This window comes from Lethenteron reissneri, chromosome 69 (genome assembly GCF_015708825.2).
Source record: "Lethenteron reissneri isolate LAM-NWPU_2019-01 chromosome 69, ASM1570882v1, whole genome shotgun sequence".
NCBI classification, from domain to species: Eukaryota; Metazoa; Chordata; class Hyperoartia; order Petromyzontiformes; family Petromyzontidae; genus Lethenteron; species Lethenteron reissneri.
In genome coordinates, this window is record NC_083847.1 from 10,311,014 (window position 1) to 10,454,165 (window position 143,152).

Consider the following 143,152-nt stretch of genomic DNA (forward strand, 5'->3'; position numbering starts at 1 on the left):
TGGAACTCCGGGTACCGGGCCCGACTTACCAGTGTCGGGCCAGTTAGCCTCCCCTAGCCCATTAGTGGAGGATTCGGGGCTAGGACAGAGTTAGCTAGGGGCGTACCCCGAGTTATACGGGTGAGGGGGCCGATACCCCCTCGAGTGTGTATATGCCCACTGTCATGTTGTGAATAAACATACGTGTGCCTCAACCTCGGCGTCAAGCGTCTTCAGCGGAACTTCAACTGGTGTCAGAAGTAATTCGAACATGGACACGCGGAAAACAGCGCGGGCCAAAGTACCGCAGGAGGAAGACACTGCCGAGATCGTCGAGCCCGAGACGGCTCCACAAGACAAGGTGCAGCCGGGGCCTGACGCCTCCTTACCGGGGCCTGACGCCTCCTTACCGGGGCATCGAAATGAAGAGGGGCCGCAGCCAGACGCGTTACGGCTGGCTCACGGGAGGCTGGCGGAGCTGCTGTATGCCGCTGCCGCCACGCTGGAGACCATCACGCGACTAGGGGCCGGTGATCCAACACGGGGCGAGGCGAGCCAACGACCAGGGCGCCTTCCCGCCATTTCGGAGCAGTCCGAATTTGAAATTCCCGCCATCGACGCTACAGCTGTTCGGGGCGTGGCCAGCCTAGACATCCGCTCCGACATCGCCGTCGCTGAAGCTGCAACATCATCACAACCGCGACAGGCGATCCCATCGGCCGCTCGCACCGACGCACAGCCGAGTGGTGGTGACATCAGCCTGCGGGAGTCTACAACGACCGCTGCGCTTCATCAGAGACTGCCCCCGCTGAAGGAGTTCATCGGCGCGGAGGGGGACTGGGCCGGTTTTCGCCGACGTTTCCTCGCCCATCAGGAGATGGCGAAATGGTCCGATGAGGAGGCTCTCTGCGCGCTGCCGGCGCTCCTCAACGGCGACGCGCTCGCCGCCCTCACATCGGCGCCGAGAGAGAAGCGGTCTACGTTACCGATGGCACTACAGCTGCTGGGCGGGGTCTATGGACCATCGGCTGAATGCCGACAGCAATTTTACGACCGCAAGCGGGGTGAGAAGGAGTCGCCCCTAGCATATCGGACGAGCCTCCTGGCGATGGCTAAGTCGGCCTTCCCTCGTATGGACGACGACGGCGTGGACGCTATGGTCACGGAGAAAATCCTCCTCCTGGCAGACGACCTTGACATCGCTGTGGTCGCGCAGGAGGACGCGGAGATGACATCGCTCCAGGCGGCAAGGCTCCTCCACGCCAACCTCCTGTCGCTCCGGCGGAAAGCCAGCAGGGCATCGGCGGGGCGTGCGGTGGCTGCAGCCACCCTTCCAACGGAGGAGCTCTACGCCGTCGACCACCGACGGCAACAGGCGACGGGAGCACGGTCGGGCCGGGACGGGTCGGGCCGTTCCGACCATCCGTCACCTCCGACGGCGCTCCCGCGGTGTTTTAACTGCGGCGTCCGGGGCCACGTCGCCTCGGGGTGCCGCTCTCCTCGTCAGCGCGGGACGACACCTCAACGGGACGACAGGCCTCATCACAAGCTCCACCATCATAATCCGGCGAGTCGCGGCACCCCACACGTTTGGCCCACACACACGCCCGTCACGCACTCAAACACCGCAACGAGAGGGGGGCCGATATCGCGCACCATCGCACCATCACGCACCACTCCGGGTACTCATATCGAACCCGGCCAGTGGTCCGTGCTGGCCGATCGTGTGATAGCCGCATCGTCGGGGTCGTCGGCCGTTGTGGGGCACATCGACGGGGTTGAAGTGCGCATCCTGGTCGATACGGGAGCATCGGCGACCATTATTTCGGAGTTAATTTACAATATTCTCCCTGTCCGGAGCCGTCCTTTGATGCCTGTTAACGTACCATTCTATGCGGCTAATGGGGGCTCACTTGGCATCATCAGACAAATTCGTGCCCAAATTTGTATTGGGGAAATTAAATTGTCTGGGCCGATTTTTGTTTCCTCCTCGCTGGCGGTTCCGTGCCTGCTGGGGACGGACTTCCTGGCCAAAATGCCGATTAGGATATTAATCGACCAGGGATGTATTGAGCTCCCATCGGGCAGACGCATGGCGTTTCTGCCATCGCCAGTTACGACTCGGACGGCGTTCGCGACGGTGCCGGCATTTGTAGAGAGAACGGTGCGCGTCCCTCCGGGGGCGCAAATGTTGATTCCTTTGAAACTTCGGTGGCCTTTCGCTAAGGGTATTGGGGCCCAAGGGGTTCTGTTGGGGCCGTCTAGGGCCGGGGTTAGTGGACCTCATTTACTTCCGGCCCAGACCATAGTAAGAGGGGACGGTGAACCCTTCATCGCGGTCCTCAATGTGGGCTCGCAGACGGTGGTGGTCCCACAGGGGACCGTGCTTGCTCACACAACGCCGGTGCCATGTGAGGAACCCGTCGCAAATCACGTCAGCGTTGTCCCTGCGTCGCGACCGCATTCGGACAGCGATGAAGGGTGGCTCGAGGCGCTTTGTGCGGGATCGACGGACATGTCAGATTCAGAGCGTCAACAACTTAAAACACTACTGCGGGAATTTTCCGACGTTTTTAGTCGGAATAAATACGATTTGGGTTGTACTCACCTGCTGCGTCACCATATTGACACGGGTGACAGCGCGCCAATTCGCCAAAATCCGTTTCGGTTGAGTCCCGCCGAAAAGGACCATGTCAAATCGGCTATTGATGACATGTTGGCCGCCGACATCATTTCTCCGTCCACCAGCCCTTGGGGAGCGCCGATTGTCCTGGTTAAAAAGCAGGACGGATCGTTGCGGTTTTGCGTTGATTTTCGGTGCCTTAACAAAATTTCGGTTGCCGACGCATACCCGCTCCCTCGGATGGATGAATCGCTGGACGCCTTGGCGGGAGCGCGATTCTTTTCCACACTCGATTTACTTTCGGGATTCTGGCAGCTTCCTCTGGACGATGATTCAAAGCCTAAAACTGCTTTCCGTACACCGCACGGCCTGTTCCAATTCAACCGGTTGCCGATGGGCTTACACTCAGCGCCGGCAACTTTCCAGCGTTTGATGGAATTGGTTTTGGCTGGATTGCAATGGGAGTCGTGCCTCATTTATTTGGATGACGTTATCGTCTTTGGTAAAACTTTTGATGAACATCTCCAGAGGTTGCGGGCGGTTTTCCTAAAGATGCGGGCTGCTAATTTGAAATTCAAACCCCAAAAATGCCATTTGTTGCGCGATTCGGTGCGTTATTTGGGGCACATCGTGGGACGCTCAGGTATTGCTACCGATCCCGCCAAAACGCAGTGTGTCAGCTCCTGGCCGACTCCCACCTCGGTGGGAGAGGTCAGGAGTTTCATTGGGTTCGCGTCGTATTACCGACGGTTCGTCGCTGATTTTGCGACAATTGCAAAACCCCTGCACGCTTTAACATCTAAAGGGGTTCGGTTCCACTGGGGTCAAGAGGAGGAGGCTGCTTTCTGCTCCCTTCGGGACGCCCTGGTAAAAGCCCCTCCCTTGGTTTACCCAGATTTTTCTAAGCCCTTTTTGCTCGACACCGATGCGAGCAACACGGGTATTGGGGGTGTGCTTTCCCAGGTGGTTGATGGCGTGGAACGGGTGGTCGCGTACGGTAGTCGGGTGTTGTCTCCTGCGGAGCAAAGATATTGTGTCACCCGTAGGGAACTGTTGGCAATTGTCTATTTCATCCAACAGTATCGCCCATATCTGTACGGTCGGCATTTCACCGTCCGCACAGATTATGCGGCACTACAGTATGCCCTGCGAGTTCAACAACCATCGGGACAGTTGTCTCGATGGTTGGAGGTTCTCCAGGACTTTGATTTTGAAACCACCTACCGTAAGGGCGTTCGCCATACGAATGCGGACGCTCTGTCGCGCATGCCAACCACCTCCGAATGTGCATGCCTCCTGGGGTCGGGACGTTGCAGGCCTTCAGGGGACGCATCGGTTCCGGTCTTGGCAGCCACCGACGACGACGAAACATTAGTTACTAATTCGATCGAACAACAGGGAAGAGATTCCCTGTTGGGGTTGCCCGTCACTGAATGGGGGCGCCTCCAAATGGAGGATACCTCCCTCCTCGGGTGGCGTCGTCGCGTCGGGGGTGCTGGGCGGGTGAAGGGTGATTCGGATGCATGGGAAATGGTGCAAGGTCTGCTGATGCATTGGGACGGCAAATCCCAGCGACATCGGCTGGTGGTCCCTTCTGAGTTGCGAGGCAAGGTGGTGTGGGCCGCGCATGAGCGCCTATTACACCTGGGGACCCAAAAGACTCTTGCACTGCTACAACTTGATTTTTTTTGGCCTGGTATGACGAGGGATGTTGGGGATCTATTGGGATCATGCCCTCGGTGTGCGCAACGGAAACCGCCGGCGCGGAGTCTAACCCACCCTTGCAATCGATCAAAGTGTCCAGAATAAATGAGCTTGTCGCGCTGGACATTTTGGGCCCATTTCCCGCCACCCCCAGGGGCAATAGGTATTTGTTGACAGGTGTCGAGTATTTTACGCGCTGGCCTATGGCCTGGCCCCTTACCAACCAGTCGGCAGCAGCCATCGTGGAGGCCTTTGTTCAGGGATACGTCCTGGACAAAGGTGCTCCGGAGCTGCTGCTGACCGACCAGGGCAGAAATTTTTCCGGTAAATTACTCAAACAAGTCTGTGACCTCTTAGGCACGAAGAAAATTCGTACCTCCCCGTATCACCCGCAAACTGACGGAATGGTCGAGCGCCTGCATCGCACCATTACGTCAATGATGTCACAGCAGGTCTCGGACTCGCAGACTGACTGGGACCTGCATATTCAAGGGGTCTTGGCGGCATACCGGATGGCACCCCATGCAGCTACGGGATTTTCCCCCTTTTACCTCATGTACGGTCGCGAACCCGACCCGCCTGTTCGCGCCCAGCTGCAGATCCCCGACCCGCAAGGGAAAACTAAATTTTCTGACCACGTCAAATTTAATCTGGCCAAATTAACAGAGGCGCGGGATGCTGCTATGCTAAACTCGGACCTCCGTCAAAAGGCGAATGAGCGCCTCAGGCTGGGTCGGGCGCACGTGATACAGTGGAAGCCGGGGGACAAGGCATGGTTGCACTGTCCCCAAGTGCCCCTGGCTACCTCCCCTAAGCTGGCGCGGCCGTGGCGGGGCCCTGTGGAGGTGGTCGAAGTTTTGCGACCACAGTGCGTGCGCATTAAATGGGTGAAGCGGCGATGGTTCGTGCACCCCTCTAGGTTAAAACCCTTCGTTGCGGTACACAAACCCACTTCACACATGCGTGGCCAAACGTGGGGGGGGGGGGTCGACCGTCTCATTGGGTCCGTCTCCGTCGTTCTCACCTAATGCCTTGCCGGCCGTGCCACCTCCAGGTGCATCAGGACTGACGGGCTCACGCCCGACCACCCCTCCTGGGGATACCGACGGTCGCGCGGCATCGGATGAGGTCTTACGCCGGGACGGACAATTGCCACCTGACGGTCCGCCACCCGGGGTTACCCCGTGTGAGGGGCCCGCTGCAAGGACGCGCGCAAAAATGCGCAGACTGTTATGAGGCCGGAAGATGTGTACATAGGTTGTGTTCATTGTGTGTTGTGTGGGTGGTGTGTTCCCTGCCCATTGAAATGTACATACGTTGGGTTCACCTGGTGTTGTGTGTATGGTGGGTTCCCTGCAAATTGTATATAGGTTGTTTTTTTACGGAATTCGTATTTATTCAAGGGGGGGTGCGTCGGGTTGTTTTCTCTTCTTGCTGTTGCATTTTGTTGTGTTCTTGTTGCTGTTCTTGTTATTGTTGAAAATTAGTGAGGCACACGCGCGGTCAAGGTGTAAATGCACTTTTATTGTCATTTTTGTATGTTGGCAGCCGGGACGGCTGCAAGCTATGCGGGGGGGGGGGGTGATGTAGGGGTGTTAAAGAGAGGGCCCGTTATGCATGGCAGCCTATGGAAAACAAACACAGTGGGCGGGGCTACGTAAGTGCACGAGCAAGTGCCCTCTACGACGTCCGAGCCAGACACCCTGGGGGGGGGCTGGTTCGAACGTTATGATCCCCCGGGGCCCCACCCCTCAGGGAGGGGTTGGGTATAAAAGGGGATGTTCAAAGGGCTCAAGGCAGTTATGTTTAAGCTAAGGGAAGAAGATTGAAGACGTCTTAGATAGAGCCCTGGACTCCCCTGGTTCGATGTCCTTTTCAGGGCCGGACAGGATTGAGCCAGCGGCGTGGTCCCGAAAGCCAGAGCCGGTGCTCTTGTAAGAGCTGGTCTGGAACTCCGGGTACCGGGCCCGACTTACCAGTGTCGGGCCAGTTAGCCTCCCCTAGCCCATTAGTGGAGGATTCGGGGCTAGGACAGAGTTAGCTAGGGGCGTACCCCGAGTTATACGGGTGAGGGGGCCGATACCCCCTCGAGTGTGTATATGCCCACTGTCATGTTGTGAATAAACATACGTGTGCCTCAACCTCGGCGTCAAGCGTCTTCAGCGGTACTTCACTTGCTTAGGACCGTGCAAATCTTTCGCTCGTGTTTTACCCCACTTCCCGTGATCCAATCGAGCTGACATTTTCCACACAGACTCGTTGTGTGTGACAATTAAATATTTAATTACTAATTGCTTAATACTGGCAGACAATCATCTGACCCATAGATTGCAGCCATCTCAAACCAGAAGACGAGAGGACTCTAGCCACCACGCATATAAAGGATTTAGAGTGAAAAACTTAGTTTTTACGGGTTTACTTGTTATTATTTTATTACTTCCCTTCTACGTGACTTTACCGAAAGAACCAAGAAGATGAATCCCTGCAGTCACGAAAGCTTTAAATCGAAATTTGTCTGAGCTTATTTTTGTTGGGACGAAAGCCCTTCTATGGAAGGTCGTCTCATTTTCACTCACCCTAGGCGACAACACCATTTTAACCTCACCCACTGTCAGAAATATTGGCATCATCTTCGATTCCTCCCTCAACTATGAGTCCCACATTTACCACATCAAAAAAATGTGTCATTATGCCATCTCCACATCATCTCCCGCATCCGATCACTTCTGTCCCTCTCTGATGCTGAGAAACTTATCCACTCCTTCAATACATCGCGCCTTGATGACTATAACTCATCACTTGCCGTTGCTCCCGCCAATCTCCTCTCACAGCTTCAACTCATTCAAAATGCCGCAGCCAGAGTCCTCACCTGCACAGACAGCAAAGAACACATCACCTCCTGTTATATGCATCCTACGCTGGCGCCGCATAAAATCTAGGATTGACTACCGTCGACCCTTCTGCATCGCGACTTTCCCCATTGCAGTTTCGATATATCGCGGGGTCGGCACAAGAAATTAAATGGGAATTTTTTGGGTGTTTTTGGGAGTTTTTCGAAAGCCGCAGACGACACGCGAAGGCCAGCAGATGACACACAAAAAGTTTAGTAACTCATAAATGCAGAATATATTTGCACAGCACTGTATAATATTATTGTATTTTATATTTTAATAATATGCACCAATCTTTTTTAAAGCAAATTTTTGTAAAAGTTAAAGTTTGCCAAAAGAACACGAAAGCCAGCAGACGACACGCAAAGGCTGGAAATGTCGAGATAACTTAAACAGTTTAGAAACTCAGAAATGCTGAAAATATATGTATTTTATTGTTTAATACCATAAATATACGCAATTTTTTTCAAGAAAATTTTTAGACTCTTTGGTTCTTTCGGTAAAGTCACATAGATAGAAAATGAATAGATCACGACGTTTCGATCGCAACACAAGCAACCGTCATCAGGTGAGATAAACACAGCAGCAGAACTGCTGACGCAGGAGTCCGGCATCAATTCTCTTTTCTTCCTTTATCAGCAGTTCTCCTGCTGTGTTTGTCTCACCTGATGACGGTTGCTTGTGTTGCGATCGAACCGCCATGATCTCTTCATTTTCTATCTACGTGACTTTACCGAAAGAACCAAAAAGTATGGATTCCTGCAGTCACGAAAGCTTAAAATCAAGTAAAATTTTGTCAAAAGTTAGCTTGCGAAAAGAACTGCGGTTCTACGCGCTCACAGCCCCCCCCCGAACCCCCCGGCTGGAGGTGCTCGCTTCGCTTGCCAAGGGGACCAAGGCGACCAAAAACTTTTACGCGGTTTTATCAGATCACGGGGGGCCTGTACCCCTAACCCCCGCGATGTGGAAGGGTCGACTGTACGTGGCTTAGCACCTGGCTACATCCTCCAACTCCTTAACTGTTACACCCCGGCCCACGCCCTACTATCCTCTGACACCCATAAACTTGTTGTGCCTCCCACCAACCTCTGCTCCCTGGTTAATAGGGGGCCTCAGTTGCCGCTAGGCTATGGAACACACTGCCCATTGAGATGAGATCTGCTGAGTCAATGTCCACCTTCAAATCTCAATTAAAAACGCATCTATTTAGAATCTTGCTTGAATCCCCTCCTATACTCACCCACCATATTCCGTCCCTTGAATGCTCTCTGTGATGCTGCTCTTATGTTCTATACGTACGCCTTTTGTTTTTTTTTCATACAAAAGTTATATCTTTTTGAGCATGTGTAATATTGAATAGGGTTACTGTTCCGTGCTTTGAGCGCGGGAAAAGCGCTATATAAATAAAACAAGGCAATATATACATTTTTAATTTTAAATAATGATTTAGTCATTATCTGGCGTATTTGAACGTCCAGTGACCCTTCCCCCCGAAGTCGCCGGATAATCGACGATCTACCGTCATTTAAGTTGTCAACCTGCTCACTAAGGTGCGCTTTGGGGCGGCCGATTACAGCGATCCCTCGCCAACCACGGGGGTTTGACAACCACCGATTTGAGTACCCACGCGTAATACCGCATCCCGTGCACCGTGTGGCCAAGCACGGTGCACGGTCTCGCGTAGCCGCGGTCTCAAATCTCAAGCATCCACGCCACCAGCGGCGCATCAAGCGCGTGTTGTGCAGCAGTGGAGAGACCCTGGCTGATGATGTCGATGGTGCATTAGATGGGGGGGAGGCTGGGGTATTGAGGCATTCATCCAGCAGTTTAGAAACCCTGGCTGATGATGCCAATGGATGGCGTTTCCCAGCGGAAATTTACTTGTTACCTCACTGGAAGTTGCCTTGTTACCCCCCCTCCCCCCACCGGAAGTAGCCTCGTTACCCCCCCCCCCCACCGGAAGTCGCCTAGTTACCTCACCGGACGTTGCCTAGTTATCCCACCGGACGTTGCCTAGTTACCCCCCCCCCCCACCGGAAGTTGTCTCGTTACTTCACCGGAAGTTGCCTCGTTATCCCCCCCCCCCACCGGAAGTCGCCCCACCGGACGTTGCCTAGTTACCCCCCACCGGAAGTTGTCTTCACAGTTGGGCGACTGCTGTGCTATTTTTTTTCTCGGTTCAGAAGCGGCGGAGTGGATTCGGTTCCCTCTCTCTCTGTGTGGCTCTCTCCTCTCGCCCCCACACACTCTCTCTCTGTGTGGCTCTCTCCTCTCGCCCCCACACACTCTCTCTCTGTGTGGCTCTCTCACCTCGCTCCCTCTCGCTATCTCCCCCCACCCACTCTCTCTGTGGCACTCTCCTCTCGCTCTCTAAGCTCCCTCTCCTCTCGCTCCCCCCACACGCACACTCTCTCTGTGGCTCTCTCTCTGTGTGGCTCTCTCCTCTCGCTGGCTCGCAGTTCAAGTGTTCAAAGTTTCCACAGTCGGGAAGTCTTCTAGCTTTCGAACCGAACACAGCAACAACAACAACCACCACCACCCACATCTCCCAATGGACGCGAGAAAGACGGCGATTCCCGGGAGCGTCCTCAACGATTTGTGCAGGCGAGACTCGCACACTGTACTACATACACTGCACTATATACACTGTATACTGCACTATACATACTGTACTATAAACACTGCATATTGTACTATACACACTGTACTATATACACTGTATACTGCACTATAATACTGTACTATAAACACTGCATATTGTACTATACACACTGCACTATACATACTGTACTATAAACACTGCATATTGTACTATACACACTGTACTATATACACTGTATACTGCACTATACATACTGTACTATAAACACTGCATATTGTACTATACACACTGTACTATATACACTGTATACTGCACTATAATACTGTACTATAAACACTGCATATTGTACTATACACACTGTACTATATACACTATATACTGTACTATACACTGCACACTATATTATGCACACTGCACTATATACGCTGTACTACACACTGTATACTGTACTATACACACTGTACTACACACTGTATACTGTACTATACACTGCATACTGTACTATACACTCCATACTGTACTATACACACGACTATACACACTGCACACACTGTACTATACACACTGTATACTGTACTATACACACTACATACTGCACTATACATACTGTACTATAAACACTGCATATTGTACTATACACACTGTACTATATACACTGTATACTGCACTATACATACTGTACTATAAACACTGCATATTGTACTATACACACTGTACTATATACACTGTATACTGCACTATAATACTGTACTATAAACACTGCATATTGTACTATACACACTGTACTATATACACTATATACTGCACACTATATTATGCACACTGCACTATATACGCTGTACTACACACTGTATACTGTACTATACACACTGTACTACACACTGTATACTGTACTATACACACTACATACTGCACTATACATACTGTATACTGTACTATACACACTGCAGATACTATACCACACTGCATTACTACACACATGTACCACACTGCAGATACTACGCATACTACACACACACATAAGTGTACCACACTGCAGACTGTACTATATACAGTGAGGGCAAAAAGCATTTGATCCCCTGCTGATTTTGTACGTTTGCCGACTGACAAAGAAATGTTCAGTCTATAATTTTAATGGTAGGTTTATTTGAACAGTGAGAGACAGAATAACAACAACAAAATCCAGAAAAACGCATGTCAAAAATGTTATAAATTGATTTGCATTTTAATGAGGGAAATAAGTATTTGACCCCCTCTCAATCAGAGAGATTTCTGGCTCCCAGGTGTCTTTTATACAGGTGGACGGACTTCTAAGCTTCTTTATGGCACACACTGTTTATTGTCTTAATACACAGTCCCTATCACACAAAGGGGTATACGGTCCCCTCACCCGTTACCCTGAGGAGGTACAGCCTCCGGACCTTATACAACTCCACACTCACGCTTAGCTCCTATTCTAAGGAGGTACGCTGACCCAGCGCTGGCCCGGCGGGTCCCCGACCTCTGGTCGCTCAGGATCTTCGCCCTCACAAGGGCGGGAAGGCTGGGAGCCAGGGTCCTTGCTATCTAGGACCTAATCTCTCCCCGACCACTGGTTACACTGAGCCCTAGCCCTGATAAGGGCTGCAGGGCTTGGTCCAGGGTCCTAGATGTCTTCGGCCGACTTGGGTCTTCGTGTAGCAGAACTGGCCCAGAGCTTCTCAGCGCTCTGGCTTTGATACCGTTTCGTGGCCGGGTTGTCCAATCCCCGGCCACCTTGTGGAACCTTCCGATTGGTCCTTCCCAATCTGGCGTTTGGATCCCACCTTACCTTATTTGACCCTGACCGTTCGAACGAGCGGGAAAACCCTGTTTATGATTCGCTCTCTCACAGCTTGCGAACAGCGAGTAGTTATCACCACTACACAGGTAACGAGCTGAGATTAGGAGCACACTCTTAAAGGGAGTGGTCCTAATCTCAGCTTGTTACCTGTATAAAAGACACCTGTTCACAGAAGCAATCAATCAGATTCCAAACTCTCCACCATGGCCAAGACCATAGAGCTCTCCAAGGATGTCGGGGACAAGATTGTAGACCTGCACAAGGCTGGAATGGGCTACAAGACCATCGCCAAGCAGCTTGGTGAGAAGGTGACAACAGTTGGTGTGATTATTCGCAAATGGAAGAAACACAAAAGAACTGTCAATCTCCCTCGGCCTGGGGCTCCATGCATGATCTCACCTCGTGGAGTTGAAATGATCATGAGAACGGTGAGGAATCAGCCCAGAACTACACGGGAGGATCTTGTCAATGATCTCAAGGCAGCTGGGACCATAGTCACCAAGAAAACAGTTGGTAACACACTACGCCGTGAAGGACTGAAATCCTGCAGCGCCTGCAAGGTCCCCCTGCTCAAGAAAGCACATATACATGCCCGTCTGAAGTTTGCCAATGAACATCTGAATGATTCAGAGGACAACTGGGTGAAAGTGTTGTGGTCAGATGAGACAAAAATGGAGCTCTTTAGCATCAACTCAACTCGCCGTGTTTGTAGGAGGAGAGATGCTGCCTATGACTCCAAGAACACCATCCCCACCGTCAAACATGGAGGTGGAAACGTTATTCTTTGGGGGTGTTTTTCTGCTAAGGGGACAGGACAACTTCACCGCATCAAAGGGACGATGGACGGGGCCATGTACCTTCAAATCTTGGGTGAGAACCTCCTTCCCTCAGCCAGGGCATTGAAAATGGGTCGTGGATGGATATTCCAGCATGACAATGACCCAAAACACACGGCCAAGGCAACAAAGGAGTGGCTCAAGAAGAAGCACATTAAGGTCCTGGAGTGGCCTAGCCAGTCTCCAGACCTTAATCCCATGGAAAATCTGTGGAGGGAGCTGAAGGTTCGAGTTTCCAAACGTCAACCTCGAAACCTTAATGACTTGGAGAAGATCTGCAAAGAGGAGTGGGTCAAAATCTCTCCTGAGATGTGGGCAAACCTGGTGGCCAACTACAAGAAACGTCTGGCCTCTGATTGCCAACAAGGGTTTTGCCACCAAATACTAAGTCATGTTTTGCAGAGGGGTCAAATACTTATTTCCCTCATTAAAATGGATTTTGTTGTTGTTATTCTGTCTCTCACTCTTCAAATAAACCTACCATTAAAATTATAGACTGATAATTTCTTTGTCAGTGGGCAACTGTACAAAATCAGCAGGGAATCAAATACTTTTTTCTCTCACTGTACACGTGTACCACACTGCAGATACACGCTGAATACTAAACATACACGTGTACTACACTGCATACCATACACACTGCATACTATACACACACGTGTACTACACTGCATACCATACACACTGCATACTATACACACACGTGTACTACACTGCATATACACATTGCAGAATACACACACGTGTACCACTGCAGACTATACACACATTTGCACTACTGCAGACTACATGTGTACCACGCTGCAGATACACTCTCCTGACATTTGGAAAACCGGCAACCGATTGTGAAGACCGTTACCAACTTACACCAGCTACCCTTTAACAATCCTGGTTCTACATAGCCCGCACTTTATCCACACAAGCACCTATCTGACCTCCGCTGCTGCACCCCGCGCATGTGAGCTCGTGTCTAATGTCTCGTGTGTACGTGTGTACGTGCGTGTGTACGTGTGTACGTGCGTGTGTGCGTGTTTGTGTGTGTATGTGTGTGTGTATGTGTGTGTGTGTGCGCGCGCCGCGTTTTTCCCTGCAGCCGCTTTATCCTGCACGTGCCGAGTGAGGAGCGAGAGGCCCCGGTGCGACTCTGCTTTCAGGTCCGTGTGAATCCCTTGTGGTCGAATCCCTTCGGTGGAATCCCTCCAGTCGAATCTCTCCGGTCGAATCTCTCCGGTTGAGTCCCTACGGTTAGATCCCTATGGTGGAATCCCTCCGGTTGAGTCCCTACGGTTAGATCCCTACGGTCGAATCCCTACAGTTGAATTCCTACGGTCAATTCCCTACGGTTGCGTGCAACCGACTACCGCCCGGGTGGCGATATTTAAGCAGCACACGAGGTACTCATTTGAGGCCGAGTCTACCTTGGGGAGGCCTACGACCGGGTTCACTCTTTACCATGCGGATGGCTGGGGTCTCCCTCTCGCGTGAAGTCCAAGTAAAACCAGTGGGCCAGTTCGACCTACACACGGCACGCGCACGCCCAGGTAGGCAGACATCGTACGTAGAATACTCAGGCAGCAAAGATACAGTGTGTAAACACACAGTGTATACAGGTAGTCCTCTACTTACGATGGAGATGCGTTACGACGACTCCATCGTAAGTCAAAGATATCGTAACTCGAAGATGGCCTAGCCTACCCAGGAGTCTTAAAGAATGGTGATAATTTGGCAAAACGGAGCAATTTTCAGTACCGTAATGTATAAACTATATACTGTATGTATTTATTAATTACAATACTGTATTGCACAGTAAAATGTAAAGTAAAAAAACAAGGTAAATTCTTAGCCAACCTATATGAGCTGCAATTTAATAGAAAGGCGGGAGATGTATACATCCCGGCAGCGTCCCAACGTGCAGTATCGTACCTCGTACGCTGCTGCGTTGGCCTGTCGCGCGAAGTTTAAAATATTTTACAATTTTGTCGTATCGCTATCGCCATCATAAGATCGAAATATCGTAAGTCGGACCATCATAACTTTGGGACTATCTGCACACACAAATAACAATGTATACACACCGTGTATACACACGGGTGGGAGCGGCGGTGCACGCGTTTTTTCGTCGCCACGATCCACCAACCCCCCCCCCCCCTCGCTGCCTCCACACGGCTGGGTCACAGTGCCTCGTGCGTGGCATGTGGACATTTCGGCAACCGATTGTGCGTGATTGCGCAACCGGTTGCTCACTAGTACGTGCGTGTGTTTCTGTGTTCAACTTCTGTCGCACCGTACATAGCCAACTGCGCTAATTGGAGGTGCGGGGGAAGGACAACAAACTAAGCACAGCAACAAGTAGTTCTCAATGTAGTATCATGGTGTGGTGTATAGTGCAGTGTATAGTCGTGTGGTGTATAGTAGTGTGGTGTATAGTATAGTGTATAGTAGTGTATAGTAGTGTGGTGTATAGTGTCATGTATAGCGTATAGTAGTGTTGTGTGTGTATAGAAGTGTGGTGTATAGTAGTGTATATTGTAGTGTATAGTAGTGTAGTGTTTCGTAGTGTAGTATATAGTAGTGTTGTGTATAGTATAGCGTATAGTAGTGTGGTGTTTCGTAGTGTGGTGTATAGTAGTGTTGTGTATAGTCCTGTCGTGTATAGTAGTGTGGTGTATAGTAGTGTTGTGTGTAGTGTAGTGTGTAGTGTAGTGTATAGCTGCTGCGGGGATGAGTGGAGTTAGCGTGACGATGGTTTAACGCCCCTTGGCAAGATCAGCAGCAAAGGTGTTGCTGTGGCGGTTCATTTGTGGTGGGCACTTTGTATGTGTCTCTAATGAGAGCGACCTTATGACGCCGCATTCGTTCGGGCAAACCAGACGCCAACGTGGCTGGGCGAGCACTGGGAAGGATGGCGGGTGTCGGAAGGGTTTGCGGACGATTTGAGCCGCACGAGACCTCGTGGCGATTTGATGGCGGAGCCGCTTGTGCGGTGTTTCGGGGGTGAGTGCGGCTGACGCTAAGGAAGCCGGCGATCCAAGACCGAAGCAGGAGGAGGATTTATCCACAATTCCAGCCGTCGCCTGACGAGGCGAAACGTCACGGTTTACTCAGGTTGTAAATGTGTGCTTGGGCTACACCCATTTCAAACCTTTTAAAACAGTCTGCCTCAGCAGCAGACTGTGCTTTCCCACCTGATGATGGACGCTTGTGTTGTGCCCAAAACGTCGTGATTTATTTTATTTTGTACCTACGTGACTTTACGGAAAGAACCAAAGATTATGGATTCCTGCAGTCACGAAAGCTTCAAATCAAGATTGTGTGCTGTGGGTTTACTCTCCAAAAAACAAACAACCGGATAGTTCTCACTAATTGGCATGTCTCAAATAACATAACAAAAACTTGACTATTGGCTGCGTCTGGTGGTGGTGACAGATTTAACGACGCATTTATATTTACGCGATCTACCCCACTTAAACCTCTGTTGTGGCGAGGAGATGTTAACTACCTCGCCTGGTATACAGGAGGGCGTGAGTTCGATCCTGACCCCGATGACGCCTGCCTGCTGTATATTTGAAATTTGCGCGTTCTGCCTGTGGATGCGTGCTAATTTAAGCACTGGAGTCCATGCATTGCGAGTAATGGCTGGGTCCGGAGTTTCGCTTCGTACCAGTTGCAGTCGACACATTTCAAAGCTAAACTATTAACGGTTTGTATTTTACCAGGTAATGCCCCCACTGTGCTTCGTAGCTTTTTTTAGAAGCGACAACGGAGGGCAGAGGAGCGACGCTCACAACAATGAGCGGAGCGCCGGGCGGCTAAAATGCAGCAAGTTGGCATAGTCGGGGGCACAGCTGGTACATCTGTAATAAAAGACTCGGACGCTTCTCTCTGACTCCGTGTCCTTTATTTGGGTTCTTCGTAATTACCCTCACGGCACTCTCTTAGAGATACTCTGCTTGCAGCCCCCGGCTGCTATCACTATTGTAGCCTCCTTCCTCTCCTTGCAGACTCGCTGCTAACTCCGTGTGCAGACTCCCGCTGCCAACTCCGTATGCAGACCCCCGCTGCCAACTCCGTGTGCAGACTCCCGCTGCCAACTCCGTGTGCAGACCCCCGCTGCCACCTGCAGCCTCCTCGCTGCTCCGGGTCGGTCACCGTTGGCCGACGGTGCCGAACCTCGTTCCCCGCATACGTGGCGATCTCGCCACTCTCCCGCTCTCGCCCTACGTGGCCTACCTCGTTCTTAGTCTCCCGTCACTCCCTCTCCTCTTCCGGTTTCTCTCCCTATAGACCTGACCCCTCTCCCCCACGTGACCTAACTCCTCCCCTCATGACGTCACCTCCGGGAGGTCGTTCACGCCCGCATTACACATCTGCCAGTCGTCTCAGTCAGTCGACCCATGGCACCGCATGTGATAGCCTCAAAGTGCACCTGACCTGGCACAAGCACCTTGGTCACCACCAGTTAGTGGCAAATGGCGGCTATTGTTGATGTGTGTGTGTTTGTATACACTGCATATATGCACTGTTTATGCACTGTGTGTGTACAGTGAGGGGAAAAAAGTATTTGATCCCCTGCTGATTTTGTACATTTGCCCACTGACAAAGAAATGATCAGTCTATAATTTTAATGGTAGGTTCATTTGAACAGTGAGAGACAGAATAACAACAACAAAATCCAAAAAAACGCATGTCAAAAATTTTATAAATTGGATTTGCATTTTAATGAGGGAAATAAGTATTTGACCCCCTCTCAATCAGAAAGATTTCTGGCTCCCTGGTGTCTTTTATACAGGTAACGAGTTGAGATTAGGAGCACACTCTTAAAGGGAGTGCTCCTAATCTCAGCTTGTTACCTGTATAAAAAGGGAGTGCTCCTAATCTCAGCTTGTTACCTGTATAAAAGACACCTGTTCACAGAAGAAATCAATCAATCAGATTACAAACTCTCCACCATGGCCAAGACCAAAGAGCTCTCCAAGGATGTTAGGGGCAAGATTGTAGACCTAGACAAGGCTGAAATGGGCTACAAGACCATCGCCAAGCAGCTTGGTGAGAAGGTGACAACAGTTGGTGCGATTATTCACAAATGGAAGAAACACAAAAGAACTGTCAATCTCCCTCGGCCTGGGGCTCCATGCAAGATCTCACCTCGTGGAGTTGCAATGATCATGAGAACGGTGAGGAATCAGCCCAGAACTACACGGGAGGATCTTGTCAATGATCTCAAGGCAGCTGGGACCATAGTCACCAAGAAAACAGTGGTAACACTACGCCGTGAAGGACTGAAATTCTGCAGCGCCCGCAAGGTCCCCCTGCTCAAGAACACACATATACATGCCCGTTTGAAGTTTGCCAATGAACATCTGAATGATTCAGAGGACAACTGGGTGAAAGTGTTGTGGTCAGATGAGACCAAAATGGAGCTCTTTGGCATCAACTCAACTCGCTGTGTTTGGAGGAGGAGGAATGCTGCCTATGACCCCAAGAACACCATCACCACCGTCAAACATGGAGGTGGAAACATTATGCTTTGGGGGTGTTTTTCTGCTAAGGGGACAGGACAACTTCACCGCATCAAAGGGACGATGGATGGGGCCATGTACCGTCAAATCTTGGGTGAGAACCTCCTTCCCTCAGCCAGGGCATTGAAAATGGGTCGTGGATGGGTATTCCAGCATGACAATGACCCAAAACACATGGCCAAGGCAACAAAGGAGTGGCTCAAGAAGAAGCACATTAAGGTCCTGGAGTGGCCTAGCCAGTCTCCAGACCTTAATCCCATAGAAAATCTGCGTAGGGAGCTGAAGGTTCAAGTTGCCAAACGTCAGCCTCGAAACCTTAATGACTTGGAGAAGATCTGCAAAGAGGAGTGGGACAAAATCCCTCCTGAGATGTGTGCAAACCTGGTGGCCAACTATAAGAAACGTCTGACCTCTGTGATTGCCAACAAGGGTTTTGCCACCAAGTTCTAAGTCATGTTTTACAGAGGGGTCAAATACTTATTTCCCTCATTAAAATGCAAATCAATTTATAAAATTTTGACATGCGTTTTTCTGGATTTTGTTGTTGTTATTCTGTCTCTCACTGTTCAAATAAACCTACCATTAAAATTATAGACTGATAATTTCTTTGCCAGTGGGCAAACGTACAAAATCAGCAGGGGATCAAATACTTTTTTCTCTCACTGTATATACTGTGTGTGTGTTTACACTGTGTGTGTATATATACTCTGCGTTTGTGTGTGTATATACTGTGTGTGTATACACGTATGTTATCTTTGTACTTGCGCGTTCGTGCGTGCTGTGTGTAGATTGAACTGGCCCACTGGTTTTACTTGGACTTCACGCAAGAGGGAGATCCCAGCCTACCGCTGCTCAGCCTCACAGACTTCGCCCGCGCTGATATCCTCTCGCTGCCGTCACCACGCAGTCGCTCACAGTCACTAGACAGAGCGAGTGTCTCACACGGTCACTACACAGAGTGAGTGTCTCACACAGTCACTCACAGTCACTACACAGAGCGATTGTGAGTGTCTCACACGGTCGCAGTTTGTGGTGACGCGGCCCAGCGACAGCTCGTTTAGCCGCTCGTGGCAGGGGTTCGCTGTTCAAGCCCAGCGGCCGCCCTGGTTAAGCCTCTCCCATTTCGATGCCGTACGCTGGCGATGGCTGCTGTCATGACAGTGTTGCTGATGCCGCTGATGATGTTATTGCCGTTATGTGAGCGCTGCTCTTGCTGGTGCGTGTGTTGGCGATGATTCTGCTGCTGCTGAGAGTGTTGCCGATGCGCCACCGTTATGCCGCTGCTGCGGCTGCTGCGGCTGCTGCGGCTGCTGCGGCTGCTGCGGCTGCTGCGGCTGCTGTGGCTGCTGCGCAATTGACGGTGTCACCACCGCCGTCGTCGTTCCCGTTGCTCTCTGGCCTCTCCTCCGTATTTCTGTCTCCGTGTCGTCGTTGTCTCCTTGACGATCCGGCCCCCCCCCCGCCCCGCCGTCCCCTCCACTCTTCGCCCACTGCCCCTTCCTGCTGGGCGGCAACGAGGACGTCGCCTCGGTGCTGCAGGACTGGAAGGAGTACAAGATGGGGGTGCCCACCTACGGCGCCATCATCCTGGACCCCAGCCTGCAGCACGTGAGAGGGGGGCGGCAAGCAAGCACGCACGCACACATACACGCATACACACGCATACACGCACGCATACACGCACGCATACACGCACGCATACACACACGCATACACACACGCACGCATACAGGTACACATACACGCACACATACACGCATACATGCACGCACGCACGCATACACGCACGCATACACTCACGCACGCATGCACGCACGCATACACACACGAGATTTATAAGGGGCACGGAGGTGACCAGTAAGCTCTGAATTGGTCTGTGATAAGGTAGGCACTGATAAGGGATTGACATGTATGTAGTTGTGTAGTGTGTAGTGTAGTGTATAGTAGTGTAGTGTATAGTAGCACACCTGTCAACCCATACATGTATACACCGTGCGTGTGTGTGTGTATACACCATGCGTTTGTGTGTATATATACACCATGCGTTTGTGTGTATATGTAGTGGTGGTATTGACGTGCGCCGGCAGTGATGGATCACGGGGCGCGGGGTTGGGCACGCAGTGTGGGCGTGGCATGGACGCGCGCGCCGGTGGTGAGGCGCGCTCACACAAGCTGGGAAGAGAGGATCGTAGCGAGTGCGCAGTGATTGGTCAGATAAGTGGGTACTCTCAGCGACGTCCGCAGGAGGGGTATAAAGGGGGACGCGCGAGAGCACTCGTGGTCAGTGTTAACCAGTTGAAGACCGAAGACGGGGTGGAGGAGATAGGGGCCCTGTGTGGCTCGGAGCCGAGACTGGGGGGACCGTAGTCCGACGCCCGTGTGGGTCGGGACGGTGGTACCCAGAGCCGAGACGGGCACCCCGGCTGGGTGTGTCCCGGACGGCAACGGGGCGTAAGAGCCCGTGTCAGTACAGCTGAGTGGGTGTTAGTCACCCGTGTAGCTGAGTGGGTGTTAGTCACCCGTGTAGCTGAGTGGGTGTTAGTCACCCGTGTAGCTGAGTGGGTGTTAGTCACCCGTGTAGCTGAGTGGGTGTTAGTCACCCGTGTAGCTGAGTGGGTGTTAGTCACCCGTGTAGCTGAGTGGGTGTTAGTCACCCGTGTAGCTGAGTGGGTGTTAGTCACCCGAGTAGCTGAGTGGGTGTGGGTCACCCGTGTAGCTGAGTGGGTGTGGGTCACCCGTGTAGCTAAGTGGGTGTTGGTCACCCGTGTAACGAAGTCGTAGCTGAGTGGGTGTCCGTCACCCGTGTAGCTAAGTGGGTGTTGGTCACCCGTGTAACGAAGTAGGGTGTTAGTCATCCGTGTAACTACAAGTTGGTGAAAATAAAGAGTGTGCTACCCGTGAAGTCGTCTCCTGCCGAGTTACTACTTTACATATATATACACCATGCGTTTGTGTGTATATATACACCGTGTGTGTGTATATATACACCGTGTGTGTGTATATATACACCGTGTGTGTGTATATGTACACCGTGTGTGTATATGTACACCGTGTGTGTGTATACACCGTGCGTGTGTGTGTGTGTATACACCGTGCGTGTGTGTGTGTATACACCGTGCGTGTCTGTGTGTATATGTTCACCGTGTGTGTGTATATGTTCACAGTGTGTGTGTATATGTTCACCGTGTGTGTGTATATGTTCACCGTGTGTGTGTTTGTATATGTACACCGTGTGTGTGTTTGTATATGTACACTGTGCGTGTGTGTTTGTATATGTACACCGTGTGTGTGTTTGTATATGTACACTGTGCGTGTGTGTTTGTATATGTACACTGTGCGTGTGTGTTTGTATATGTACACTGTGCGTGTGTGTTTGTATATGTACACTGTGCGTGTGTGTTTGTATATGTACACTGTGCGTGTGTGTTTGTATATGTACACTGTGCGTGTGTGTTTGTATATGTACACCGTGCGTGTGTGTGTAAATGTACACCGTGTGTGTGTGTATACACCGTGCGCGTGTGTAAATCAGGTGCTGCTGGTGCAGGGCTATCTGGCCAAGTCTACGTGGGGTTTCCCCAAGGGGAAGGTGAACGAGGATGAAGCTCCTCACGACTGCGCCGTGCGAGAGGTACCCCAATACACATCGACGCTACTTTGGATGACCACAGTCATCATCATCATCGTTGTGAGCAAAGATCAATTCCATTGCTGTCAACCCATACGGTTTACCCCGTATTCTTGGACATGAAAAGTGAGGTTTCAGGTCCGTATGGCGTACAGCCATTTCAATACGGGCAAAAATAAAATGTCTATTTGTTTGTGTTTCTCCCTTTGTGATGGGACTTTGTAGAATGAACGTTGAGATTTATAAGGGGCACGGGGTGATGGATAAGGTCTGAATTGGTCTGTAATAAGGTAGGGAACTGATAAGGGGTTAAGATGTGTGAAGTCCGCTGCTGGATGAAGACCTTCCAAAGGCGTCGCTATCTCTAAACTAAAACTAAACTTTTTTATTATTATACCAAGGTAAGGCCCCACTGAGCTCTGTAGCTATTTTGTCAGAAGCAAACCTGGCCATCGCAAATGACGATAGCTCAACGAAGTGGGGCTGATATGATCATCGCCGTGTGGAAATTTATAGCAGCGGCAAAATACAGGGAGGGAAGAACCGGAGGACGCGGAGATAAATTTGCACAACCACGAGCAGAGAGAGAGACACAGCAACTCCAAATATACAGCCAGGCGTCAAAGTTGGGATTGAAGCCACAACCTCCTGCATACCTGGCGAGGGAGTTAACATCTCCTAGCCACCATGGCGCCCAGTTCTAGAAAGACACACGCATCAATACTTAACCCCTTATACACTCACATCTCTAGATATGAATACTTTTGTTCACATCTCAATGCTCACGACTACGCACACTTGTATGGGGTGCGGTGGTGTGGCGGTTAGTGCGCTGCACTACAAACCCAGTGACCCGAGTTCGATTCCAGTTCACGGCCAACACCAGTGATGGCGATTATCTCAACCGGTCCTGAGCCTCCCTTAGGTCGACTCAACCCCAAATTAGTCCCCGGTGCGGTGTGTAGTAAACAACGACAGTGGGGAGACAAAGGCGGCCGGGCGTAGTGTTGGCGACCCACCCCTTGTGCTACTAATGCTGCTACTTGTGCTACTGCTGCTCCCACTACTACTTGTGGTACTGCTACTACTTGTTCTACTGCTGCTACTTGTGCTACTGCTGCTACTTGTGCTACTGCTGCTGCCACTACTACTTGTGCTGCTGCCACTACTACTTGTGGTACTGCTACTACTTGTGCTACTGCTGCTACTGCTGCTGCCACTACTACTTGTGGTACTGCTACTACTTGTGCTACTGCTGCTACTTGTGCTACTGCTGCTGCCACTACTATTTGTGCTGCTGCTCCCTCAGTTGAGCGGCTGCACTCAGCCGCCTGCCGCCCTCCGTTGCGTTGCTCAGGTGCTGGAGGAGACCGACTTCGACATCCGCGACCGCATCGACCTGCAGGAGTTCATCGAATTGCGCGTCAACGAGCAGCTGGTGCGCCTCTACATCATCCCCGGGGTGCCCAGGGACACTGTCTTCACCCCGCGCACGCGCAAGGAGATCCGGGTGAGGGACCGGGGAACGAAGCCTGCGGATTGACTGACGGGGCCAGAGAGCTGTAAACTAAATCGTCACCGGCTACTGCAGTTGTTAGATGCATCGCTTGTGCGCTGTGCTGTATTTGTTGGTTTTTTATCCTCTCCCAACGCACGGTTTAGTGCGCTGAATGGATGAACTAAGTGTGGCACGCTTTTGGTTCACGTGACAGAACCTTGACGAATTGGCCGTGTCCGGGTGGTGGTGGGTTTAACGACATACGTTCATATTTTATGCGATCTAACCCCCCCCAAAGAAATAAACCTCTGTTATGGATAATATTGGCCGCGAAATCCTACCTACTACGTGTTAAACTAAAACAATTTTTTGTTTACCAGCTTAAGGCCCACTGAGCATTAGCACAAATTAGTTTTTTTCCCTCCACATTTAGAATCGACATAATTCGTTTAGATTATTTTATTATCTTACTGCTATAAATTTCCGCACGACGACGATGATGAACCCACTTGTGTTGAGCTATGATTTGTGATTGCCAGGCCACTTCTGACATAAAAATCTACATAGCTCAGTGGGCTTTACATGGTACGATAAAAACGAGTTTAGTTGTATTTGTATATACTTCATAAAGTGATTTGTTTCCCTTTCCTAAACGTTGCTCTCCTATCGTGTTTGTGAGTATTGCGTTTGTTGTTGTTGCAACGTTCTGACTCCCGTGCCTACCCCTTACTGGAAATCTGTGAGCAAAGAGCTTTATAGCTGATCGGGTTCCGCCTCCTGCAGTCTATACAAGATTCGGATTCAGGGCAACGTAGCTCTGTCTCAAGGAGGGGGCCTTGGATAACACAGACGATAAGGCTCAACGAAATGACTCATCATCATCATTCCCCCGTGGAAATCAACCAAAGACTGCCAAAAGTGCAGCGGTGTGTCACCCTGCCCAGTATGCGTAGCTCTTCTTTGGCTGCGATCTTCATCGAGCACATTGGGGCATGGTTAACATCAAATGCAATTTCTTTTTTAGGTAATACTCGTTTGTTGTCTTAAAACTATAAACTAAACTATTAACATTCTTTTTTCTATTTTACCAGGTTAAGCCCCACTGAGGTTCATATTCTTAGGTTTTTTCGGTAAAGTCACGTAGGTAAAAAATTAAAATTAATCAAAGTAAAATAAAATAAAAATAAAATAAAAATCACGACGTTTCGGAGGCAACACAAGCTTCTGTCTTCAGGTGGAACCGTCACAGCCCGACAGCTGTATCAAGTAAAATGCTTCAAATCTAGAACCCCACTGAGGTATTAGCTTATTTTTGAGAAGCGACCTGGCTATCACAGATTATAAGTTTAACGGAGTGGCAGATATCATCATCATGTAGACATTTATAGCAGCCAAATACTCTCTAAACGCACGGTGACGTTGATTATAAATGTGGAGGGAAAAACAGGAGGACCCGGAGACATATCCACGCGGCCACAGGGAGAGAAACGTGCAAACTCCAAATATACAGCAGCAGGCATCGTCAGAGGTCGGCATTGAACCCACGACCTCCTGCACACCAGGCGAGGAAGTTAACATCTCCCTAGCCACCGTCACGCCCCAGAGCCTTCAACAGCCCCAGCAGTAGCAGCAGCAGTAGCCATTCCCCTCCTCATCAGTGGTCAGCCACAGTAGCTGTATTACACATGCAGTAATTATGTGGAACCGGTCGTGGGCCTCCCCTAGGTCGATTCAGGCTCAAATGAGTACCTAGTGCGGTGTGGAGTAAATGTCACCACTTACGGAGATGAAGGCGGCCGGTTGTGGTGCAGGCCACCCACTCCCTCGTGTGCCGCAGTGCCGGCCTTCATAGGTGCTGCTACTCGCTACTAACAGCACCTGCCGCTACATGGGGGATCTTTGTCTTTGGGAGAATTATCCACTTTCCTAGGTCTGAAAAATCAGTATAGGTTTTTACCCTTTCTGGAAATAAAACAGGAATTGTGTTAAGATGTTTAAACACCGAATAGATACCCTTTTGCACGGAATCAAGTCTGCATTAACCACACATTACCTGTAGCAAAACATGTAAACAAACATGCTCTGATAATACACGCATCGTCTTTGAAACTGATTGGCCTAAGCCAGAGACAGCCGTCTTTATGGCAAGTGTTCGACCAGAGAACGGCAAAAGGAAAACAGCACAAAAGTAATGCAGGTATCTGAGTGCTTATACCTCTGGTCGAGCGGTTGTATCTATGGGATACTTTTTTGCTAGTAATAAAAAATGATGGAAAAATATGGTGAAAAACCAGTTTATATTTTTCCTGAGCAGCTAGCCACAATTACTCACGGCAGTAACTCAGCCTTGCATCTCTCGCGGCATTTGGTATGAATGAAGTCCCTGATAGACTCTTCCCCCAGAGCATTAAGGTTGTGGGGGGCAGGGGAGAAGGGGAAGCTCGCAGTCGGTTGACTCTTCGACCAGGTCCAGCGTTTGAAGCATGTCCCTCTACAATAGGGGTGGGGAATGTTCGGCCCGCGGGCCATGTAAGGCTCGCGAAATCATTTGGTCTGGCCCTGCCAAGGCCACCGCAGGCGGGACTCGAAATTCAATAAATCTAGGAGAAAACCTGGAAAAGCAGTTGCGAGTAGCAACATCATCAATACCAGCTAACATCACACGCCTCACCAAAGAGAAGCAGTTCCAGCCATCAAATTAGGGGTGAGTTAATGAAATGTTTGACCAAATATAACAGGCAAATTTTTAAGTTGATAATTTTGTATGGCCCGCAAATGTTAAAAATATCCAAATGGCTCTTGGCAGAAAAAAGGTTACCCACCCTTGCTCTACAATCTCAAACTCGCCTGTACGGCGGCGGCGTTTTCTCAAAACTCACTCGGCCGATGGGAACGTTTGCGCGAGTCCACCCAGCTGACTAATACGCATTCAGCGATCTTTCTCACAACCAGCAGCCGGTGAGGTCCACTCGGTTTAACGTTTGTAATCCGAACCCACACGAAAAACCAATGTTAGCCGAAGTAACCTCTTCGTCTAATTCACTTATAAAGTAAAAAAATTAGTAAAATAAGTAACAAAACAAAGTAACAAAAATCAATGAGGTTTGCACAACAAGAGAGAGCTATTTTCACCGCCCAAATACAGAAAAGGTATAATGTTAAACAAAGCCAAGTCGAGGGCGAAACCCGCTCGTAAATGGGACTTCGTTGATTGGCTGAGGGCGTGGCTCAGCCCCCCACTTACGAGCAGCTCTGATTGGCCGAAATTGGCGCAACTGCGTGCACGCATATAACGTTGACACATTAACCGTTGTGTCAACGTTTTGTAAAGTTCAGTCGAAACCAGGGGCGGCGGGTCACTATGTGAGGCGAAACGTTAACCACAAAAACTGTTAAGCGATGATGTCACTGTTAACCGTGGGACTGTAACTTCCCTGACCCCGTGCCCCTACTGGACATCTGTGAACAAAGAGCTTCACAGCTCATCGCATTAATCTCCCTGCAGTCTAAATACAGATTATGACAAAGATTCTGATTCTGACGAATCAGTGACTTCCCTCTCTCTCAATAACCACTACTGCTAAATGATTCATATTTATGGACCGTTAGAAAAAAATGTTTTCTTGAATTTTATTTGTTTTTTTATAGGCGGTATTTAGATCTTAGGGTTAGGGTAGTTTAATCCGGGATAGTTTACCTAACCTATTTTTTTTTTAACATGTAGTAGGGATTTTGCAACTAATATTCATAATTGAGGTTATTTCTTGGTGTTAGATTCTCTAAATATAATGCGTCGTTAAAGCCGCCACCACCACCCGACACAGCCGATCAGTAATAGGGTTTGTCACGTGAACAAAACGCGGCCAATTAGTTTACTAGTTCAGCACGAAACCCGCTGTTGTGTGTTGGAGAGTAAACCCACAGCACACATTTACAATTCGAGTAGCCGTGACGTGTCGGCGGTAATTACAGCAACAACAACCGGCTTCATCAGGCGACAGCCACAGTTGTGGATAATTCGTCCTTCTGTTTTAGTGAAGTTTGTGGGGAGCGCTGGGCACAGCGGTTAGCACTGGGCTATGCTACGAACCCAGCGACCCAAGTTTGATTCCCGATCCTGGTCACCACCACCGGTGACGATTATTTGAACCAGTCCCGGGCCTACCCTAGGCTGACTCGGCTTCAAATGAGTACCTGGTACGGTGTGTAAATGTCGCCCCTGGGTAGACAAAGGTGGCTGGGCGTGGTGCTTGCTTGTCATCTGTAAGATGCACCTCCCATTCTTCCACTCTGGTGGTGGGTGTCCGTCTAGGACCCCATTCAAACCCACAATGGCCTGGTCTCAGCTAGCTGATGAAAGTTGCAAGCAAGAATTTAATCATCGCTTGCAGCTGAGGTTCGCATTGTTCCCCTCCCCCCTCTTCTTGATGCCGAGGGAAAATGAGCGAGGTTTATGACTGGGGCTCATGCAGCTGCAGTGGCTGCTTTGCGTACACGGTCCAAACCTCCCCCGGACCCTGGCTGATGGCGGAGTTGTTGCGGCTGGATGAGAAACAGCGACAGGCCCACTTACACTGTCTACAGAATCCCACGTCGGAAAATGAGGAGGCTTACCACAGCCTTCGCTCAGAGGTTCAGAGAGGCATGCGGCGCTGCAAAGATGGGTGGTAGTCGCGGATTGTTGAGGAGATGGAGTCTTTCTCAGTAGCCTGTGATCACAAATCACTCTAACTCCATAAAAAATACCTTGCAACACCACACCTATCACCATCATGAGGGGAAAGAAAGCTGATCAGATCTCCAACCCCCAGGAACAGGTTTGCATGTCTGAGAATTTCTGTGAGGTTTTGGGGGAGGGGAAATTCCTCAGCCTGGAAAACATCGTGGGGCAAAGTGGGGATGACCCTAGTGAGGCTGCGGTGCCTCAAATATTGGAAGAAGTCACCCCGTGTGAGTGGCTGGCTGAAGTGCCATTTGTTGAGGAATGACAGAAGGTGATCCAGAGTCTGAGACCAGCAAAAGCGGTGGGCAGAGATTATCTCCCAAGCGAATGCTGAGGGAGGGTGGCGTTTGTGGGCAGACTGCCCTACATCACATCATAACAACTCTCTGGAGCACTGGACAGGTTCCGCAGGACTGGAAGGATGCCCTGGTGGTCCCCATCTTTAAGAAGGGGGACCGCACAGACTTTGACAAATACAATGGCATCTCACTCCTCAGTGTGTTGGGAAAGGTACTGGAAAGGATTATTCAACATCGCCTTGCCAGGCACGCTGAGGAGATGCTTGTGGATACCCATTGTAGTTTCAGACCAGGGCGGTCCATCACAGATACCATATTTTCTGTTTGTCTGCTTCAGCAGAGGTGTAGGGAATTCCCACATGACCTACATCTCTGCTTTATTGACCTGGTCCAGACCTATGATACCATCAATAGGCCTGGGATCTGGGTTGTTCTTGGTGCTTTCAGAGGGCCTGAATCTCTGCTCGCAATCATTAAGGACTTTCATGATGGTGGGCAGGCCCAGGTAAAGTTACGTGGCCAGGAGTCCGAGCCATTCCCTGTTAACCTTGGGGTGCGACAGGGATTTCTTCTGGCTCCCACATTATTTAACATATTTTTCGACCACATAGTTCGTGAATCCCTTCTATGGCTGTACCGGAGGAATCTCCATCTGGTACAGATACAATGGGAGGCTAATCGATGCCTGGGTGTAGTCGAGGGATGGCTCCCTCTTGGTCAACCATGTAATGTCTATATTCTTGGGTAAAGTCACATAGATAGGTTCAAAGATAATAACAAAAAATAACAAAAAACTACTGTAGTTTTTTGTTATTTTTACGTGACTTTACGTGACTTTTCCGAAAGACCCAAGAATATGAATTCCTGCAGTCACGAAAGCTTTAAGTCAACATGTCATGTCTGCTGATGATGGTGATTGCTGCTCACTAAGTGGAGGAGTTTGAGGTGCTGCTGCTGAACCTGGAACATGCCACTAAGAGGTGGGGCCTTACCATCAGCCCCTCCAAAACTAAGCACTCCTCCGCCTCAACTCCCCATTGGTGATGGGGCGGTTGTGGAGAGAGTGTAGAGTTTTCCATACCTGGGCAGTGGGCTTATGACCAACTCCGTTTTTACAGCAGAGGTCTCACTCTGAATCAGTCGAGCGGCATATTTTCTTCAGCTGCGTAACGCTGTGTAGAAGCTACCTGGTCTCTCGCCCCACACGAAGCATTGGGTCTTCTTGGCCACGGTCGTGCAGCACGGGCTAGAGAAGAGATGGAGTGATGTGGTGCAAGATGATGTGGAGCTGTGTGGACTTGCCGATGACTGGTACCAGCGGTGTCAAGATCGGCCTCTGTGGAGGAGGCTCGTGAAGGATGCTAATGGGCAGTCAGAGACAGTCGCCCTCCAGCAACAACGGAGAGCAGGGGAGCGACGCTCACAACAACGAGCGAAGCGCTGGGTGGCTAAAACACAGCAAGTTGGCACATTAGGGGGCACAGGTGTTGCATCGGCCAGTCATCTCAGTCAGTCAACCCATGGCACCTGGGTCTGTCCCGTGACCTGTCAGCGGGCATTTGACATTTCACGTGGCCTTGAAGTGCACTTAGCCTGGCACAAGCACCGTGGTGACGTCACCGCCACTTCCTGGCGAATGGTTGTTGTGTGTCTGTGTACGTTTGTCGCATATCTCATCTCATGCGCTACGCTCCGTGTGGTGTCGTCACATCGTGTCTCTCCTCCCTCCCCCTGCTATCCTCTCTCTCTCCCCATACACACGCACACTTATACACGCACACACCGATCCACACTGATACACACTCACACACCGATACGCACACACACACACCGATATATATTTCGCACCGATACACGCAGAGCATCGAGTGGTTCCTCATCGAGGACCTCCCCTCGCACCGGAACGACGTGATGGCCAAGACGCGCATCGGCTTTGGCCCCAACAAGTTCTTCATGACCATCCCCTTCATGAAGTCGGTGCACACGCAGCGCACACACACACACGCAGCGCACACGCACACATACACGCAGGCAGCGCACACGCACGCACACACACGCAGGCAGCGCACACGCACACACACGTTGTACACATTAGCGCAGCACGCACACATAACGCACATGCACGCGTAACACTCACTTGTATATCGTACACGCATAGCACGCATGGATGCATAGCGTGCACACACATAGCACACACACAGAACTTGCACATATAGCACACGCACATGTGTAGCACGCACACACATAGCACACACACACATATACCACACGCGCAAGTATAGCACACACACCTAGCACACACACCTAGCACACACGCAAGTATAGCACACATGCACGTAGCGCACATGTGTATAGCACATATGCACGCATAGCACACACGCATAGCACACACACAAGTAGCGCACACAGACAGCACACACAAACACATAGCACACACGCGTAGGGCACACATAGCACAGACGCACACACAAGCGTAGCAACACAGCACACATGCACTGGTGTTGACGGTGAGCAGAAATTGAACTCGGGGTTGATGGGTTCACAACAGGGCGCGCGTGCCTGTGCTCGCAGCGCGCGAACCACTATGCTACTGCTCCCCACCCACACACGCGCATGCCTGTCAATCCCTTGTCAGTGCCCTACTTTATTTACAGACCAATTCAGACCTTTTTGGTCACCCCGTGTCCCTTATAAATCTCAACGTTCATCCTTCAAAGTCTCATCACAAGGGAGAAACACAAACACATCGACACAAATAAGATGTGTTTGTTTGCCCGTATTGAAACAGCTGTACGCCGTATGGACCTGAAAAGCTCAATTTCCCGTAACAAGAATACGGGTTAAACCGTATGGGTTGACACCTATGCACGTGTAGCAACAGCAAAGACAACAACAACTTCCATTCGCCACTAAGTGGTGGTGACGTCACCATGACGCTTGTGCCAGGCCATGTGTACCTTGAGAGTGTCGAAAGCCCGCTGGCAGGTCACGGGGCTGACCCAGGTGCCACGGGTCGACTGACTGAGATGACTGGCTGATGCACCACCTGTGCCCCCTACTGTGCCAACTTGCTGTGCTTTAGCCACCTGGCGCTCTGCTCGTTGTTGTGAGCGTCGCTCTTCCACCCTCCGTTGTTGTTGGAGGGCGACTGCCTCCAGTAGTGTCCTTCACGAGCCTCCTCTACAGAGGCCGATCTTGACACCGCTGGTACCAGTCATCGGCAAGTCCACTCAGCTCCACGTCCTCCTATACCACATCACTCCATCTCTTCTCTAGCCCGTGCCGCGCCCGTTTAGCCCTCTCGATCCGGCCGAACAAAAGCTATGAGACATCTCCTTTACCAGTGGCAAAATATAGTAATAGGTTTTTACCCTTTCAACTGGTATAAAAACTGACACCTTTATACAAGGCATCATGTTTGCAATAACCACAACACAAGCAGTCAAAATGCAAACAAAAATAAACAACTCTGATAATGATATGCACTGTCCTTTAAGTTGATTGGTCCACACCCGAGACAGCTTTTCTTAGAGCCTAGTCTCCATTGGTGTTGAACCAGATGACGCCAAAAGGCGTACAACTCAAAAACAGTGCACTATCAGAGTATTGAGAGCTCGGGGTAAGCAATTACACTATGATACATCTCCTTTACCAGTGGCAAAATATTTCGTTAAAGTCATGTAGAATGAAATGAATTTAAATAATAATGACGTTTCGATCGCAACACAAGCAACCATCATCAACATCGCGCGTTTCGAGTGTTTGGCTGCTGCTATACATTTCCACACGATGATAAGCTCCCTTTTGAGGTGCTATTGCTTGTGATAGCCAGGGTCGCTTCTGGAAAAGAGCTACATAGCTCAGTGGGGTCTTGCACCTGAGCTAAGTGGTGTGGGTATGCGTAACATGGTGTGTGTGCGCTGCATGTCAATGGTTGGTTGGTAGTGTAGCGGTTAAATTTCGATTTAAAGCTTTCGTGACTGCAGGGATTCATTTTCTTGGTTCTTTCGGTACAGTCACGTAGAAGGGAAATAATAAAATAATAAAAATAAAACAATACAATTCTCACGACGTTTCGATTGCAACACAAGCAATCATCATCAGTCGCTGCCCGTGGTGCTAACGTAAAAAAAAAAGCCACTTTTTTCAAAAAAATTATTGCTGTGGTTTTCACACCTGATGATGATTGCTTGTGTTGCAATCGAAACGTCGTGAGAATTTAATTGTTTTATTTATTTTATTTTATTATTTCCCTTCTACGTGACTTTACCGAAAGAACCAAGCGGATATTACGCTGCGCTACGAACCCAGCGACCCGAGTTCGACTCCCGCTCATGGTCACCAACACCAGTGACGATTATCTGAACCGGTCCTGGACCTTCCCTAGGTCGACTCAGCCTCAAATGAGTAGCTGGTGTTGTGTGTAAGCATCGCCGCTGGAGAGACAAAGGCGGTCGGGTGTGGTGCTGGCCACCCACCCCCTTGTGTGCCGTTCCGGCCTTCATAGGTGCTCGCTAACAGCACTTGCCCCAATAGTCTGTTTAGGCTATACGAGGGATCTTTGTGTGTGTGTATGTGTGTGCATGTGTGTGTGCATGTGTGTGTGTGTGCTCCCCAGGCATCTGCGAGAATGGATCGCTTCTCACTCTCCATCTCCGGCAGACAGCGGTTGGCTCAAGCAGCCCTCACACAGCAGCAGCAGCACCACGTGAGTACACACAGCACCACGTGAGTACACACAGCACCACGTGAGTACACACAGCACCACGTGACGACACAAATCATCACCACGTGACTACACACATCATCACCACGTGGGTACACACAGCACCACGTGGGTACACACAGCAGCACCTCGTGAGTACACATAGCAACACCACGTGACTATACACATCATCACCACGTGAGTACACACAGCACCACGTGAGTACACACAGCAGCACCACGTGAGTACACACAGCATCACCACGTGACTACACACAGCAGCACCACGTGGGTACACACAGCACCACCACGTGAGTACACACAGCAGCACCACGTGACTACACACAGCATCACCACGTGAGTACACACAGCAGCACCACATGAGTACACACAGCAGCACCACGTGAGTACACAGCAGCACCACGTGACTACACACAGCAACACCACGTGGGTACACACAGCATCACCACGTGAGTACACACAGCAGCACCACGTGAGTACACACAGCATCACCACGTGGGTACACACAGCAGCACCACGTGGGTACACACAGCAGCACCACGTGACTACACACAGCAGCACCACGTGGGTACACACAGCAGCACCACGTGACTACACACAGCATCACCACGTGGGTACACACAGCAACACCACGTGACTACACACAGCATCACCACGTGAGTACACACAGCATCACCACGTGGGTACACACAGCAGCACCACGTGGGTACACACAGCAGCACCACGTGACTACACACAGCATCACCACGTGAGTACACACAGCAGCACCACGTGACTACACACAGCAGCACCACGTGGGTACACACAGCAGCACCACGTGACTACACACAGCAGCACCACGTGACTACAAACAGCAGCACCACGTGGGTACACACAGTACCACCACGTGGGTACACACAGCAGCACCACGTGGGTACACACAGCAGCACGACGTGAGTACACACAGCAGCACCTCGTGAGTACACACAGCACCACGTGACTACACACAGCATCAGCAGCAGAATCATGGCATTCAGAATGAGAACCTGTATTTATACTGCAGGAGGAGGAATTCGATGAGCTATAAAGCTCTTTGTTCACAGATGTCCAGTAGGGGATCACTGGGTCAGAACGTTACCACAACAACAAGCACAATGCTCACAATCACAATAGGAGGGTAAAGTATAGGAAACGTAAACAAATCACTTCCATCTAAAATATACAAACACAATTAAACTTTGTTTAAATATTGCCAGGTTTAAATCTCCCACTCGCTATTTAGTGACCAGGCCATCACAAACGATAGCTCAACGAAAGTTGGTGCTTATCGTGGCCATCAATCTATGGTCTGGAGTAGGCGGTGGTGTCTCTGGCGCATTATGAGCCAAAGTTCAGACCTTGTGGTGATATCACCGCCACTCGGTCAATCATGAATGGCGGCGTGTGTGTGTGTCTGTGCAGGGAGCTGTAATGTAGCGGTTAGCGCTACGCCGCGCTACGAACCCGGCAACCCAAGTTCGATTCCCGCTCATGGCCAACACCGGTGATAACGATTATCTGAAGCGGTTCTGGGCCTCCCTAGGTCGACTCAGCCTTAAACTAGTACCTGGTACAGTGGTGTGTAGTAAACGTTGTCACTAGAGGGAGACAAAGGCGGCCGGGTGTGGTTACTGGCCACTCGCCCACCCACCCGCTCGTGCACCACAGTGCTATACGGGGGGAGGGGAATCTTTGTCTCTGTTGTCTTGTTGTGTCCCCACGTCTCTCAGGCGGCAGTGGGAACCCAAGCTGATATCGAAGCAGAGGCAGCAGAGATATTTCATTCAACAAACCCAGAATGAGTTCAACGAGATCCTGAAGGTGAAGGTGAGAGCTCGATGCTCGCGCAGTCGAACGTCTCCGCTGAGCTGATCGGCGCCGGCTGCCTCCGTACGGAGCAAAAGAAGTTCAACGTGCATACATAGACACATACGGGATCTTTTGCCAGTGTCAAAGTATGAAAGATAATAGGTTTCATTACCCTTTCTGGCAATAATAAAACAGGAGTTGTGTGAAGATGTTCAAACACCAAATTAGATACCTTTTGCAAGGCATGAAGGTTGTGACGATAATCATCGTTGAGTTATCGTTTATCGTTGCCCTGTTGTAAATTCTCATCGACAGGGTCAACCCCGACCTCGCAACCAAAATTCACCCATCCACAAAAAGAGACACAGCCAGGTAAGGGCCGCTTGAATCACGGGGTGACGCAGGGAGACACGGGGGAGACACGGGAAGAAACGGGGGGGAGACACGGGGCAGACACGGGGAGACACGGGGGAGAGGCAGGGAGACACGGGGGGGACACGGGGGAGACACGGGGAAACATGGGGGGGACACGGGGGAGACACGGGGGAGACACGAGAGACATGGCAGAGAAACGGTGAGACACGGGGAGACACGGGGAGACACGGGGAGACACGGGGGAGAAACGGGCGACAGCGAGATATACGGGACATAGTGAGACATGGGGAGACACGGGGACACAGTGAGACACGGGCGAGACACGGGACACATCACTAAACTATGTTTATTTGACCAGGTAAGGCCCCACTGAGCTGTCTGGCTCGTTTTCAGAAGCGACCTGGCTCTCACGTAATGATAGCTCAACGAAGTGGGCTTGTCATCTGGTGGAGGGGAAGCACGTCCATGAGGGACGGAGGGAGAGGGAGCTATGGAATCCATCTCGCACGCCATGGCATAGATGGATTGTGACATCACACAGATTGGTGATGGCCTTGGGCAGCCTTCATCCAGCAGTGGATAGATTATGGTTGATGATGATGATGATTGTGAAGCGATGTTGACGTTCTCTCTCTGTGTGTGTTGTATCGTTGATGTTGATGTTCTCTCTCTCTCTGTGTTGTATCGTTGATGTTGATGTTCTCTCTGTGTGTTGTACCGTTGATGTTGATGTTCTCTCTGTGTGTGTGTTGTATCATTGTTGTTGACGTTCTCTCTCTGTGTGTGTGTTGTATCGTTGTTGTTGACGTTCTCTCTCTGTGTGTGTTGTACCGTTGATGTTGATGTTCTCTCTCTGTGTGTGTTGTATCGTTGATGTTGATGCTCTGCTCTTGCTTAGGTTCCTCCGAGGCTTCAGGCGAAGAATTCTTCTAATGTCGCAGCCGCCTCCAGCGTTGGTGAGCCGGACATTAACGACAGCAGACCCTCGATTATTCGGGCTAATAACGGGGAGGACGGCCGCAGATAATTAAAAATTGCGGATAATCCAAAAATGTAATCATTTTCCGCGGACCTCTTAGCCAAAAAACTCTAAAAGAGGTACGCATTATTTCCCCTCTGTCTGGTTCTTTCCATTTTTCTGAACAACAACAACACTTTGTTTTTCTCCTGTTCATCCTGCTACACGTGTGTGTGTGTTCATCCTACGACACGCGTGTGTCCATCCTACACACGCGTGTGTCCATCTGGATCTCTGCGGTATTCAGGAGGTCCGGTGGACCGGCTCTGGCCCCTGCCACCATGAGGGGCGGACAGTCCTCTACTGTGGGCAGGAGACTGCCAAACAACAGAGAATAGATCTTCTAAACAAAAGAATGAAGGGGGAGTGGGAAGCTGTCAGCCCCAGGCTACTTTGGGCTCGTCTTCCCATCAACCAGAGGTGGGGAGTAGTGGTCGTGGTTACTTATGCCCCCACCGAAGATGAACATCAGTGGAGAGATCCAGGCAAGGCCGACGAGTCAGATGCCTTCTATGACCTGTCACAGGTGCGAGCTAAAGTGGCCCCTCGGGATAGTCATCCTGTTGGGTGACTTCAATGCCCAAGTTGGTCATGATGCTGGCACCTGGTCTGGAGTGACTAGAAGGCATGGGCCAGATCAGCTCAATAACAACAGTAGGAGGCTGTTAGACTTTTGTGCAGCCTATGAGCTTGTAATTACCAACACGCTGTTCCAGCATCGGCGCGTCCACACAACATCATGGATGAATGCCGGGTCCAAGCAAGAACATTTACTGGACTACATAGTGACGGAACAGCGGATACGGGCCCATGTCCTTGACACCAGCACCCACCATGGAGTTGATCTGCCCACTGACCGCCGGCTTGTCATATGTAAGATGCGCCTTCCGTTCTTCCGCTCCGGTGGTGGTTGTCAATTCTAGTATGCCATTCAAACCCACAGTGGCCTGGTCTTAGCTAGCTGATGAAAGTTGTAAGCGAGAATTTCGTCATCCATAATCAACGTTTTTGGGTTTAGATCGCGTTATTTATAAATGTGTCGTAACCCTCCACCACCCGACACGGCCAATCAGTAAAAAAAGTGTCACGTTGACAAAAGACAAATTAGTTCACTGCTTTAGCCCACCGGTGTGTTGAAGCGCGAAACCACAACATTTACAATTTGAGTACGACGTTTCGCTGGTAATTGCATCCAGCATCATCGGGCAATTTGTCAACGTGACACTTTTTTTACTGATTGGCCGTGTCGGGTGGTGAAGGGTTACGACACATTTATAAATAACGCGATCTAAACCCAATAACGTTGATTATGAATAATATTGGTCGCGAAAGCCTACGTGTTAAAATTTCGTCATCGCTTGCAGCTGGGGTTGGCATTGTCCCACACTCCTCCTGATGCCAAGGGGAAATGGGCGAGGTTTAGGACTGTGACTCATGCAGCTGCAATGACTGCTTTGGGTACATGGTCCAGACTGCCCTAGAGACCCTGGCTGACAGAGGAGGTGTTCAGGTTGGCTGAGAAAAAGTGAAAGGCCCATTCTCACCGTCTCCAGCATCCCACATCAGAGGCTTACCGCAGCCTTCGTTCGGAGGTTCGGAGAGCTGTGAGGTGCTGGAAGGATGAGTGTTGGTCGCGGGTTTCTGAGGAGATGGAGTCTGCATCATCAGCCTGCGATCACAAATCACTTTTTAACTCCCTCAAAAGTTACTTACAGTGTCACACCTATCATCATCATTAGGAGAAAGAAAGGTGATCCGATCTCCAACCCCCAGGAACAGGTTTACAGATTTGCTGAGTATTTTTGTGAGGTCTTGGAGGAGGGGAAATCCCTAAGCCTGGAAAACATCATGGGGCAAATTGGAGATGACCCTGCTTAGGCTGCTATGCCTCAAATAATGGAAGAAGTAGTCACCCCCTGTGAGTGGCTGGCTAAAGTGCCATCTGTTGAGGAAGTACAGAAGACAATCCAGAGTCTTATATCAGGAAAACCGCCGGGCAGAAATGATCTCTCAAGCAAAATGCTGAGGGAGGGTGTCATTTGTGCTCATAATAATAGTCTGGACCACTGGATGGTTTCCGCAGGATTGGAAGGATGCCCTCGTGGTCCCCCTCTTTAAGAAGGGGGGCCGCACACACTGTAACAACTACAGGGGCATCTCACTCCTCAGTGTGCCGGGAAAGGTTCTGGCAAGGATTATTCAAAATCGCCTTGCCAGTCACGCTGAGGAGAGGCTTGCGGAGGCCCAATGCGGTTTCAGGCCAGCCCCACGAAAACTAAGCATCTGCCTGGGTATTTTGTGCCATCAAACACTCCACCACCACAACTCCCAATTGGTGATGGGGCAGTTGTGGAGAGTGGAGAGTTTTCCATACCTGGGCAGTATGCTCATGACCGGCTCTGATTTGACAGCATAGGTCTCACTCTGAATCAGCCCAGCAGCATTCCACAGGGTGTTTCAAATAGATGGACCCAATTTCAAAGCAGTACTGCTTTGAAATTGGGTCCATCTTTTAAAACACCCTGTATTTTCATCGGTTTCGTAATGCTGTGTGGAAGCTAACCTGGCTTGTCGCTCCACAGGAAGCATCAGGTCTTCTCGGCCATGGTCATGCCCTCCCTTGTCTATGCTTGCAAAACATGGACCCCCCCTAATGGAACATCTTCGCCAGTTAGAAAAATCTAGGCTGGCCTGCCAACGATTCATCCTGGGTTAAACCAGTCTGGATTGTGTGATGAGCTCTCAAAACCCTATTATTATATTTTGGTACTGGAAAAGGAGGTTTAATGATGTAGATGCTCACCCGAGCCATCATTACTTTGATAGTGCATTGTCTTTGAGCTGTACGCCTTTTGGCGTCCTCTGGTTGAGCACCAATTGGGTCGAGGCTCAAAAGAAAGCCGTCCCTTGGTGTGGACCAATCAGTTTCAAGGACAATGCAGATATTATCATAGTATGTTTTTTGTTTGCTTTTTGACTGCAAGTATTGTGGTTAATGCAGACATGAATCCTTGTAAAAAGGTTTCAGTTTTGTTGCCAGAAAAAAGGAGAAAACCCTATTATTATAGCTCTAAAAATCCTTGAAAGTCTCATTGGTGAGCTGCTCTGGCAGGCAAGGCTGCATTGGCTGGGTCATGCAGCCCGCATACCCAGCCACCGCATGCCTAAACAGCTTTTGTTCGGCCGGATAGAGGGGGCTAAACGGGCGCGCAAGAGAAGAGATGGAATTAGGTGGCACAGGAGAATGTAAAGCTTGAGTAGACTTGCCGATGAATAGTACCAGCGGTGTCAAGATCGGCCTCTGTCGAGGAGGCTCATGAAGGACGCTACTTGGCAGTTGGAGGCAGTCGCCCTCCATCAACAGCGGAGAGTAGGGGAACAATGCTCACAACAATGAGCAAAGCGCCGGGTGGCTAAAGCACAGCAAGTTGGCACATTAGGGGGCACAGGTGGTGCATCAGCCAGTCATCACTGTCAGGCAACCTGGATCTGTCCTGCGACCTCCTGCCTTAAAGGGCACATAGCCTGGCACAAGCGCCGTGGTGACATCACCGCCACTTCGGGACGAATGGCGGTTGTTGTGTATGTGTCCATTCTACTACACGTGTGTCTATCCTACACACACGTGTGTGCGTGTGTCCATCCTACTACACGTGTGTGTCAAAATTAGCGGCCAGTTTCGACCTCATCACCGCCCCATCACCGGGTCATCTTCTTTCTACGCACAACCCTTTTTCTCACTGCCTACGTTTATTCAGCCCTTTGGGTCTAGTAATAAAAAGTATTCCTACAGGGTAGATGTAGTCGTAGTGAAAAGTTTGAAAAATAAGAATAGGTGTTACCCTTTCTGGCAATAAAACTAGGAGTTTTGTTAAGATGTGCAAACACCCAAAAGAAACATTTTGCAAGGCATAATCTGCATTAACCATATGCGCTTGAGGCAAAACTTGCATTGCCTTTGTGCTGTTCGCCTTTTGGCGTTCTCTGGTCTGACACCAGTGGTGAGACAAGACCATAAAGAAGGCTGTCTCTGGTGTTTGCCAATCGTTTTCAAAGACAACGCGTACACTATTATCAGAGCATGTTTGTTCGCCTGTTTTGCTACAAGTTATGTGTAGTTAATGCAGACTTGATGCCTTGCAAAAGGGGATCTCATTGGTGTTTAAGCATCTTAACACAACTCCTGTTCTATTGCCATGAAGGGTAATGAAGCCTATTTTGTTTCATAATTATGACATAGATAATAAAAAGTTATTACCACAGAGAAATTCAACTGAAACATGTCCGTGTGTGTGTGTGTGCGCGCGCGGGTTTCTCTCTAAAGACGCAGCTCCGGAACCGTTGCCCTCTGCCTCTTGGAGCTTGACACAGTCCCCGGGCATCCCAGGGAGCCTGCCGATGGCCACCACCACCTCCGCCACAACCACCACCACTGCAGTTGCCACCACCGCGGCACCACCACGCATCTTCTTTTCGTCTAGCATGGCGACGTTCTGCTTCGACTGGGCTCCCGTGATGCACTGCTTCGACTCGTAGCGAGTGATGAAAGGGGAGAGTCAGGAGAGAGGGAGGGGAGAGGAGAGGGACAGGAGAGGAAGGGGAGAGAGAGTGGAGAGAGAGGTGAGGGAGAGTGGAGGGATGGGAGAGAGACAGAGGAGAGGGGGGGGGGGAAGGGAGGGAAGAGATGGGGGGAGAGGATTCCAGCGATCAGCTCGCCACAGTTTCATCGGCATTGGGGTTCCCGTTTTTTACAGCAGCGACAGAAGACGTTTGTTGGCGAAGAGTTTTGGTTTGTTCTTTTCATTCAGCGGTGGCCAAGTCGATGGAAAAATCATTGAGCGCGACGACGATGGTGGCTACGATCGCTGGCCGCCAGGAACCGCAGACAGCGCGACAGACTGTGACGAGACAGAGCTCAGTGGTGTCCGGTTGAAGAAGTGGCCCGAGATCCAATACTCTCCACGTTGACGTCGCAGCGTATAAATGCAACCGCATCTACGGACGCTTCAAGGGAAGAAAACAATATTTGCAGTGTGCACGTTCAAAACAAAGAAGGGCAGCGGAATCTCGGCTATACAAAGTTCAAGAGGAGGAGAATTCCAGACCTTGCGGAGCAGATGCCGAGAAGGAGCGAATCTTATCGGTGAAATAATTTAGTGTGTGTGCGTGTGTACGTTGAACTTCTTTTTGTACCACCGTGCGTAGCCAACCATGCTGATCGGAAGTGCGGGGGGAAGGACAACAAACTGAACACAAAAATCCATTGAGGTTTTTTTGGGTTAGATCGCATAAATATAAATGCATCGTTTAAGCTAGAATTGTCTGTCGCCTGATGATGCTCACTGTTGTAATTACCAGAAAAACGTCACGGTACTCAAATTGTAAATGTTGTCGTGGGTTTTATTCTCCAACACAGCGGTGTGCTGAACTATGAACTAATTGGCATGTTTTGTTTATGTGACAAACCCCTCACTAATTGGCTGTGTCAGGTGGTGGTGGTGGTGGTTTTAACGGCACATTTATAATTACGCGATTCAACTGAACAAACCTCGATTATGGATGAGGTCCGTTTGCCGAATGTGGTTTTTCCCCAACGCGGATATTTTTCCAGAAACTCAACCGCCCCCCCTCCCCCACAAGCATTCGTCGAAGTCTGCCTTGCATTTAGTCGTTCTCTTAAATCTCGTTCATCCAAGCAGTCAATAATTTAATCGACGTTCTGAGTCATAGAAAGAAAGAAAAAAACTTTTTTTTGTACTTGGTGAGGCCACACTGAGCTGTGTGCAGTAGAACCCCTCTTAACGACCACCCCCTTGTGGACGACTGATCGCTTAACGACGCGCCTCCATAGAGCCTCATGTACGGCAGGTTTAACGACCTATTTATATTTATGCCATCAACCCAAAAACTTCAATTGTGGATAATAATATTGGTTGAGAAAGCCTCCCACGGATTAAACTAAAAAATAGATCTAGTGGGGAAACCAGGTTTGGCATTCCTGAGTCTTAAATTATCACACCCTGAGTTTGTTTAACTAATACTACATGATGCCCCCACCCCTTCCCCCCCTTGCCATTTTACTATCCATACGAAAGGAGAAGAATCTTTAATTAAACGATGCCGAGTCACTCTCTGTGTCTCGTGTGTGGACAATCGGTCGGTCAACCCATGGCACCAACTGGGTCTGTCCCGTGACCTGCCAGCGGGCGTTCGACACTTCACGTGGCCTTAAAAAGTGTTCACAGCCTGGCACGCAAGCGCCATGGTGACATCACCGCCGCTTAGTGGCGAATGGTGGCTGTTGTCGAGCACTCCTTTTCAATTACGCTTCAACACAAATAATATGTAATATATTTTTAAAAACTTTTTAAACATGCTTTTTAAAATATATTATTTTGTACTTTTTAGTGTCATCAAATATTCTGTCGAAATTTTATTTTATCCAGAAGTAGATCGATCGTCACATCGTAAACATGAATGTACTGTAGTACAGTAGAACCTCTGGTCACGAACGCTTCTGACCACGACCAAATCGGATTCCAACCAAAAAATTCACAAGAAATTTAATCTGGTCACGAACACAAACTCGAGTGGCGATCAAACACGGCAGCGGCCGATTTCCCCTTCCGCGCCATTTTTTTTGTAAGCGCCAAATTTCCTCTTGTTTCTTTACAAACAACACAAAGCGTAACAGTTATGTATTTCACTTTTGTTATATAAAATTCCTAGTAAGATATTAATTTTGTGAGTGTAGTCATACCCCTCCCTCCTCATTCAAGCCGTAATTTAGAGAGCGAAAGTGCTGAGTACCTAAATCCCTAACATAAGAACCCGTTAATCTCTTCTCGCATCATTCATACGATGATGCGGTGAAGTAAACGTTCATACGATATTACGGCGAATGCTTCCAAAACAATACTGTACCCAAATATTACTTTTACTTTCAATAGAAACATGAATTGCTCATGCGAATATTCTCTCTCTCAGAATCGACCGACTGATGTAGCAGACGAAACAATCATCTTGTTGAACGATTCTAAACCTTGACGCAACAATGTTAGTTTTCTCTGTTGTTCAAGGTTTTCTCAGTGTTATTCTATGTTTTTACATTTAGTTTACTATTACACTATGAATTCTACGGCATAATTAACTATTTTTGTGCTTAAAATCTTTAAAAAACAATATTTATATACAGTTCGTAGGAGTCTGGAACGGATTAATAGTATTTACATACAATCCAATGGGGAAATTAGGTTCGAGTCACGACCAAATCGGGTTGTGACCAAAGTTATGGAACGAATTATGGTCGTGACCAGAGGTTCTACTGTAATGGAACAACTCCACGACTCCAGGAAGTGACCCCAGAAGCTTGCCATAACATAAGGGACCGTGGCCAATTACAGCCAATGTTTGTTGACCGTGGACACTTAAATACAAGCCGAAACATTACATATAAAAAATAATGTTTCAAAATATATTTTTATGTTAGAATATAGTATTGTCACCAGTATGACATAAGTATACCAAGTTTGCAGTCGATACCACATTGGGAAGTGGGTTAAAATTGAGTTACAAGATTTGAGGATACAACAACAACAGAGTGAGTTAAATGAAAGCGGGTAATAATAAAAATGCGTCTACCCCTCTTTTCGCATGGCGGCACTCGCGCCCAACCCATGGTCCCTGACGCTGTCACCAGAACCTTTACAATTTTGAAATCGAGGCATCCGTGTGATTTGACGTCCTCCCAACGGCTTGACGGCCAGATACATTGCTGGGGTCACAAAAAAGATCTCCAAAATCCTGATTAAACACAAGATCCAGGTCCGATTCAACACAGTACATAAAATCCGTGATCTGGTACCGTCTGTAAAAGATTTGGTTCCAGACATACAGTACCCTGGCGTCTACAAACTAAGTTGCCTCTGTGGTAGCAGTTACATTGGGGAAACCAAACGACATGTCTCAGACCGCATCCGTGAACATAAAGCAGACTTGAAACACGGTAGGACAAACACCTCAGCCGTGGCAGATCACTGTTACAACTCAGTGGGCTCACATAACATTGACTTCTCCAAGACAGAGGTTCTCTGCAAGCCATCTGGCTATCATGAGAGATTCGTTCATGAGGCGATCCACATATACAAACACAGAGACAATTTTAACCGAGAAGATGGATTCTGGCTTAGCAATCATTGGAAGGACGTAATAAACCATTTCGGATCTTAACTGATTGGGTTCACGTTTACGGTGACTTTCAGACCGCGTTCCACTCACTGGCATGGTGCAGTGTGCAGAGTAATGTATGGTGTCGTAATTATATAGTAATATATAGCAGTGTGATACACATTAGGGTGGGTAAAATAATACATAGTGTTATATTAAAATGGATAAGGCAGCAACTGCAGCAGCAGCAGCAACTGCAGCAGCAGCAACTGCAGCAGCAGCAGCAACTGCAGCAGCAGCAACTGCAGCAGCAGCAGCAACTGCAGCAGCAGCAGCAACTGCAGCAGCAGCAGAAACTTCAGCAGCAGCAGAAACTGCAGCAACTGCAGCAGCAGTACCTGCAGCTCCCTTTGATGCTGTTAATCCTGCATAATGCACATGCATATGTAGTACTAATCACATTCCTGCATTTCCCATAAATATGCTAAATTCCTCTTGATATGCAAATTCCTTTGTCAAGGCGCCCAGCTTATATATATGCTCCAAGCTCGTGTGCTGTTTCATTCAGACTCTGTCGCCTCGACGGACCTGGTTTTTTCACCTGAGGACGGCTGCTTGCGTTGTGGCCGAAACGTCGTGAGAATTGTTTTATTATGTTTTATTTTTATTATTTTATTACTTCCCTTCTACGTAACTTTACCGAAAGAACCAAGAAGACGTTTTACAATGTTCCATTGTACGTGAGTAGAGATGAGAATCTTAAGCTGTGGCTATCCGTGTGCAGTTAAAACATCGCCCCCTGTGTTTCTGAAAAGAGACCTCATCAGATACAACCATGTTTCGTTGTAACACGCGTTCGTACATTGGGATTTGTGCTGTGATTCTCGTAGTGCCATGCCTGGGGCCATCATCATGAAGGAGGGCGCCACTGTGGTGAATTGACACGGGCTGTGCTAGTTTCACAGTACAGGTTCCAGAGGTCTGTATGTAAGTCAACTTTACTCCTGTCGATTCCAAACATGTACGGCATGTACACTAAACACAAGGAATGGCTTTAAACAATATATCATCTCCTGTAGATGTAGATGCCACTTTATTCACGTTCTGCAGGTAGAGATCCCACTGCTCCTTTAGGTTCTACAGATGTAGATGCCACTGGTTCTTCACGTTCTGCAGATGTAGATGCCACTGGTTCATCACGTTCTGCAGATGTAGATGCCACCGCTTCACGTTCTGCAGATGTAGATTCCACTGGTTCTTTACGTTCTGCAGATGTAGATGCCACTGGTTCTTCACGTTCTGCAGATGTAGATGCCACCGCTTCTTAACGTTCTGCAGATGTAGATTCCACTGGTTCTTCACGTTCTGCAGATGTAGATGCCACTGGTTCTTCACGCTCGGTAGATGTAGATACCACGGGTTCTTCACGCTCTGCAGATGTAGATGCCGCTGCTGCTTCACGTTCTGTAGATGTAGATGCCACTGGTTCTTCACGTTCTGTAGATGTAGATACCACTGGTTCTTCACGTTCTGCAGATGTAGATGCCACTGGTTCTTCACGTTCTGTTAATGTAGATGCCACTGGTTCTTCACGTTCTGCAGATGTAGATGCCGCTGCTTCACGTTCTGCAGATGTAGATGCCGCTGCTTCACGTTCTGCAGATGTAGATGCCATCACCGCTGTCTATTGCACGGCTTTTGAACTCATGACTCTCGGTCCGAACAGGCAACTGGACATACGGGCGACAGGCTTATTCGTGTCTTTGAAAGTTCGAAAGTCGAACATTCGTAAGTAGAGGAGTCTGTACAGTCGATCATCGCGTGGGGCCCGACGTCCACCCCACCGCCATCGCTAGGCAGGTGGGGCGCGACGTCCACCCATTCCGCTCCCTCCTCCACCGCGTCGGTTGTCTCCCGCCGGGCCCCTGTCGACTGAGTGATCAGGCCTCCTACGCTAGCGCCCTCTCTGAGGAACATACTCGTGCTGCTGGCTCGTAGATGGTTCGGGATCGGGTCGTGCGTCGGTTCGGGGGGGGGGGGGGGGGCGGCATGTGCTCGGGAGGACTGGCCACTCCAACCGGGTCAGTGGTCGGAGTTGGTCCACAGGGTGGTCGCCACGACCATGGGGTCGTCGGTCATTGTGGGATCCATCGAATGCTCGTCGACACTGGTGTGTCGGCGACCATTATTTCGGAACTTATTTATCCCCCGGGCGCGCAAATGTTAATTCCCCTGCGATTGCGCAAGCCGCTTGATCCTGCGGCAACGGCTAGAGGGATCCTGTTGGACCCCTCTAATATGGCCGTACAGGGATTGCAACTCGTGGGTGCGCAGACCCTGGTGTCTGCTGATAGGGAACCGTTTATCCAGGTTTTAAACGCCAGGTTGACGACATCTGTCATCTCGCAGGGTATGGTCCTTGCTCACGCATCGCCCGCGCTTTGTGATGCGTGTGTCCTGGGCAGCGTTGAGGCCGGGTCACGTCCGACGCCGCGTTCCGGACCGGATGTCTGCTGGATTGAATCCCTATGCTCAGAAGCGGCAGATTTGTCCGAGTCCCAACGTCGTAAATGAAAGTCTCTTTTACGAGATTTTGCTGATGTCTTTAGTACCGGTAAATTCGCTATTGGCCGCACCACCTTGCCAAGTCATCATATCGACACAGGACGCTGCTCCCGTTCGCCAAAACCCTTACAGGCTGAGTCCTGCAGAAAAGGAACATATTCGGCTGGCCGTTGATGAGATGTTGGCTGCCGACATTTCACCATCCACTAGCTCATGGGGAGCACCTATTGTTCTCATTAAAAAACATGATGGAAGCTTGCGCTTCTATTTGATTTTCGAAAACTAAACAAAATTTCAGTTGCCGATGCATACCCTCTCCCGCGGATGAACGACTCACTAGACACCCTAGCGGGCGCCCAATACTTTTCCACGCTCGACCTTCTGTCAGGGTTTTGGCAATTGCCGTTGGACAATGAGTCTAGACCCAAGATGGCTTTCCGCATGCCGCAGGGTCTTTTTTAATTCAATCAAGTCCCGATGGGACTCCACTCCATGCCGGCGACGTTCCATCGATTGATGGAACTAGTCCTGGCAGGACTTCAATGGGACTCTTGTCTAATTTACCTAGATGACGTCATCATCTGTAGCCGCACCTTCGATGAACATCTCGACCGGTTGCGTGCCGTTTTTACGAAAATGCGGGCCGATAATCTGAAATTTAAACCGTAGAAATGCCATCTCCTGCAGAAATCTGCGCGTTATCTTGGGCATATCATCAGCAAGTCCGGCATTGCTACGGACCCCGAGAACGTGGCCTACCCCTAAGTCGGTGGGAGAGGTGCGAAGCTTTATAGACTCCGCATCCTACTACCGCAGCTTTGTGGCCGGATTCGCTACCATCGCGAAGCCGCTCCACGCGCTGATGGCCAAGGGCCAGGAATTCCATTGGGGGGAGGAGGAGACCTCGTTTCAGCGGTCCAAGAGGCCTTAGTTAACGCGCCTGCCCTCCGCTACCCCGATTTTTCTGTGCCGTTTACACTGGACACATGCAAGCAACACCGGTATTGGTGCGGTCTTCTCACAGGTCATCAACGGGGTAGAGTGTTATCGCGTATGGTAGCAGGGTACTCTCCCCGGCCGAACAACGGTATTGCGTCATGCGCCGCGAACTCCTGGCAATCGTGTTCTTTGTATGGATGTACCACCCGTATTTATACGGCAGGCGCTCCGACCACGCTGCGCTGCAATATGCGCTGCGGGTCGACCAGCCATCCGGCCAGCTGGCTTGAGGTCCTTCAGGACTTCTCCTTTACCGTGTCCTACAGGAAGGGTGCCCAGAACGCAATTGCCAATGCCCAGTCATGCTTGCCGCCACGCGCAGAAAGCGCTTGCCTTTCAGGCTCTGGGCGCTGCAAGCTGCCTCTGGACAATTCGGTCCTGCCCCTTGCAGCGTCAGCTGAGGTGGCCCCCCCGGAGGTGATGAACGATCCTGTGTCACGTGACACCATCCTCAATCTTGCCCTGGCCGAATGGGGACGTCTCCAAATTGAGGATGCTTCCTTGGTCGGGATGCGCCACCGCGTCGTGCGTTCTGACGGGGAGAAAGGCCGTAGGGGCTTGGCCCTGGTAGTCCTGCGACACGGCTTATTGATGTGCCGGGACAAGGGTGCACGCCACTACATTGTTGTCGTACCCACAGCCCGGCGAGGGAGAGTTGTGTGTGCCGTGCATAAAAGGCTTATGCACTTGGGCGTGCACAAGACCCTGGCCACGATCCAGCGGGACTTTTTCTGGCCGGGCATGGCCAGGGATATGGCTGACTTACTGAAGGCTTGTGTGCAGTGCGCACGGCGGAATCGGCCTGCTAAGCCCTGTTATCCGCCCTTACAGTCAATTCAAGTCTCCCGCATCAATGAGCGCATCGCTCTGGACATCTTGGGTCCCTTTCCCGCCACTCTGCGGGGTAACACATTTTTACTGGTAGGGGTCGAGTATTTTTCACAATGGCATATGGCCTGGCCTCTCCGCAACCAGTCGGCAGCTGCCATCGCGGATGCCTACCTAAATGGCTACGTTATGGAAAAGGGGCCCCTGAATGTTTGCTGATGGACCTGGGAAAATGTTTTCCTCCAAATTGCTGCGGGAGGTGTGCGACCTGCTGGGCACACAGAAAATTTGAATGTCACCGTACCACCCCCAAACAGATGGGATGGTTGAGCGTCTGAACAGAATGCCCACTGCAATGCTAAGCCACCAGGTCAACGACTCTCAGCTTGACTGGGACTTGCGCATTCCGGGCGTGTTGGCGGCATACCGTATGGCCCCTCATGCGTCCACTGGTTATTCACCGTTCTTCCTGATATACGGCAGGGATCACGACCCCCTAATCGCCGCCGTATTCTGCTTCCCTGGCTCCGGCTGCCGGGATCCCCTCTGCCCTGTCAGATGCTCCCTCCGCAGAACCGGCTGGTCCACCACATGTGCCAGTGCCCCCCGGCTCCTCCAGGGCGAGTGGGCCCACCTCCACTGGGGGCCCGGCCACGAGGACTCGGTCCAAATCTCTTCGCTTCTCATGACCCCCCCAGTCACCCCCCCCCCCCACACACACCGTTCATTAAGTGCCTCACTCATCAGGCCATTTTTGTCTTTGACTTTATTGTTGCAGAGTAATGGTACAGGGTGTTGGTGACATTGGTTGATGGGGTGCGGGGTCATGTGTGTCGCGCGCTTGTTTTGTTCACCTACCCCATATTATTGCTGTGTATATATTGTATATAGTGCACATTTGTACAGGTGGGTTGGGGTATTTATTGCGGGATTTTGTTCATGTTGTGTTCATGTTGAGGCACACATTGTAGTCTTTTAGTCGTTATGAGTCAGCATATTTTTCAGAGGGGAGGATTGTCAGCCGGGACGGCTGAGTGCTACGAGGGGGGGGGGGGGGTCATGTAGTGGCATCGGGGGATGCCACTGCATGTCACGTAAGGCCGGCCTGTGTGTGAAGCAGGGGACTCGCTACTCACACCACCCACAGCACGGCAGTCGTGCGACATTGCACTTCGTGTGCAGTGCCAGCCCCTGAAAGCTAGGGGGCGAGAGAGCCTGGAGTGGCGCAGGGGTGACGGGGCCTTGGTACTCCGGATGAACCCGGAGGGCTGGTGGCCGGAGGTACCGGGGGTGGGGCCCCCAAAGAGGTGGCTGGAGGACCCCAGGACCGGTTCCAGATGCCTCGGGAAAGTTCGAGAAGGGAGGCATGCCTAGGGGCATAGGAAGCCCCGGGACTGACTATATAAGCCGGACCCCTGAACGGGTCCGGCTGTTGTTGCTCACCTGAAGACACGAAGACGTCCTCCTAAAGAAGAAGTCTGAAGACAAGACCTGGACTCGAGTCGAGGTCCAGGCTTGACAGCATTCCCCAGTTGTGTTAGCGCTAGTTAGCCCGAGAGATTACCTCCCTAGGTTACCTAGTGGAAGGGGCAGCTACCCCTTTGTGTTAGGCTATGTTGTTGTAATAAACGTGTTGCCCCTAGAGACGCCTCGCTCACCATTTGTACACACTACACAAGTATACAGGTAAATCTAATTTCGTTAAGCGAGATGCTACTACTGTACAGGGACTCCTCTACTTACATTTGACTTACGAAATTTCAGAGATACGCACAAACCTGTTCCCCGTATGTCCAGTTGCAGCTGTTCAGATCGAGAGTCGTGTAAGTTCAACCGCCGCGCAATAGATGGCGGCGTTTTTAATGAAACAAGATAAGTTGTAACTTACATGCCTGTGCTTAATTTGTGTTTCGAGGATTTACCTTCGAAAAAAATCTGCCTATGGCTCGCACACCCCCTAGGAAGGGCATCATGCACAGCGGTACGTGCACCCCGGGTTAAGAAGAACCACTGGCTTAGACGGTCATGGGTTGAAAAAACATTTTTTGTCACTGCAAACAACAAAACACGGTAACATTTTACTAAAACTCAATTATATATTTTGATTTTATCAGGTGTAAGGCCCCACTTTGATGTGTATATCTCGTTTTTTTCAGAAGCGACCCCTGGCCATCACAAATGACAGCAGCTCAACGAAGTGGGCGTATCATCACGTGGAAATGTATAGCAGCCAAATACTCTAAAGTCTAAACGCATATAAACCTATAGAAATACAAATACCCATAGAGATGTATAGAGACTCGTAGACTAAACTCAAATATTTTAAATTTTAACAGGTCAGGCCCACGGAGCTGTGTAGCTCTTTTTCAGAAGCGACCAGGCCATCACAAATAACAGCTCAACGGAGTGGGCTTATCATCATCACATGGGAAATTATAGCAGCTAAATACTCTAAATGCGTGACGTTGATTCTAAATGGAGGACCCGGAAAGACGCAGACTCCAAATATATAGCATGCATCAGGGTCGGGATCGAACCCGCGAGCTCCTGTAGGCCAGGCGAGGTAAGTTAACATCTCCGAGCCACCGTCAAAACCTAACTATTTAGTATCTAGCACACAACCCACACACATGGCACGTAGCTCCCACTCCACCACCAAATGTGGAGGGAAAAAACAGAGGACCCAGAAAAAAATATCCACGCGACTACCACGGGGAGAGAGGAGAGACATTCAAACTCCAAATATGCCGCAGCAGGCGAGGGAGTTAACATCTCCTAGTCACCGTGACATACAACAGGCGTCAGGGTCGGGATCAAACCCACGACCTCCAGCGTCCCAGGCGAGGTAGCTAACATCTCATCAGGGTCGGGATAGAACCCAAGACCTCCTGTACACCAGGCGTCATAACTAACATCTCCCTCGCCACCGTGGCACCAAAGGAGTGAGAGCCGCGCCCTTCCATCTTATGCAGGACCGTATTATCCAATAGGCCACAGTAGTAGGCACAGTCTAGGACTCTAGGGCCTACTCACTCACCCACCCACCAGGGCCGTATTATCTAATCCGCCACAGTAGTAGACTGTCTAGGGCAGCGGTCGGGAACCTATGGCTCGCGAGCCATATATGGCTCTTGCAGTGACGGCATATGGCTCCCAGACAATTTTGAGTTGAAAAAAAAATCAGTTTGGAACTGATTTTAAAATACTTGTGATATTGCTTAATAATACTGTGTCATTTTGAAGTAAACAAATTCGTTTTGAAGATAAATTTCACGGGTCATGCCTGCACGAAGCTCAACCTCACCACGTATGAACCTGACTACAAGGCCATCAGCAAAACCATGCAGCACCAGAAGACGCATTAAAAGTAAGACATATTTAATTTATTATACGTTAAAAATACTATATGGCTCTCAATGAAATATATTTAGAAATATTTGGCTTTTATGGCTCTCCCAGTCAAAAAAGGTTCCCGACCCCTGGTCTAGGACCTACTCACTCACCCACCCACTAGGACCGTTTTATCAAATAGCAGAGGTCGAAAACTGGTTTTGATTCCTTACCCGTACCCGGCCGCACCAGGGTCGCAAACGGGTACCCATACCCGGGTACGGGTATCGGGTACCCGATTGCGACCTCTGTCCAATAGGCCACAGTAGTAAACACTGTGTCTAGGGCCGACTCACCCACCCACTAGGGTCGTGTTATCTAATAGGCCACAGTAGTAGACACTGTCTAGGGCCGACTCACCCACCCACCAGGGCCGTGTTATCCAACCACAGTAGTCGGCACTGTCTTGTGGCCTACGAAAACAAAAAATGGCCTCACGAAAAAATGTTTACCATTTTTTGTTTGTATGATAAAAAATGTCATTCTTGAAAAATATATATTTATATATAGCAAGGATAGTGCACAACAGTGTGTATACAAAGTAGGCAGTCATGTCAACGACAATAGTTTTTTCACAAGGTGGGAGAGGAATTATACACCATAGATGAACTTTCTTGAGATTTTGTCATTGCAAATTTAGCTAATAAACATCTTCATATGGTGTCTTTTGCACAATCTCATTCATTCTTTTGCCACAATTTGTTGGCTGCTCGTTGCAATTTCTTTGGGGTGGTGACAAGTCGTTGACTCGTTAAATGAGGCATCATATTACATCTAAAATAACAGTCAAATATTTAAGCTTAAATGAAAGTAAAAGCATGGCGCTCGCAATGTAGTCGTCCTGTAAGAACTGAATTGAATATCATACTTATCAACGCATACAATTTACCCGTATTCCTATACAGGGAATTTGAGTTTTCAGGTCCGTACAGCCATTTCAATACGGGCAAAAAAATGTTATTTGTGTTTCTCCCTTGTGATGCGACTTTGTAGGATGAACGTTGACATTTATAAGGGCACAGGGTGGCCAAATAAGTCTGAATTGGTCTGTAATAAGGTAGGCACTGATAAGGGGTTGATAGGTTTGGAATACATTGTCGATGAAAATGAACGACATCCTTTTAAAGCCGCTGAATCATCCGATATGATAATCATCGTAACAAAAATAGTTGAAGAGATTTTCGCTTCTAATATTTTCAGGCTTACCTTGTATTTTTTTATTCAATAATTTCATCTTCAATTCGCTTACCTGCGGCAACACAGCGCTATTCCCATCGAATGAGGGGCGCAGACTAAGCAATGAACCATATCGGCAGTAACGACATCTTGTCCAGTACTAACGGTGGTACCAACTGTTGGGAGATTATCGCTGAAGGCCTAACGGAGTGGAAGTGCCTCGGGGCCGACAAAAACCTTAATCGGGTACTGCTCTCGCACATGCCACGAAGAACCAGGCACGAAGGGCGATGCCGGATCATCTCACACCCCCAGGAGTGTCTTTGGAGCCGAGTGCGAATGCATCTCTGAGGAGGGCCACCGTGGAAACGTCGCTGGTCAGAGAAAACCCAACCCAGTGCCGGCTGGGGAATGATGTGCCGGAAGAAAGTAGCCCAGTGAACGATTGGCCGGCAGGAGGAGCATTAAACCATCGTCGTTGTCATGCTAACCCCGCTCATCCTCACAGCAGCATCAGCAGCTTTGGCCGACCCTCGAACAAAAACGGTCACCAGCATCGCACGCTTTCAGATACTATATACACTACACTATACACTACTGTACACTGCACTATATACTACTGTACACTAGACTATACACTACACTGCTATATACACTACTATACACTACACTACTATCCACTATACTATACATTACACTATACACTAGACTAGACTATACACTACACTGCTATACACTACATTATACCACACTGTACACTACTATACACTAAACTACTATACACTACACTATTATACACTATCCTATACATTACACTATACACTACTATACACTACACGCTACAACACTATGCACTACCGTACTATGCACTATTATACACACTACACTAATATTCACTCCGCTATACACTTATACTATACATAACACGATACATGACACCATGATACACTACAATACACCACACTAGACTACATTATACATTACATTATACACTACACTACTAAACATTACACTATACACTACCATACACTACATGATATACTACTACAGTACATTATACACTCCTATACACTACACGATAAACTCCACTTCTGACAAGCCGTCGAACAAAGATAGTCATCACATCATCGCGCGGCACTTTCAGATGCACTGCTTCTGCGGCCGTCTGGAATGCTCTTCTGTAGTGGAGTAACGCGCGTGGGGTTTTGCAAACAGTGTGCATGCACGTGTGAGCCACGAACAGTGAAGTCACGCCAGGACAAACAGGTGCGGTGTGAGAGCAATCCAGAGAGAGATGACCAATTAGAACGCATAGCGGTGATTGGCTGGCTGCAAATGCAGACACGGTGTAGGTGCCTCGAGAGCAGCGGACGCGACGCGCGAGAGGCGACAGGAGGACGCCAGCTTAATTAGGGTGTTTAATGAGGAGCAGGATAAATATGGCAACGTGTGAGGTAGGGAGTTGAGTTGGTTGGAGCGAAGAGAAGAGCAAACAAGAAAAGTCCAAGGTCCCGCTCTCCACACCTCGTCTTCTCCAGCGGTGATGGCTGAACCCCCACTGGAGGCAAGAGCGAGGTTGGAGAGGCGAGGGTAGAAAGATGAGCAGTAGAGAAGCTAGCGGAATCCTAAGTGTGAGTGCGGGAAGACTAGCAGTAGAGAAGCTAGCAGAGTGTATAGCGAGAGGCTAGCAGCAGAGAAGCGAGCAGAGTATGTAGCGAGAGGCTAGCAGTGGAGCAGCTAGCAGAGTGTATAGTAATAGGCTAACAGTGGAGAGGCTAGCAGAGTAAGAGAGAGCGTAGGGAGCGAAGCCAGCGGAGCATGGCAGACAGGCTAGCAGCGGAGAGACCAACAGAGTGAGAGAGAAAGCAGGCTAGCAGCGGAGAGGCTAACAGAATGAGAGAGACGGGCTAGCAGCGGAGAGGCTAGCAAAGTGAAAGAGAGCAGGCTAGCAGCGGAGATGCAGGCTAGCAGCGGAGAGGCTAGGAGAGAGAGAGAGAGAGAGCAGGCTAGCAGCGGAGAGGCTAGGGGAGTGAGAGATAACAGGCTAGAGGTGGAGAGGCTGGGAGAGAGAGAGAGCGGAGTGAGCAAAGTGAGCGAAACGAAGCAGGTGTGGTGCCACGATCTTAGGAGCAACTCCGCCAGCGCCGCAATTCCCTCCCGGCCCCTGCACTAAACACACACCCGCACGCAGCGCACCCACGTAGTGCCCTGGCGGGGGATTACCTGGCACCTTGGGTTTTAATCCGAAGGACCCTTAGAGGGAAAGTCCCACGGTTTCCGGTGCCAGGAGATTGGCCAACCCTCGCAGAGCAGGTTACATTGCGATGCTCCAAAAATTGGTTTAAAATTGTATGGGCGCCAAAATAAAAGGTTCCCTGGGCCAGCCGCAATGAGGTATAACACGAGGGAGAGGATGAAGGAACCCTGAGCAAGGGACAATGGGTGGCCGCCCCGCCCGCCGGTAACAGGGGCGGGGGGGGGTAACCACAGGTAAGCACAGGATTGGCCGCACGGCGCGACGTCCTCCTGGGCCTTTGTTGTTTAGAGAATAAAGGTAGGAGCCCCGGGACGATTAGCTGAGTACGTCTACAACCTCCGGGCCGTCAACACCCACTCCCTGCCGTCCTGCCTCTTCGAGCCGCTCACAGCATCCGTGTGATGCCAGCGAGTGCTGCTGCGAGACAGTGATAGGTCAAGTCTTCTCTCGTCCTTCTCCCTCCGACTCGCTCAGCCTCCGTGAGACACCGCGAGTCCAGCTTCGAGGTACGTGGTAGGACGTTTGTGTAACTGGGTTCATAGGCAGAGTTAGACTAGGCTCTTCTCGCGAAATATTCCTCCTCCAGGTAGGGTGTATTTGCACCGTTAATAAACTTTAGTTGAGAGTATCGGTGCAGTGTGATTTATGTGTGTGTATGTAGAACATCGGCGTGGTGTCTGCGATTTGTGTGTGGTGTGACTGCATGTGGAGACAGTGTGCGCGAGAGAGCGAACACGGGGCTGCAGCGCTGATGCGGTGTTGGGAATTTGAGCGTGTGTGTGAGCCGCGCGTGTATTAAAACATACACGATCGCCAGCGCTCGCACGCGTTTACACAGCGACAATAGCATTAACGGCGAGGCGCGTGCGCAGTTTCGCGCAGCCCTTTAACGTTAGCCTTGGTGTGCAGTGGATTAGGGTTTAACCACCCGGGGGGTACGCGTGCATATTCATGCTGCCTCCATTTCTTTTTGAAAGCTATGAGGGCTATTGCGGGAGTATGCCGACGTGTTTGGTGAGCACGATTCAGATGTGGGCCAGACCTCGTTAAGCACCAAATTGACACAAGTGCTGCCCGACCCATTAAACTCCCGAGTGGGCGCACCCAAACGGGCCCAGATTAAAGAGACGGCCGTGGATATGCTCCGCGATAACATAATCCAGCCCTCAGCGAGCCCCTGGTCTGCCCCGGTTGTGCTGGTGACAAAGAAGGACGGGTCGGCCCGATTTTCGTTGATTATCGAAAGCTGAATGCAGTTACCCTCGGTGACGCCTTCTCCATCCCCCGCATCGATGACACCTTTGACAGCCTCGCGGAAGCGTGGTATTTCTCCACCCTCGATCTAGTGTCTGGGTACTGGTAGATGGAGATGGAGGATAGGCCATAGACCACATTTACCACCCCGATGGGACTGTTCGAGTTCCGAGTACTCCCGGTCGGACTCACTAACACGCCTGCGACATTCCAGCGGTTGATGGAGTTGGTGATGCGGGGCTTGCAATGGGAACTGTGCCTAATTTACCTGGATGACGTGATAGTGTTCAGTATGCCCCTGTCTGAGCACTGGTCCAGGTTACGGGAGGTGTTCCAACAACTACGAGCAGCCCATCTCAAGCTCAAGCCGCGTAAGTGTCATATTGCTTAGCGCGAGGTTGGGTACCTCGGACACCACGTCAGCGAGGCAGGGGTACGCACCGAACTGGAAAATGTACGCACCGTAGTGGAATGGCCACGGTGGAGGAACCTGATGGAGATCCGTTCATTTTTGGGGTTAGCCAATTACTATCGTCGATTTGTGAAGGGATTCAGCAAGATTGCATGCCCCTCACCCAACTCGCTTCCCTGTGGTGGTACTTTCTATGCTTACAGCAGTGCATACTGATTGTGGTGGAATCAGCTTTGATTACAGCAGTGCATAAAGCGGTGGTACTTGCTATGATTACAGCAGTGCATACTGACTTTGGTGGTACCTGCTATGATAACAGCAGTGCATACTGTGATGGAATCTGATTTGACTACAGCAGTGCATACTGTGGTGGTACCTGCTATGAATACAGCCGTCAATACTGTCTGTGGTGGTACCTGCTATGATTACAGCCGTGCATACTGACAGTGGTGGTACCTGCTATGATGACAGCAGTGCATACTCACTGTGGTGGTACCTGCTATGATGACAGCAGTGCTTACTGACTGTGGTGGTACCTGCTTTAACAACAGCAGTGCATACTGACTGTGGTGGTACCTGCTTTGACTACAACAGTGCATACTGTGGTGGTACCTGCTATTACAGCAGTGCATACTGACTGTGATGGTACTTGCTATGATTACAGCAGTGCATACTGACTGTGGTAGTATCCTGCTATGACTACAGCAATGCTGTGGTGGTATCCTGCTAAGACTACAGCAATGCATACTGACTGTGGTGGTCCCTGCTATGATTAGAGCAGTGCATACTGGCATACTGGCTGTTGTGGTACCTACTATATTTACAGCAGTGCATACTGACTGTGGTGGTACCTGCTATGATTACAGTAGTGCATACTGACTGTGGTGGTACCTGCTATGATAACAGCAGTGCATACTGTGGTGGTAATTGCTATGATTACAGCAGTGCATACTAACTGTGGTGGTACCTGCTATGATAACAGCAGTGCATACTGACTGTGGTGGTACCTGTTATCACTACAGTAGTACATGCTAACTCTATAGCAGTATATGTTGACTGTATAGCACAACGTATTCACCTGACAGAGTGCGTGGTCAGGACTAGTCCCGTGCAGAGCCCCCGGCCTCGCCTAGATTGCCCAGCCGGCCGAGATGGCACCTTGGCAGGCTGGGGGCTGGGCCGCTACCCCCCCCCCCCATCCCCCACCTGTGCTACAATAATACTATCTAAGCGCTGTGATATTAATATCTATGGACTCTATGGTAGTAACTGGACGCATTGGGGTGGGGGGGGGGGGGAGAAGAGGACATCACACTGTGAAGAATTAACCTCAGTGTTTTGTGTATTTTGGTTGAAATTTTAACGCGAATGAAATTATTTGCCGATCGTGTGTGCCTTGCTAGGGGCCACCCCTGTCAGCTGTGCAAAGTATTTTATAAATGCTTCCAAAAATAATGTGCGCAACTTACCTTGTTGAGTGTGCAGGCGATTTAAAAACCCCGCACACCTCCGGCGATGGCGAGTGTATGGGTTGGCAGGAGCTAACCCTGCCAGCGTTTCGCGCAAGCGCAGCTGCGTGCCTTGTCCTCGCCCCGAGTGGCGTATTAAATAAAATAAAGGAAGTCAAAGAATCAAAGTTAAATAAATAAAGAAAAATCGCTAATTTGACTCATTTAAAGTCGACGGACGTGAAAAAGGAATAGCGTTTGCCCAGCGTGGGGCTTACGGCCTGGTAGCGTAAACCCCACCGTTTGAGAGCCGAATCCCGCGCAAGCGCGCGTACACAGACAGACGGACAGATAGACAGACAAAAAATGCCTTTTATAGGTAAGATGTAAGTGTCGTGTATAGTAGTGTAGTGTTTCATAAGTAATGTAGTGTGTATTAATGTAGAGTGTAGTGTATAGTAGTGTAGTGTATAGTGTCGTGTATAGTAGAGTGGTGTATAGTAGTGTATTGTAATGACAGAGCGTTACAAAGTGTCAGGCATTAGGGGCCGTCCATAAATGACGTCACGCGCCTGGGGGGGGGGGGGGGGTCAGACATTTGTGACGATGTGTGACGAGGGGGGGGGGGGTTGGGAAATGCAACTTTAAATAAATATAGACAACACGTTCTACTTATTTAAATATACGTTTTAATTCATGTTTTCTCCTACAACATCAGAGTACAGTGCTACATTAAATACGCACTACAATGACAATGGTTCAAAGCGATTTGAAGCATGTTTTATTTGGGGGGGGGGGGGTGGGCAAAGCTTTGTGACGTCATATTTGAGGGGGGGTCTGACTTTTTGTGACGCCGTGTGACGAAGGGGGGGGGGGGTAAAAAATCGTCCAAAATCGCGTGACGTCATTTATGGACGGGCCCTTAGGCAATCATCACCAAAACTTAACTCCACGCGTACTAATAGTTGTTGTAAGTGCTACGTCTTGTGCTGGATGCACGTCGTCTCGTCGTCGTGTTTATCGCCGGGTATCAAAGCCGCCGCCACGTTCCGACGTTCCGAGCCCCCACCACTCCACCTCCATCGCTCTGCCCGCTCGCTCCGTCTCCTGCGGGGAGAAGCACTCCGGGCTCCTCCTCCTGCTGTTGCTGCTGCTCCAGGTTGGGGCTTCTCGCTGTGAAGCTCACGAGGTCGGGGCCACTCTGCCTGCTGCTGCTCTTGCTGCTGCTCTTTCCCCTGCTGCTGCTGCTCTTTCCCCTGCTGCTGCTGCTCCTGCTCCTCCTGCTGCTGCTGCTCCTGTGGCTGCTCCTTTATTATGGGGGATGTCCGGTATGCTGCAAATAATAAGACAATTGAAAATAAAAATTTTTTGTGTATATACTTAGTTAAACAATACCAGATGGGGCGCCACGGTGGCTAGGAGATGTTAACTACCTCGCCTGGTATGCAGGAGGCCGTGGGTTCGATCCCGACGCCTGCTGTATGTAAGTCTAGGGGCACCCCCAGTGACAGCTGTCCCTGTGCGTTAGTCTACTGCCAGTAGGGGTAGCGATGATCGCTGCTGCTGTGTGGCCTATCCTAGGGGCACCTCCAGTGGAAGCTGTCCATGTGCGTGAGTCTACTACCTTGCCTGGTATACAGGAGTGCGTGGGTTCGATCCCAGACGATGCCTGCTGTATATTTGGAGTTTGCATGTCCCTCTGTCTTTCTCCCCGTGATGAGATGTTAACTACCTCGCCTGGTATACAGGAGGGCGTGGGTTCGATCCCAACCCGGACGCCTTGCTGTATATTTGGATTGTGCGTGTCTCTCTCTCTCTGTCTCTCTCTCCCCGTGATCGCGTGTATTTTTCTCCAGGTCCTTCGGTTCACTCCCACATTTAGACTCAACGTCACCACACGTTTGGAGTATTTTGGTTGCCGCTATGAATTTTAGGTGACAATAAGCCGGACTTCGAGATCAGCAGCGAGGGAGTTGTAACGATTTAATTCGTGGCAAGCACTCTGCGCGTGTGTGTAATGCGTGTGTGTGCACATAATGAGTGTGTGTGCACGTAATGAGCACGCGACCTTACAATGTAAAGTCGTACGGCCAAGCGGGAAGCCGACAGATCTAGCTCAGGCGAGCCAACGTACCGGGGGGCACGTCCGTTGAAGGGTCGCAGTCGTGGCCACGTCTCCTCGCGTCCGCAGGCTGGGGTCGTCCTCCTTTTTGGATCGTGGAAGTTCGCCGAGAAGCCGCAGAAAAGATCCCCGGGCACTCAAGATGCCGCTCAGAGCCAACGTGCGATGGGAAGACATCGCCGCCGCTGCTGCCACTGCTCCTGCTGGGGCTGCTGCTACCGGTGAGCGGTGTCTCTTTGTTTTGCTTCCTTCTCGCCACAGAACTCTCGCTGGGTGGGGGGGGGTGCGTCGGAGTCGGCAGCATCGACTGGCGTGAGTTTGACGCATCGCACGATTGTCGTCATCGTCGTCACAGCTGTCTCTCTCTCTCCCGTGGCAGAGATGAGATATCGGCAACTCCAAATGTATCGCTGCGAAAGGCTTCTGCTGCTGCCATTGCTGCTGCTGCATCTCTAAGCTGGAGCCAAAGGGGTGACTCAACGTGGGGAGTGAGAAAAAGGGTTCCGCATATATAGAAGACGACCTGGTGATGCGGGCGGTAATGGAAAGGAAACTGGCCGCTAATTTGGACACACGTATAGTAGGATGGACATGCACACACGTGTGTAGTAGGAAGGACACACACGTAGTAGGATAGACACACACACATGTAGTAGGATGGACACACACGTGATGTTGCATACTTTATGTATACATTAACCCCCACTCTACTGGTCTTCTCACCTGATTGGCTCACATGTTACGACGTCACATTTATCCCCTCTGCTCTATTCAAGACCGAAACAGGAGGAGGATTTCTCCACAACTCTGTAGCTATCTGCCTGATGATGCTGCTGGTTGTTGTTGTAATTACCGGCGAAACGTCATGGCTGTTCGAATTGTAAATGTTGTAGTGGGTTTACTCCCCAAAACAACAATTGGTTAGTGTTGAACTAGTAATGAATTGTAGATGCTGTAGTGGGTTTACTCTCAAACACACAACCGGTTAGTGCCGAACTAGTAAGGAATGGTAGATGTGGGTTTACTCTACCAAAAACAACCAGTTAGTGCTTAACTAGTAAGAAATGGTAGATGTTATGGTGGGTTTACTGTCCAACACACAACCGGTTAGTGCTGAACTAGTAATGAATTGTAGATGTGGGTTTACTCTACCAAAAACCGGTTAGTGCTTAACTAGTAACAAATGGTAGATGTTGTGGTGGGTTTACTCTCCAAAACAACAACTGGTTAGTGCTGAGCTACAAACGAATAGTAGATGTTGTGGGTTTAGTTTCCAACAACAACTGGTTAGTGTTGAACTTATAGTAATAGGTTTTTACCCTTTTATCTGGCACCAAAACTGACACCTTTATACAAGGGATCATGTTTGCAATAACCACAACGCAAGCAGTCAAAATGCAAACAAAAAGAGACAACTCTGATAATGATATGCACTGTCCTTGAAATTGATTGGTCCACATCCGAGACGGCTTTTCTTAGAGCCTAGTCTCCACTGAATCTCTCCTTCTGCTGCGTCTTCCTTGGGACAGGCGATGAGGGGGAGGAGGTGGAGGAGGAGGTTGCCCCGTCTCTACCCGTGGAGTCGTTCGTCATCAAGCGAGAAGATGAAGAGACGCCCAGGAGTGAGATGTGGCTGCCGGTGAAGGTGGAGAGCGAAGCTCGCGATGGCGGTGAGTTCTCCACCCCCGTCAGAGGCTGCCGTTGGCCTAGAGCTCTCTGTTGACGCGTGATGTGCTTTGTGAAATTTCAGCGTGTGTGTGTCTGTATGTGTGTATGTTCAAATTCTTTCACACCGTATGTAGCCAACCGTGCTAATCAGAGGTGCGGGGGAAGGACAGCAAACTACAATACACTACAACAACAACATCCGCCATTCGCCACTAAGTGGTGGTGACGTCACCACAGGGCTTGTGCCAGGCCATGTGCACGTTAAGGCCACGTGAAGTGTCGAACGCCCGCCGGCAGGAGGTCACGGGGCAGACCCAGGTGCCATGGCTTGACTGACTTAGATGACTGGCCGATGCACCGCCTGTGCCCCCTACTATGCCAACTATACACTACGCACTACTATACACTACACTATGATACACCACTACTACCCTATACACTACTACACACGACACTACTATACACGAAACTACTACCCTAAACACGACTATACGCTGCACTACGATACACTACACTGCTACACTACTATATACTACATGACTGCACTATACACTACACTACTATACACTACTAGGGGTTATTCGGGGGTGCCTGTGGTGCCCCCTCACAACTATTTACGGCCTTTGGCCAGGAAAGTCATGAAAAAAATTGCACGCAAACGACGCATTCACGCAAGCACCCAATGCTCCGTTTAGAAGTTTTAAAATTAAACATCTTTGAATGGTATTATGTTTTTAATTAGATACTTAATTTCTTAATTAAAAGCTTATAATTTTACATCTGGAAGACTTCATTGAAAAGTACATTTCGTGTGAAATTTCTCTCGTCATTAAGTAGATGGCCTTGCTGGGGGTTTGGTTCGATGCGGACGTTCACCTGGTTGGGATTTTGGGATGGAGATAAGGCGACACAGAGCTGGCCGTGCGAGAAGACCGCCGTCTGCAGATCGATTCCAACGTAATTGAACGTCTGTCCCTGCGCCTCCGTCGTTCATGCAGGGGGCACGTAGGTTTGCAGCGCCCCCTGCATTAAAACGACGAAAAGTGCAGCGTTCATCATAGATAAAGTTGTGCGCTTATATAAGAGTATAATACACACTACATACTGCAATACACATTACACTGCTATGCACGACACTATACACTACACCACTATACACTACACCATTAAACTAAATTGAAAATGCATTTATTTAGAACTGCTTGTTGTTGAGTTTAGTTTGTTGTCCTCCCTGCCCCCCGCACTTCTCATTAGCATGTCTGGCTTTGTATGGTGCGAAATAGGTTCAATATACATACAAACTACACCACTATACACTACACTATGCACTACTATACACTACTATACAGTATACTATACACTACACTACAACACACTATGCTTCTATCCAGTACACTATACACTACACAAATATACAGTACAATACACTGCAACCCGATTCACTTCTATACACTACAATAATATCAATCACATAGATTCAAAACTTATTTCTTTAGAACTGATTTTTATGTTTAGTTTGTTGTCCTTCCCCCACATCTCTGCTGAAGCATGCTTGGCTACGTACAGTGCGTACTAAATTTAACACACAGTGGCTAAGGGAGTTAGATAACTACCTTGCCTGGTATGCAGGAGGTTGTGAGCTATATCCCAACCCTGATGATGCCTGCCACTGTGTATTTTGAGTTTGCTTCTTTCTCTCTCTCCCCGTGGTGGTTGCTTGGATTTTTTTTCTCTGGGTTCCTCCGGTGTGTGTGTTTTATTTCTCCCCCCCCCCTTCCACGTTCAGAATCAACGTCACGGGTGTTCTGGCCTCTGAGTCGAAATCGTCACAGGGCACATCCATGACGAGGTGCGCTCGTCAGCTACGCCTCCCTCCGTTCGGCTTGACGTCGCCAAATGTTTTCGCCCTCTTTGAGTTGAAGGTGTTGACGTTCGCATCAAAGAGGAGGTGGAGGAGGACGAGGACTACGTCGGTGTGGACGGAAGAGGGAACGATCGGAACGTCACGGAGGAGGGCCCGTGCGCCGATGCCAGAGAGTGTCGCGTCAAGAGAGAGGAGCCATGGGTCGAGCGGAGGAGGCACCTCAGAGTGGTGGAGGTGGATCTCCAGAAGCTGATTAACGGTGATGGCGACAGTGGTGACGGTGGTGACCGTGGCGACCGTGGTGACCGTGGTGACCGTGGCGATGGTGGTGATGGTGGTGACGGTCGCTCCGTGAGCCCGCGGGGAGGAGACCGAGATGCCTCGTCAGGCGTGGCAGAGATCGAGGTGGTGCTGGAGGACGACAGAGATGGTAGGGGACACGGCGGCTGAGGGGAGATGTTAAAAACCCTCGCCGGATACACAGGAAGTCATGTGTTAGATCACGACCCTGATGAGATGTTAAGGACCCTCGCCAGGTATGCAGGAGGTCGTGGGTTCGATCACGACCCTGATGACATGTTAACTACCTCACCTGGTACGCAGGATGATGTGGGTTTGATCCTGACCCTGACGCCTGTTGTATCGTATCACGGTAGGCTAAGAGATGTTAACCACCTCGCCTGGTATGCAGGAGGTTTCATGGGTTCGATCCCAGATCCTGATGCCTGCTGTATATTTGGAGTTTACGTCTCTCTCCCTGTGGTGGCGTGGATTTTTATCTAGGGCCTCCGATTTTTACCCTCCACATTCATAAAAGTGTGTTTAAAGTATTTGGCTGCTGCTATACACACCATGATGATATCAGCCACTTCGTTGAGCTATCATTTGTGATGGCCAAGTCGCGACTGACAAAAGAGCTACACAGCTCAGTGGGTCTGACCTCGTAAAATAAAACATTTTTTAAATTTTATATATATAGTTTAACCCTTTACCATTCTGATGACGTGTGTGTACATGCCCAATTTTCTAAACACAACTGTGATGAACCCAACCGGTAATATGTACCGCATGTTTCCAGGTTAACACAATCCATTCTAATGTGTATGATTACATCAAGCCCCCCTCTGATCTTCGTAGCCGATAGTCTCACAGTGATGACATCGCCATTGCTCTATTTGAGGCAGGTACCAGAAAGACTTCTTCACAATTCTGGCAAATCGCCTGATGAAGCTTGTTGTTGTAGTAATCACCATCACGGTACTTGAATTATGAATGTTGTGGGTTTACTCTCCAACACACAACCGATTAGTGTTGAACTAGTAACTATTTGGCATGTTTTGTTTATGTGACAAACCCTTTCTAATTAGCTGTGTCGGGTGGTGGTGGTGGTCTGTTAACCCCTTTCCCGTTCTGAGACATCTGGCAGGTCGCAGGTTCAGGGTTAGCGGTGGTGTCCGGTTCACCGCCAAATCTCGGAACATCGCAGGCGGTTCAGCGTTAATTGTAGGCATAGTAGTGGCAGTAGAACCATAGCAACATGACCACTGCCGCCCCTCTACGATAGCTGGCGCCAAAAACTGTGCCACACCACAACCCTCCCTCATAGCCTTGTAGAGAGCCTCGGTACTGATTAGGTTATTTTTTTTTCCTCTGATTAGCACGGTGGGTTATATACAGTGTGATAGAAGTTCACCTTGCACTACACACTACATTACTATATACTACACTACTATACTACATTGAGAACTGCTTTTTGTTAGTTGTCCTTCCCCCCCGCATCTCCGATTCGCACGGTTGGCTATGCTTAGTGCGATTGAAGTTAAATACGCCAATACCAGCCATTCGCCACTAAGTGATGGCGATGTCACCACGACACCTGTGCCAGGCCAGGTGCCTTTTGAGGCCATGTGAAGTGTTGAAGGCTCGCTGACAGGAGGTCACAGGAGAGACCCAGGTGCCATGGATTGGCTAACTGGGATGTCTGACAGATGCACCAGCTGTACCCAGCGCTCTGCTCGCTTTTGTGAGTGTTGCTTCTCTGCCCTCCGTTGTTGTTGGAGGGCGACTGCCTCGAACTGCCCTGTAGCATCCTTCACAAGCTTCCTCCATAAAGGCCAATCTTGACACCACTGGTACCAGTCTTCAGCAAGTCCACTCAGCTCTACATCCCCCCATACCGCATCAGTCTATCTCTACTCCATCCCGTGTCGTGCCTATTTAGCCCCGCTATCTGGCCAAACAGAAGCTGCTTGTGCATTCGGTAGTTGGGCATGCGGGCACATGCCCAGCGAACGCAGCCTTGCCTGCCGGAGGAGCTCATTGATGGAAATGTGTCCAGATCTTTCAAGGATTTGTGAGCTCCTCACACAATCCAGCCTGGTTAAACCCAGGATGCATCATAGGCAGGCCAGCCTAAATGTTTCTAAAGAGTGCAGATGTTCCATTAGAGGGGTCCACGTTTCACAAACATAGAGACGCGAGGGCATGACCGTGGTCGAGAAGACCCAAAGCTTCATGTGGAGCCACAGACCAGGTATCTTCCACACAATTTTATGCAGCCGATGAAAAGATAATTCGGAGTAAGACCTCTGCTGTAAAACCAGAGCTGGTCATCAGCACACTGCCCAGGTATGGGAAACTCTCCACTCTCTCCACAACTGCTCCATCACTAATGGGGTGTTGAGGGGGTGGAGTGTTTGATGGCCTGATAGTAAGAGCATACCTCTTAGTGGCACACTCCAGGTTCGGCAGCAGTGCCTCCAACTCCTCTTGAGTGAGCTGCAATCACCAGATCATCAGCATACATAACATGGTTGACCAATAGGGAGCCATCCCTTGACTGCACACAGGCATCGATCAGCCTCCCATTGTATCTGCACCAGGTGTAAATTCCTCCTGTACACCCATGGAAATCTTATCGAACTACGTGGTCAAATATGATGGAAAATAATGTGGAAGCCAGAGGACATCCCTGTTGCACCTCAAGGTGAACAGGGAATGGCTCTGTCTCCTGGCCACGTAACTTTACCCAGGCCTACCCACCATCGTGAATACCCTTAATGATTATGAGCAGAAAGTCAGGGATTTCAAAAGCACGAAGAGCCCAGAGTCTTGGCCTGTTACCGGTATCATAGGTGTTGACCAGGTCAATAAAGCAGAGATGTAGGTCTTGTTGGAATTTTCTACACCTTTGCTGTAGCAGACAGAGAATATGGCATCCGTGTAGGACCGCCCTGGTCTGAAACCACATCGAAGCCCTGCAAGCCTCTCCTCAGCGTGCCTGGCAGGGTGATCTTGAATGATCCTTGCCAGGACCTTTCCTGGCACACTGAGAAGAGATATGCCCCTGTAGTTGTTACAATCTGTGCAGTCCCTCACAAAGAGGGCAACCACCAGGGCATCCTTCCAATCCTGCGGAACCCGTCCTGTGGTCCAGACAGTTGTGATGATGTCATGTAGGGCAGTCTACACACAGATGCCACCCTCCCTCAGCATTTTGCTTGGGATATCATCTCTGCCCAGCGCTTATCCTGGTCTAAGACTTTGGATCACCCTTGGTACTTCCTCAATAGATGGCACCTCAGCCAACCAATCAGAAGGGCTGGTGAATTCTGCCAATATTTGAGGCACCGCAGCCCTAGCAGGGTCGTGCCCACCTTGCCCCCCATGATGTTGTCTGGGCTGAGGGAATTCCCCTCCCCCAAGACCTCACAGAAATGTTCTGCAAACCTGCAGACCTGTTCCAGAGGGTCCAGTATCAAACCACCTTTCTTTCCCTTTAGAATGTTGATAGGTGAGGTGCTGCAAGTTACTTTTTTGATGGAATTAAATCGTGATTTTTGATTCAGGCAAATTCTATCTCTTTAGCAACCCGTGCCCACTGCTCATCCTTGTAGCGTCGCATGGCTCTCCGAATCTCCGAGCTAAGGCTGCGGTAAGCCTCCTCATTCTTCGATGTGGATGCTGTAGATGGTAGGAGTGGGCCTGTCGCTATTTATCAGCCAGCCAGACTACATACCAGTGCAGCCATTGCAACTGCATGAGCCACAGTTCTAAACCTCGCCCATTTCCCCTCAACAATGCAAACCCCAGCTCCAAGCGATGTTGAAATTCCTGCTTGAAACTATCATCAGCTCGCTGAGACCAGGCCACTGTGGGTTTTAATGGGTTCCCAGATGGACACCCCCACCGGAATGGAAGAAGAGCAGGGACATCTTACAGATGATAAGTCGATGGTCAGTGGGCAGATCAGCTCCATGGTAGATGCTAGTGTCAAGGGCATGGACTCACAACCGCTGGTATGTGTCAATATAGTTTAGCAGATGTTCTTGTAGATGCGCCAATGCCGGAACAGCGTGTTGGTAATTACAAGTCCATGGGTTGCATACAAGTCTAGCATCCTCCTACCATTATTATTGAACTGATTTGGCCCATGCCTTCCGATCACTCCAATCCAGATGTCTGCGTCATGACCCACTTGAGTATTAAGGTCACCCAACAGGATGCCTCTCTCCCAAGGGGCCACTTTAGCTAGCACCTAAGACAGGAGATTATAAAAGGCATCTGACTCATTGGCCGTATCTGCATCCCTCCACTGATATTCATCTTTAGTGGGAGCGTAAGAAACCAACACCATAATTCCTCGGCTCTTGTTGATGGGGAGCCAAGCCTACAGTCGCCTGGGACTTGCAGCTTCCCACACCTCATCGTCACGCTCCTACACCCCCCTCCCTGTTATTTGGCAGTTTCCTGCCCCGAGTGGAGATGTGTCCACCCCTCATGATGACTAGAGCCAGAACCGGTCGACCGGACCTCCTGTATTCCAGAGGTCCAGGCGGCATCGATTCATCTTCCGACTGAGGAGTGGCAGCCTTTCCTCCACAACGACAGTCCGAACATTTCACGTGGCTAATCTCAGTGGTCTCCTATTCCTGGAGGAACCCCGTGAGGCGGGCTCAGTCTGGCGCTGCCAGATGGAGTTTGGCCAGAAGGCATGATGAACACCTGTCCCCCTGATGCCTCTAGCATGAGCTTATTTTGGTGTTTCCACCGTGATGTTTGGTAGAAGTGCCAAGTGGAAGGGTTACCAGCACCTCACACGCACTGACCTAGCTACATACACACTCCCCACTCACACTCACACCACCACGGCCCACACACACATAGCCTGCACCACCTACCCACACAGCCTCATCAAACGCATACCACGCGCACGGCACTGTACACACTTTACACATTGTAGTACACCACAATATAAAGTACATACACGCTACACTGCGCTACAGTACACCACACATCCTACAGTACACCACACGCTAAAGTACACCATGTGACTGAACACTATACAGTAATCCACACTAGGCTGAACCGCACACTACTGTACACCATACAATACATTAAAAACGTAACAATACACACATAAACATACACAGACACGAACACACGCACACAGACACACAAACACCACAGAGACACGAGGACACATATAAATATACAGATACAATAGAACACAAAAACTGCACACAGACGCACGTGTTTCACTCACAAGCAGCACGCGGGCGAAATGAAAAAACTGGACAAGGGTGAAACTTTAAAGACCATTCCTTCTAATCCCCAACGCAGGACTAGCGGCGGGCGACGGATGGGCGCGACGGGTCGGCAGCGGCGACCTGGCCGCGCACACGTGCCCCTCGTGCGGCAAACGCTTCGCCCGCGACTACCTCCTGCGGGCGCACGCGAAGAGCCACAGCCGGGAGAAGTCGCACGTTTGCCCAGTGTGCGGCCGCGGCTTCGCTTGCCCCTCGAACCTGCGGTGCCACGCAAGGACGCACACGGGCGAGAGGCCACATGCGTGCTCCACGTGCGGCCGCCGCTTCGCGCAGCCATCGCAGCTCAAGAGCCACGCGAGGACGCACGGCGACAGCGGCGACGGCCCCCACCGGTGCGCCGTGTGCGGCCGGGGCTACGCGCGGCCCTGCGAGCTCAGGAGCCACACAATGACGCACACGGGCGAGAGGCCCCACCGGTGCACCGAGTGCGGCAAGGCATGCGTGCGCCCGTCCGACCTCAGGGTGCACATGCGGAGGCACTCCGACGAGAGGCCATACGCGTGCGCACTGTGCAGTGCCGCCTTCAAGTACTCGACGTCGCTCAAGTACCACGCAATGGTGCACGGCGGGGAGAGGCCGTACCGGTGCCAGCTGTGCGCCAAGGCCTTCGTGCAGTCGTCGGTCCTCAAGGCGCACGTGGCGGCTAGGCACAGTGGGCGAGAAGGGGCCGTGGGGGCGCTGGGCACGAGCGTCGGAAGAGGGGGTGGGGTAGTTTTTCCGCAGGTCGGGAAAGGGAATGTCTTAGGGGCGGTGACAAACTGTTGTCCGTAATAGAGGGGTTGTAAAAATGTGTGGTTGTTTTTGTTGTTGGGCTGTTAGATTGCGGAAGTATGTGTCAAAGCTATAATAGAGGTTTTTGGGTTGGATTGCGGAAATGTGTCGTTAAATCTGCCGCCACCTGGCGCAGCCAATTAGTTAAGGTTTTGTTACGTAAACAAAAAACGTGGCCAATAATACAATTCATAACGTGCGCAATGTTGCAGAATTACGAGGCAATTCTAAGGCGCGGAGCCGAGCTCAGTGTCAGATCATGTCACGCGGTTCCAGGGAGACTCTGTTAAATGTTGAGCTGAAGAGATATGCCTTTAGATGTTTTTGAATGGAGAAAATGATTGATTTTTATGAATGTGAATAGGGATGACATTCCAGATGATGGGGGCTGTGACAGAGAAATGACGAGATGCAATTACAGTCCTTGTCCTGGGAGTTTCAAGGAGGTTCTGTGATGCACTGTGAAGGTTTCAATGGTTAATTGAAGTGTAAGGTATCAGCAGAGAACTTAGGTATACGGATTCTTGGGGATGGTAGCAGAGGTAAGCGATCTTGAAGGTAATTCTGGTTGAAATGGGCAGCCAATAACGGGCAGGAGGGATGGACAGGGAGTTCGGGGCGAAGGTTGCGGGGGCCATGGACAACTCGGGAAATGTGATTTTGGAGGCATGCAGCTTATTTTGGTTGCTTAGAGTGGACCGGATGAGGAATGAGTTACAAGTCAACCCACGACCCAACGATGCTGCAGGCGAGAGTATTTGTGATGTTGGAGGTGATGAGCGGACGTAGATGGTGGACAGCTCTGAGATGGTAGTTGCAGGACTTGAGAACAAGGTTGAAGGATAGAGTGGGATCCATAGTGATGCTGAGAAATGTTAGATGGTCAGGGAACGCAACGAAGGAACCAGCGATTGAGATTCCCGAGGGGAGTGGGAGTGAAGCCAGTCTTTGCCTAGTGCCAATTAAGATGGCCTCGGATTTGGTAGAGTTTAGGGAGAGGATTTACACTATGAGATCTCCTTTACCAGTGGCAAAACATAGTAATAGGTTTTTACCCTTTTAACTGGTACAAAATCTGACACCTTTATACAAGGCATCATGTTTGCAATAACCTCAACACAAGTAGTCAAAATGCAAACAAAAAGAAACAACTCTGATGATGATAATGATATGCACTGTCCTTGAAGTTGATTGGTCCACACCCGAGACAGCTTTCTTTAGAGCCTAAAGAAAGCTTAGAGCCTAAAGCAGGGGTCGGCAACCTACGGCTCCAGAGCCGCATGCGGCTCTTTACGGGCTGCTTCTTGACGATGAGTACGTATGTACTCAGATGCATTGCGGCTCTTGAAATACTGAATTTTGTACCGAATTGGAAAGAAATGGCTCTTCTTGTTATTTTGGTTGCCGACCCCTGGCCTAAAGAAAGCTGTCTCGGGTGTGGACCAATCAACTTCAAGGACAGTGCATATCATTATCATCATCAGAGTTGTTTCTTTTTGTTTGCATTTTGACTACTTGTGTTGAGGTTATTGCAAACATGATGCCTTGTATAATGGTGTCAGATTTTGTACCAGTTAAAAGGGTAAAAACCTATTACTACTACTTTAGGGAGAGGACGTGATCTTGAAACCAGTAATGTAATGCGGCCGAGCAAATGGAAAGATGGTGGATACCCGAGTTGCTGTGAGAATTAATGGAGGCGCTGAGAAGTGTCGTTAGCATAGGAGTGGTAGCGGATGTCAAAGCTGTCGATCAATCGGCCAATGGGAGATGAATAGGAATAAAACAGCAGGGGGCCCAGGACTGAGCTCAGAGGTACTCCGCATGTTAAGGGAATTGCGCTAGAATGAGTGGCTTTCACTTTGACGGTGAAACATCTGCCGGAGGGAAATGAGGAAATCCACTTTGGTGCAGTCCCGCTGATCCCGAAGTCTGACTCAAGGCGATTGATTAGGCATATGTGGTTCACAGGGTGTGGAAGGCTGAGCAAATGTCAAGGCTGACGAGTCAAGCAATGGAACCGGAATAGATAATGGAAAGGATGTCGTCCAGGATCCTAGTCAGAGCGGTCTCTGTTGAATAATACTTGAGATAAGCCGATTGAAGGGGGCAGAAATTCGGCGCGGATGTAATCTGAGGCTTGAGTTGGGCGAGGACGAGATGCTCGAGAAGTTTGGAGGGAGTAGTGAGGTTGGTGATCCGACGATAGTTAGGCAGGTCAGCAGGGTCCCAGCCAGGTTTTTTGAGCAGCAGGGAAACTTGGGCGACCTTTAAGGCAGGGGGAAAACAACCAGTGGAAAATGAGGCATGAGCAATGTTGGTAATAATGTTTTCAAGTTCCATGATGCAGCGGTCGAACAGACGGCCAGGGAGAATATCCAGAGAAGATGTCTTGATGTGGAATGAACGGATTAGGGCCAATACATTATTTGAAGAAACTGGTGTGAATGAGGACAAGAAAAGAGTCGGGGTAGGGGGGGGCAGGGTGTTGACGTATGAACAGCGATATGGTGAGGGATTACTTGATGGAGTTCGCAATAGTGGCCAGCTTGTTAGTGAAGTGAAGGCTGAAGGAAGTTGCAAGGTTGAGTGACGCCAGTTCGTTACTAGTTCAGCACTAACTGGTTGAGTGTTGCAGAGTAAACCCACAACATTTACCAATCGAGTACCATGCGTCAGAGATGCCTTGCAAAAGGTATCTACAGTAGACTCTTGATTATCCACGCTAGTGATGGGGAGAACGGGCGAGGATAATTCAGAATCACAGATAATCCAAAAATATCAATTTTCTACGGATCTCTATGCCAAAAACTAACGGTCGACCGATTGATAATGCACATGCTCAGTGATGGCACTTTCCTTCTCCCGCTCAGCAGAAGGCTCGGCCCACTAAGTGGATGATAGCAGAGCCACAGCCAATCAACATCAATCAAACTCTACCCACTTCTTCTTGGTTCTTTCAGTAAAGTCATGTAGAAGGGAAATAATAAAATAATAAAAATTAAACAATAAAATACAATTCTCACGACGTTTCGGCCACAACGCAAACAGCCGTCCTCGGGTGAAGAACAGGTCTGTCGGAAAGATAGCGTCTGAATGAACACCACCAAGCTTGGCAGCGTATATTTAAGCTGGGTTAGGGGAGGAATTTGCATATCAACAGAGGAATTTAGCATATTTATGGAAAATGCAGATACAGTATGGGATTAGTCACTATTTGTGGAATGCGTATGATTGTATTTTATTATGTTTTAGTTTTATTATTTTATTATTTCCCTTCTACGTGACTTTACCGAAAGAACCAAGAAGATGAATCCCTGCAGTCACGAAAGCTTTAAATCGAAACTCCACCCACTTGTAAATACATTGCAACTACTGCACTGTAGTGGCGATCACGCGGATTTCGGATTAAAACCAGAGCAACATGTTTTTTCGGTTTAAACACGTGACGTGTAATACACGTTTCCAAGAATAACGATGTACAGCTGTAATGGAAAATCCATGGGTTATTAATTCACATCAACATCACAGGTGCGCGGTTAATCCACAAATTGGATAAACCCCACGCGGACAATCGAGAGTCTCCCATAATTGGTGTTAGAACATCTTAACGCCTCTTTTATTTATAGAAAGGGTAAAATCCTATTATTTTTAAATATGCGTCGTTAAAGCCGCCACCGCCCCCCTCCCAGGAAGTTCTCACGACACGTTTATATGTTTATGCTATCTAACCCAAAATTTAAACCACCTCTATTGTTGATATATGTTGTGAAAAGCCCTATTACGTGTTAAACTGAAAAAGCAGTGCTTGACCATTCTATAATAACTCAAAGATAAAAGTGCAAAGGCTTAACCAATTGACCATTCCAGCAACAGCATTAGCTTATGTGTCTCTAACTAAAAACTAAAACTTAACTATTTATTTCGCCAGGCATAAGGCCACACTGAGCTGTGTAGCTCTTTTTTTATCAGAACCGACCTGGCTATAAAAAATAATAGCCCCACGAAGTGGGCTTATCACGTGGGAATGTATAGCAGCATCTAAATACTCTTAAGCGCATGTCGATTCTAAATGTGGAGGGATCAACCGAAAGACCCGGAAAAAAAATCCACTAGACCATGGGGAGAGAGAGAGACACGCAAACTCCAAATATACAACAGGCGTCAGGGTTGGGATCGAACCCATGCACGACCTCCTGCATACCAGGCGAGGCAGATAGTTGCTCTTGGATAATGATGTATGTATGAATATCGACATTTTACAGTATGATGTTACATTTCGTTAGCCAGTCAAAAGCACATATCCGGATGACGGATTAATATAGGACCGATTTACAGGAATCCCTCTCCAAACCGTGGACTTGCGGACCGCGGTTTTGTGCACGCACGGTTTCATTATCTCTGTACCGATTTACCAAAATTTGGCCTGGAAACTTGAGTATCCACGGGTGAACACAGTGTTAAGGAAGAAGTCAACATGACATTGTATTGTTATACATCATTGCATCACCGCGGCACGACATTGTATTGCGTGTCACCATGAATGAAGTGATGTCCCGACGAAGTTTATCTGTGAGACCTTTTTATCAGAGCCATGTTGGTTTGCATGTTTTGCACAAGTACTGCGTGTGGTCAATGCAGACTTGATGCCTCGCAAAAGGTGTCATCTCCCGTTGTATTATTGCCAGAAAGATTCAAAACGAATTCTTATTTTTCAAAGATATTAATTTTTTTGCTTCCGGTTTCCGGAAACAGATACATGTTTCACTCTTAATCGTGAGGGTGAGTGCTGTGGCACCGGAGGGTGAGTGTGGGCTGAGCCTCCCTCCTCTCTTCTCCTTACTCCTTCTAACCAGGCCTTCCCACCATCATCTCATCGCCATCGCCATCATCGTTAATATTAAAGGTGTGTAAAGTTCACGTAATGTGTTTTACTTATGTTGTGTTATGTTTGTGTGTGCATTTTATTCGGTGTTTAGTGAAGAAAAAGGCAGGTAAATTGCGAATTGTAAATGTTGTGGGTTTACTCTCCGACACACAACCGGTTAGTGCTCTACTCGTAACTAATTGGCCACGTTGTGTTTACATGACAAACCCCTGAACTAATTGGCCCTGTCGGATGGTGGCGGGTTTAAAGACACGTTTATAATTTCGGTCATCTAACCCAAATGAAATGGATGTTGGTCGCAAAAGCCCGACAACTACTAGTGTGTGTTAAACTAACTTAGTTCAGCTACGAAGAGTCTGACCCACGGCTGTGGTTCCCCTAACCCCCCCCCCCCAAACTTCCCATCGGCGCCCTGTAACTTCGCCAGCCACAAATTTGCCTACCCGCGGCTTTTTCCCAGGAGCCTAATGACAATTTCCGGTTCCCGCGCGGTGTGGCGAGCGATTTCCGTATATCCAGTCAAGAGCACAGATCGGGATGATGGATTGATAGAAAAGACCGGACATGAAAAGGCAACCACTCCAACGTCCACGCAAGAAAACTACCACATTTCCACCTGAGTCACAAACTAAAATATAAAAAAAAATGTTACCAGGTGTAAGGGCCTCCCCCCACTGGGCTCTTTTTCAGAAGCGGCCCTGGCCACACGAGATGATAGCTCAGTGAAATGGGGCTTATCATCATCATGTGGAAATGGAAAGCAGCAGCCAAATACTCTCCAAATGCGTGGTGACGTTGATTCTAAAAGGGTTGTCACGTAAACAGAACATGCCAATTCGTCACCAGTACAGCACATCGGTGGGTTGGAGAGCCAAGCCACATTTACAATCCGAGTACAGCGTTTCACCAGTAATTACAACTAGCTTCATCAGGCGACAGCCAGATTTGTGGAGAAGTCCGCCTGTTTCGTTCCTTATATAGAGGTGTAGATGTGGTGACCACACTTCTCCCAAATACAACTGTCAGCAGTAGCAGAACACGCGTGCCAACAAGGACACTCAATTGATTTTGATAATGTTGAAGTTTTGTGCAAAACTAGCTACTACTGGCCAAGACTAATTAGAGAATCTATCGAAATTGAAAGAAATACAAATAATTTTAACTGTTTGGATAGTTACCGTCTTAGTGCTGCGTGGAAGCGAAAGCGAATCATCAAATAATACATGATTTAAATGCATGCCTGTAAAGGGCAGCATACTTTAGTAGGGATTACCATTAGTACAGCTATTTTAATACACAAAATAGACAGGAAGGACAAAATCAAAGATGTTGTGGCTTGGCTTTCTAACACACCGGTGTGCTGTACTAGTGACGAATTGCCACGTTCTGTTTGCGTGACAACCCTTACTAGTTGGCTGTGTCGGGTGGTGGCGATTGTATGAGTGACACGTTCATATATTTGCGCGATCTAACAAAAAAAAACCATTTAAAATCTGAGTACAACGTTTCACCAGTAATTACAACTAGCTTCATCAGACGACAGCCAGCCTTATATATATTTATGCAACCTAACACAAAAAACCTGTATTATGGATATTGTTCGCGAAAGCCTACGTGTTAAACTGACAAACCTGCCAGAGACGTCTTGGACACGGGGAAAGGGGGGGGGGGTGCGGCGACTGACAAGGTGCCACGTTAAGTTTGACCGACGAAGTTCAGGCGGCGAACATCACAGCGGCGGTATGAAGCCTCTGCCCCCCTCCCTCACCTCCCTCCCTCGTGAATCGATGACGAGCAATCCTGCGGTGAAGGTGTGACGCCAAGAGGCGATTAGCTCAGTGGACTTTAGCCGGTGGAGTAAAACATGGTTTGGATTTTCCATTTTTCTTGTGTTCGCGATTTGCTCACGTTTCCTTTCCTGTAGTTTCGCATTCCGATCGTGTTGCGAGTTCGGGGACCCCCTCTACTTAGTGAACGTTCAACTTATGAACTTGCAGAGATATGAACAAACCTGTCCCCCATATGGTCCAGTTGCAGCTGTTCGGACCGAGAGTTGTAAGTTCAACCGCCGCACAATAGATGGTGGTGGTTGTTCGTGTATCAAGCACTGGCTTATTTTGAATCTCAGGACCCAAACAATGAAAGGTTTACTAAGGTGTCGGCAGCTGTTCATGATGATACTGCCTGTTACAAGTTGATTTATGAAGATAAGAGAGCAACTTTGTAAGTTTTTCAAGAAAGTAGAGAGGAAATACGAGCACCAAAATGAATTAGCATCTACATTTGCAGAACATGAAGAATCAGTGACGTCTACATCTGCAGCGCGTTAAGAACCAGTGGCATCTACATCTGCAGAGCCTGAAGAACCAGTGACCGGATAAAGAGGGCTAAATGGGTGCGGTACGGGCTAGAGAAGAGATGGAGTGATGTGGTACAAGCGGATGTGTAGCTGAGTGAACTTGCCAATTACTTGGCCCAAGCGGTGTCAAGATCGGTATCTGTGGAGGAGGCTCGTGAAGGACGCTGCTACTGGGCAGTTGGAGGCAGCTGTCCTCCAGCAATAATGAAGGACAGAGGGAGCGATGCTCACAACAACGAGCGGAGCGACGGGTGGCTAAAACGCAGCAAATTGGCACAGTAGGGGGCACAGGTGGTGAATCCGCCAGTCGTCTCAGTCGACCTGTGGCACCTGCTGGGTCTGTCCCATGAGCTCCATGCCATTGGGCGTTCGACACTTCACGTGGCCTTAAAGTGCACACGGCCTGGCACAGGCGCTGTGGTGATGTCGCTTGTTGTTATTTAACATTTACAGATTTGTAATTTTGCTGAAGCCCGTGCCCATAGTGGACATTGGTGAAAAAAGCGCTTCAATGCTCATCAAATTCTTCCACACTCTCCTCCCCGTCAGTCTAAACAAAAGATTCCCGATTGCAACGATTCTTGATGCGAGGCTCAACAACTGGGGGGCGTCCTGGCGCTCCCTCTGCCATGGGTCCCCGCGTGCACCCCCGAGGTGCGTGTTGCGCTCGAGAGCCCTCTGCCGTGCACGGAGCGCTCGAGCAATGGGCGCCGTCCGCCGGCGTGCGCCAGCAGGTGGCTCTTGAGAACCGACGGGCGCCTGAAGCTCCGGTCACACACGGCGCACCGGAACGGCCGGTCGTCAGTGTGCGTGATCGCGTGGCTCTTGAGCGTCGACGACTGCATGAAGCCCTTGCCGCACACGGTGCAGACGTGCGGCCGCTCGCCCGTGTGGATTCTCGCGTGGCTCTTGAGGTTCGACGACTGCAGGAAGCCCTTGCCGCACACGCCGCAGACGTGCGGCCGCTCGCCCGTGTGTGTCCTCGCGTGGCTCCTGAGCTCCGACGGGTGAATGTAGCGCTTGCCGCACGCGTGACAGGCGTGCGGCCGCTCGCCCGTGTGGATCCTCATGTGGCTCCTGAGGTTGGAGGACTGCACGAAGACCTTGGAGCAGTCGGGGCAGGCGTGCGGCCGCTCGCCCGTGTGGATCCTCGCGTGGATCCTCAGGTCGGAGGGGTGGGCGAAGCGCTTGGCGCACACGGGGCACCCGTGCGGCCGCTCGCCCGTGTGCGTCATCGTGTGGCTCTTGAGGGCCGATGGGCGCACGAAGCTCCTGCCGCACAGCGAGCAAGCGTGCCGGGCCGCCGGCACGCCGCCGCCTCGGCCGCCGCCGCCGTCCCTCGAACGTCGGCCCAGCGCGGCGTCCGGTGCTACCAGGGGGGTGGGAGGGGACCGATGCAGTGGAGTGAATTCGTTACCTCCTCGCTGTTGCGCAGAAAAACGACTGAAGACCGAACTATTAAGCTATTTTGTGCGATCATTTGTGATGGTTGGCCAGATCACTTCTGATAAGATAAAATTATAGTTTAGTTTTAGCATGGGTCTCGATGAGTACGATTCTCTATGGATCTCTGTAGGTCTCTGGTTCTATATGAGTATGGGTCTCTGATTCTATATGAGACTGTGAGTGTAGAATGAAGATCATGCGTTTAGAGTATTTGGCTGCTGCTATAAATCTCGACACGATGATGATATCGGCCACTTCGCTGAGCTATCATTTGTGATGGCCGGGTTGCTTTTGAAAAAGAAGTGAATAGCCCAGTGGGCTTTACCTGGTAAGATAAAAAAAAATAGTTAAGTTTTATTTGCATATATTTTTTAAGTGATTGGTTTACCTTTCCTATACTTTGCACTCCTATCGCGTTTGTGAATATTGTGTTTATCGTTGTTGTAACGTTCTGACTCCCGTGCGCCTGCTGGGCATCTTTGAAAAAGAGCTTTATAGCTCATTGGATTCCTCCTCCTGCAGTCTAAATAAATAGGGGCAATCCTGAGACCCAGTACGTAAGTCAGGACAGTTCACAAGTCGGGACGGTTGGTAAGTCGGGACAGTTTGTAAGTCAGGACATTTGGTAATTCGGAGCGGTTTGTGAGTCGCAGCACAATAATATACCTATTTAAATGCCCTTGAGTCAGTGTTATGAAATGTGTTACGGTTCAACACAGGAGAAGCGTTGTTAAACTTCGATTTAAAGCTTTCGTGACTGCAGGGATTCATCTTCTTGGTTCTTTCGGTAAAGTCACGTAGAAGGGAAGTAATAAAATAATAAAAATAAAACATAATAAAACAATTCTCACGACGTTTCGGCCACAACGCAAGCAGCCGTCCTCAGGTGAAGAATGAGACAATGCCAAGCTAGGAGCTTATATATAAGCTGCGTTGGAGGTGGAAGAAAGAGCGCCTTAACAAAGGAACGTGCATATGAAGAGGAATTTAGCATATACATGGATTATGCAGGATCAACAGCACCTGAATAATGCATGGGCATAATATGACTTTGAAACCCCCCCGCCCACCTCCTACGCATTTTCCATGTATATGCTAAATTCCTCTTCATATGCACGTTCCTTTGTTAAGGCGCTCTTTCTTCCACCTCCAACGCAGCTTATATATAAGCTCCTAGCTTGGCATTGTCTCATTCTTCACCTGAGGACGGCTGCTTGCGTTGTGGCCGAAACGTCGTGAGAATTGTTTTATTATGTTTTATTTTTATTATTTTATTACTTCCCTTCTACGTGACTTTACCGAAAGAACCAAGAAGACGTTGTTAAACTCATTATAGGAATACATATTGTACATTTGCATGTAGTACTGTAATAAACACTGTATAGTAAATCAACTATAAAATAAAATGACATAAATAGAAAAAAAAATCTTTTAAATTTACTTACCTTGAGTCCTGATGCTGGCTTGCTTGTCGGAAGGGGCGCAATTAGTCACCACAGACATACACACACAGACACGCACACAGACAAACACACACACAGACATACACAAACAGACACAAAAGACAAAGACAGACTGTAGGGGCAAGTGCTGTTAGCGAACACCTATAAAGACCGGCACGGCACACGAGGGGGTGGGTGGCCAACACCACGCCCGGCCGCCTTTGTCTCTCCAGTGGTGATGTTTACGCATCGTACCGGGTACTCATTTGATGCAGTGGATCTGGGGGAGTCCGAGGACCGGTTCAGTTAATCATCACTGGTTTTGGCCGTGAGCGGGAATTTAACTCGGATCGGCGCTTTAGTTGCGCAGCTTAGTGCTAATCTAGATTTGAAGTTTTCGTGACTGCAGGGATCCATACTCTTTGGTTTTTTCGGTAAAGTCACGTAGGTATAAAATAAATTAAATCACGACGTTTCGGGCGAAACACAAGTGTCCATCATCAAGTGGTACAACCACAGCAAGAAACTATTGCTGAAGTGGGCAAAAGGGCTGCCGTAACAAGAGGCTATATAGGTAAGAGGGGGGAGGAGCAAGGGAGGAGAGATAGAGAGGGGGGTGTGGGATAGGGGGAGTGGAGCGCTGCTGGAGAGATTAGAAGATGAGCAAGGCAAAATGCCGGGGGGGGGGGAAGTGGGCGGGGCTGGGAGTAGGAGTCACGCGGATGCACTACACACATGCGCAGCTTAGTACTAACCACTACAACTACTGCTCCCGCACACGCTCACTCACACACGTGCATGCGGATGTACTACACACACATGCACACACTCCCAGCATGGTGCTGACTCATTACATCTTTCGGAGGAGGATCGCTCCGCTGAACAAAAGAGTTCCGCGGTTCAGTTTGCAAATGCCAGTTCTCGTTTTTAGTCGAAGTAAAAAAAAACATGTTTCATGGAAGCTGGTTCGTAAGTGCGGGTGTTTATAAGTGCAGGTGTTCGTAAGTGCGGGTGTTCGTAAGTGCGGGTGTTCGTGAGCGGGGATGTTAATAAGTCTGATGGCTGAACCAGTTACAAGGGTTGCAATGTTTGAGAATGAACAGTGGCTAATAGAGTAGCAGAGGTCAAAGTAGAGTCGTCGACTCACGATTATCCGCTGTGCGGTTTTATCCGATTTGCAGATTTACCACGGCACCTGATATTTTTACATGAATTAATAACGCGTGGATTTTCCCTTAAGCACAAATTAGTCATCTAAAAACAGATATACATTGCTATTCTTGTAAATGTTTATTAACAAGTCACACGGTGCTTAAACCGAACAAATATGTTGCTCTGGTTAATCCGAAATCCACGTGTTCGCCTCTACAATACAGTAGTTGCAATATCTTTACAACAGTGGGCTCAGATTGATTGATGTTAATTCGCTGTGGCTCTGCTGTCATCCACTTAGTGGGCCGAGTCTTCTGCTCGACAGGAGCAGGAAAGTGTTATGATCACTGAGCATGCACATCATCGATCGGTCTATTGTTAGCATTCAACTTAGACCTATATTAGTGATTTTTGGCATAGAGATCTGTTGGAAATTGGATGGTTTTTTTTATTATTTGCAATTGTGAATTATCCGCGGCCGTCCTCCCTGTCACAAGCGCGGATAATCGAGGGTCTCCTGTATTTACAATTTTTACTATTTTAATTTTACCAGGTAAGGCCCCACCTGAGCTATATATCTCGTTTTCAGATGCAACCCGGCCATCACAAATAATAGCTCAACTCAACAATGTGGGCTTATCACCATCATCACGTGGACATTTATAGCAGTAGCCAAATGCTCGTATAAACGCGTGACTTCGATTATAAATGTGCGGGGGAAAACCGGAGGACCCTGAGAAAAATCGACGCGACCATGGGGTGAGAGAGCGAGAGAGACACGCAAACTCAAAATATACAGCAGGCATCAGGCTTGGGATGGAACCCACGACCTCCTGCATACCAGGCGAGGTAGTTAATATCTCTGACCCGAATATCAATTATGAATCACGTGCTACTCGAAACGGAGTCTTCTACCGCCAGCGCCAACAGACCCCTTGCTGCAACGACCTGGCATCAAACCCATGCCGGTCCCCTCCCACCACCGCGTACCCTCAATGTCGTCCTCCAAGGTCACCTCGATCTCCGCCACGCTCGGGGAAGTGCCGGCCCAGTCCTGTCGCGGTGCTCGGGACTCTCCATGTCTGACCGCGGTGGCGGTGGTGGCGGTGGTGGCGATGGTGGCGATGGTGAAACTATCACCAACGGTCGCCTTGCTCCCAAATCCCCCTTCAGCCTGGATGTCGTCGTCGTCATCATAATCTCGATCTTCTTCTTCTTTGACGCAGAGTCCCACTTCTTCAGCCTCAATGTCCTCTTCTTTAATCGCCGCGTCGGCTTCCTGAACTGAAGGGAGAAATTGTTGAGACCTTTTGAGTGTGCCAACGTGCCACGAAATCCACATGGGCATACGGAATAATGCCTTTATTTCGCACCCAGGGCAATGAACTAAACTATGTTTTATTTTACCAGTTAAGGACAAAACACAGACACGGAGACACACAGACAGACACACAAGCAGAGAGAGACAACACAGGCACACAGAGAGTGCTGTGTGTCTCTCTCTCTCTCTGTGTCGTCTCTCTCTGCTTGTGTGTCTCCGTGTCTGTGTTTTGTCTTTCTCTCAAATTTAGTTCTACCTGATGACGGTTGCTTGTGTTGCAAACGCAACGTCATACTCTATTATTTAATTTATTTATTTTCTACATGACTTTACCGAAAGAACCAAAGAGTAATTCCTGCAGTCATGAAAGCTTCAAATCAAAGAAGTAACCTACCAAGTTTAACACGTAGGGGGCTCTCGCTACCAATACTATTCATACTAAAGGTTTTTGGGTTATAATGGCATATGTGTCGTAGCCCTCCACCACCTGGCACAGCCAGCAAGCTTTGTCACGTAAACAAGATGGGCAAATTAGTTACTTCAGCCCACGACTACTATACACTACACTATGCACTACACATTACACTACTATACACTACACTATACGGCACTATACACTACTATACACTACATTACTATACATTACACTATACACTACACTATGTACTACACTGTACACTACACTACTATATGCTACACTAATATACTCTTTGGTTCTATCGGTAAAGTCACATAGGTAGAAAAATAAAATAAAAATGTATATATCACGACGTTTCGATCGCAACACAAGCGGTCGTTCTCAGGTGGGAAAAGAAATCCAGCAGTGGAACTGCTGAACCAGCGAGAGAGCTGTTATAACAAGAAGGTTATATATGTGGTGATGGGCAAGCAGGCGGGGTCTGAGCTGGAAAGGAATTCCATCTCCGGACGCAAGCACGTCAGTTGTGTTAATGGGGGAGATTAGGGAGAGAGATTAGCATGAAATGAGCTTCCGTCGCCGCACAAGAGCACCGTCCCCGCATATGCGCACAACAGCAGTGTTAATGGGAGATTAGCACTATGTTGATGGGAGAGATTAGGCAGGGAGATTAGGGGGATTAGTAAGTTAATGTCATGTCTAAGTGTAACACAAACTGCGGCGCTGGCAACTGCGCTGTGAGGCAAGCGCGTCCACGCAAGAGAACCACCGCAACGGTGGTTGCGCCAGTGAGACACACAGCCCGTCACACAGCCAGAACCATTGATACATCGAGGCTAAGGGAGCAGAGGTGGCCATGTTAGTGAGACCCCAGCCCGTTAATGCAGAGGTACCCAAAAGGTAATGCAACTCAGAGAGTCGGAGATAACAGCCAAACGGCAGGGAAGAATGGAAGCACCACAGCAAGTTACAACTTTGCTTGGTTAATAAGGTCCTTCCAATGATTGCTCAGCTTATACCCATCTACTCGGTTGAAATTGTCTTTGTGTTTATATATCTGGATGGCTTCATGGACAAATCTTTTATGGAAGCCCGAAGGTTTGCAGAGTACCTTGGTCTCGGAAAAAAGAATGTCGTGCGAGCCCACTGCGTTATAACAATGATCAGCCACTGCAGAGGTATTGGTTCTGCCATGTTTCAAATCTGCCTTGTGTTCGCGAACACGGTCCGAGACATGTCGTTTCGTTTCCCCAATGTAAGTGCTGCTGCAGACACAACTTAGTTTGTAGACACCAGGGTATTGCATGTCAGGAATAACATCCTTCACAGATGGGATCAAATCACAAATCACGACTTTTATTTTTTTCCGCGTGAGGACGACCGCTTGTGTTGCGATCGAAACGTTGTGATATTAAATTTTTTTATTAAATTTTTCTACCTCCGTGACTTTACCGAAATAACCAAAGAGTATGGACTCAAGCAGTCACGAAAGCTTCAAATAAAGATTACACTAATATACACTACACTATACACCACACTACTATTTACTACACTGTACACTACACTACTATACACTTTTTGTATCTTTATCGTACCACCAGCGCTTCAATATCCGCAATTCTCTATGCAGGTTTCAGGCACATCAGCGGCCACTTAAGAGACGCGAGAGGCAGAGAGACCACGCTCACGGTCACCGGCGTCTTCTCTCTCCAACTTCACCCTCATCCACAACTCGCCACTGCCAGGCTCCTCTCCATCCTCTCGCTTAACGATGAGCGGCTCCATGGGCAAGAGATGGGGCCACTGGCACCACCACCTCCACTACCAAAGATGGCAAAGATCTCCACTCCACCCCGTGCAGCCTGCAACAGACTGTTGGGGCAAGTGGTGTTAGTGGTGAGCAGCGCCTAATAAGGCCGGCACTGTGGCACACGAGGGGGTGGGTGGCCAGCAAAACCATCACCACCACCACCATCACCTGGTAAAATAATTAATATATATATGGGGGGGGGTGACACATCCCCCCCCCCAATATTAAAATATGCTCAAAATGTCCCCCCAATATATTGCTATAACATAGATTTATGTTTATATGATTGTGGTTATAGTTGTACTTTATTAATCCCTAATCTCTGCCATTACATACAATGAAACAAGAAAAGGTAAAAAAGAAAAACAGAGCAATGTAATACAATACACTATTAGACATTATTGTAAAAAATCAAATACAAATTCCCTCCTATCTGTTAGTGAGTTTTTTTTTATATTTTAGGCAGCTACTTCCACCGGAGTCCACGCAGTGGCATTGTTAATAAGCACACACCGGAGTTACTGGTCGTACGGTGCACGAAGAGCTTTACAGACCATCTGATTTCTTCCCGCAGTATAAAAATACCGATTATGATTCGCTCCTTCTCAGCAAGGCTCGGCCCAGACAATGATGTTCACTCCTCTCTCTCTGGCCGATGTATAAAAGAGCTTCATAGATCATCAGATGTTCTCCTCCTGCAGTCTAAATAAATATTCTATCACACAAGGAGGAACAGTCAACAAGTTGCCACCTCTAAATAGCCAGCCAGGGCTGGAGCCGTAGAGGACAGCTCCCCTACCTCAACCCCCCTCAACCCCAACACTCGCCCCACCTCACCTCCCCCGCCGGAGCAGAGGAGCAGCAGGAGGATCAGTAGCAGGATGAACAACAGTAGCAGGAGGAGGAGGCGGTGGCAGGGAGCGGATCTCCGAGCAGGGGAATCTCCCTGCAGGATGAGACGGAGCGATGAGGAGTAGTCAGAACGATCCACAGGAAACATCAACAACAACAAATCCAATACGCCGACGACGCCATCCAACCAAACAGAGGAGGCGGGCGAGCGAGAGAGGAGCAATGGGAGCGGTGGCGCAGCGGTTAGCGCGCCACTGCGTGAGTGAATGACTTTGTGGGCAAGTGGGTGGATGCGTGTGTGCGTGGGTGGGTGGATGAATGGGTGGGTGAGTGAGTGGGTGGGTGCGTGGGTGAGTGGTTGAGTGGGTGGATGCGTGCGTGGGTGGGTGCGTGGGTGGGTGCGTGCGTGCGTGGGTGGGTGGATGCATGGGTGGGTGTTTGAGTGGGTTAATGCGTGCGTGGGTGAGTGGTTGAGTGGGTGGATGGGTGAGTGAGTGGGTGGGTGCGTGGGCGTGTAAACATCGCCACTGGGGGGATAGAAGCCGGCCGGGCGTGGCCCACCCACCCCCTCGTTCGTCCACAGTTCCGGCTTTTAAATAGCACTTGCCCCTCCAGACTGCCCAGGCTACACGGGGGACCTTTGTCTCTGTAGTCGCTGTGCAAGTAGCGCGTTGCTCGCCGCGTTTAGCCGCCCCACGCTACCCTCTCACCCCCCCATCTCCGATCAGAGGAAACAAGAAGATGCTCCATGTAGTCGGCACTTTGCTTCGTTCATCATTTCGCTTTTTTTGTTTGTTTTTCAATGCTTTGCTTGATGTGCCCCCCCACCACCGCTTTTTAAATGAAATATTTCACGCTCTGCTCTCCTCGTTCTTGTGCCGGGCGCTGGACGCGGGGCGGTGACTCCGCTCCCCCCTGCTCCAGGTTTGCCCTCTCGCCGTGGAGCTCACGAGGTCGCGACCTCCCTCGTGTTCCTGCTCCTCCCCCTGTTCCTCATCTCCTCCTGTTCCTCCTCCCCCTGTTACTCCTCCCTCTGTTCCTCATCCCCCTGTTCCTCATCCCCCTGTTCCTCATCCCCCTGTTCCTTCCTCCCCCTGTTCCTCACCCCCTCCTGATCCTCCTCCCCCTGTTCCTTCCTCCCCCTGTTCCTTCCTCCCCCTGTTCCTCATCCCCCTGTTCCTCATCCCCCTGTTTCTTCCTCCCCCTGTTCCTCATCCCCCTGTTCCTCATCCCCTCCTGTTCCTCCTCCCCCTGTTCCTCATCCCCCTGTTCCTCATCCCCCTGTTCCTTCCTCCCCCTGTTCCTCATCCCCCTGTTCCTCCTCCCCCTGTTCCTCACCCCCCTGTTCCTCATCCCCCTGTTCCTTCCTCCCCCTGTTCCTCATCCCCCTGTTCCTCATCCCCCTGTTCCTCCTCTCCCTGATCCTCCTCCCCCTGTTCCTCATCCCCCTGTTCCTTCCTCCCCCTGTTCCTCATCCCCCTGTTCCTTCCTCCCCCTGTTCCTCATCCCCCTGTTCCTTCCTCCCCCTGTTCCTCATCCCCCTGTTCCTCATCCCCCTGTTCCTTCCTCCCCCTGTTCCTCATCCCCCTGTTCCTTCCTCTCCCTGTTCCTCATCCCCCTGTTCCTCATCCCCCTGTTCCTCATCCCCCTGTTCCTTCCTCCCCCTGTTCCTCATCCCCTCCTGATCCTCCTCCCCCTGTTCCTTCCTCCCCCTGTTCCTTCCTCCCCCTGTTCCTCATCCCCCTGTTCCTCATCCCCTCCTGATCCTCCTCCCCCTGTTCCTCATCCCCCTGTTCCTCATCCCCTCCTGATCCTCCTCCCCCTGTTCCTCATCCCCCTGTTCCTCATCCCCCTGTTTCTTCCTCCCCCTGTTCCTCATCCCCCTGTTCTTCCTACCCCTGTTCCTCATCCCCCTGTTCCTTCCTCCCCCTGTTTCTTCCTCCCCCTGTTCCTCATCCCCCTGTTCCTCATCCCCTCCTGATCCTCCTCCCCCTGTTCCTCATTCCCCTGTTCCTCATCCCCTCCTGATCCTCCTCCCCCTGTTCCTCATCCCCCTGTTCCTCATCCCCCTGTTTCTTCCTCCCCCTGTTCCTCATCCCCCTGTTCCTCCTACCCCTGTTCCTCATCCCCCTGTTCCTCATCCCCCTGTTCCTTCCTCCCCCTGTTCCTCATCCCCCTGTTCCTCATCCCCCTGTTCCTCCTCCCCCTGATCCTCCTCCCCCTGTTCCTCATCCCCCTGTTCCTTCCTCCCCCTGTTCCTCATCCCCCTGTTCCTTCCTCCCCCTGTTCCTCATCCCCTCCTGATCCTCATCCCCCTGTTCCTCATCCCCCTGTTCCTCATCCCCCTGTTCCTTCCTCCCCCTGTTCCTCATCCCCTCCTGTTCCTCATCCCCCTGTTCCTCATCCCCCTGTTCCTTCCTCCCCCTGTTTCCTCATCCCCCTGTTCCTCCTCCCCCTGTTCCTCATCCCCCTGTTCCTCATCTCCTCCTGATCCTCCTCCCCCTGTTCCTCATCCCCCTGTTCATTCCTCCCCCTGTTCCTCATCTCCTGATCCTCCTCCCCCTGTTCCTCCTCCCCCTGTTCCTTCCTGTTCCTGTTCCTCCTCCCACCGAACGTTGTCATTGCGTTGCCACAGGAAGGCTCCGGGTTTTCGTCTCTGCGCCCGATGGAGGCGTTCGTCAAGCGAGAGAACGAAGAAGAGAGGCCGCCCTGGGCGGAGCTGCGGGCTGAGGTGACGGCACGCGGCAGCGGTGAGGGTGAGCGGGGGTCCTGCCTCACCGCCAGGGACGGAGACGTGTTTTTAGATATGTCAAGAGGAAACCTGAGACGAGACAAGTGGCAAGACTTTGTCGCAAAACTCGCAGAAGTAAAAACCGCTAAACTATCGGTGCCACAGTGGCTAGGGAGATGTTAACTACCTCGCTTGGTATGCAGGAGGTCGTGGGTTCGATCCCGACCCTCGCCACACGGTGGCTAGGGAGATGTTGACTACCTCGCCTGGTATGCAGGAAGTCTTGGGTTCGATCCTGAAGGGAAAGGGGCAACGGTAGCTGTATTAGTGAGACACTTAGCCCGTTAATGTAAAGACATTTAACCTGGTGATGTACTGAGAGATACGGAATTAACAGCTGACATCTGCAGGTAGGATGGAAACATCACAGTCAGTTAAGACTTTACCTGGTTAATAACATTCTTCCAATGATTGCTCAGTTTGTACCCATCTTCTCGGTTGAAATTGTGTCTGTTTATATATCTGGATGGCTTCATGATGGTAATGCCTCCGCTAGACGTGTTTCCACGGGCCCTGCACCGCGTCTCGCTCCCAACGCGACGTCCGTCTGTCTCTCTCTCTCTTTGTCTCTCGCACTTCGCTCAGCTTCCATTCGGATCAAAGAGGAAGATGACCGGTGCCCACCGACTGCTGCTGTTGGCGCTGGCGGTGGTACTGCTGGAGAGGACAACCCGACCGTCAAAGAGGAGGACCTTCACATCATCGAGGTGGACTTCCAGACCGAGGGAGAAGTCACCCAGCACCTGATGGTGGCCGATGGCTCCTCCTCCTCCTCTGTGGCGGTGGTGGAGCCAGGGGGAGGGTCGTGGCTCTCACCGGGAAGAGGCCGGGTGGATTCGGCGCGCGTGGCGGAGATCGAGGTGGTGCTGGAGGAGGACGACGACGATGGTAGGGGATGGTGAAGGATGGCAGGGGGTGGCAGGGGAAGGCAGGGGATTGCAGGGGATGTGAGCAGCTGAGTATTCGCACACGTACGTACGTGCGGATGATGTGTGTGTGTGTACATTGAAATTGGTTGTGGTGATTATGATGGTGGTGTTTGTGATGATGGTTTTGATGATGATGGTTTTATGTATGTACTTTTAACTTCTTTCCAACCGTGATAATTGGAGGTGATGGTGGGTGGTGATGACGATGATGGTTGTTGTGGTGGTTTTGATGGTGGTTGTTGTGATGATGCTTGTATGTTGAACATCTTTCTCACTGTACGTAGCCAACCGTGATAATCGGAGGTGATGGTGGTGGTGATGATGATCAGTATCAAAGACAATGCTTATACAGTATTTTCAGAGCATGTTTCTTTGCATGTTTTGCCACAAGTCATGATGCCTTGCAATAACAGGGATCTATTTGATGTTGAACATCTTAACACAATTCCTGTTTTTATTATTGCCAGAAAGGGTACAAACTTATTTTATAATTTTGATGGTACTGACCAAATAAAGGTGCCACAGATAAATAAAATAAAATACACGCCTCTTCCGTTTCTGATGCAGCAACAGAAGAGGCGGACGATGACGACGATGATGCCATGCCCCGAAGTCGCTCGACTAAGACGGCCAGGAAGGGGTTTGTGGGAACGTTCGGCCTGAGGGCGCCACCACTCCACCGCTCGAAGCTCCGCGGCGACCTCTGGGCTCACCAGGGGGGCGACCTTCGGATCTACCAAAGTGACCTCCGGGGTCGCCAGGGCGACCTCTGGGGTCGTCAGGGCAACCTTCGGATTCACCAGGGAGACATACAAATCCACCAGGGCGACCTTCAGATTCCCCAAGGCGACCTCCGGGCTCGCTGGGGCGACCTCCGGGCCCCGGTCTCCATTCCGAGCCACGGCCGAGACGCGGCAGGGAGCCGCCGCTCGGTGAGGATCAGGAGGCGCCACGTCGTTGCGCTTCCGCCGCGGACTTTGGGGAGAGCCCCCGAGATGGCCGGCGACGAACGGACGGACAGGCGCTTCAACGACGACGCTGCCACCAGTGGTGGTGGTGCTGAGGAGGAGGTGAAGGAGGTGAAGGAGGAGGCGGAGGAGCGAGTTGTCGCGCCCAGCGCCTTGAGAATCTCGGACCCGGAGGTGGCGCTTGTGTTTTTCCTGGCGCTGGTCCTGCGCGCGCTGCTGGGCGCGGCGGAGATGCGACGGAGGGCCGACCGCGCGCGGATGAGGAGGGCGGCGGCGGCGGACACGGCCGTGGCGTTCCGCGGAGGAGACGTCGGCGGCGGTGGCTTGGATCGGCTGAACGAGATACTGGGCAGGCGGCGAGCGGCCAGAAGGGTGAGGGGCATCCTCCGCTTTGTCGGCCATCAAGGAGACATCGCCTGGTGTACAGGAGGTTGTGGGTTTTATCCCGACCCTAATGCCACGGTGACCGAGGAGACGTTAACTACTTCGCCTGGTATACAGGAGGCCGTGGGTTCAGTCCAGACGCTAACACTTGCTGTATATTTGCATGTCTCTCTCTCCGTGGCCGCGTGGATTTTTCTCCAGGTCCTCCAGTTTTTCACTTCACATTTAGAAACACGTGTTTAGAGTATTTGGCTGCTGCTATACATTTCCACGTGATGATGATAAGCCCACTTCGTTCAGCTATAATTTGTGATGGCCAGGTCGCTTCTGAAAAAGAGCTACATAGCTCATTGAGGCCTTAGACCTAATAACAAACCATTTTTTTAATGTAAGGGGTAAAGCACAGTCCCATACCTTATCAGTGCCTATCTTATTACAGACCAATTCAGACCTAATTGGCCACCCCCGTGCCCTTATAAATCTCAACGTTCATCCTACAAAGTCCCATCACAAGGTAGAAACACAAACAAATAGACAATTATTTTTGCTGTACGCCATATGGACCTGAAAACTCAATTTACATGTACAAGAATACGGGTTAACAGTATGGGTTGACAGCTATGTTGAAGTTATTATCATTATCTCTAGTAACGATAACACTATTCCACGTTATTTTTGCTATACTGTATTTATTTTCGGTCAGACCTGTTTGTATGGTCGCGGGCATACTGTAGTATTACGGTGGCTAGGAGATGTTAACTACCTCGCCTGGTATGGAGGAGGTCGTGGGTTCGATCTCGACCCTTTGACACCTGTTGTATAGTATCACAGTGGCTAGAAGATGCTAACTACGTCGCTGGAGGTGATCGTGGAACGCAGCGAAGAACGAAGTGATTATTGTATCGTAGCACTTCGGAGGCGATGTAAGTGCATTTGCTTTGTTAAAAATTAATGTGTACCTCATCTACTATATAGTGTATAGTAGCGTAGTGTGTAGTAAAGTGTATAGTAGTGGTGTATAATAGTGTGCAGTGTATAGTAGTGAAGTGTATAGTGCAGTGTAGTGTATTGTAGTGGTGTATAGTAGTGTATAGTGTAGTTTATAGTAGTGTATAGTGTAGTGCAGGGGTCCTCAAACTTTTTAAACAGAGGGCCAGTTCACTGTCCCTCAGACCGTTGGAGGGCCGGACTATAGTTAAAAAAAAACTATGAACAAATTCCTATGCACACTGCATATATCTTATTTTGAAGTGAAGAAACAAAACGGGAACAAATACAATATTTAAAATGAAGAACAAGTAAAAGTTAAATCAACAAACTTGCCAGTATTTCAATGGGAACTATGGGCCTGCTTTTGGCTAATGAGATGGTCAATGTCCGGTTCCATATTTGTCACTGCTAGTCGTAACAAGTGATGCAAGTGTGCATCCATTAGTCTAGATCTGGTTGGAGATTTCAAATGTTTCATTCTGGAAAAAGTCTGTTCACAGACATAAGTGCTGCCAAAGATGGTTGCCATTTTGAGTGCATGGTTCCTGAGATGAGGATATGTCTCAGAGGGGAGAGATGCATAGAAATTATGAAGGCTGCTTGATTTGAATGCGTCTTTCAGAGAGTCACAATTCTGCAGTTCAGCCAGTTCCATTTGGTAAATTGTATCCACATTTTCAATGTCAATAGAAAATGGGTTACGGAAAAGCTGTATGTCCTGTTCATGGAGATGAAGCTCTTTAAATCCAAATTGGAACTCCTTTTGCAATTTTTCCAGTGAATCCACACGTTTTGTTTGGGAATGCAACCAATGGTTTTTCCGCTAACATATTTTGAGTTGTGGGGAGATGGCAGAAGTTTTCCTCCTTCACTTGTTTGATGAGGAGGCCTAATTTTACTTCAAATGCTTTGACATGTGATTGCATATCACAGATGAGCTTCACCTTTCCTTGAAGTTGCACATTGAAACTGTTGAGTAGCTCTGTTACATCTGTCAGAAAGGCAAGGTGCCATTTCCATTCTGCATCATTGAGCTCTGGTACTTCTTTGTTTTTTTAAAGCAGAAAAGCTGTAATCTGTGGAAGTCATAGAAACGTTTCAAAACTCTCCCTCGACTCAGCCAACGGACTTCTGTGTGATACAGAACATCTTCATAGTCAACATTTAGCTCAGACAGAAATGCCTGAAATTGTCTGTGGTTTAGTGCATGAGCTCTAATGAAGTTAACACAAGATACCACAAATTTCATAACCGAGTCCCACTTCAGTGATTTACTCCACAGCGCTTGTTGGTGGATGAGGCAGTGTATGGCTATTGGTTGAGAATGGTTATGTTTGTCCATCTCTTGGTTAATGCGAGCAATTACTCCTTTCTTAGACCCCACCATGCTAGGAGCACCATCAGTTGTCACACTGACTAGTTTAGCCCAGTTCAGCTCCAAACCATTCACAGTTTGGCAAACCTTTTCATAGATATCCTCTCTTCTTGGTTCTTTCGGTAAAGTCACGTAGAAGGGAAGTAATAAAATAATAAAAATAAAACATAATAAAATAATTCTCACGACGTTTCGGCCACAACGCAAGCAGCCGTCCTCAGGTGAAAACCAGGTCTGTCGGGGAGACAGCGTCTGAATGAAACAGCACACGAGCTTGGAGCATATATAAGCTGGGTTGGAAACGGGGGAAAGAGCGCCTTGACAAAATAATTTGCATATCAAGAGGAATTTAGCATATTTATGGGAAATGCAGGAATGTTATTAGTACTACATATGCAGCACGGGCATATGTAGTACTAATCACATTCCTGCATTTCCTATAAATATGCTAAATTCCTCTTGATATGCAAATTCTTTTGTCAAGGCGCTCTTTCCCCCGCTTCCAACCCAGCTTATATATGCTCCAAGCTCGTGTGCTGTTTCATTCAGACGCTGTCTCCCCGACAGACCTGGTTTTCACCTGAGGATGGCTGCTTGCGTTGTGGCCGAAACGTCGTGAGAATTATTTTATTACTTCCCTTATATGTGACTTTACCGAAAGAACCAAGAAGATGAATCCCTGCAGTCACGAAAGCTTTAAATCGAAAGATATCCTCTCATGTAGTTGTTCCTTTGATGCTTTGCAGTGCAGCAAGCTCTTCTGTGACTTCGAAATAGTCATTCGTCGCACGAATAAAAAATTTGAAGTTGTGCAGAATCACGAACATCATTGCTTTCGTCGAGTGCCAAGGAAAAATAGGAAAGTTTTTTTGTGGAGTTTTGCAAATGCTGATGCAAATTGTCTCCCATTTCTTCAATCCTCCGTGTAATTGTAGGTCCTAAAATACTCACTGTACTAAATAAATCGGCCTTCTCTGGACACATCTCTTTGGCAACAGAAAGAAGGCATTCTTTAACAAATTCTCCCTCCACGAATGGTCTGCCAGTGCATGCTATTAGCTTGGCAACTTGAAAACTTGCTCGCAGTGATGAAATATTTAGCTGCTTCTGCTTCACAAAAGTATTTTGCTGAGTTGTTAATGTATTTTTCAGTTTTAATATTTTATCTTTTCTCACTTCTCCGACCAAACAAGCATATTTATCTTTATGTTGAGTTTCATAGTGTCGACGTAAATTATATTCTTTGAACACAGACACTATATTCTGGCATATCAGACACACAGCTCTTTCCTTGTACTGCATGAAAAAGTAATCATAAGTCCACTGTTGTTTGAATATCCGACACTCCGAGTCAATTTTTCTCTTTCTTGACATCATTGTTTCCTAGGGAGTCAAAATTGCTATTAGTAAAATACCAATATATATACAGCGCTACAAAAAAAATATACCAGCAATAACTTTGCCCACACAGAGACATACAGACTCCACTGCCCATCAATGCAGTCTGATTGGGGGAAACTCCGCCCCCTCTCCCTCTTCCACCAATGACCGTCCTTCTCATGTAGAAAAAAAGTAACAGGCAGGCAGCGGCGGCAAAAACACCCGGCGGGCCGGATAAATGTCCTCGGCGGGCCGCATGTGGCCCGCGGGCCGTAGTTTGAGGACCCCTGGTGTAGTGTATAGTCGTGTGTAGTGTAGCATATATACATCTTGAAGCACCGCGCGATGCGGTGACCACCGTTTTTGTTCAATGGCCGAGCCAAAAGCCGCTGCTGCTGTGAGGATGAGCGGAGTTTGCGTGATGATGGTTTATAATCCGGGCTTGCCGGGTGGCCAAATTTGCTTTGCTGTTGCTGGAGGAGGGAGGAGGAGGCTGTCACGTGCTTCTGCGGGTACGTGGGGCTGTTGTCCACTCCATATAACATTGATGCGCATATGCATTAATGTAACAATACGTATTTTTCTCATGCGTCTGGAGCCCTCTCTTTTTGTGTGTGAAAGCGTAAAAGCTATTCGCTAAGTACATCACCATTACCGTCGTAATGTAGCCTTTAGCGCATTCTGTCTTTTATTTAGAGTAAGACTCTAGATTATTTGCGCTTATGACGGAGGACTGCTGCGGATAATTCAAAATCACGGATAATCCAAAAATATAACCATTTCTCGTGGATCTCTATACCAAAAACAGCATTATGTTTAAGTTAAGAAAATTGGGGAACGAATACTAACGATTGACCGATCAATGATGCGCATGCTCAGTGATAATAATACTTTCCTGGCTCCCGCCCAGCAGAAGTGGATGATAGCAGAGCCGCAGCCAATCGACATCAATCAAACTGCACCCAACTACTGTAATGTAGTGGTGATCATGTAGATTTCGTATTAACCAGAGCAACATATTTGTTCAGTTTAAGAACCGTGATTTGGTAAGAAACATTTCCAAGAATAACAATGTACAACAATGGGCTTAAAGGCACGTCAAAGTCTCGGGCGCACGGTTAATCCGCAAATCGGATAAACCGCACAGCGGATAATCGAGAGTCTACTGTATACATTTTAACCTGCCACCACCACCCGACACGGCCAATCAGTAAGGGGTTTGTCATGGAAACAAAACGTGGCTAATTTAGTTAACGAGTTCAGCATTAAATCCAGGTCCATGACGTTCCGCCGGTGTGATTACAACAGCTACAACAACCACAACAACAACCACCAGGTTTCATCAGGCAATTAGCCAGGATTGTGGAGAAATCCTCCTGCTCTAGTTTCCTGTCATAAATAAAATAACCTTATTTTTAGAATAACAATGTATAACTGTGTTTTAGATTATTAATATAAGCTTAAGGGTAGAAAAAAAATCAAAATATGAACGCGGACAATCAAATTTTGTTTGTGTCATCCCTCCCTCCTCCCGTACCCGCTCCCGCCCCACCCCCAGAGAATCCTGCACTATCTGTTCCAGCGCAAGCGCAGGGCTTCCGTGTGGACGCACGTCCGCTCCTCCGACTGGTGGGAGCGGGAGGCGAGCTCCTTCACGGACGCCCAGTGGCTCCGGAGCTTCGGCTTGTCACGCGACGCCTTCGCCGGGATCTGCAGCGCCCTGGGGCCCGCGCTGCAGAGGCGCGACACGACCTTCCGCCTGTGTGTGCCCGTCGACAAGAGGGTGGCCATGGCCTTGTGGAAGCTGGCGAACGGCGGCGGCGGTGGCGGCGGTGCTGGCTACAAGGGCGCGGCGCAGCTATTCGGCGTGAGCGTCACCACGGTGTGGCGCTGCGTGCAGGAGTTCTGCAGCGCCGTCTCCCAATCGCCGAGCGCAGAGCGGCTGGCACAAATGACCCAAGGATTCCGCCGGCGATAAGAGGGCAGGAGCAGAGCCGGCGGCAGGAGCGGGGCCAGAGCCGGAGCCAGGGGCGGGGCCAGAGGCGGAGCCAGTGGCGGGGGCGACGCAGGGACAGGGGCAGGACAGAGGTAGGGCAGAGGCACGGGCAAGGCAGAGGCAGTGGGTTATGACAAAGATCGCGAGCGAAAAAATAGGGAGAGAAATGAACTTAAAGGCTTCCCACGTCCACCCATTCTCCGCATAGGATCATCGGCCGTCGTTCAGGGTGTTTAGGGCAGGCTTCGACATACGAACGCAATTCCCAAGATACCCCCGTTCGTAAGTCGGAATGGTTCGTAAGTCGGAACGCAACAATGCACCGTATTTAAATGGGCCATGTGGTCAGAGTTATGACGTGTGTTATGATTCGACATAAAGGAAACATTGTACATTTGCATGTAATACTGTAAAATAAAAACACTAGTAAATAAAACATAAAATTAAGTAACAAATTTTACTTACCTTGAGTCCTGATTTGCTTGACGGAAGGGGGTAATGAGTCACCACTGTTGTACACACACGGGGCACTCACGAGTACAACAACAAAGATCCCCCATATAGCCTGTACCAGACTGTAGGGGCAAGTGCTGTTAGCGAGCACATATGAAGGCCGGAACAGCACACGAGGGGGTGGGTGGCCAGCACCACGCCCGACCGCCTTCGTCTCCCCAGTGGCAATGTTTACACACCGCACCAGGTACTCATTTGAGGCTGAGTCGACCTAGGGGAGACCCAGGACCGGTTCAGATAATCGTCACTGATGTTGGCCGTGAGCGGGAATCGAACTCGGGTCGCCGGGTTCATAGCGCAGCGCGCTAACAGCTACACCACTGCTCCTCACCCTCAAAGTCAAACTCACCCACACACACAAACTCACTCACCCTGCCACCCACACACTCGTAACATGAATAATTATAACATTAAAAATTATTAATGTTACGATGGCGCTTCGAGTGACATATTCGTGCCAGAAAGTAGAAAATGTACAGTTTAAACAGATTTTTTAAAAAATAAAACAAAGGAGTGTTTAAATAAGTTTTAAAACAAGTGTTTAAATGGCTCAATAGTTTTCAAAACTCGCCTCAAGTACTGGATCATCCCAGTAGCAAAAGTAGCTACATATGCTACGGACCCCTCACTTTCAAGTGCCCCGCGCTAAATGCTTTCAAGCTATCCCGGTATCAGTGATTCTGCACTTGCTCTATTGCTATAGTACTATACTGCCTTCAACTATTAAGAACGACTGGGTGTTTATTGTTAGCGATTTGTCGTATCGGATTGTATGGGGCCGTTCATAAATGACGTCACGCGATTTTGGACGATTTCCCCCCCCTAGTCACACGGCGTCACAAAAAGTCAGACCCCCCTCAAATATGACGTCACAAAGCTCTGCCCCCCCCCCCCCAAAAATGCTTCAAATCGCTTTAAACTATTGTCATTGTAGTGCGTATTTAATGTGGCGCTGCACTCTGATGTAGGAGAAAACATTAACAAGTCTATTTAATTAAGTAGAACGTGTTGTCTATATTTATTTAAAGTTGCGCATTTTGATGTGATGTTTCTCAAACCCCCCCTCGTCGCACATCATCACAAATGTCTGACCCCCCCCCCAGGTGCGTGAAGTCATTTATGGACGCCCCCCCATAGAAAATGAAAAAAATACAATTACTTTACTATACAAGTAAAAACATGTATGAGTTTTCATATTTACGTGATTTTTTTTTTTATAATTTAGTGCCCCTTTATAACATGTCCTACAGCCCCCCCCCCCCCGCGAGCTTCATCCGGCACTGCTCGGCTCTCTGGCCAGACGGAAGACGACAACCGCCCGCTGGCGACAGCGGCTTCTTCCTCCATAGCCTCAGTGCCGCGTTTTGACCTGGATTTAGTCGTCCGTTGGAGTTCCGTCCTTTATTATTTATTTATACTTCACTAACATTGGTGGATCAGTCTCCCCGCTTCGTTCGCCTGCACATTATCACCACCACCATCATCATCGGCTCCGTCTCCTGCACGGAGGAGCCATGCGAAGCTGCTACTGGTCGTGATGCGTGTGTTGTATTTCCCCGCACATAACCCGCAAGAATCGCGTTTTGTTTAAAACATTTCAAATAGCCCGCACCTCCATATACCCCGCATGCATTCATATCGTTAGCGTCGTCACCGCAGCTTAATCCCATCATATTAATACAAAGTATACGTTTGTGATACATTCCACTATCAATTGTTAACATTAAAATCATAACGTGTACAAAGAAAACAAACTAACCGGAACCGAGTGAACAAAAACAACTGTAAATAAGTAACAAAAGTAAATATCCAATAAATTAGTAACATAACTGGTAGATAAGTAAGCGTACTGTGAGGCTTACCAGCATTCGACCTCATCATATGACAGCTCGTGACCCTTGTATAGTTTTAGAACTGGGAGATTGCGCACTGCGCCATTGCCTCCTGGCAACAAAGCCACTGGAAGTGTGAAACAAAGCTCGTGGTCGCGACTCTATAGGGCTCAGACAATAGCAGCGGCCTCAGGGACTCTGCAATTATGATTCCACGTCTGTTCGACGCTTGTTAAGGCCCCTTCCCATTGTGCCATCCATAGCCTCAGCTGAAACTTTCGCAACCCCCTACAGCCGCTGAACGTATTAAAACAAAGTGCGCCCACTTCAAACATCGTTTCAGAGTGTCATTTTTTTGCTGTTGTTTCGTGCGTATTTCAAGAAAATTAAAAGTCGCTATACCGTAGTTAATTCTAATTACTTAAATAACAGTTACGACAATGCCACCAAAGCGTAAGTCGTACACCGCTGCCTTCAAGCTTCAAGTTTGTAAATTTGCGGAAGACGAAGGCAACAGAGCTGCGGGAAAGGCGTTTTCTGTCGACGAAAAGTCTGTTCGTGAATGGAGGAAAAGTATTGCTGAACTGAAAGCAATGCATCCACGAAAACGTGCAAGACGAGGACCGAAAGCAAAGTGGCCACAGTTGGAAGACAACTTGGTCAAGTGGGTGAGGGCACAACATGATAATGGTAGTGAGTCTGCTACTGAGCAGAAGTGATGCGGATATTGAAATTAACATTGAATTTTAATGTTAGCTATTTTTTAATGTTTATATGTAACTTGGACAGTTTTTAGCAAACAGGCTGCCGCCGCATCATTTATAATAAGATAAAGTTTGTTTGAATGTACCGTCTTGTCATTATTAGACTTTCTATGCTGTTTACAGGCCATTACGTTTGGTTACTGCTATATTCATATCTAGGGTTTGACCGCCATATGTTTAGTTTACGGGCAAATGTAAACATTGTACAAACATTTCCAATTATTTAAAACGTGATAACATGTGCAGTGTTAGTGGTTTATTCAGCAGTGCTTTAGTCAAAGGTAAGTGTTGCATAGTGGATAGGCCTAACATGAAAAAATGTAACGAGTTATGACGTCACACGTGTAAAAAAATTTGGGATAGCCCGCACCTCCATATACCCCGCAGGGTCTTGTTTTTAAAAAGTGGTATACCCCGTGGGTTATATGCGAGAAAATACGGTAGTGTATGTTGTATGTGGTTTGCATGTTTGTGTATGGTTCGTGTATGTATGGTGTATGTATATTGTATGTATGGTGTATATTGTGTTGGACGTTGTACATGTGTTTTATGTATGTTGTATGCATGATGTATGTATGGTGTATGTATGTTGTGTTTATGTTGTATGTGTGGACGTTATATGTACGTTGCATGTTTGGTGTATGTTGTATGTATGAATGTTGTCTGTTTATATGTTGAACAGCACATGCTCCTTCAGTCTGTTCAGGCGATATGAGGGATTTTTGTTTGTTAAACTTCTTTCGCACCGTACGCAGTCAACCGAGATAATCAACAAGAAGCAGTTCTCAAGGAATTAGTTCTCAATGTTGTACAGTGGTGTAGTGTATAGTATAGTAGTGGAGTGAATGGCAGTGTAGTGTGTAGAGTATGTATGTTGAACTTCTTTCGCACCACCGTACGTAGCCAACCACGATAATCGGAGGTGTGGGGAGAAAGGACTACCAACTAAACACAACAACAAGCTGTTCTAAAGAAATTAGTTTGTCAATCTAGATGATTTCAACGTTGCATAAGCTCCCCAGTGGCTCCTGCATACCAGGCCAGGTAGTTTACATCCCCCTAGCCACCGTGATACTATACAGCAGGCGTCAGGGTTGGGATAGAACCCACGAACTCCTGCCTACCAGGCGAGGTTAACATCTCCTAGCCACCGTGGCGCTCAAGTCATTGTTAAACCTCGTCAGTAAGTTGGGCCACGTAATCAAGTAGGGGCTTGTATTTTTGTATTCTCCGTGACCATGAAGGAGCCTTCTGTGTGTTGACAGGCGAGGAGTGAGGATGTCTAGAAGGTCGGTGAGCAAGCAGGAAGTCGAAGAACACCCAGGATGGGAAACAGCACTTGGAGGGGGTGAGCCGTAAACTCACCATACAGAGACCCGTAGACTCATCACACAAATGGGCCATAGACTCATCACACAGAGCCATAGACTGACCGCAAAGACTCATCAGAGAGGCCAATGAACTCGTCCAGAGGCCCATAGGCTCATCACACAGATACTACTCTCTGTACAAGACACAACAACAAAGATCACCCCTATAACCTGAACAGTCAGACCATTGGGGGCAAGTGTTGTTAGTAGCGAGTAGCAGTGCCTATGAAGACCGGCACTGTGGCACTGGAGAGAGTGGGTAACCAGCAACCACCACTACCACCATTACCACCTCCACCACAACCACCTCCACTACCACCACCACCCCCAATACCTCCACCACCATCACCGCCACCATTACCACCTCCTCCACCACAACCACCTCCACTACCACCACCACCCCCAATACCTCCACCACCATCTCCACCACCACCGCCACCATTACCACCACCTCATCCACCACCTCCACCAAAGACGAAGATCCCCCGTGTATCCTATAAATGACTGTTGGGGGCAAGTGCTTTTAGTCACGAGTAGCAGCATCTATGAAGGCCGGGACTGTGGGACACAAGGGGGTGGGTGGCCAGCACCACGCCCCGGCCGCCTTTGTTTCCCCCCAGTGGCGATGTTCACTACACACCACTGCACCAGGTAACTCATTTGAGGCTGAGTTGACATAGGGGAAGCACAGGACTGGTTCAGATAATCACTATCACCGGTGTTGGCCTCAAATGATAGCTCAACGAAGGGGATTATCACGTGCAAATTTATAGCAGCTAAATAATCTAAATACATGTAGGCTTTTGCGACCAATATTTTCCATATTTTTTCCATAATTATAAATGTGGGTTCACTCCCCAACACACCGGTGGGATGAACTAGTAGATAATTGTCACGTTTTGTTTACTTGACAACCCCTTATTAATTGGCTGTCGGGTGATGGCAGGTTTAACGACACATTTATATTCACACGGTCTAACACAAACATTTAAAAACAAAATCTAAACACGTGACGTCGATTCTAAATGTGGAGGCAAAAACTGGAGGACCCATAGAAAATTCACGCAACCAGCACAGGGTTGGAGTCGAACCACAACCTCCATCATACCGGGCAAGGTAGTTAATATCTCCTAGCCACCGTGTTGGTCCATGCCTGATTAATGTTTTATCATTCACACGTTGCTCAATGGCAGTGTTTTATTTCCCAGGTCAGAGAGCCAAGATTGATATGAAGGAAGAGGATGATGGGACTACTGAAAAAACAATAAAAATTATAATAGTGGACTTACAGGCTGGCAGAGAAGATCTGATCATTAAAGAGGAAGATCTTAATATCGATTGCAAAAGATGTCAAATTAAAACGGAGGTCCTACTGCCTTGCAGAGAAGATCAGATCATTCAAGAGGAGGAAGATCTTAATATTGATTGCAAAAAACATCAGATTAAAACGGAGGATTTGCAGGCTTGCAGAGAAGATCCCATCATTAAAGAAGAAGATGTCACTATTGACTACAAACAACAGCAGATTAAAATGGAGGACCTGCAGGCTAGTAGAGAGGACACGATCATAATACACAAAGACTTTAATATCAATTGCAAACAATCACAGATTAAAAAGGCGAAAATGCAGCCCCAACTGAATGACTTTGGCATGCTGTGCGAGGTGAATCTTTATCCTGACGGAGGAGTTCTCTGGAGCCCCGCAACCAACCGCGGTTCCACTGTGGTGGCGTCGTCGGGATTGGCGGAGATCGAAGTGGTCTTGGAAGATGATAACGGTGAGGAGCCGGGAAGGTACACGCAGAGACTTACTAGGACAAAGACAAATATCTCCCGTACAGACAAAAACAACGGCAGAATGTGTGTGTAATATATGTGCATAATTAACATTCATAATGAGCATGCGGAATGCACATGCATAATGCAAATACATAATACACATGCTGAACGCACATATATGGTACACATATATGACGTACATACATTATGTTTGTTGATTAGCTGTGATTATCACAACCAATAACAAGAGGTCCATTGCAATTTATATAAATATACATTCACCACCACAATCCAGCCTTTGGTCTTCCCACCTGATTGGCTCACAAGTGAGGACATATCATTCACCCAGCCCTCTATTTAAGGCCGAAACAGGAGGAAGATTTGTTCACAAAACTGGCTGTCACCTGATAAGGCTGGTTGTAATTACCGGTAAAACGTCACATTACTCGAGTTGCAAATGTTGTGGGTTTATTCTCCAACACACAACCTGTTAGTGCTTAACTAGTAACTATATGGCACCTTTTGTTTACGTGACAAACCCATTCTCCGATCAAAACCATCACCTTACCATACATAGCAGGTGTGACCAAAAAGATCTCCAAAATTCTAAACAAACATAAGATCCAGGTCCGATTCAGTACAGTACATAAAATCCGTGATCTAATCCCATCTGTGAAAGATGCCATTCCAGACTTGCAATACCCTGGAGTCTATAAACTGACTTGCATCTGTGGTGATTGTTACATTGGGGAAACGAAACGTCATGTCTCTGATCGGGTCCGTGAGCACAAGTCATATCTGAAACACGGCAAAACTGATTCTTCTGCCGTTGCTGATCATTGTTGCAACGCTGTGAGCGCTCATGATATTGTCTTTTCCGAGACCAAGGTGCTCTGCAAACCTAGCTACCATCAAAGGTTTGTGCATGAAGCCATCCAGATATACAAACATAGACATAACTTCAACCGTGATGATGGGTACACATTGAGCAATCATTGGAAATATGTTATTAACCATGTAAAAAAGATTTAACTACGCATATTTGTACCATCTTATTTGACAGGTACTAGTCTATTTTACCGAGTTGACATCCCCAGCGTTTAACAGTGCTGCTATTTTTTGGTTTTGGAAGCCAACACCGCAGTCCATGACTGCCACATTTAGATAAGCTCCTCCCCCTCCCCGAAACTAGTATATAAGATCTTGTCTCTTGGATTTCCTTTCACTTGATACAGTCAATTTGGCTGTGACGGTCCCACCTGAAGACGGAGACTTGTGTTGCCTCCGAAACGTGATTTAATTTAGTTATTTTAATTTATTATTATTTTATTGTATTATTATTATTATTTACCCACGTGACTTTACCGAAAAAACCTAAGAGTGAATCCTTGCAGTCACGAAAGCTTCAAATCTAGAATTAAACACATTTTGATTGGCAATGCCAGGTGGTGGTGGCGAGTTTAACGACACATTCATATTTACGTGATCTAACCCGAAAAAAACCTTTTATGTAACAGACTGTTGGGGCAAGTGCTGTTAGCGAGCATCTATGAAGGCCGGCAATGTGGCACATGAGGGGGTGGGTGGCCAACCACCAGCTTGTGTCCAGCTCGCCTTGGTTGTGGCCTAGCTTGTTAATGCGGTGGTGCTGTGTTATATTGCATCGGCTTTCTTCACTCATGACCAGTCTGCTGTGGCTTAAGAAGGCTGGCCTCGATTCAGAAATCCTCAGTAATTATAGTCCAATTTCCAACCTGACATCTCTCGTATATCATTGAGCATTCAGTAGGCTTACAGCTTAAACATAATTTGCTCGTAAATTATATTTTCGACCCTTTTCAGTCTGGTTTTAGGTCTGGCCACAGCATGGAAACGGCTCTGGTTAGGGTTGTCAATGACTGGCTGGTTGCTGCTGATGCAGGCATTCCTAGCATTCTTGTCCTTTTGGACCTGAGTGCTGCCTTTGACACCATTGATCATTCCATTTTGCTCGAGCTTTTGGAAGGCTATACGGAGGTTTCTGGCACTGTTTTGCACTGGTTTACTTCCGACCTATTTGAGCATAAACAGTTTGTCAGCCTGGGGGGGATAAATTCAGACACATGTTCAGTTCCTTGTGGTGTTCCCCAGGGTTTATTCCTTGGCCCACGTTTGTTCTGGATATATTTGGCCCCACTTGGCCATATCATATGCCAACTTGGACTTTGTTTTCATTATCACGCTGATGACACTCAAATTTACATTAATGTTGAATCCTCCCTCCATGCAGCAGCATCTTGCGTGTTATTTGCTCTTGTGACCATTAATGCAGTCTAACTTTCTTCAGTTAAAAGTTGATAAGTCCGAGGTACTGTTTGTTGTGTCCCATCATCAATTTTCTAAGGCTGGCTCGGTCAGTGTGTTAATTAATGACCACAATGTTGGTGCTGCTCAGTCTGTTTGCAACGTTGGTGTTGTCCTTGACCCCCCACTAACCTTAAAAGCGCACATTAACAAGGTCATTAAGGATGCCTTTGACCTGAGAATTAAAGCCATATTGCACCCCATTCTCTCGTTATCGGACTTCGTTTATGGACCTTAAGAAGCTGGTTCACGCATTTCTCTTTTCACACATCGATGTTTGCATCACATTATTAGCTACCATCCCTCTAAATCTGTTAAACCACCTCCAGCACATGCAGAATGTAGCTGCCAGAGTTCACACTGGAACACCGGTTGCTGAGCATATTTATCCCTGTATTTGAGTCTATACATTGGTTACCAGTCAGGTTCCGAGTGGAGTTGAAGATCCTTCTCACATACAAGGCCCTAAATAATGCCTCCCTCTGACATCCGTGACCTGTTGTATATATAGGCCTTTTCCCAAAATTGATATTAAGAATAATCAATCGCGGTGTCGCTTGGGGCAAAAGGGGGTGATGCGAACCCCCTCCCCTCACACAGCAGCTGCCTTTCACACTCAGGACTAGACAAGGAAGTAGCCATAAAAAGTAATTTAAAAAACCCGAAAAAAAAGAGAGAGGGAGGGGGGTTACGAATGAGATTCTGGGGAAAATCCCTGCACGGCTTCAAAGGCCACCTCAAAAGCGTATTGACCGCAGGCGCCACGAGGACAACAGGCAATTTTTTAAAATACTATAGTTTTTTTTATTTCTCTTAAAACAACGGTAATAGTTTGAAACTTAGCGACAAGAATAAGTCGACATAGTCTGCCAACACACCCAGATTAAAAACCAGACTGCAGTCACATGGGTGGCCTTGAATTATCAATTGCCTTATTTTACTCTCAATTCACCTCACATATTGTTTCTTATTGTATCTTCCTATCTACGTGACTTTACCAAAAGAATCAAAGAGTATGGATTCCAGCAGTCAAGAAAGCTTAAGTGAAAACTTAGTTATATCTCTAACCTCAGGACATCAAAATATAACTCGAGTATAACAGCACGGATCCCTGGATACAGACGGGGAACAAAGGTTAATACATCCATAGGAACATATGGGGTAATAACGATGATAAATCACAAATCTTGGGAAACATAAACCAAATAATAATTATGAAGTAGTAGACCGAGGGTCATCCAGAAGAGATAGAAGGCGAAATAGGTCAATCACACATGACCAAGATAAAATGTATTCTATAGAGAAAGCCTCCCAACCGCCTTTGTCTTCCAGAAGCACATGATAGCAATACAATCACAAAGACAGACTTCGTGAGAGGCAAGATAATGTAACACAGCCACGAGGGAAGGAGGGGGGGGGGGAAGAATCCAACCGGGGAAAAGGAACCCCTCCCTCCAGAGTAATTATTACAAAAGTTGAAAAATAGGAAACACCTAAGGGCAATTTGGAGCATCTGTTTTCCACAGATGAAAAGGTGGCTCGAGGAGAGGGGCAGCAACCAGGCCAGGGTGAGACTTAACAGATTGCTTAATACATCAGAACATAAACACGTACAACTTCCCCCACAGCAAAGAACGAAATCAAAGGAAGTTCCGGTCCTTTGTGAGAAGGCGAGCCGAGGGGAGAGAATTTCACATAAAAACAGAGACACGACACACACAATAGAGTGCTGCGATCGGCAGGCTCCGGGAACCTGCCCCCGTGACTGACACATCATCAACGAGCTGCATCAGCAGAAGCCACGAGTCTACGAAGTCAACGCAAAGTTGAGTACTGCCAGCGGACGAGCAACGAGTGCGATCGAGCACCTTCAAAGACAAGCGTCGTGCGGACTCAGCTCATCCAGCAGTAAAAAGAGCCTGCTGCTGCCGTCGAGCGAGACAGAGCGAGGAAGCCGTGTGTATGACCCTCCCCCACTCACCCTCACACACTCATCGCTCTGCAGGGTACAAACAAAAAAAAATTGGTCCAAGAACGCCCAACCTCGGCGTCTGCTTAACGCAAAGAGTTGAACAAGGAGACAAAACCACCAAGACACATAACGCACATATCGGGACTAATAATAAGAAGACTAATAATACGAGTGTGTCAACTATTTGCTGATCATGAAGAACATTGCTGCCCATTGAGTTACGTGGATATGGTCGTTTAGAAGTATTTTAGTAATTTTTTTAAAATTGCATAACTGTACCAATGAATTCATTGATGAAACTAAACGTTTAGAAACCTACGTTACGAATCTACACACTCACAGGGAGACTTATGTTAAAACCTTTATTTTGATCACAGCATCTTGCCCGCAAATTTATTGAAGCCTTAGCCAATTGATAAGCATTTGCTGAAGCAGGCACACATTTAGTTAATTGCATAATCTTACCAATGAATTCATTGAGGTCTATTTTTGCTTTCCCGACATGTTTCTTTATTGCCGTTCGTATGAATATCGTCACATTCATTTTTAAGGACTTTTTCCTATCGCCTTATATGCTCGCGTTACTCCAAGGAATTAATGGATTGTTCTGTTACCCAGTTTAACAAACGTAATCATTGAGGGTTAAATGTATGGATCAATGAGGAGAACATCTCCAGGAGTACTGTGACAATTCCAAGCATAAGAGTTCGCATCTTAGTGTTATGTTTTTGGTTAGAAATTAAAATTGCTTAACACAGAAGTGTCTGAGTGGTGCCTTCCTAAGTCCATGCATAATAATCTTACTTTTGAGAACTGAATCCTGTGGTGAGATTTGAATTTGGAGACCTGACATAAACACACTAAAACATAATCAGTAAAAGCTAAAGCGAGAATCATTGTATTATCCCGATTGATAATACAACCCGAGACAACGAAGCTGAGCTTATTCAGCATGCTTACATCACACTTGCATAACTCCATACAACTCATTCTATTATCCAGATTGATAATACGACCCCAGACAACGAGGCAGAGCCTAATTATCATAATTGCATGAATTAGCATAATTACATACACTCGCATAACTGAATACAACTACACCTCCACAACATAAATTATGTACATAATTACATATTAACATGCATTTGTATACAATTATATGTTTTCATTAAAAATACTTTTAAAAATTTTTTCAAGACCCGACATATACAACACTCCTCCACCTGTATGTCCCAATGCGAGTTCTTCAGTTGTCCGAGTGTGGGCTACTACTGTGTGTGCCGAGGTCGTGCCGCCAATCAATGAGTGACGATGTGCCCTTTTCCCGTGTGGCCCCCAAGCTGTGGAATTCACTCCTCGACCGATATTTTTTTTCTTGAAGGCCTTTCCTCGTTAATTTTGTTATGTGTTTTGGGAACATGGGGGTTGGAGGTATTTTTATACGTGGTTAAATCATGAGCCTGTGTGCTTATATGAGGTATTAGAATTGCGTTAACTTATTCACTTACTTGCTTTTAGCTCTGTGGAGCTCCTTGCGACCTCTGGGTGACACGCACTTTATAAGTGTAAATTATTATTATACGTACATTACGCAAAGGTTGATGTGACTTGATGGGAATTCATCAGTGATTGTGAACGTTGCGAGAAGTTTTCAGAGCAAGTTGAATGATTCCTTCCGTTTTTTTTTTGTCCCCCCCTACCTGCACAGAAGTAGCGCTGGACAACGACCCGGGAAGACGACCGATCGCAGATAGCAGCAGCAGGAAGAAACAGCAGCAACAGCAGAAGCTGCGGACTAAAACGTTTGCTTCCCAGAGCCAGATGAGCTTTCGGCCAATTCAGCCCAGGACCCACTTCTGCGGAATGGAAGAAGCAGGGGACACAGGGGGATGTGGGGGTGACACGGAGCCATGTCCACAAGCGCTCGGCCGCCCGGGGCCCGGTAAGGAGTTCGCGGCCGGCGGTGGCAGCAAAAAGTTTCGTCGGAGCAGACCGTACAAGTGCCTCTGGTGTCCAGAGGCGTTCACGCTGCGGTCGGCCCTCGTGACCCACGCGCGCTCGCACACGGGCGAGAGGCCACACATGTGTGCCGTGTGTGGCAAGGGCTTCGAGAAGCCATCGAAGCTGAGGAGCCACGCGCGCTCGCACACGGGCGAGAGGCCGCACCTGTGCCCCGTGTGCGGCAAGCGGTTCGCGTGGCCGTCGGACGCGAGGCGCCACATCGCGCTGGACGCCGGCCACAACCCGCTTTGCTGCTCCGTGTGCGGGAAGAACTTCGTGCGCTCGTTGGACCTCTATGTGCACATGGCCGGCCACGCAGAGGAGCGGCTGGGTTGACCAATACTCACTCAGCACTGCCACCCATAGACTCAACACTACCCATAGACTCAACACTGCCCATACTCAGCACTGTTACCCATAGACTCAGAGTGGCGCAAGCGGTTCTCAGTCATTAATTTTATTGTAGAGAGAGGCGTAGTGGTAGTAGTAGCAGCAGCGCCATTGTGCCTATAAAGACGACGTTACCGCAGAGAACCGTAGAGGCACGATTGGCGTCACTCTACGGTAGCTGGCTCAAAAAATATGGGGGCAGCCATGGTACTGATAAAAGTTTTTTTTTCTTCTGGTTCTGTTTCGATGACGTACGTACGTGTATGTTATCGGAATGGAACCGGAATCAAAACTGATGACGTACATGTACGTCGCCCAAATGGGAAAGGGTTTAATGGAATACAAAAAGGATTTACTGAAAAATAATCGTCACAATATTTAAACAAAGGCATTGTTTAATGTACGCAAACGAAGGGGAGAGGTTGCAATACAGTAATGCCTTGCCGACCGTTAATTTTACCAAAGCGTGAGATTTGACTATTTACGCAGATATATTTCTGTACACCCGTTTAACAAACCGCGAGATTTGAGTACTACGCGGATGTACTTCTATACACCCGTTTACCAACCACGAGATTTTAGTATTATGCGGCTGTATTTCTGGACGTTTACCAACCGAGTGATACACGCGAACCGAGTCGTGAAATAAAACATTTACGCTTCTGCTAAGCAGTCCGCGCCATCGCGCGGGACTCCCGCTCGTTTCCGCAAGGCAAACCCCCTCTGGGGTCCGTAACTACCACACAAATCCCTCCCTCTCTGTTCTTTTGCACCTCTGCCATTGGTCTGATTCACTCCTCACGCCTCACGAAGTAATTATTGCAGGGGTTTGCCACCAGTCCACACAACCGCGGTCTGGAAATGTGAGCTTCCACGTGGGTAAGCACGGGTGTGCTAAGGAAATCACATGACGTTATGATGTCATTGCCACCAAAGCGTGACGTTACAAATTTTGTGGGGGGCCGTGGCCCTGCTTAGCCGATCAGCTGCTTGTTTTGTTGCACTGTACAGTACTGTGAATACCTACAGTACTTACAGCACCGCACGATACTGTACAGTACAGTGCTGTACAGTTGTACATTACAACAATACAGACGGGCAACTCGTGCTGTACAGGACTCTAAAGTGTTATGCAGAGCTAGACATTGGTGTAGAGTGCTTACAGTGTTGTCCTGTACAGTACTGTCCGGTACACATTAATTTTGCCCCTTGATCGTGGACTCGCAAACATGGTAGCTAGTAGAGTGACATGAGAGTTGGTTGCCTCAGTTATTACCGGAGGAGGAAGAAGAGGGGGATCTTAGCCCCCCTCCTGCTTCTAACCAGACCTACCCCCCCACCATCGTCATCATCGTAATTATTAAAGGTATGGGGCCGTCCATAAATGACGTCACACCTGGAGGGGGTCAGATATTTGTGACGATGTGTCGCGAGGGGCTTTGAGAAATGTGACGTCACATCAAAATGTGACGTCACATCAAAATGTGAAACTTTAAATAAATATAGACAACACGTTCTACTTAATTAAATAGACTTGTTAATAAATGTTTTCTACAACATCAGAGTGCAGCGCCACATTAAATACGCACTACAATGACAATAGTTTAAAGCGATTTGAAGCATGCTTTATTTTTGGGGGGAGGGGGTGGCAGAGCTTTGTGACGTCATATATGAGGGGGGTCTGACTTTGTGACACCGTGTGACGAGGGGGGGGGGGGGTCAAAAATCGTCCAAAATCGCGTGATATCATTTATGGACGGCCCCTATGTAAATCTAACGTAATGTTTATTTATGTTTCGTGATGTTTTTGTGCAATGCGTCGTATTTTACTTTGTGTTTAGTTAAGGAACACAGCGCGTTCGTCAAGATACGACGAGTCGGACCCATCGCTGTGGTTCCCCTAACCCCCCTAAGTCCAGTAGGCGCTCTGTAACTTCACCAAGCACGTATTTACCGACCGCGAGGCGTTTTCATTAACCTAACCACCCGCGGTTGGCGAGGGATTGCTGTACTTGGAAGTAAAGTGACTCCACTTACGAACGCGTTCGGTTTCAGAGGCTTGTAAGTCGATTTGTTCCTAAGTCCAACTTCACTCCTGTCGATTCCAAAGTTGGACAGCGTGTACACTAAACACAGGGATTGGCATTAAAAGTTGTATTACACTGGTATACAGCCATAATTCTTCTGAAATAAATGTAGTCCAACTTGACTAACTCTGGGTCACTGAGAATGTAAATGATGCTTGAAATTGTTGATTGGCTCTAGTTTTCAAGATATATATGCTACTGGGTCAGTATATACGACCCTTGACTTGGAAATGGCGGAAGATAAGTGAGTTATAAAGGGAAGGGATCTCAATTTAAACCAGAAATGACTAAAATACATCTTTCACTGGAGCTACGAATAAATATATGGCTGGGTTTGGACAGTGCTTGCTTTTTGAGCGGTGGCTCTGCGATCTTACACGAACATGCTAATTAGCATCACTAGCCCCACCCACTACGTTTATGACGCTAGGACTACACCCTATAAAAGTCTGCATTCAGCAGCTTTCGCCCTCTTTCCTCCTGAAGACGATCGCTTGTGTTGTGATCGAAACGTCGTAGTTTCTTGTTTATTTTATATATTTGTATTTATGAATTTGTACCTACCTACTTGACTTTACCGAAAGACCCAAAGAATATGAATTTCTGCAGTCACGGAAACTTTAAGTCAAGTGATATAACCGTCTTATCTACCAACGGTAGGCATTTATAAATATGAAACAAAACAACAAAGCACTCAAATGCTGTCCCCATGACCCACAAGTCAACACTACACAACTCCTTTAACACTGTAAAAGCCTAGAGAACAATTAAAGATCAGCTGACACGACTAAACAAATTAGCCAAGGCAACCAAGACACCACATACTGTACAATCACAGCCACACGCCTTTGTAGACCCACCTACACAAAAAGCTTTGATCTGTATTCACTGGCGACAATACAATGTACACGGGCCTACTATTTACTTCACTTAGAGCTTGTTTCGTTGTGTGGTCACTGTTTGTCTCACTGTTTATCTGTGGCAACTGTAACATCACTTTACACTGACTACATTGTCGAATGGAAAGCCAGGCCTATACTGACAGCCTACACATTTGATTTTGGGTTTAAGCCCGATTAAGTGCAATGTAACACATGTGTCTGGTTTTAAAGCCACATGAGTGCTATTTGTCTACATCAGGGGTGGGTAATCTTTTTTCTGCCAAGGGCCATTTGGATATTTATAACATCATTCGCGGGCCATACAAAATTATTAACTTAAAAATTTGCCTGTTATATTTGGTCAAACATTTAATTAACTCACCCCTAATGTGATGGCTGGAACTGCTTTTCTTTGGTGAGGCGTGTGATGTTAGTTGGTATTTATGATGTTGCTACTCGCAACTGCTTTTCCAGGTTTGCTCCTAGATTTATTGAATTTCGAGTCCCGCCTGCGGTTGCTTTGGCAGGGCCAGACCAAATGATTTTGCGGGACTTATACGGCCTGCGGGCCGGACGTTTCCCACCCCTGGTCTACATGCTTAACCTATTTAAACCAACCTGTTAAATTGCCATTACATAATTTAAAATTGCTTATTGCACATAATATCCCCAAGATGGGCTACTCACAATAGTAGGCTCCCTTTCCTCTCCAATGGCCTATTTGTACAAGTGTAGTGACATAAGAAGGGAGGGGCTGCTGGGGGCTCTGGGTTCCCGGGCGGGTCCAGACGCTTAAGCCTCTGGGCGCCAGGCGCTGGGTTCCCAGGGGGTCCAGACGCTTAAGCCTCTGGGTGCCAGGCGTTGGGTTCCCAGGCGCTTAAGCCTTTTGGCGCCGCCAACGGGGGGGGGGGGGGGGGGGGGGGCGGCTGTGTGTGCTCTGTGGGATGTCTGGTGGCGCACACGGCCCCACCCCTCGTTGGACCAGGCATAAAAGGAGAGCTCCCTGGACGATCGGGGCCATTCGTAGCTCAAGACCCAAGACCCACGACCAGCCATCTGAAGACCCTGGGATGTTGTGAGAGCCAATGGTGGGACTCTGGAACTCCCGACTCTACGACCTTGTGAGGGCGAGTTCCAGAGCGTAGCCAGAGTAGAGTATCTAGGCTGTGTACCTAGGCTGTGTACCTAGGCTGTAACAGAGTATCAGGACTGTTAGAGAGTTGGACTGTTGGAGAGTGTTGGGTTGTAATAAACAAGTTACCTCTACAAGTGTCTCCGGAACCCGTTACACAAGAATTTGACACATTGATCCTTCTGAGAAGAAAGCTTTTCAATCACTCGCCTGTTGAAGTCGGGAATTTAATTTATCAACTTCTTTTCCATTGAAAGCATAGCAAGTGTGTTGAAGTCCTGGGACCTGGTATTTCTCAGAAGTGTTTTTATTATTTTTTAAGTTGAAAAAGACCTTTCAGCATCAGCAGTGGTCATCGGGGTCATAATGTGGATCCGAAGGAATTTCAGAGTCTCAGAGAAGGTAGTATCCTGGTTGATTTCCACAATCATCTGGAGGAGAGCCATTGCGCCACTGCATATTTGAAACTCGTAGATGAGGGAAAGTTATCATCATTGGACCTCCTTTGCCAGTACCAAAATATAATAGGGTTTTTCCCCTTCATCTTCTTGGTTCTTTCGGTAAAGTCACGTAGAAGGGAAGTAATAAAATAATAAAAATAAAACATAATAAAACAATTCTCACGACGTTTCGGCCACAACGCAAGCAGCCGTCCTCAGGTGAAAACCAGGTCCGTCGAGGCGATGTAGATACAATGATGTAGATGCTCACCCCGAAAAAGGTTTCAGTTTTGTTGCCAGAAAAAAAAGGGGGAAAACTATTATTATATTTTGGTATTGGTAAAGGAGGTCCAATGATGTAGATGCTCACCCCGAGCCCTCATTACTTTGATATTGCATTGTCTTTGAGCTGTACGCCTTTTGGCGTCCTCTGGTCGAGCACCAATTGGGTCGAGGCTGAAAAGAAAGCCGTCCCTTGGTGTGGACCAATCAGTTTCAAGGACAATGCATATATTATCATAGTGTGTTTTTTGTTTGCATTTGACTGCAAGTATTGTGGTTAATGCAGACGTGAATCCTTGGAAAAAGGTTTCAGTTTTGTTGCCAGAAAAAAAAGGGGAAAAACCCTATTATTATGAGGGAAAGTTATGTTCACAGTTTCCTCCCGTTCATCATGGGGTAGGCCTCTATTGTACTGTTAAGTGCTGCGTGATAAGAAGGCTCAGCTAATCGAGTCTCTCACCTTTCTGAAGAGATGCCGCGACTCTAAGGTAATCTTGACATGCAAATTCTTTTGTCCAGGCGCTCTTCTTCCCCCCTCCAACCCAGCTTAAATTTAAGCTTCAAGCTTGGTGGTGTTTCATTCTTCACCTGAGGACGGCTGCTTGCGTTGTGGCCGAAACGTTGTGAGAATTATTTTATGTTTTATTTTTATTATTTTATTACTTCCCTTCTACGTGACTTTACCGAAAGAACCAAGAAGATGAATCCCTGCAGTCACAAAAGCTTTAAATCGAAATTTAACCGCCACTACGGGGTGGGATTCCATAAAACTTTAAGATCCTTCAACAAGCTCCATGATAATAAGGCTCAGCTAATCGAGTCTCTCACCTTTCTGAAGAGATGCCGCGACTCTAAGGTAATCTTGATATGCAAATTATTTTGTCCAGGCGCTCTTCTTCCCCCCTCCAACCCAGCTTAAATATATGCTCCAAGCTTGGTGGTGTTTCATTCTTCACATGAGGAAGGCTGCTTGCGTTGTGGCCGAAACGTCGTGAGAATTATTTTATTATGTTTTATTTTTATTCTTTTATTACTTCCCTTCTACATGACTATACCGAAAGAACCAAGAAAATGTTTATCTTCTGTAGTTGATTAAACAGAATGTCGACATGTGGCATCAAGGTGTGAAACAACTTAAAAAAAGTGAAACTCCCAATCCTCCAAAAGTCGCAAGAACTCCCCAGCCTCATGCTCCATGGTTGGATAAAACTCGTTGCTATCCTGTATTCTTTGAAAACATTGAATGAGATCATTCTTATGCTCGTATACTGTGTTTACAGCTTGCGAGTGAAAATTCCACCGAGTCTGAGATGTCCTCGGTAGTTTGAGCACCACCACTTCATCTAGAACAGGGGTGGCCAAACTTTTTGCAAAGAGGGCCAAATTCGATAAAGTGAAGATGCCCGGGGGCCAATAGTTCCTTCTGACATTTTTTTCACCACAAAAGTTACGTGAAAATACACACTTTTATAAAACAATTTTAATTGTCACAATTATCTGTATTTTTCAAATGACAATGTAACCAAATATAAGCCACTCAGGCAGACGTGAACAACTCTAAAAACACAATTCTGCCTTTCATTCAATCAGATAACATTGAACAAACTGTATAGAATACCTTAAATTTCCATGAGTTAAATATCTTTGCCTTATGAACATTTTAAACAAGAGTTATAAGTAATGCAAAGTGGTCTGTTATCATTAAACTTTAAAACAAGTAAATTTTGCCCTTGACTTTTACAAGATATTTCAGAAAGCAATAGTTTGTGTCACATCTACAGGTACATAACATCAACAGTTATAACCAAATCTTATTCAAGAGTTTAATAAAAACAAGTGCCATAAGTCCAAGTGCAGTAGTGTGCTTTGGGCTTTTCGCTGTTAATAGACAGATGTTACCGTTCAAAACACTCAATTTCAGATTGATCAAGGAACAGATAACTTGCTGACACTAATGAGAAGGGTGATACTGAGATCTAGATTTCAGTAAAGAGACCAGGTCTGGCTTGAGGGCAGTGGTTGAGATGCGTAAAATGTCACTCAAGTGGGAGTCACTCATCCTTGACCTCAATCGGTTCTTGTTTAAGTTCATGACTGAGAATGTTTGCTCACACAAATATGTGGAGCCGAATAAGCTCAGCATTTTCTTAGCGAATGACCGCATTTCTGGAAACCGGCTTTTGTCCGGCTGCCGGTAAAAGTCAACAAGAGAACACTGCTGGTATTTTCCGCGGCACTTATCGTCACATTGCAGCTCAATGAGCTCCAGCTGCAGCTGTGGAGGAGCATCATCAGGGTCCACGGAGAAGGGAGAAGAGAAAAGCAACATGTCCTTTTCAATAACTGAAAAGTCCCGAAAGCGTTTGTTAAATTCCACAGAAAGAGATGCGATAGCTGTTGCATAACTCTTCATTTGCGCACCAACGTTGTCCTGTGGGAAATTGTCAATGACCTCTTTCAAAGCTGGGAAGTGTGCGGTGCAGGGCTCTGTTTGGGACAAGTGTCTTTGGAAAAGTTGCAGTTTGGTTTCAAAGGCCTTGATGTGAGCATATAGCTGGCTCACCACTGCATCTTTTCCTTGAAGATTAACATTCAGCGCATTCAGATGCTTCGTTATGTCAACCAAAAAAGCCAGATTTGCCAGCCATACGGGACGGACAGTTCTTCCATTGGTTTTCCCTTCTCACCCAAAAAATGTCCAATTTCCTCTTTGAGAGAGAAACATCGCTGCAGTGCGGACCCCCGACTTAGCCACCTCACATCGTTGTGATATATTACGTCACCGTATTCAGCCTGGATGTCACGCAAGAACTGCTTAAACTGTCGGTGGTATAGAGCTTTAGAGCGAATAGAATTGATTGACTTTGCCACTGGTTTCATAACATCGTCAAATTTGAGATGTTTGGCGCAGAGAGCCTCCTGGTGAATGATACAGTGAAGTTTAATAGCGTTGCCTGCTTCTTCGCTGACTTTATGGCAGATCAGTGTGGACAATCTACTTCGCTCACCAGCCATGGCAGGTGCACCATCGGTAATGATCCCAGAAACTTTACTCCATGGTAGTTTCATATCATCAACAGCTTCACAAACAGAAACGAATAAATCTGTTCCTCTGGTTTGCCCTTTAAGGCTTTTGAGGTCAAGCAGCTCCTCTGTCACGTTCATGTTGACATCAACTCCTCTTTAAAAAATAAGTAGTTGTGCAGTGTCAGATGCATCGGTGCTTTCATCGCAGGCTAATGAGAAATAATCAAAAGCCACTCCCCTGTCCCCCAGTTGTCTCTGAATATCTGACGATATGTCCTCCACTCTCCGTGCCACAGTGTTGCGTGCCAGGCAAACATTAATAAATTATTGCTTCTTCTCGGAGCAAATGTTCTCCACCATTTTCATGACACAGTCTTTGATAAACGCACCTTCAGTAAAAGGTTTGCCATGTTTAGCTATTAACATGGCCACTTCATAGCTGGCTTTGGTGATGTTTTCCTTTGACTCAATGGCCTGCGTGAAGAATCGCTGTTGCGATGCCAGAGCAGCTTGGAGTTGCCTCACTTTTTCAGCGCAGTCACTCCCTGTTAGCTTGTCGTATGTTGTAGCATGTTTAGTCTCGTGGTGTCTCTTTACGTTGAAATCCTTAAACAAGGCAACCGTCTCTTTACAAATTAGACAAACACAATTGCCTCGATTTTCAGTGAAGAAGTATTGTAATTCTCATCGCTCCTGAAAGCGGCTATTAAACGCTTGTTAAGGCCCTTCCCATTGTGCAATCCATAGTCTCAGCTGAAACTTTCACACCCCCCTATAGCCACTGAAAGTATTACGGTAAACAAAGTGCGCCCACTTCAAACATTGTCGTTTCATTGTACAAACAATTCGAATAATTTAAAACGTGTGCAATTTTAGTGTTAGTGGTTTATTTAGCAGCGCTTTAGTCAAAGGTAGGTGTTGCATAGTGTATAGTCCTGTCATGAAAACATTTTACGAGTTATGACATGTCATGCGTGTAAAATATTTTTTGGATAGCCCGCACCTCCATAATCCCCGCAGGGTCTTGTTTTGTTTGTAATAAGTAATATTTAAAAATGCTTTTAAAAAAAAAACACTTTAATGAAAGGTACCGTACGAGTAATGGCAGAACTCCACGACTCCAGGAAGTGGCCCCGAGGCTTGCCATAACGTAAGGGACCGTGGTGATATATAGCCAACGTCAGTTGAGCGTGGACAATTAGACCCAAGGTGAAACATAACATGTAAAAAATGTTTTTTTAAATGACAGAATATAGTATTATCAGTATGACATAAGTTTCCCAAGTTTGCAGTCGATACCAAATTGGGAAGTGGGTTAAAATTGAGTTACAAGATTTGAGGATACGACAACGACAGAGTGAGTTAAATAAAAACGTGTAAAAAGTGGTATATCCCGCGGGTTATATGCGGGAAAATACGGTAGATGTGATGGCATCACTTGTGAGCTCTTCTTGCACGAAGTGGGGGGGGATTAATTAATGCGTATAAATGACGATGGGTATCCATTGCCGGTTGGTTACATTTTTATTATCGTCCAAACAAAAAATACGGGCTCAATTTTGTTTTTCGTAGATCCTTTTAGTTTTCGTAGACACTGTGGCCTATTTGATAACATGGCCCTGGCGCATATCCCATTTATGTCAGTATCTCGAATAACAAAGTTATTCGACTTCATATTTTGGTCTACAGTATTCGTGTTCGGACACTGTATTTTATCAGAGCATGGTGGTTGATGTGTTTGTCGCACTGAGCTCGAGTATTAGACTGCAAGTCCAGCCAGTGAGGTGCGGTTTTGAATCCTGATTAACATGAACCTCGGTGTTGTTTGAGTTCCACAGCTCAGTGGGGGCCTTATCTGATAACATGAACATAGTTTAGTTTGTGATGGCCAGGTCGCTTCTGAAAAAGTGCTACACAGCTCAATGGAGCCTTACCTGGTGAAATAAAATAGTTAATAGTTTTTATTCTTTGGGTCTTTCGGTAAAGTCACGTAGATAGGTTCAAAGCAAATAACAAAAAGCAACGTTTCGTCGTAGATGTTTGTTATTTTTTTTTATTTTCTTTTAACCTATCTACGTGACTTTACCGAAAGACCCAAAGAATATGAATTCCTGCAGTCACGAAAGTTTGAAGTCAAGAGTTAATAGTTTATAGACTTTAGTTTGTGAAGGCCAGGTTTGCTTCTGAAAAAAGAGCAACCAGGTAACATACATTGTTTTTGTTGCAAGCGATTTGTTGACGTTTGCTCTGTGTGAGTATCGTGTTTGTTGTTGTAACGTTCTGACTGCCGTACTGGGGCATCTGTAAGCAAAGAGCTTTATAGCTCATCGGATTACCTCCTCCTGCAGTCCAAATGCAAGATTCTGATTTTAATAACTGATCCGAAAGCTATAAATGTACCATGTCTCGGTCGACTCAGACGTAAATCAGTCACCGTCAGCACACACACACAAGGGGAGCAGGGACAAAAACTACATGCGGTGAAGCTAGGGACCAGGCTTACACCCGCAGTTAACAATATAACGTCGGCTCAACGTTAGCCGAACGTTGAGCTGACGTTCCGCTAACGTTGGCCCAATGTTGGGCTAACGTTGAGCCCAACGTTGAGCCAGCGACTTCAACTCCAAGTGACCCGACGATTGGCGCATCGAGCCGCCGTGCTGCTGTCGTTTGATCTATTGGACGCTCCGCCTCTCGGTGACCCCGCGGGGTCAGCCCACGGCACGCCATGCTCCGTCTCCTTCCAACCGACCTCCTCCTCCTCAACGTTCCGTCTCATCTCCTCCTGCAGGGAGGTTCCCCTGCTCGGAGATCCGCTCCCTAACAGCGCCGTCTCCTCCTTGCATACGAGTGGGTGGGTGGCCAGCACCACCTTAACCACCTCCACCACCATCACCACCACATTCACCACCACAACCACCTCCAGCACTACCTTCACCACCACCACCTCCTCCTCCACTACACCACCATCACCACCTTCACCACATCTACCACCACCACCACGACCTCCATCACCACCTCTCGCTGTGGAACTCACGAGGCCGGGACCACTGCTTCTGCTGCTACTGCTCATCCTGCTCCTGGGGAGATGTTAACTACCTCGCCCGGTATGCAGGAGGTCGTGGGTTCGATCCCGACCCTGATGCCACGATTTCTAGGGAGACGTTAACTATCTTCTTGGTTCTTTCGGTAAAGTCACGTAGAAGGGAAATAATAAAATAATAAAAATAACACATAATTAAATAATTCTCACGAATTCTAGACGTTAACTACTTTTCCTGCTATGCAGGAGGGCATGGGTTCAATTCTGGACCCTGACGATGCCTGTTGTATATTTAGAGTTTGCATGTCTCTCTCTCCCCGTGGTGGCTGTGTGGATTTTTCACCACGCGTTTAGAGAGTGTTTTGACTGCGGTGAATTTACACGTGATGATGATATCAGCCCACTTCGTTGGAGCTGCCATCATTACGTGTGTAGTGTGTTAAAAAATTACTCACACCGACACGTTGTAACAAGTCACCTGCTTACACTTTTTTCACCTATTCCTGCACCAGTTGTAGGCACTCCTATAACTATCTATATGGTCACTTATGTTTAACTTCTCCTCCTCGTATCTACTTTACACCTTACGTATCCTGCACTCGGCAGCTCTGCTCTCAGTAACTCCGCACACAGCGTCTCCGCACGCAGCGTCTTCGCACACAGCGTCTCCGCACTCAGCAGCTTCGCACACAGCAACTCTACAACTCCACCGCTGCCCTCACCTACGCTCCCTCAGACCCACTCACCGGCGACGTGTGAGGGTTGAGGTTCGTTGACAGCTCGAGCGGCAGCGGCGAGATGTCTTCACTCTTGTCCCCAGCAACAACTCCCCGCTCTGCTCAGGCACACGCCCTTATATCCCCCTGCCAATTATCCGAGACCTCTCGTGTGTCTCTTTAAGCTCAGCCAGGCTGGTGCCTGTTTGCCCTTCAATCAACCCTTATCTCCCAACTCCCTGGCAACACCTCCGGCCTTGACGTGCACAACCGGTCGACCCCGTCTGTACCTGCTTTGCCCCTTGACAACTGTCAGTTTGTCTGTGCAAACCTAATGTTTGCACACGCGCACCTGTTTGCCCTCAGTTGCCCTTGGTTAACTGTGCGCACCGCGTATTTCACTCCTCTACACGTGTGATAGATAGCCAGCGTCGGTTCTGACAAAAGAGCCACGCAGCTCAGTGTGGGTGCCTTACACCCGTTAAAATAAAAATAAAATGTTTTAGTATGGGCTTCGATGAGTGTGACTGTATTTGCCGTGACCATGAAGGAGCCTCCTGTGTGTGTCGACAGGCAAGGAGTAAGGATGTCTGCGGGGTGGGCGATCAAGCGGGAGGTTGAAGAGCACCCAGGATGGAAGACGGCGCTCCTCGGAGGGGGCGCGTTGAGCCGTGAAGACGACGTCGCTGCCGGTGAGTCCAAGTTGGACTCATGCTCGCTGTAAGAGACGCGAAGACAAAGACCCCCCCCGCTCCCCGTATATCAGTGACAGACTGTTGGGGCGAGTGGTGTTCGTAGCGAGCAGCAGCGACTGTGAAGCGAGCAGCAGCGACTCTACCACCTCCCCCACCCCTACCACCACCTCCACCACCACCTCGACCGCCACCTCCACCACCACCTGTTCCACCACCTCCCCCACCACCTGTTCCACCACCTCCCCCACCACTACTACCACCTCCACCACCACTACCACCACGTCCACTACCTCGGCCGCCACCACCGCCACTTACACCACCACCTCCACCACCTCCACCACCACTAACTTCATCACCACTAACTTCACCACCACTAACTCCACCACCAATAACTCCACCAAAGACAAAGATCCCCCGTGTAGCCTGTAACAGACTGTTGGGGTAAGTGCTGTTAATAGCGAGTAGTAGCACCTATGAAGGCCACCACTGTGGCACGAGGGGTTGGGTGGCCAACGCCACGCCCGCCCGGCCTCCTTTGTTTCCCCTAGTGGTGATGTTTAGCACACACACCACTGCACACCAGGTAACTCATTTGTGGCTGAGTCGACCTAGGGGACTGAGCCCAGGAAACGGTGGTTGGTGTTGGCCGTGAGCGGGAATTGAACTCGGGTCTCTGTCGGGGTTCGTAGCACAGCAGCGCAACGCTAATCGCTGCGCTACCACTCTTTGCTGCAGCAACAACCGCCACGAAGTGGCGATGACGTCATCACGGCGCTTGTGCCAGTCATGGTGCAATTTTGAGGCCATCACGTGAAGTGGCAAAGGCTCCCTGCTGACAACAGGAGGTTGTCATGGGACAGACCTAGCAGGTTCCATGGGTTGACTGCTGTGCAAGGCTAGGTACAGGAGGGGGAGATCACGGGACAGACCCAGCAGGTGCCATGGGTTGACTGCTGCGCCAGACTAGGTGTAGGAGGAGGAGGTCACAGGACAGACCCAGCGGGTGCCATGGGTTGACTGCCTGAGATGACTGTGCCGATTGTTGTGTCTATACCCTTTTTTTTTATTAAGAACAATAAAAAAAAAAATATTTTTATTTTATCTATATATCTTTTCACTTCTCCTCACTTCTCCTCACAAGCACACCAGGAATCCATGAAACATGGAGGGCGGTTAAAATGTTGAGAATTCGGTCACAAAGAGGTCATAGACATCCAGACGGACAAAAGATGTATGGACTAGCCTCCCAAGACATCTGGAGATGTACAGATAAGGTGCAGAGTAAATAACGGTTGCAACTCGCGTTTTCGTAACGTTTTCCTTACCGAAAAGTAGAAACTTAACAAAGATAATTAACCAACAAACAATAATATTTTTACTATTATTATATGTTTCCTACCTACACGACCTTGCTAAAAACTAAAGAGTACGAATTCCAGAAAGCTTAAGTGGAAACATAGTTACGCTTAACCTCAGGACATTAAAATATAACTCAGAATAAAACACCAATCTCTGGAGAACTAAACTTGGCGAAGCCCAACATAATAATGTGACGAGGATTATTACGAATATTCATTAAACATAGACGAATGATAACCCCGATACTAAGACCGAAGGAACTCATAAAATATAATTCAAAAATAAATGTAACACACAGGACCACATAAATGTATTGCAAACATCTCCTCAGCCACCTTTGTCTTCCAGCGGGGTCTGGCAAGCAAAGAGGGAGCAAAAAGGTCACAGGGGGGAATCGGTGCCTGACATTCCAAAGATATTTTTTTATTCTGTTTGTTTTCTCTCGCAAGAGACGCGGAGAGAGGAGAGGGTGCTCGCGTTTTGGAGTTAAACACGGCCGCCTTTGTCTCCCCGCAGCACAAACAGATGGCTCAGGAATGCTTGGAGGGTTAGGAAAGGTCGCGGGGGTGTCTGCTTCTTCTCGCTCTGTTTGTGTTTTTTGCCCGCTCGCAAGGAATGCCAGAGAGGGGAGTCACGTTTTAAGTTAGGCACAGACACAGCGAACGAGCAGTCTGGGTTGAGTCGTGCTCAGTCTCGCAACTCGGCGTGCGACGCAGCGTTGCGACGGGGCTCGCAAGAGAGTTGGGGCAGATCGTGCCTCGAGGAGAGATGGGACGACGAGGGGTCAGAGAGTGACCGCCTGAGAGCAATCAGTCCAAGTCGCGCTCAGTCTCGCAACTCGGCTTGCGACGCAGCGTTGCGACGGGGGCTCGCAAGAGAGCTGGGGCGGTTGTGCCGCGAGAAGTGATGGAACGAGGAGGAGTCGTTCGAGTCGCAGAAGTCTGAGTTCGGGGCTGGGTTTCAGCCGTGCTCCGGCTGGCGGAGCGTCGTGAGGAAACGAAACACCGATGCCGATAGCCGGTGTCGCTTCTCGCAGAACGAAGTTAAGTGCGAGTGAAGCTGGCAGCTGCACGAACAAGGGAAGCACGGAGCAGAGAGAGTGACGAGTGACGACAAGCAATCAACCTGTAAAAGGGCGGAGATCGCCAAGCGTCGACCAAGCGTGCAAAGCAGAGAGCGCGAAGCAGTGGAGAAAGCCTGGTCAAACGGCTGTGGAGAGAGAGAGAGCGCAAGAGCAGCACGACTCGGACGTCACCGGGCGTCACCGAGCGTCGTGCCAACTCGTCATCCAGCAGAGGGAGAGAGAGCGCAAGAGCAGCACGACTCGGACGTCACCGGGCGTCACCGAGCGTCGTGCCAACTCGTCATCCAGCAGTGGAGAAAAAGAGAGCGCACAAGCAGAGACGCGTCCGAGCGAGGGAGCAGCAGGAGCTTGCGGCGGCCACGCCCAATCGAGAGGAACACCTGGCCGCTGTTTGTATCCTCCTACACCACACAAGCTAACGACACAATTAATATTACGAGGGGACAACGCACACACAGCACGCACACGAATAAGACTTTCAAAAAGTGATCTTTGCGTTTCAAAAAGGGTTGCCATTTCGAGGTGGTGCGTTCAATATCAACTGATCGAGCAAAGCAGTTGCTGCCGTCGAGTTACATGAATAAGAAATGTTTAGTCATTCATTTTCGTTAACTGCATAATTTCGCCAATGAAGAAGTATTTTTAGTCATTCATTTTCGTTAATTGCATAATCGAGTTACATGAATTTATTGACGTATACCTGCTTTCGCATAAGAGAGTGTCATGTGCTTGTTTAGAATTAAAATTGCTTAACACCAACTGTTCGAGTGCTTCTTTCCAAGTCCATGCAAAACTATCTTATTCTTGATAACTGTATCCTGTGATGAGATCTGAAACTGGAGACCTAAAATAACAAACACACTAAGATAATCAGTAAATGTTTAATCGATGATAATCGTGTTATCCTGATTGATATAACTCTGTATAAACGAAACTAAGCCTAATTATCATAACTGCACACAGTAACATAATCGCAAGCATCCGCATAAATTACTACGATTATCTCCATGATTATCATAATTTATGCATATAATTACACACATTATAATAATTTATGCATATTAAATACACACACTGTCATAATTAATGCGATTTGCGCATTTTTCGGAAAATTATTAATTTTTATTATTTTCATCAAAATTTCATAATCCCAACACATACAACATACTGGGTGGCTCGACCGGGATCTCTCGCAGACAGTGTTTTGCATGGATGATGGAATGAATCACTTCGTGTTAACCAGAATATCGGGATCGAACATTGCATGGTAATTGTAAACTGGGCGTAAAACAAAAAAAACGCCCTCTAAGGTTAAAACCCAGAATAGCAGGTTGAAACAGAGACAGTGGAATTAAGATAATATCGCATCGAACCAATTGCATCCTGTGATAAATGGTGTTAGAGGTACGCACACTGAATCGGAAAATAACAGACTCGTCGAGTCAAACTGACCACACTCTGTGAGATAACTGTTTTATATGCACTCTGAAAGGAAATGTCAAAGTAACTCTTGCCATACTTAAGATGCTAGGATTAAGAATAATTTTTGAATGGGTTACGGGAATCTGGGAGCTCGTATTAAAGCGTACCGACCAATCTGTTACAAAGCAGTACAGTCAGAGAGACATATGGGAAGGGAGCTGTATCGATAACACGAACACACCTCGGGGGAAACTAATTGACTGGATAAAATGTAACGAAGGCGAACACGATGCAAAAACTGCAGAGAAGGCAGGACAGGACTCATACCTTCTCACACAGGCATACAGACAGGGATTGTGGAATGAGGAAAAATTTGGAAAGGAAACGGGAGAGAAATCGTCTCTAATAAACGAGGAGAAATGTCCTCACACCCTCGAGAGGGAGGAGAAATAAATTCTCGCGAGACCAGCGAAACTCACAGACGTTGATCCACAGAATAAATATGGAAGTAACATTAAACCACACTCTTGGGTACGTGGACAGAGTCCAGGGACTGATCGCACAAAAGTTAAAGTAAAATCGCCAGGACATGGTACACTAAGGGCAGAGGCAAAAACTGAAGGGAAATGGCAACACGAGCGACACAGGCACTGGGCGCGCACACAGAAAATGCACACCGCTTAATCACGCCCGACACAGTACAGATCAAAGTGACAGATTGCCTGATGATAACTTGTTTGATGATGACGCTGACGGCGAATCAACTTTCGGAATACCTATTCACCAGCTAAAACCCTTAAATTGATGGACAAGGCTCTAGTCAGAATTCCCGATTTTGATCCACACAATACGTCCTATGGATATAGCACACACATATCGCAACAGTAGAAGAGGAGGCAATGATTAGAGGGCTGAGGAGACGGGATGAAAAAGCGAGTTTGTTGAAACGGAGCTTACATAAAGAATCCTATCCCATGGGTAAAGTCACTACCACACAAGGTTAGAAATGATTTTAAACAACTGAGCCTGGCAGTGATTCGGAAGTTTGGAGAATATTCGACACTCACTGAGGGGTTTTATGCTGTAAAATCGATGACCCAGGGCATGGACCAAGACCCACGTGACTACCTTTTACAATTTAAAAGAGCGTATTACGCAGGCGATGTGAATCAATACCACGAAGGAGATAAAATGTTCAAAATTATGTTTTTTGAATCCTTGAGCCCAGAGATTACAGAAAGGGTGAGAATGGTTTTGAATCCAGAAACCGCATCCTTACGCCGCATAGAGAGCAAGGCGTACATGGCATGGTTATACAGAGCTAAGAATCATAATTCGGATCCAGAACACAGGGAGAGGGATAAGGAACCCAGCCTCTCAGAGAGAAATAAAAATCACCGAGCAGTCCCACGATGCAGGGAGGAGCAAAAACGCACGCACCCATGGCAAAATAAACCAGAGAGAGGTTGGCACGAGAATGAGAGCGGCACAAAGCCGAACATTCAGGAGAATCGCAGAATGTGGAGGCCAAGGGCAGAATCATATCAACACCCCATGCCCCGACATACGCAAGGTCAAAATTACCCACAAAGATGGCGAAGTAACAATCCAGGAAAAATTTGGCACCCAAATGGGAAAAACACTGGGCCAAAAATGTACGAGAATCGTAGGAGGGAGAGGTTCAGAACAGAACCATATCAACACCCCATGCCACGATACACGCAAGGTCAAAATTACCCACAAAAAGGGCAAAGTAACAATCCAGGAAAAATTTGGCACCCAAATGGGAGTAACACTGGGCCAAAAATGTACGAGAATCGCAGGATGGGAGGTCAAACACAATCAGTCCAATTACGACCAATTCCTCCACCGGCTATACCAGGAGGGAATAGAGGAATAACACAGAATGCGGTCCAAATACATGATGAACCACCCGCCGAGGTTTTGTTAAACCCTGAGCTCAATGGGAAATACAAGCAGGCTGCAAGTGACAGGGCGAACAAATACCGCCACGACAGGGAAACATTAAAAGCATACGATGCGGTAGGAAACACGAGCAGTGCTCTTGTAAATGACGCGCGGATCAAATACAAGGACAGGGCTGCATTGAAGCGTGATCGGACAGGAGATAACAGACAGCAGAGACAGAGAGAGCACACAGGAAAAACAGTGCCACGCGTCGCAAAAGAGAGCGATAATGGTGCAGGGAGAGCGAACACAGAGACACGCCCTGAGGAGTGCAGGCGTGAGCCTTTGAATAAAAAATATCCAAGGGAAACCAAAATTAAGGTGGATCGGAGTGCTGGAATGGAGACGAATGTCCATGACGTATCGGGAATGGTGTTGAAATCCAACCCACTCGGAAAAACCAAAAGGGCAACATTACGAGGCACGGAATTAAATCGACACACTGACTCGGCAAATGTGCATGTAATCGCAGAGAGCGAATGCCATTGATGACGGAGTACAGAAGTTGGTTGTGTGCGCGAATTCTGATTATGTGCAGCACAATTTTACACCACACATTCCCACGACGCGAGAGAGTGAGAGGGGAATCTACAAAAACGAACCCGAAAACCGTGATCGAATGATCAAAGTGATAAGTGGTAAACCAGACACTCGGAACTTGGTAAAAAGATTGCAAGGATGTAACAGGAGGAAAATAACGCAAAAATGCGTTCGAAACCGCTACCTAGCGTTTCCCAGGATTTAACAAAAACAAAAAAATTAATATCCGCCGTAGTTATGATGTATGAGAACCGATGTAATGCAATATCGATGTTTAACGTGTTGTTATTTTCTTTGCTTAATTCAAATGTAACCATGTTAAGCAAAAACAAAAATGAATATTCGTCGGAGTTATGATGTATGAGAACCGATGTAACGCAATATCGATGTTTAACGTGTTGTTTATTTTCTTTGCTTATTTCAGATGTAACCAGGTTAAGATTGTAATACGTACACGCGCGTCGTGAGAAGTGCGTCCGAAACCGCTGCCGAGCGTTTCCCAGGATTTAACAAAAAAAAAATGAATATTCGCCGTAGTTATGATGGACGAGAACCGATGTAACGCGATATCGATGTTTAACGTGTTGTTTATTTTCTTTGCTTATTTCAGATGTAACCAGGTTAAGATTGTAATACGTACACGCGCGTCGTGAGAAATAACCACCGAGAGTGAGGGCGGCTTATGGATTCATAACACAAAAAAAGGGCATTTACTTGGTTTGAAAATTCGCCAGTGGCCAAATCGACCCCTGATAATTTTCAAAAGGGCGGATTGTTGTGTCTATACCCTTTTTTTTTATTAAGAACAATAAAAAAAAAAATATTTTTATTTTTATTTTATCTATATATCTTTTCACTTCTCCTCACTTCTCCTCACAAGCACACCAGGAATCCATGAAACATGGAGGGCGGTTAAAATGTTGAGAATTCGGTCACAAAGAGGTCATAGACATCCAGACGGACAAAAGATGTATGGACTAGCCTCCCAAGACATCTGGAGATGTACAGATAAGGTGCAGAGTAAATAACGGTTGCAACTCGCGTTTTCGTAACGTTTTCCTTACCGAAAAGTAGAAACTTAACAAAGATAATTAACCAACAAACAATAATATTTTTACTATTATTATATGTTTCCTACCTACACGACCTTGCTAAAAACTAAAGAGTACGAATTCCAGAAAGCTTAAGTGGAAACATAGTTACGCTTAACCTCAGGACATTAAAATATAACTCAGAATAAAACACCAATCTCTGGAGAACTAAACTTGGCGAAGCCCAACATAATAATGTGACGAGGATCATTACGAATATTCATTAAACATAGACAAATGATAACCCCGATACTAAGACCGAAGGAACTCATAAAATATAATTCAAAAATAAATGTAACACACAGGACCACATAAATGTATTGCAAACATCTCCTCAGCCACCTTTGTCTTCCAGCGGGGTCTGGCAAGCAAAGAGGGAGCAAAAAGGTCACAGGGGGGAATCGGTGCCTGACATTCCAAAGATATTTTTTTTTATTCTGTTTGTTTTCTCTCGCAAGAGACGCGGAGAGAGGAGAGGGTGCTCACGTTTTGGAGTTAAACACGGCCGCCTTTGTCTCCCCGCAGCACAAACAGATGGCTCAGGAATGCTTGGAGGGTTAGGAAAGGTCGCGGGGGTGTCTGCTTCTTCTCGCTCTGTTTGTGTTTTTTGCCCGCTCGCAAGGAATGCCAGAGAGGGGAGTCACGTTTTAAGTTAGGCACAGACACAGCGAACGAGCAGTCTGGGTTGAGTCGTGCTCTGTCTCGCAACTCGGCGTGCGACGCAGCGTTGCGACGGGGCTCGCAAGAGAGTTGGGGCAGATCGTGCCTCGAGGAGAGATGGGACGACGAGGGGTCAGAGAGTGACCGCCTGAGAGCAATCAGTCCAAGTCGCGCTCAGTCTCGCAACTCGGCTTGCGACGCAGCGTTGCGACGGGGGCTCGCAAGAGAGCTGGGGCGGTTGTGCCTCGAGAAGTGATGGAACGAGGAGGAGTCGTTCGAGTCGCAGAAGTCTGAGTTCGGGGCTGGGTTTCAGCCGTGCTCCGGCTGGCGGAGCGTCGTGAAGAAACGAAACACCGATGCCGATAGCCGGTGTCGCTTCTCGCAGAACGAAGTTAAGTGCGAGTGAAGCTGGCAGCTGCACGAACAAGGGAAGCACGGAGCAGAGCGAGAGTGACGAGTGACGACAAGCAATCAACCTGTAAAAGGGCGGAGATCGCCAAGCGTCGACCAAGCGTGCAAAGCAGAGAGCGCGAAGCAGTGGAGAAAGCCTGGTCAAACGGCTGTGGAGAGAGAGAGAGCGCAAGAGCAGCACGACTCGGACGTCACCGGGCGTCACCGAGCGTCGTGCCAACTCGTCATCCAGCAGAGGGAGAGAGAGCGCAAGAGCAGCACGACTCGGACGTCACCGGGCGTCACCGAGCGTCGTGCCAACTCGTCATCCAGCAGTGGAGAAAAAGAGAGCGCACAAGCAGAGACGCGTCCGAGCGAGGGAGCAGCAGGAGCTTGCGGCGGCCACGCCCAATCGAGAGGAATACCTGGCCGCTGTTTGTATCCTCCTACACCACACAAGCTAACGACACAATTAATATTACGAGGGGACAACGCACACACAGCACGCACACGAATAAGACTTTCAAAAAGTGATCTTTGCGTTTCAAAAAGGGTTGCCATTTCGAGGTGGTGCGTTCAATATCAACTGATCGTGCAAAGCAGTTGCTGCCGTCGAGTTACATGAATAAGAAATGTTTAGTCATTTATTTTCGTTAACTGCATAATTTCGCCAATGAAGAAGTATTTTTAGTCATTCATTTTCGTTAATTGCTTAATCGAGTTACATGAATTTATTGACGTATACCTGCTTTCGCATAAGAGAGTGTCATGTGCTTGTTTAGAATTAAAATTGCTTAACACCAACTGTTCGAGTGCTTCTTTCCAAGTCCATGCAAAACTATCTTATTCTTGATAACTGTATCCTGTGATGAGATCTGAAACTGGAGACCTAAAATAACAAACACACTAAGATAATCAGTAAATGTTTAATCGATGATAATCGTGTTATCCTGATTGATATAACTCTGGATAAACGAAACTAAGCCTAATTATCATAACTGCACACAGTAACATAATCGCAAGCATCCGCATAAATTACTACGATTAGCTCCGTGATTATCATAATTTATGCATATAATTACACACATTATCATAATTTATGCATATTAAATACACACTATCATAATTAATGCGATTTGCGCATTTTTCGGAAACTTATTAATTTTTATTATTTTTATCAAAATTTCATAATCCGACACATACAACACGATGCACCCAGCTGCGTAACCTCCCTCATTGTGCAAACTCCCCGCCACAGACGACGGCGTGAGCGGCGTTATCCTGAACCTGCCACTGCCGTGCTGCCCTCCCTTGAGACAGGAGCCGTGGTGGCCCCGTCTTTGCGACTCAAGCGAAGAGGAGGAGACTCAGGAGGGCCTGTTAGTGGGGCATTGCTGGAGGTGAAATTGGAGGGCAGCGACTCCCGTCACAGTAAGCGTCATCTCACCACTGACTGGCATGGTGGAGTCTGGAGACATCCTGAGGCGACAGTCGATCATCGATTATCCGCCACGCGATTACATCTGGCTGCTTCCAACATTATCCGGCTGGTCCCGGCCCAATCCGGCAAAACCGTTTCAAAGGCTTTAACCCAGTCTGGCGATTGGCACCACGTGCGTCTGACAAAGTAGCTACGCTTGATTTCAGTGTCAAATATTATATACGGTACATTATGCAGTATAACCTCTCTTAACGTCCACCCCTGCTAACAACTTATCGCTTAACGACGGGCCTCCATAGAGCCCAATGTGTAGTGCATAGTAGTGTAGTCTATATTAGTGTAGTATATAGTAGTCTAGTATATGGTAGTGTAGTGTATGGTAGTGTAGTGTATAGCAGTCTAGTGTATAGTCGCGTGTAGTGTATAGTAGTTTAGTGTGGAATAGTGTAGTGTATAGTAGTCTATAGTAGTCTAGTGTATAGTGTCATACCTATACATCTGAAAGTGCGGCGTGATGATGCGGCTAAAAGCCGGCACTGTTGCTGCTGTGAGGATGAGCGGAGTTCACGTGGCGATGCGTAGCGCTCAAAGCGGAAATGCCTCTGTCTCAGGAGCCGACATTCGTATGAAAGAGGAGAAGGCGGAGGTTTTCGGCAGCGCAAAAGAACGACTTAAGCTCGTGGACGGTGAATACCGTCCCAGGCAGAGGGACCTTCACGTCGTCGAGGCAGGCCTTCGTTCCCCCGGAGGAGTCCTCTGGAACCCCGCGGCCGACCGCGGTTCCGCCGCCAGGCTCCGAGCGCCGCAGACGGGAGACGCCGCAGCTGTCGCGGCATCGTCGTCGGGTTCAGCGGAGATCGAAGTGATCTTGGAAGACAACGACGGTGACGGTGAGGAGCCGGGAGCGGGGGGTTACATGTGGAGACCCTACGCATCATTCACAGCCACGGGCGTCGTGCCCCGTTCATCGTTTGATATCCCCCCCACCCCTCCTCCCCCTTTCACTCCCTCCCAATCTGCCCGCGTACCTCTGATTAACGTGGCTGGCTAATTACGGTTCTGAAAGAAGTTTAGTACGTGCACTACACTGTACACGACATGTCTACACACTACACTACTATACAGTACACTATACAGTACATTATACTATACACTCCTACACACTACAGTACTATATACTATACTACACTACTACCCTATACACCGCTACACTACTATATATTACACTATACAGTACATTATACTATACACTACACTACTACCCTATACACTATTACACACGACACTACTATACACTACACTACTACCCTATACACTACACTACTACATATTACACTATACACTACACACTACTATACACTACACCAGCACCATACAGTGACATCCGTGATGTCACTACATCACCCCCACCTTCGTAGCATTCAGCTGTCCCGGCTGTCAACTCCCCCTTTTAAACGAACAGTTTATAGAAACGCAAGAAACATAGTGTGCCTCAAAAATAACAGAACAGAAATAAATACCCCAACCCACCTGTACAAAAATTACTCTATCTACAAATGTACAAACCAACAGGGAGAAGGGTGTAAACCAACGAACCTGTAATGACAACAACACCACATGAACAAGCAATATGAAAAACCATGTAAACCCTCGGGATCCCTCTTACCATCACACCTTCCACCTTCAACGTGTAACGGCGCTCGTGAGTTCAATGGCGGCCAGGATCAGTCAATGACCGCCACGACACAGCGAGCGTGACAAGCAACTAACAGCATGGGAGCATGTGTGCAAGGGAGTCACGAAAAACGAGTCTTTGAGCGAGTGCATGGTGCCGGGCCCCCAGGGGAGGTGGGCTCGCTCACGCTGGAGGTCCCGGGGGGAATGTGCAAATGTTCCACCGAACCCGGCTTGTCACGGAGAACAGTAGGTCGGGTTGATGGATCCACCGCACTCAAAGCCCGCAAAGCCGGCAGGTGCGATCACGCAAGGGACGTCAGTCGCGCAGCACCTGGGAGCGGAACAGAATCGCTTCGCCTGGGATCAACTGGCGCGGGCACACACCCCGGGTCGCCGGACACACTCAACACTCGGCCCCAGCGATGTGGAGATAAAACAAATTTGCGCGGCGCAATCACCGGATCCAGGCGAAAGAGATGACCTATATCCCGGGATCGTCGCAGCACCCACATTCCCGACGATGCCCCCTTCGGTGACGCATGAGCCAACACCGCACTCTCCTGGGTGACCGTGGTGTCCAACCAAGAATTAAGAACCTGACTAAAATGTTCCTGGTCGTCGGACACCAACGTATGAGCTACAATAGCATTCCCCGTAGCACCCAAAAATGAGCGGCTTCCTCACGTGGAGGGGAACAAACATTGCACTGAAGCGTTGGCCGCACACAACCGGGTAGGGGAAGGCAAAAATGCCACATGACGTCCGGATGGCAATTCCAAACAGCCGCAGTCAATGCAGATTTCCAATGGCATCCTACCAAGGAAATCAGTTCCAAGTAAACAAGGAACAGTCAGTGATGTGGAGACAAGAATGTGTCCCGATAATTTAACGTCAGCTATGCGCACCTCGGCCGTTATCCGACCGATGATGCCCAATGAGCCGCCGTCAACGGTGAAACATGGCGCATACTTTGGGGGCAAAATATTGGAAATTAGTTCTGAAATGATAGTTGCCGACGCACCCGTGTCGACTAGCATCCTTATTTCTACACCCTCAATGGACCCAAGCACGGTGGATAAACCCGCGGACGCATTCACCACTCGATGGGCCAGCTCCGACCACTGATCCGGTTGGAGCTGACGAACTTCACGATTTAGCGTAGGACTACCCCGTACCGACGCGCGATCGAGCTGCGAACCAAAATGCCTAGATGGGTGAGGTGAGGCCAGGGGTCGAGTGTGGAATGTGTCGTGACGCCCCTCAGGGTGTAGAGAAGCGCAGGATGGCGGTGATGTTGGAAGGCGCCGTCGTGGTACGTGGCAACCCAATGACACGTGCCCCGGCAGGCCGCAATTGTAGCAGACAACACGGCCACCACCGGAACGAGACGACGACCTCGGCCGCCGCCGCTCGTCTGACCTCCATGCGCCGTTGCCGCGCTGGTCGTCTCCACCTCGAGTCGATGCACACGCCAAAAGGGGCTCCATTCCATCAGGTGGCCCCGGCCCCGTGCGGGACACGGCACACGTGACCTGCGCCCTGTCCCGTTATAGAAGTAGCTGGGCTCGGATGTACTTGGCGGCCTGGAGAGACGAGATGTCTTCATCTTCGGCTGGAAGAATGATGTGGAGGGTTTCCGCCAAGGGTTTCCGCCAAAGCAATCTCTCGAGGACCAACACGTCGATGCCATCGTGGTCCATCTCCGGGAAGGCGGCCTTCGCCAGCGCCAAAAGTGCGCTACGGAAGGCGAGGGCCGACTCGTCCTCCCCTTTCTGTCGTGTGGCGAATTTGTGGCACGCGTTCACCGGAGGCTTGTAGATAGGTGCCAACCGGTTGAAAGCCTGTGTGAGGGTCGACCTCTCCGGCGGCGGGATGGCGAGAAATAGCGCAAGGGCGTCGTCATCGAGGGCGGCAGGTAGCGCCCGCAGCGCCTCCATCTCTGTCCACCCCGCCAAGCCGGCGTTCGTGAGAAACTGCCGCTTGAAGGTCACCCAGTCGTCACTGGTAGCCGCGAACTCTCCAGCAAGGTGAGGTCGACGCTGGAGAGCTGGGTTGTACATCGGCGCCGATGGCGCATCTTTAATTTTGGCGGGCTGCGTGCTCCGTGCCGGCGACAAAATGGCAGTCGAATGCGCGGGCTGCGCCACCGAGTTTCCCGTTTGCTGCGAAATGGCGGCGGAGTCGTCGTCCCCGAGTTGCCTCGCCGCTCCCTCCTTCACCGGCGAGACCCTGGGACAGAACTTCGTGAGGAGCGAAGTCGCAGCATGGAGGAGCTCCGCGAGGCGATCGTGCGCCGACGGCGACGCGTCGAGCACGCAAAAGGCGCTTTGCTCCGCTGGAAGTGTCTCCCGTGCATCCTCCAAAGCTGCAGGTGGCACGAGGTCCTTGTCCACCGACGTCCAGGTACGTGGTCTACGACGTGTAGACATAGTCTACAGCTAGCTATATAAACTAGCGTGTTGGCCACTTCTGACACCAGTTGAAGTGAGTCTAACTGAGTCGCAGACATTGTTCTTTGGAGGCAACACTTTAATTATAATATCAAGACCTAACTCAAAGGAGTAACTGCCCCTTCACCAGATACAGCCTAGGGTGGTGACCACCCCGCTAACTACACTATACCAGGGGTTACAGCTACGAAGGGTCGGGCCCTCTCACTCGGGTCCTCGACCACGTGTTGATGTCTTGCAGGACGTAGAGCTTCAGCTTGTGGATGTGGAGCTTCAGTTTGTAGGATGCAGTGATCCCGGTCCTTCTTAGGGACCCACCTTATATCCCCCCACGGGTCGGGGCTGCTCTGCCCTCGGCCCTGCCCACCTACTGGAGCCTTCTAGCTCCCTCTCGAGAGCTCTCCCCGGACACGTGATCACCCCCGAGCCCCTCCACCTGGGGCCCTCTCTGTGGACACTCCAGATCACGTGTCTGCGGTCAACCAGAGTGCCATGGCCCGGGGCAACCCTGCCCCTGGGCTGACACTCTCCTACTCCCGCCTGTGGGAGCCCGCACTACACACTATGCGTAGTGGCCACGCTATCCCAGCGCACGTAAATCCCCGCTATGGCTGGTACTACACCCGCCTCCGGGGTGTACGCGATGACGGTGCATCGCGTGCCGTGGCCCTCTCGGGCCGGCACCATACAGTGGCATCCCCGATGTCACTACACTGCTATACAGTACATTATACAGTACATTATACTACACACCACACTGCTACCCTATGCACTACTACAAAACTACACCACTAAACAGTACATTATACTATACACTACACTACTACCCTATACACTACTGCACTACTTTACGCTACACTTCCACACCACTATACGACATTGAAAACGAATTTCTTCAGACCTGCTTGTTGTTGATGTTGTTGTGTTTAGTTTGTTGTCCTTCCCCCGCACCTCCGATTTAGCACGGTTGGCTACATACGGTGCGAAGAAGTTCAACACACACACACATTACACACACAGCACACTCAAAGTACACACACACGAAGACAAAGATCTCTGTGTAGCCTAAACAGACTGTTCGGGCAATTGCTGTACCTATCAGGGCTGGCACTGGCACACAAGGGGGTGGTTGATGCGCACCACTCCCGGCCGCCTTTGTTTCCCCAGTGGCCATATTTACACATCGCACTAGGTGCTTATTTGAGGCTGAGTCGACCTAGCGGAGGCCCTGGAGTGGTTCAGATCATCATCACCAGTGTTAATCACCGTGAGCGAGAATCAAACTCGGGTCGCCGGGTTCCGTAGCGCAATGCTAACCGCTACACTACCACTCCCCACACACACACAGTACACACACACACGATACACACACAATACACACACACAAATGATACACAGTACACACACAACAACAAAAGCCATTTGCCACTAGGTGGCAGTGACATCACCACGGTGCGTGTGCCAGGTCATATGCAATTTAAGGCCACGTGAAGTGTCGAACGCCCACTGGCAGGTCACGGGACAGACCCAGGTGCCATGGGTCGACTGACTGAGATGACTGGCCGATGCACCACCTGTGCCCTCTACTGTGCCAACTTGATCTGTTCAGCTGCCCGGCGCTCCGCTCGTTGTTGTGAGCGTCACTCCTCTGCCCTCCATTGTTGCTGGAGCGCGACTGCCTCCAACTGCCCAGTAGTGTCCTTCATGAGCCTCCTCCATCCAGCGTGCATCCATGGTGTTGTGTGGATGTGCCAATGCCAGAACAGCGTGTTGGTAATTACAAGCCCATGGGCTGCACAGAAGTCTAGCAGCCTCCTACTGTTGTTATTGAGCTGATCAGTGGCAGCATTATGACCAACTCGGGCATTAAAGTCGCCCAACAGAGGATGACTCTATCCCGAGGTCCACTTTAGCTAGCACCTGTGACAGGAGGTCATAGAAGGCATCTGACGCATCGCGCTTGCCTGCATCCCTCCAATGATATACATCTTCGGTGGGGGTATACGTAACCACCACCACCACCACTCTTCGCCTCTGGTTGATGGGAAGACGATCCCACAGTAGCCAGGGGCTTACAGCTTCCTACATCTCACTGCCACGCTCCCACACTCCCACGCTCCTTCATTATTTTGTTCAGAAGAAGAGCCATGCCCCAAGTAGATGACTGTCCACCCCTCATGGTTACTGAAGCCAGAGCCAGTCCACAGGACCTCCTCCACAGTGAGCGTTCGAACATTGTACGTGGCCACTCGCAGTGGCATTTTGCTATTTGTGGAGGAACCCCGAGGGTGCAGAATCAGTCTCCTGGCTCCGCCAAATGGGGTTTGTCCAGGATACGTCATAGTCGCCTGTCCCTCCGGGGCCTCCGGCACAAGTTTAGTTAGACTTTTAATACGTGTTTTTTGTGGTACACACACACACACAGTACAAATGTAATCGTCCTTTCCGCTGTTCTCTCACGCAGTCTCATCCGCCCGTAGGCACCGCACCGGGAGGCGTACCGGTAGCGAGGGGCCGCAACACCGATGCCCGGTGTGTGGCAAGTGCTACCGGCATGCCTCGAAGCTCAGGAGTCACACGAGGGTCCACACGGGTGAGAAGCCACTCGCCTGTCACGTGTGCGGCAAGGCCTTCGCGTGGCCTTCGGGACTCCGCTACCACCTGGTGCTGCACCAGGGAGGGCGCGTCCTTGCATGCCCCGTGTGCGGGACCAGCTTCGTACGCTCGTCGGACCTCTACGCGCACGTGAGCGGTCACCACGCTCCGCTGCCGCAGCAGAAGCAGCAACAGGAGCAGCAGCAGCAGAAGCAGCAGCCAGGATAACCTCGTTTCAACTTGATGATGCCCAATTCTTTTTTTTAAGAGCCGCTCGGGTTTGTTGCTGTGTTTTGTTGTTGTGTGCAGGTTCCTCGGATTGGTATGGTTGGCTACGTACGGTGTGAAATAAGTTCAATGTACATACAGTGAGGGAAAAAAGTAGTTGATCCCCTGCTGATTTTGCACATTTGCCCACTGACAAAGAAATGATCAGTCTATAATTTTAATGGTAGGTTTATGTGAACAGTGAGAGACAGAATAACAACAACAAAATCCAGAAAAACGCATGTCAAAAATGTTATAAATTGATTGGCATTTTAATGAGGGAAATAAGTATTTGACCCCCTCTCAATGAGAAAGATTTCTGGCTCCCAGATGTCTTTTATACAGGTAACGAGCCGAGATTAGGAGCACACTCTTAAAGGGAGTGCTCCTAATCTCAGCTTGTTACCTGTATAAAAGACACCTGTTCACAGAAGCAATCAATCAATCTGATTACAAACTCTCCACTATGGCCAAGACCAAAGAGCTCTCCAAGGATGTCAGGGACAATATTGTAGACCTACACAAGGCTGGATTGGGCTACAAGATCATCGCCAAGCAGCTTGGTGAGAAGGTGACAACAGTTGGTGTGATTATTTGCAAATGGAAGAAACACAAAAGAACTGTCAAGCTCCCTCGGCCTAGGGTTCCATGCAAGATCTCACCTCGTGGAGTTGCAATGATCATGAGAACGGTGAGGAATCAGCCCAGAACTACACGGGAGGATCTTGTCAATGATCTCAAGGCAGCTGGGACCATAGTCACCAAGAAAACAGTTGGTAACACACTATGCCGTGAAGGACTGAAATCCTGCAGTGCCCGCAAGGTCCCCCTGCTCAATAAAGCACATATACATGCCCGTCTGAAGTTTGCCAATGAACATCTGAATGATAATTGGTTCTTTACCCTTCTATCTGGCAACAAAACTGACACCTTTTTGCAAGGAGTCATGTTTGCATAGACCGCAATACCTGCAGTCATAATACAAACAAAAGAACATAACTCTGATAATGTGCACTGTCCCTGAAGTTGATTGGTCCACACCCGAGACAGTTTTCCTTCGAGCCTAGTCTCATATGGGTTGGACCAGATGACGCCAAAAGGCGCACAACTCAAGGACAATGCACCATCAGAGTATGAGAGCTCGGGGCAAGCATCTACACTATGGGGACCTCATTTGCCATATTTTTACTGGCAAATGAGGTCCCCATAGTGTAGATGCTTGCCCCGAGCTCTCATACTCTGATGGTGCATTGTCCTTGAGTTGTGCGCCTTTTGGCGTCATCTGGTCCAACCCATATGAGACTAGGCTCGAAGGAAAGCTGTCTCGGGTGTGGACCAATCAACTTCAGGGACAGTGCACATTATCAGAGTTATGTTCTTTTGTTTGTATTATGACTGCAGGTATTGCGGTCTATGCAAACATGACTCCTTGCAAAAAGGTGTCAGTTTTGTTGCCAGATAGAAGGGTAAAGAACCAATTATCATATTTTTACTGGCAAATGAGGTCCCCATAGAGGAGAGAACATCTGAATGATTCAGTGTTGTGGTCAGATGAGACCAAAATGGAGCTCTTTGGCATCAACTCAACTCTCCGTGTTTGGAGGAGGAGGAATGCTGCCTATGACCCCAAGAACACCATCCCCACCGTCAAACATGCAGGTGGAAACATTATGCTTTGGGGGTGTTTTTCTGCTAAGGGGACAGGACAACTTCACCGCATCAAAGGGACGATGGACGGGGCCATGTACCGTCAAATCTTGGGTGAGAACCTCCTTCCCTCAGCCAGGGCATTGAAAATAGGTCGTGGATGGGTATTCCAGCATGACAATGACCCAAAACACACGGCCAAGGCAACAAAGGAGTGGCTCAAGAAGAAGCACATTAAGGTCCTGGAGTGGCCTAGCCAGTTTCCAGACCTTAATCCCATAGAAAATCTGTGGAGGGAGCTGAAGGTTCAAGTTGCCAAACGTCAGCCTCAAAACCTTAATGACTTGGAGAAGATCTGCAAAGAGGAGTGGGACAAAATCCCTCCTGAGATGTGTGCAAACCTGGTGGCCAACTACAAGAAACGTCTTACCTCTGTGATTGCCAACAAGGGTTTTGCGACCAAGTACTAAGTCATGTTTTGCAGAGGGGTCAAATACTTATTTCCCTCATTAAAATGCAAATCAATTTATAAAAAAATTGACATGCGTTTTTCTGGATTTTGTTGTTATTCTGTCTCTCACTGTTCAAATAAACCTACCATTTAAATTATAGACTGATCATTTCTTTGCCAGTGGGCAAACGTACAAAATCAGCAGGGGATCAAATACTTTTTTCCCTCACTGTACATACTACTATGCACTACACTCTATACAGTACACTATATACTACCCTATACATTACTATATACTATACTCCTATACACTACACCACTATACTACATTTAAAATTGTCATGGGGCAGCCAGGAGAATGGGGGGTGGGGGGGATTCTACTCTTCCCCAAACTTCACTCCCCGCCCCGCTCTGAATTGTAATATTTTTTTTTATGTGAGCCAGGGCATTCTTCCCCTGTAATGGGGTGATTGTGTGGTGGACGTGGAGTGCCATACGATTGGCGGAGGTCTCATGTGTATTAATATCAACCGGACACATATAGAGGCTTTTAAATAAACATGGTTCTTATCAATACAATTTCTCCTTACCAGTTCAAGGACATGTTCCCGCGCCAGTACGAACCCGTCATACACACACTACGCTGAAATTGTGCAACTCTCCCTGGCCACTGCATTTATCACCATGCAGCCATCAATGCGAGTCTTACATTAGCCACTACTGTGCATGCTGAACACAACAGTCGATCCCAGCCCACACGCATTCTCCACATGAGGACACCCTGGTAGACGCAACAGAGGCCAACTCCTTCCCGAGAGTCACAGGGGTACACAATCAGCAGTGGCACGGTGCACTGGCCCCGCTATCGGCCATGCTTCTCTCTTCTTGCTTCGCAACCTTACCTCGTTCCAGTCTCATTCCTGCCCAGACCCGCCCTGGGTGGGCTTAGGAAGTCTCCCTTGCCCAGAGTTCGGTCCCGCTGCTCCTGGCTTGAAGCCCACTTTCATCCAGTGCTGTATGGGTTGCTGAGGTGCTCAGAGGTATGACTCATCCCTGCTTTGCTCTGAGCACAGCCTTGTATACGACTCAGGGGCACCCAACCCCCATCAGCCCCACCTAGACTGGTCCCAAAACTTGTCATACCACCTATCTCTCTTAGCCAGTTTGAACCTCCATATCCTGGCCCATGCTGTATGGTGTTCACCCTCTATATCCATTTAGCGATGGGAAACAGCCCGCGCAAAGCCTTCGTCACATTGCCCCCTCCCCTCCCCTTTGAGAAGTCGATGCTCCATTGACTCTTTACGGCGCTGAGCAGTGATTTTCCCTTAAGCTGATGGATCGTCGTAGTCACTCCGACTCGAAGAATCTGTTCCGACGTTCTCACTACCCCTTAACACCCTGATGGTATAACTGTAGCATTGTAATGCCATGGCCTATGACATGACCCTTCCATTCTCCATGCGAGCTTTGTTTAAATACAAAAGGGATTTATGATAATCTTCTTGTTTCTTTCGGTAAAGTCACGTAGAAGGGAAGTAATAAAATAATAAAAATAAAACATAATAAAACAATTCTCACGACGTTTCGGCTACAACGCAAGCAGCCGTCTTCAGGTGAAGAATGAGACACTACCAAACTAGGAGCTTATATATAAGCTGCATTGGGGGTTGAAGAGCGCCTTAACAAAAAGAATGTGCATGTGAAGAGGGATTTAGCATATTCATGGAAAATGCGTAGGCGT

At 48.7% G+C, this 143,152-nt stretch overlaps 6 protein-coding genes across 22 annotated transcripts; 5 read left to right on the forward strand and 1 right to left on the reverse strand.

The window, feature by feature from the left end:
• Positions 1-9,331: 9,331 nt before the first annotated feature.
• On the forward strand, positions 9,332-42,198 carry DCP2 (decapping mRNA 2). Its single transcript, XM_061579396.1, has 12 exons — positions 9,332-9,801; positions 13,551-13,611; positions 18,765-18,855; positions 19,457-19,584; positions 21,509-21,607; positions 22,962-23,114; positions 29,985-30,097; positions 32,743-32,832; positions 34,598-34,694; positions 34,992-35,048; positions 35,950-36,007; positions 40,394-42,198. The coding sequence occupies exons 1-12, from the start codon at positions 9,749-9,751 to the stop codon at positions 40,603-40,605; spliced, it is 1,212 nt and encodes a 403-aa protein (XP_061435380.1). The 5' UTR covers positions 9,332-9,748; the 3' UTR covers positions 40,606-42,198.
• Positions 42,199-59,459: 17,261 nt separating this feature from the next.
• On the forward strand, positions 59,460-71,999 carry LOC133360729 (zinc finger protein 497-like). Of its 4 annotated transcripts, none has more exons than XM_061579524.1 (5): positions 59,460-59,753; positions 60,756-60,907; positions 62,216-62,356; positions 64,277-64,648; positions 69,841-71,999. In XM_061579524.1, exons 2-5 carry the CDS (start codon positions 60,829-60,831, stop codon positions 70,596-70,598), a joined length of 1,350 nt encoding a protein of 449 aa, XP_061435508.1. In that variant the 5' UTR covers positions 59,460-59,753; positions 60,756-60,828; the 3' UTR covers positions 70,599-71,999. The 4 variants fall into 4 exon arrangements, with proteins under 4 accessions (XP_061435508.1, XP_061435509.1, XP_061435506.1 ...); XM_061579525.1 differs by having other exon boundaries at positions 59,460-59,723; XM_061579522.1 differs by lacking the exon at positions 59,460-59,753 and adding an exon at positions 61,066-61,157 and having other exon boundaries at positions 59,768-60,907.
• A 1,887-nt stretch (positions 72,000-73,886) lies between these two features.
• LOC133360844 (zinc finger protein 771-like) lies at positions 73,887-86,865 on the reverse strand. 3 transcript variants are annotated; one of them, XM_061579741.1, is made up of 6 exons: positions 86,852-86,865; positions 86,272-86,380; positions 85,313-85,496; positions 82,876-83,169; positions 80,737-80,754; positions 73,887-79,214 (listed from the first exon to the last, which is right to left on the reverse strand). In XM_061579741.1, the coding sequence occupies exons 3-6, from the start codon at positions 85,407-85,409 to the stop codon at positions 78,439-78,441; spliced, it is 1,185 nt and encodes a 394-aa protein (XP_061435725.1). In that variant the 5' UTR covers positions 85,410-85,496; positions 86,272-86,380; positions 86,852-86,865; the 3' UTR covers positions 73,887-78,438. The 3 variants fall into 3 exon arrangements, with proteins under 3 accessions (XP_061435725.1, XP_061435723.1, XP_061435722.1); XM_061579739.1 differs by lacking the exon at positions 86,852-86,865 and having other exon boundaries at positions 86,272-86,409; XM_061579738.1 differs by lacking the exons at positions 85,313-85,496; positions 86,852-86,865 and having other exon boundaries at positions 86,272-86,632.
• Positions 86,755-97,555, forward strand: LOC133360837 (uncharacterized). 3 transcript variants are annotated; one of them, XM_061579726.1, is made up of 5 exons: positions 86,755-87,210; positions 88,922-89,036; positions 89,663-89,965; positions 90,574-91,346; positions 96,662-97,555. In XM_061579726.1, the coding sequence occupies exons 2-5, from the start codon at positions 88,952-88,954 to the stop codon at positions 97,079-97,081; spliced, it is 1,581 nt and encodes a 526-aa protein (XP_061435710.1). In that variant the 5' UTR covers positions 86,755-87,210; positions 88,922-88,951; the 3' UTR covers positions 97,082-97,555. The 3 variants fall into 3 exon arrangements, with proteins under 3 accessions (XP_061435710.1, XP_061435709.1, XP_061435712.1); XM_061579725.1 differs by having other exon boundaries at positions 86,758-87,210; positions 88,922-89,042; XM_061579728.1 differs by lacking the exon at positions 86,755-87,210 and having other exon boundaries at positions 88,914-89,017.
• Positions 97,556-98,916: 1,361 nt separating this feature from the next.
• LOC133360839 (zinc finger protein with KRAB and SCAN domains 1-like) lies at positions 98,917-113,764 on the forward strand. 7 transcript variants are annotated; one of them, XR_009757309.1, is made up of 4 exons: positions 98,917-100,108; positions 101,474-101,556; positions 102,772-107,660; positions 109,384-113,764. XR_009757309.1 is itself a non-coding variant. In XM_061579731.1 (4 exons), exons 2-4 carry the CDS (start codon positions 101,487-101,489, stop codon positions 110,007-110,009), a joined length of 1,284 nt encoding a protein of 427 aa, XP_061435715.1. In that variant the 5' UTR covers positions 98,917-100,112; positions 101,474-101,486; the 3' UTR covers positions 110,010-113,764. The 7 variants fall into 7 exon arrangements, 6 of the variants coding, with proteins under 6 accessions (XP_061435715.1, XP_061435716.1, XP_061435713.1 ...); XM_061579731.1 differs by having other exon boundaries at positions 98,917-100,112; positions 102,772-103,356; positions 109,381-113,764; XM_061579732.1 differs by having other exon boundaries at positions 98,917-100,112; positions 102,787-103,356; positions 109,381-113,764.
• Positions 113,765-120,622: 6,858 nt separating this feature from the next.
• Positions 120,623-140,242, forward strand: LOC133360846 (zinc finger and BTB domain-containing protein 24-like). 4 transcript variants are annotated; one of them, XM_061579744.1, is made up of 5 exons: positions 120,623-120,766; positions 122,245-122,391; positions 132,139-132,311; positions 132,933-133,211; positions 138,913-140,242. In XM_061579744.1, the coding sequence occupies exons 2-5, from the start codon at positions 122,258-122,260 to the stop codon at positions 139,269-139,271; spliced, it is 945 nt and encodes a 314-aa protein (XP_061435728.1). In that variant the 5' UTR covers positions 120,623-120,766; positions 122,245-122,257; the 3' UTR covers positions 139,272-140,242. The 4 variants fall into 4 exon arrangements, with proteins under 4 accessions (XP_061435728.1, XP_061435730.1, XP_061435729.1 ...); XM_061579746.1 differs by having other exon boundaries at positions 122,245-122,363; positions 132,201-132,311; XM_061579745.1 differs by having other exon boundaries at positions 120,623-120,762.
• The last annotated feature ends 2,910 nt before the right edge of the window (positions 140,243-143,152 follow it).

Excerpts from the sequence above, each read along its gene's own strand:
- DCP2 (XM_061579396.1), top strand. The coding sequence starts at position 9,749 with ATGGACGCGAGAAAGACGGCGATTCCCGGGAGCGTCCTCAACGATTTG. Across the intron at positions 21,608-22,961 it reads ACGACTGCGCCGTGCGAGAG|GTGCTGGAGGAGACCGACTT; the intron begins GTACCCCAATAC and ends TGCGTTGCTCAG. Across the intron at positions 35,049-35,949 it reads ACAAAAAGAGACACAGCCAG|GTTCCTCCGAGGCTTCAGGC; the intron begins GTAAGGGCCGCT and ends GCTCTTGCTTAG.
- LOC133360729 (XM_061579522.1), top strand. The coding sequence starts at position 60,852 with ATGGGAAGACATCGCCGCCGCTGCTGCCACTGCTCCTGCTGGGGCTGC. Across the intron at positions 61,158-62,215 it reads TCTAAGCTGGAGCCAAAGGG|GCGATGAGGGGGAGGAGGTG; the intron begins GTGACTCAACGT and ends TCCTTGGGACAG. Across the intron at positions 62,357-64,276 it reads GAGCGAAGCTCGCGATGGCG|GTGTTGACGTTCGCATCAAA; the intron begins GTGAGTTCTCCA and ends TTTGAGTTGAAG.
- LOC133360844 (XM_061579738.1), bottom strand. The coding sequence starts at position 86,434 with ATGTTTCCTGTGGATCGTTCTGACTACTCCTCATCGCTCCGTCTCATC. Across the intron at positions 83,170-86,271 it reads CCTCTGCTCCGGCGGGGGAG|TTCAGGAAGCCGACGCGGCG; the intron begins GTGAGGTGGGGC and ends TTCTCCCTTCAG.
- LOC133360837 (XM_061579725.1), top strand. The coding sequence starts at position 88,952 with ATGGAGGCGTTCGTCAAGCGAGAGAACGAAGAAGAGAGGCCGCCCTGG. Across the intron at positions 89,043-89,662 it reads GGCACGCGGCAGCGGTGAGG|CTTCCATTCGGATCAAAGAG; the intron begins GTGAGCGGGGGT and ends CACTTCGCTCAG. Across the intron at positions 91,347-96,661 it reads GGCGGCGAGCGGCCAGAAGG|AGAATCCTGCACTATCTGTT; the intron begins GTGAGGGGCATC and ends CCCCACCCCCAG.
- LOC133360839 (XM_061579729.1), top strand. The coding sequence starts at position 99,885 with ATGCCACCAAAGCGTAAGTCGTACACCGCTGCCTTCAAGCTTCAAGTT. Across the intron at positions 101,557-102,771 it reads GGAAACAGCACTTGGAGGGG|TGTTTTATTTCCCAGGTCAG; the intron begins GTGAGCCGTAAA and ends GCTCAATGGCAG. Across the intron at positions 103,357-109,380 it reads GGTCTTGGAAGATGATAACG|AAGTAGCGCTGGACAACGAC; the intron begins GTGAGGAGCCGG and ends CTACCTGCACAG.
- LOC133360846 (XM_061579744.1), top strand. The coding sequence starts at position 122,258 with ATGTCTGCGGGGTGGGCGATCAAGCGGGAGGTTGAAGAGCACCCAGGA. Across the intron at positions 122,392-132,138 it reads AAGTTGGACTCATGCTCGCT|ACGACGGCGTGAGCGGCGTT; the intron begins GTAAGAGACGCG and ends TCCCCGCCACAG. Across the intron at positions 132,312-132,932 it reads GGGCAGCGACTCCCGTCACA|GAGCCGACATTCGTATGAAA; the intron begins GTAAGCGTCATC and ends CCTCTGTCTCAG.